At 38.6% G+C, this 144,179-nt stretch overlaps 3 protein-coding genes across 4 annotated transcripts; 2 read left to right on the top strand and 1 right to left on the bottom strand.

Moving 5' to 3' along the window:
* Positions 1-3,752: 3,752 nt before the first annotated feature.
* On the top strand, positions 3,753-12,473 carry GLRX2 (glutaredoxin 2; the record flags this gene model as incomplete). Its single annotated transcript, XM_084245553.1, has 4 exons — positions 3,753-3,958; positions 8,339-8,402; positions 11,265-11,441; positions 12,339-12,473. Exons 1-4 carry the CDS (start codon positions 3,864-3,866, stop codon positions 12,471-12,473), a joined length of 471 nt encoding a protein of 156 aa, XP_084101679.1. The 5' UTR covers positions 3,753-3,863.
* Positions 12,474-24,791: 12,318 nt separating this feature from the next.
* Positions 24,792-35,650, bottom strand: RO60 (Ro60, Y RNA binding protein; the record flags this gene model as incomplete). The annotated part of the gene is made up of 8 exons (XM_084245040.1): positions 24,792-25,097; positions 26,302-26,448; positions 26,656-26,769; positions 27,953-28,069; positions 29,325-29,462; positions 29,658-29,804; positions 30,694-30,914; positions 35,071-35,650. 8 exons carry the CDS (start codon positions 35,648-35,650, stop codon positions 24,945-24,947), a joined length of 1,617 nt encoding a protein of 538 aa, XP_084101166.1. The 3' UTR covers positions 24,792-24,944.
* A 4,944-nt stretch (positions 35,651-40,594) lies between these two features.
* UCHL5 (ubiquitin C-terminal hydrolase L5) lies at positions 40,595-72,201 on the top strand (the record flags this gene model as incomplete). Of its 2 annotated transcripts, none has more annotated exons than XM_084244740.1 (11): positions 40,595-40,855; positions 48,418-48,481; positions 50,252-50,357; positions 58,986-59,111; positions 59,193-59,254; positions 59,333-59,463; positions 60,995-61,058; positions 64,254-64,356; positions 65,228-65,341; positions 68,355-68,453; positions 72,157-72,201. In XM_084244740.1, 11 exons carry the CDS (start codon positions 40,780-40,782, stop codon positions 72,199-72,201), a joined length of 990 nt encoding a protein of 329 aa, XP_084100866.1. The 2 variants fall into 2 exon arrangements, with proteins under 2 accessions (XP_084100866.1, XP_084100865.1); XM_084244739.1 differs by having other exon boundaries at positions 40,780-40,855; positions 65,231-65,341.
* Between the last annotated feature and the right edge of the window lie 71,978 nt (positions 72,202-144,179).

The following is a 144,179-nucleotide window of genomic DNA, read 5'->3' on the forward strand; positions in this document are numbered from 1 at the left end:
CTCTACCTTTCACTCTCCCATTCCAAGCTTTTATTAAAGATATTATAATAGGGTGGTCCCCAGGAAAGGGGGAGGTTCCAGGTTCCCTGCCCCACCCAAAGGAGAGTGGAGCTAAAGAGAAGAGAATAAGCTGGAGAAGGAACGGAGGAAGGAAGCAAGAGGGACAGTCAGAAGGAGACCTGGAAGAGGCACATGGAGCTGAGAGACACGTGAAGAAATTGTGCTTGCCTTTTGGTCATGGACTGGTTGGAGCAGATGTGGGTGAGAAACCCACAGGGGGAATGACAATTGCAGCTTTCACCTTGATTTTGAATTTTCTCTTTTCCTCCCAGACTTGTCTGGTTGTTTTTGATCCTTTTCTGTGGTGCTTTAGACTTGGAGCAGGCTTTTGGGCCTTGCTCTGGGCCAATCCCGCTTGGGTGGACTTTTACCCACGAGGGAATGGGTAACTTTGGGTGCTTGATTTAGAACCTGTATTCTTTTCCTTTCCTGTATTGTTTACTAATTGTATTAAAGTTCCTTTTCATTGAAGTCTCATATGTTTTGTGTTGGTGTGACAGATGGCAGAACCTATTTAGAGCAGGCAGGTTTGCAGGGTCTGGGGTGCCCCCCTCCCTGTCCTGTAACAATATGAACAAAGGAACAAGAAAATAGCATGCAATTGTGTTTATGCTTCTACAGATTAATAAATTACTGCTAAAAATAAGCTTTTCTAGTTAGTAGGGAACATGAGCAAAAGCCAGAACATCCTCAGGGAACAGGAGTCAATTCTGGAAGTTCTCTTTGCAGAACTTCTAATGTGCTGGAACTCCGCATGCGGAGTAAACAGGTACTCTACAAAGACTCTAGCTCCCTTCAGGGCAATATACTCCCAGCACTGCGCCATGTGGGTCACCTCCCTGGCCAGGGATCAAACTCTGGCCAGTGGCTGCGGATAGCTTAATAGTGGTGCATCTTAACCCCTTTCGCCACCAGGGGGGCTCCAAATGCTGTTATTTTATTTTAGCTTTGTTGTGTTTTTCTTGGTGGACGCTTCAATGAAATCTGAGGATTTCTTTAGGCTGATTTAGGTTTATGAGTTGTGGTAAGCTGAAGAAATGGTTGTCTCACAAAGATATCCAGGTTATTTCCCTGGAACCCATGAATGTTACCTTATTTGAAAAATGGAATCTTTGGAGATGCAGTTTATTTAAGGACTTGGAGGTAAAACCATCCTGATTACCCAGGTGAACCGTAAATCTAATCACAAGGGTTCTAATCAGACACACACAGAGGGGTTGCTGATGGGAAGATGGAGGTAGAAATTAAAGTGACAGTCATGAGGCAAGGAAACAAAGGGATAACTAGAGCCACCAGAAGATGGCAGAGAAAGGACATGAACTCTTGTCTATGTTGGCCTCTAGAAAGAACATGGTGCTACAAGATTTTGGACTTCTGAACTTCAGATGCTTGAGAAAAGAAGTTTCAGTCATTTTAAGATAATGGTAATTTGTACAAGTCTTAGGAATAATACAATAGTTGACCCTTAATTGCTTCGAATCACTCTCCTCTTAAAACTTTTCTTTGGAGGAAGAATTCTGAAGCTTCCCAGATCAGATGGCTAAGGTCCAAGGGTTTTTAACACACTATACAAAACCTCCCTTTATGGGGCCTCGCTGGTGGTGCAAGGGGTGAAGTGTCAGCACTACGAAGCTATCCATGCAGCAAGAGTTCGATCCCCAGCCAGGGAGCTACCACCCACATGGCACAGCAGACCTCTCCTGTCTGGCCCGCTGTTCCCCTCAGCAGTGTATTTCAGTAGATCTGCTTGTTCTGCCCCCCACTCTGTCTCTGGTGAATCCTCTCACCCCCTCCCCACATTTTCCCCCCTCCCCACCTCTGGCCTGCACCCCAGCCCTTGTATGCATAAATAAATAAATCTTTTTTTTTTTTTAAAAAAACCTCCCTTTAGGGCATTTTCAAGTAAATCTCATTATTGGCTCATCTAATGGCCTTGAGGCAGGAGACAAACCTGCTGTTGTTCTCAAAACAAAATGTTTAAGTTTGAAGTGAAAACATAAGTAAGAAAAACACTTTTGAAAAAAAGTCTAAAGTTACATGAATTCTTTTCAAAGATACCACGTTGAGTCATGAAGAAAAAATTAGAATTCATAAGGCTGCATTTACTAATACATTACTGATTTTATACTAGCACCCCTCGTTATTCAAACCATAAATGTAAAATGAACAGACAGCAAGCTTCTCAATGTGTAAGTGTAGGCATCACTGTAATGACCAAAAATCACTTTTGTAGCTAACCACGGAAGCACGTAGAGTTGAAAATTACTACTATATTATGCTTAATTCAGGCATAACACTTTTGTCTGTCATACCTGCATTCTGAGATGCCTTCTATGCTCACTCTGGGCCATTATAAGGCATTAACATTAAATCGTGATGTGATTGTTTCACTTTATAATGGTCATTATTTTGTAGGTCAATTTGAGACAATAAGGTAAAGCTCAACTTCAAAAGAAAAGTGACCTAGTAAATCTCTTCAATAGTTCTCTTTCGATTAAATTGAAACCAAGCCCCCAAATATTTCTAAAGTTAATTTTGGATTTATGAAGAATAACTTCACACCTTCTGGGGTATTTGTTTTTGCAATTAACTTTCACCCTTTTATGAAACGCTTGAAAGTAAGAAAATAACTACCAGAAACAAAAGTTCTATTTTTGTAACTTGGTAACTTGAATCTTAAACTTAGTTGAACATAAAGGATCATTAAAGGCCTAGATTGTTGTAATAATTGTTTAGAACTTTAGACACACCATTTGACCTTTGCCCTTAACTAGATTCCAATGTTCTTCTTATAGAACAACAAAGGCCCACCACCTCACCTTAGCGCTTACAAAGTTATGACCGTGACAGTACTGTCATTAGGAGCTCTGGCCTATTTTCAGAGTCTTGATAAGGCATGTTTGGGCTATTTTAAGTTTTCTAATTTTATTTTATTTTATTTTTTTAAAACTATAGAATTTTTAAAAAAGATTTATTTATTTATTTATGCATACAAGAACTAGGGTACAGGCCAGGGTTGTGGGCGGTGAGAGTACTCACCAGAGACAGACAGAGTGAGCAACAGAACAGGCAGACTGACATAAATACACTGTTGAGGGGAGCAGCAGGCCAATCAGGAGAGGTCTGCTGCACCATGTGGGTATCTCCCTAGCAGGGGCTCAAACTCATGTTGCAGTGGCTGCGTCTTAACCCCTTGCGCCATCAAGGAGGCCCTAATTTCATTTTTATTTTGCGAACACCGTCCTTGTTTTCTTCGGAATAAAGGTTCTACATCAAAACCCTTTTCCCTTTAATTCTGACTCTAAAATCCAGGCGTGCCCCGGCGCATCTGGGTTGTCCTTCAATGACCTGCTTGGAAGGTGACGCTCTCAGGGTCTTACTCCACCCGCACAGGGACCTGTCGGGCAGGAAGTGGCGACGCGGCCGCCGCCCGCCCATAAACACCCGGCTCCTGGGGTTCTATTTTGGAAACACTATTTCTCTTGCGCGTTTTGCCCGAAAGTTGCCCACACACCCTGCCCTGTCTCCACGCGCTGCGCGCCTGGATGAGCGACGCTAGCCCTAAAAGCAGCAGGGGCGGGCTGGGCTGAACCCCCGCGACCGCAGGTGAGGCGGCCCGGGTCCCCACGAAGGGGGGACCCCGCGCGCCTGGCGCAGCGGAGACCGGCGGCGGCGCGGGCAGCCCCGGGGGCGGGCCGAGGCGGGGCGCGGGGGGCCGGGGGCGGGGCGAGGCGGGCTGGGCTCTCGCGCCTCTGGGTCTCGGGCCGCAGCCCCTCGGTTGGCCGCGGCGGGACGCTCGGATCATGAACTGGCCCCGCGCGGCGCTGGCGGGGACGCGGCTCGTCCGGAGCGGCGCGGCGGGCGGGCGCGGCGGGGCTGCGGGCGCGGCGGCCGCCAGGTACCGGGCGCGGCGGGCAGGACGGGCAGGACGGGCCATCGGCACACGGAGGCCTCGCGGGGGCCGCCTCGAGCGCTGGGCGGGGGGGTCCTCTTCACCCCTGGCCGGGTGGGCGAGCTGGGCGGGGCTCCCCGGAAGGCCGGGGGGCGACCCCAGGAAGGCCTGGGGGCGGCGAAGGTGCCCTGAGCTGTTGCGCCCATTAGGGATCCTGGGATCTCAGGTTGAACGTCTTTGAGTCGGGGTGCCCGGGAGCGACCCCTGCTTGCGCGAAGTTTGCCGGGCACGATACTAGCAAGCACTGGCGTTTCAGATAAACAGCGAATTCGTGCGTAGTGTGAGTCTGCCCCCGGCGTTGCATCCCCAGCAAGTCCCCTGCTATTTTGGGGCTAGGCAGACTACGCAGGAATTCGCTGTTTAGCTGAAAGTAATTTGATCGAGTCGAGCGCGCTGCATTTTTATTTGCTAAACCTGGCAACCCCACGGCGGGCAGTGAAGGTGAGGCTGCCCACTAAATGGACAAGTTTATGAAGGCAGGGACGGTGACTTAGTCTTGGTGGCTAGATCGAGGGCATTGTTTTCCCTGCGTGTCCACTCTGATACTCCGCGCCCCCAGATCTGTGGAGTTGAGACCCAAGGCCTTTGCGGATGCCCTGCCGGGTCTCCAGCCCTGCCACCCAGCACCTCTGTGCCCTCGCCCGTGCATCCATTCCTCCCTCTGGGAGTCTCTTCCAACCCATTTGATTGGGTAACTCCTACTGCTTTTGCTGGACTCTAGAACTCTTGATGAATTTCTCTGTGGAGCTGGTGAGCCTCTTATTAGATAACCCCTAACCTGATGTGGGGTAACCATTTGATGGATGGTCTTAGAGGCCAGTAGTGTTTCTCCAGGTATGTGCATCCTGGAGGCATCTACCACTTTGCTTACCTAGCACATAGTAGGGGCTCCATAAATGTGGTGTGACTGGCAGATACTTCATCAGGGTGGAAATGAAACGTTGGTTTGTGCCCTCCTCCATTTTTTTTGTGGGTCATAACTTTTACCAAGCCCACTAGTATTGAAGGAGAAGGGTACCTTCCAGAAACTTTCGGAAAGGAGTGATGATTCAGAATACCCTTTCCTCCTCCTATTGCTACCAGAAACATCCTCTTAGGAAAGTTCTACTGGAACTCCTGCTTCAATTGTAAATGCAAGTGCACAATAGATGCAAATAATGGATGGTTTGGGGTGATGAGTCAATCCTGGACTGGAGATTAAAGAGATTTTTAAAAAGATTTATTTTATTTATTTATGCATACAAGAACTGGGGTGTTCCCTATGTTTATAGCAGCACTGTTTACAATAGCTAAGCTTTGGAAACAACCCAAATGCCCAAAAATAGATGACTGGATCAAGAAGATGTGGTACATATATACCATGGAATATTACTCAGCATTCAAAAAAGATAAACACATGCAATTTGCAGCAACATGGATGGTGCTGGAAGGGATCATGCTCAGCGAAGTAAGCCAGAAAGAAAAAGAAAAATACCAGATGGTCTCACTCATAGCAGGAATCTAGAAAACTTAAATAAGGGACCAGGAAAATGAATAACTATAAGAAAGTGAAAATCAAAATCAACAAAAAACTATGAACCAGAGATACTTTTTGGGGGGTGGGGGGCGGGAGGGGTGGGATTGGAGTCAGAATGGAGGGGTTGCAACTGTATGGGGAATATAAAGATAAAATTTATTATTTAAAAAAATAAAAAAAATAAAATGGAGAAAATGGTAAAAAAAAAAAAAAGAAGAACTGGGGTGTAGGCCAGAGGTGTGGGGGGTGAGAGAATTCACCAGAGACAGAGTGGGGAACAGAACAGGCAGACTGACTGAAATACACTGCTAAGGGTAGGCAAGTTAAGGAGAGTTCTGCTGTGGTTAGCTCCCTATCTGGGGATGGAACTGGAGCTGCAGAGGCAGCCATAGCTTCATTGTGCTGAGACTTAACCCCTTGTGCCATCAGGGAGGCCCCTGGCTGTGAACTTTCTAACTTGCTTCTCTTAGCCCTTTTCTGACACAGGCACAGGGACCTTTCTTGTTAGGAAGGTTTTCTTATCTATTGGGAAGTATGGAATAATAGATTGTAAACATTAGGGAGTTATGTAATATTCAGGTGGAGGAGTCTCTCTAATGCTTTGTGATCACTAAAGATGATGTTTGTCAGTTTCATTATTGTAAGTGTGCAGACACTACTCTGTGGGACAGAGCACCTCACTCAAAAGGTAACATGTAAGAAACCATTTAATGTGGATTCTTAAAACAGTTTAAAGATTTCCTGCTATACACTAAAAAAAAATTTATTTTGGGGCCTCCCCTGGTGGCGCAGGCGATTGAGCGCCGCACTGTGAAGCTGTCCACAGCCTCCACAGCACCTGTTTGATCCCAGCCTGCCTGCTGGTGAGGATCCCACATGGCACGGCAGACCTCTCCTGTCGCACACACTGCTCCCCTCAGCAGTGTATTTTGTCAGTCTGCCTGTTCTGTTCCCCGCTCTGTCCCTGGTGGATCCTCTCACTCTCCTGTGCATCTGGCCTCCTGTGCATGTACCCTGGTTCTTGTAGAAAGAAAGAAAGAAAGAGAGAAAGAGAGAAAGCAAGAAAGAAAGAAAGAGAAAGAGAAAGCTTAAAAAAATTTATTTTGATTGCTAACTTGGAAAAAAAGAAAATAGATGTAGAAAGCAGCTTGGTTTTATATCTGATAACATTTACATTTTTCAGTACACTGACAGTGAATGAAGTGTTAATTTGGAGGGAGACTTTTTCCTATCAAAACTTAAGTTTTGCAGCATAGCCATAAGAGCATTCTCTGAAATATTTAAAGTTTCTATTCTTGATCTTATTCTCTTAATATTTATTTATTTTTATTTTATTTTATTATTTTATTATTTTAAAAATTTATTTCTTATAGTTCTTTTTTTGAAAAGATTTTATTTTTATTTATTTATACAAACACTGGGTATAATCAGAAGCGTGGGAGGGTGAGAGAATTCACCAGAATCAAAGCGGAGAGCAGAGCAGGCAGAAGGACAAAGTACACTGCTGAGGGGAGCAGCAGGCAGCAGGAGAGGTCTGCGCGCCATGTGGGACCCTCACCCGGTGGCCGAGGGTGGCCGAGGAACAGAGCCTGCGCTGCAGAGGCTGCGGTCAGCTTCGCAACCCAGCGCTCAACCGCTGTGCCACCGGGGAGGCCCTTATTCTCTTAATATTTAGATGTTCAAGTAATTTTCTCTTGAATCCTCCAATAGCTCATAATTCTGCAAGATCTGTAATTTTGTTCTGCAGCTAGTTTGCTTCATGATATTGGTATTCTAACAATCCATTAGCGTCTGACTGATCAAGAAAAGTGAAATGGATGGGGAAAGTTTTGAGGAATAGGCAGAGAAATTTGATGATATGAATTTGTTCAGTTTTTCAGAGAATATTTTCCTGTTACAATGAATGTTTCCTTTTACAGGTTTTCATTAACTCGGTTTTGGATAATAAGTACTGAGATAATGTGGGTCCCTGTAATCAAGAAATAATAGTAGTAATGTCAAACATTATCAAGCATTTACTGTATATAAGGCATTGTTCTGCTTTCTGTGTATCAATTCAAGCCTCACCAAACCCTTTGTGATGCATGACTATAATTCCACTTTACAGACTGGCAAACTTAGAGTAATGGATCCTTATGACTGAGATAGCTTAGTTTCCCTTAGACCTTTGAATATTTGTAGGTTCCCTGCTTCACAGAGAGTTGGTGGATGCCAGCTTTTAAACATGGTAACTGTGGTTTGATCAAATAATCAAATAACTGTGGTTTGATGAAATAATTAAGCTAGTTAGATAAACTCATATTCCTTTTGATTTTAGTAAACAGATACTTTGTGAACTGATATTTTGTGCAGATAATAATTAAGACTTTTCTGTTTCATTAGTTTGGATATATATTTGCCTGTCTGGATTTCTTCAAGTGGATCTCATCTGATATTTTTATTTTTTATTTATTTTTTTTATAGAGGCATGTTTTTTATTTATTTATTTGTTTGTTTGTTTTGTTTATACATGCACTGGGTACAGTCAGAAGCGCAGGAGGGTGAGAGAATTCACCAGAGCCAGAGCGGGGAGCAGAGCAGGCAGAAGGACCGAAGTACACTGCTAAGGGGAGCAGCAGGCGGCAGGAGAGGTCTGCGCGCCATGTGGGACCCTCCTCCGGTGGCCGGGGAGCAGCCGGGGATCGAACCGGCGCTGCAGAGGCCGCGGGCAGCTTCGCAACCCAGCGCTCAACCACTGCGCCACCGGGGAGGCCCTCATCTGATATTTTTAATGTTTAATAACCTATACTTACTTTTTCTGATTCTTTCAGAATGGGGAACAGAACATCTTCGTCTTTGGGGATGTCAGCAACTGCTCCTGTGAATCAGATCCAAGTGAGTGATGTGGGAAATGTAGGAAAGAACTTTCTGGTAAAAGAATTGTGTCTTACACATTCATTATACTTATTCAGTATCTGAATTTGATACAGTTCAGTGAGTGAATTACTGCATTAATGTATATTTTAAAATCTGCTGTCAAAATAACCCATGTGACCAAGAAGTCCTCAGTCATTTTGATAGTCAAAATTTATGATTTATTCTTTTTTTTAAGATTTATATGTTTATGCACACAAGACCTAGGGTGCAGGCCAGAGATTACGGTGGGTGAGAGGATCCACCAGAGACAGAGTGGGGAGCAGAACAGGCAGACATGCTGAAATACACTGCTGAGGGGAGCAGTGGGTGAGGCAGGAGAGGTCTTCTGCACCATGTGGGTCACCTCCCTGGTTGGGGATTGAACTCAAGCTGTAGTGGCTGCGGATAGCTCCATAGTGCTATGTCTTAACCCCTTGCACCACCAGGGAGGCCCCTATGATTTATTCTTCGTGGATTCTTTACTCCTCCTGAAGTGAAGGTCTCTGAACATGGCTGCTCCTCTCCATCATGCCCACTTCAGCTCTGCTGTTGACACCAGTCAAGGTGCCCTTAGCCAAGGATACCATTTGATTTTGGCCCAGAAAGCTTTCTTCCCTGACACAGTGGTTACTCTATAACAACCTCTCACCTGCATTGTGATCTGTAATTTTCCTCTTCTTTCACTACAAAGCCGAATAAAGTCTGCTACAGAACATTTTTCTGTATGTATGTTTTTCTTTCCCTGAAGCTGACATCCTCATGTTTTCCTCTGTTCCTCACCACGAAGCACTACTGTGTACATAAAATCTCTGCTTTTAATTTATTTCATTGAAAATGTAGTCCCTTATAGCTATGGGATATAAATGCAATGCCAGAAGCATATTATGAGGGAGTTACCTCTTTTACAATAAGAAAACAGAACCATGAAGAGCTTATCAAGGATGCACCTGAGAAAAGGTGGAAAGGAGGGGTCAAAAAACTGAACCTGTCATCTTGAGTTCTTGCTCACTTTGCCCATCTGTAATGAGTGCTGTTCCCACTGCGCCTGTAACCTGAGGCAGCAGGTGGAGGAAAGAGCCTTGGCTTTTGGCATTGGGATAGTGTTAGATCAAATCCCCGTATCGTGAACTTGTCAACCTCAGGATTCTCATTTATAAAATGGATTCATTAATACATCTCTGAGGCCTCCCCGGTGGAGCAGCAGTTGAGCACCGCACTGCGAAGCTGCCCGCAGCCTTCTGCAGCACCGGTTCGATTCCCTCCCAGCCAGGGAGAACCCCACATGGTGCAGCAGATCTCTCCTGCCTCGCCCGCTGCTCCCCTCATCAGTGTCCTCGGTCCATCTGCCTGTTCTGCTCCCCCACTCTGGCTATCACCCTCCCGTGCTTCTGACCTGTACCCCAGTTCTTATATAAAATAAATAAATAAATCTTTTAAAAAATACATCTCTGGTATGACTGACTCTCCCTCAGATTTCTATGCAAATATTGAGTAAGCAGAAGAAAGGAAAGGACAGGCTGTGACACAGGACTCTTCTGACACCCAAGGGGAGATAGAGTTTTGGAATTACTTTCCCTGGGTTCTCTGCTTTCTGCTTTTTGGCCTGTATCATGGAAGTGCTACTTATGACACACCTGAGAACATCCCAGAGAGATGCCTAATTGGTGGCCTAGCCACTCCACATTTCTTGAAGAACCTGAACGTTTATATATTTAGAAACAAAACACATTTTACAGTAATGCAGACACATAGGAAAGTCTCATGGACTTTGTGACAGAGACCTGTCGAGTTCTCTCCATTAATATCATTGGAATTATCTAGGAAGGTTTTAGAAAAAAATAGTTTCTAACAGCTCTTTCAAACCCATTGAATCAGCATTTCTAGAAGTAGTTTTTCTAGGACCATAGTATAAGAATACCTTAGCAAGGCAGTAATGACAGTTTTTTTTTTTTTCACAATAAACATATACAAGGGGCCTCCCTGCTGGCGCAAGGGGTTAAGACTGCACTATGAAGCAATCTGCAGCCTCTGCAGCACGAGTTTGATACCTGGCTGGCCAGGGAGCAGCCCACATGGTGCAGCAGACCTCTCCTGTCTCGCCCGCTGCTCCCCTCAGCAGTGTGTTTCAGTCAGTCTGCCAGTTCTGCTCCCCACTCTGTCTCTGGTGAATCCTCTCACCCCCTGCATCTCTGGCCTGTACCCCAGCTCTTTTGTATGCATAAATAAATCAATCTTAAAAAAAAATAGATATACAGGAAAGAGTGAAAGCTGTTTATAACTGGGTCTGTAAAAGACAAGTTTTAAAGAGAAATCATACATTGGTCCCCATCAGTGAAAGTCAAGGTTGGTAAGGAGTTAATTCTGAACACCTACCAATTATTGGAGAAGCAGTATTAAGAAGAGATAAAGTGTCTAGACTGGAACCAGAATTAGTTGGTTCAGCTCTCAGCTCTCCCACCTATTAGTTGAGCACTTTTAAGTTAGCTCTTTAACTTCCTTTGTTCCTCATCTGTAAAGTGGAGGTAATAACAGGACCTACCTCAGGATGGCAGTGAGGTTTTCATGAGGTAGTAAGGGTAAAGAAGTGAAAGCTGTGTCTGCTACAAAATGTTTGCTGTATACGAACTAGTTACACTTGTTAATGGCAAGCCAGTCTTTAGGTCCTTTTTTCCTAATAACATTCCTTTGAAGTGAATTTTCTCTTCAATTAACAGAAGAGAACACTGGATGATACTTATTTGAACCCTAAAATCCATATCCTTTTCACTATGATTTCTATCTACATGATTTCTTTCACAAACATAATATCTAGAGTTAGAATTTTGTTTTGTTTTGCTTCAGGAAACCATTTCTGAGAATTGCGTGGTGATTTTCTCCAAAACATCTTGTTCTTACTGTACAATGGCAAAAAAGCTTTTCCATGACATGAATGTAAACTATAAAGTGGTGGAACTGGATATGCTTGAATATGGAAGCCAGTTTCAAGATGCTCTCTACAAAATGACTGGAGAAAGAACCGTGAGTATTTTTCTGGTGGTGATTGGACCTTCTAGAGCCTTGTCTTGTGAAAAAGAGATGGCTGATTGAGAAACCAGATTCTTAGAGTAAGAAACAGCTGAGCTAAATCATTTTTTTCTTCGTGTGTGTGTGTGTGTGTATTTGAGAGAGAGAAAGAGAGAGAGAGAGAGAGAGAGAGAGAGGAGGGAGAGAGATTATGAGCTATAAGGACTGTGTGTCAATTGTTAAGGTCCTCCTGAAAGAGAGAGACAGAGAGAGATTATGAGCTATAAGGACTGTGTGTCAATTGTTAAGGTCCTCCTGAAGCCATTCTGAACCTGAAAGTATCCATACTTCCCTGGACAGTACAGGTCAGGGGTCAAGTCTTTCAGTTTCTGAACTAATAGGAGTTTTCTCTTTAATGCTTACTGCTCCATGTTTTCAGATTCTGGAATACGTATATTTTTGCATCGTATGCAATATCAGACAAATATACAATGTTTGCACTTTTCCTTCTGATTTACATGTGCATGGAAGACACGTAGAGTGTATTCATCCCATTTCATAAGATGTAAGAAAAAAAAGTGAAAATTTTTAATAATTAGAGACTGTTTTATTTCCCCTTTAAAATACCATGATGACTAGGAGGAAGGGCTTGAGAGTAAGATTGTTTGGGATTGAAATGCCAGCTTTGTCCCTTTTCTATCACGGATCTTGGATAAGTTCCTATGCCTCATTTTCCTCCAAAATATTGGCATATAAGTATTAGTACTTACCTCAAGGGATATAAAGACTTAAAGAGGTAATTTTTTGGAAGAGCAGAGTATGGTACCTGATCCAAAAAAATACCCAAAGAATGTGTTTGTTATTATGTAAAATGGTCTTATACTTCTGACACCTACTCTGTTTATCCAATAGGTGCCAAGAATATTTGTCAATGGAACTTTTATTGGAGGTGCAACTGATACTCACAGGCTTCACAAAGAAGGGAAATTGCTTCCTCTAGTTCATCAGTGTTATTTAAAGAAAAGTAAGAGGAAAGACTTTGAGTGATGTAGGTGCTCCTAGCTTTGCAAATGAAATGTCAGTATTTAAAATGATAATGCCTTTTAAATTTTGTGGGATGTTATATGAATTATCTTCATGAAAAAATTGTTAAAGTAAAACAATAAATTACTGTAGAAACCTCACCTTCCTACTTGCCAATTCCTGAGAAAAAGGAATGTTATTTAAGACTGAAGGAGTGGAGTTATATCAAAAGATAAGAAAGTAATGGGTTTTATCTATGAATTTAGCAACCAAGAACTAGAAGGTAAGCATTTGGTATTCTGTATTCCATATGGTATTCAGAAGGAGTTTATACCTTACCTTATTTTACAGCTTTCAATGGTGAACACTAATGTGATTTTTTCTTTAAAATGAAGTGTCTGGGAGCCTCCCCTCCCTGGTACAAGGGGTTAAGATGCAATCTATGAAGCTATCCGCAGCCATTGCAGCATGAGTTTGATCCCCGGCCAGGGAGCTACCCACATGGCACAGCAGACCTCTCCTGACTCACCCACTGCTTCCTTCAGCAGTGTTATTTCAGTGGACTGCCTGTTCAGCTCCCTGCTCTGTCTCTGGTGAATCCTCTTACCCCCACCCCCGCATCTCAGGCCTACACCCCAGCTCTTGTATGCATAAATAAATAAATCTTTAAAAAGTAAAATAAAATGAAATGTCTCACTCAGATGGTTGTGAACTCAGGAGGGATAGTCTTGTACTATTTTGAGATAAGCATTCACATTTTGTACTTCTAGAGTACTTAGTAACTCCAGTGAATAGAACTGTATTTATGAGCAAAAATGAAAAGAAGGAAGAGTTCAGCATTGTATGAGATGGATGTTTGAAATAGTGCAGAACTGTACTTGAGTTAGTTATATTGTGGGGGGGGGGGCAGTTCTGCTTTCCACAATATATTGAAAGGCTATTGGAAATGTCCCATTGGGGATCCAGATATTTGTACAGATTAATTAGACTATATGCCCCTAATTAATTGATATTATTCAATTCTGTGATTGGGAATACTTTTCAAACTGATGTTATTTTTATTTTTATTTATTTTTATTTTTTTATAGAGGCATGTTTTATTTATTTATTTGTTTGTTTGTTTGTTTATACATGCACTGGGTACAGTCAGAAGCGCGGGAGGGTGAGAGAATTCACCAGAGCCAGAGCGGGGAGCAGAGCAGGCAGAAGGACCGAAGTACACTGCTGAGGGGAGCAGCGGGCGGCAGGAGAGGTCTGCGCACCATGTGGGACCCTCCTCCGGTGGCAGGGGAGCAGCCGGGGATCGAACCGGCGCCGCAGAGGCTGCGGGCAGCTTCGCAACCCAGCGCTCAACTGCTGCGCCACCGGGGAGGCCCTGATCTTATTTTTAGACTTAGCAAACAAGATTTAGCAAATTTTAGATTTTAGCATACGAGATTTATCCTATATGGAAGTCTTTTGTGTAATTAAAAATACTTTGGATACCTAGCCAAGGACTTGCTGCCCAATGCATTTAAAAAACCAAAATTATGGGCCTCCCTCATGGCGCAGGGGGTTGAGACTCAACCTATGAGGCTGTCCGTAGCCACTGCAGCATGATCCCCAGCCTGCCAGGGAGCAACCCACATGGCACAGCAGACCTCTCCTGGCTTGCCCGCTGCTCCCCTCAGCAGTGTATTTCAGTACATCTGCCTGTTCTGCTCCCCACTCTGTCTCTGGTGAATCCTCTCACCCCCCTCCACACACCTCTGGCCTGTACCCCAGTTCTTGTATGCATAAATAAATAAATCTTTAAAAAAACCCAAAATTATGGTACTGGCATTTTGAAAGAAAGGGTTTATTTGCAAATTGACTGGCAAGAAGATAGGAATTAAAACTCAAATCTGTCTTCCTGCCCAGTAAATGCAAGGGGCTTATATTGATTTTGGGGGAGTGGAGTTAAGAACAGAGGAGTTACAGTTTATTGGCTAAGGAGTGTGTTAAGGGGAGAGGAATGTAGACCAAGTTGAGGTCCATCGGGTAGTTACTATTCAGCCATTACGGGGCGAGGTCCCTTTGAAATGACAAGTCGTCCAAGTGTGTGGACTCCTAACTTCTGAATGCAGTTCAGTTTCCTTATCATTTTGTTTTTTATCTTGTGGTTTCTTGGCTCTCTGTGTGGGATTTTAGTTTAAGGTCAGTCACTTCTGCACATGCATGCTGTGTGACTCATTGGCAGGTGGCATGCCCTGTTGCTTCTGTGAAAACTGAAAATAAACTCAAAAGATAATTAACCACACCTAGCTAATTCTGCTGATGGTGGATGAGCTACACCTTAACTTTATTATTTAAGCGAGTGTCTCTAGCTTCCTATAAATAGGAATTTTAAAGTGTCTAAAAATTATTTGCCTATCTGATCCCACATAACCACACAGGGCAGACTACCAGTTGATGGGAAGAGAAAACTTCCTCAAAAGTGGAAGAAAATAGATTTTAAGAGAAAAGGAATGCTGCTTTGTGGTCAAGATGGACTAGGGAGTTTGGGATAGTTTTGCAGAAGACAACTGGCTCTGAAGCTTCCCAGCCATTTGCTGTCAATAATGGTTTCCTACATGGATTTATTAAACAGGCCTTGAAAATTAAGAATTTCGGTTATAAATTTATATCTCTGGGATGGAACAGAATATGCCCTTTGGTCCTTTTTTTTGCATTATGTCATGAGAGATTTTACATTCTGGCTAAGTTTATTAAAATCTTTGTTAGAGCCAAGGACGTGTTTTTTATTTTTTTAAATTTTTTTTGTTTTTGTTTTTGTTTTTGTTTTTAAAGATTTATTTATTTATTTATACAAGCACTGGGTACAGTCAGAAGCACGGGAGGGTGAGAGAATTCACCAGAACCAGAGCGGGATGCGGAGCAGGCAGAAGGACCAAAGTACACTGCTGAGGGGAGCAATGGGTGGCAGGAGAGGTCTGCGCGCCATGTGGGACCCTCCTCCGGTGGCCGGGGAGCAGCCAGGGATCGAACCGGCGCTGCAGGGGCTGCAGGCAGCTTCGCAACCCAGCGCTCAACTGCTGCGCCACCGGGGAGGCCCTAGGACATGTATTTTGTCTTGTGTGATATTGTAACTTACTTTTTTTTCAAAAGATTTATTTATACAAGAACCGGGGTACAGGCCAGATGCATGGGAGGGTGAGAGGATTCACCAGAGACGGAGCAGGGAACAGAACAGGCAGACTGATGAAATACACTGCTGAGGGGAGCAGCAGGTGAGACAGGAGAGGTCTGCTGCGACATGTGGGACCCTCGCTGGCCAGCTGGGATCGAACCTTCGCTGCAGAGACTGCGGACAGCTTCACAGCGCTGCGCTCAACCACCTGCGCCACCAGGGAGGCCCTGATATTGTAACTTATAATCAAAAAATTGTATTTGTCTTTGTTGTTCCTGGAGCAGTTACAAAAACCCTTGAATTTCCCCTGAGGAGATCCAGAAAGGTGTTTTTGTTATGTTAATGAGGTATCTTTGTGGGAAGGGCCTTATAGGTGGGACCTGATTGCCAGGGGAACCAATCACTTTATTAGAGCATTAGAACTTTCAGCCCTACTCCAAGCTCTGAAGAAGGTGAGGAGCTGGAATTTCATTTCAGTCACCAGTGGCCAGTGAGTTAATCAAACACATGTATGTAATGAAAACCTAAAAGGACAGTGTTCAGGGAGCTTTTCTCTTGGTGAACACCTCCATACATTGCCCTATATAGTTCTTCCATCTGTCCATTCCTGAGTTTTATCCTTGTATAATAAACTGGAAATTTACTAGTTAAAATGTTTCTCACAGTTCTGAGCTCAGTGAGCTGCTAACAAATTAATCAGTGTCCAATAGCTGGTGGGTCAGAAAACACAGGACAACCTAAACTTGAGATTTATCTGAATTAAGGGGCAGGTCAGTGCTGTCGGACTGAGCAACTGCCCTGACATGGCAGTCCTGGTCAGGGACTGGTTACAGAGCTAGAGTCAGCACAACATATGCTTAATCCTCTCTGAAAAAATCATAACTGGTACTTTCAGTAAGCATACCTGTTAGAGAAGACAGACAAGTTTTCAAATCACTAATCACATGAGGTGTAAAACTAGTTGGCAACTTACTATGAGTTCCTAAAAAGGAGCTGTGAGTTTCTTTAAATGAGATAATACCATCTTCTGTTAGCGTTTGAGAAATGGAGATAATGTAAATGGTGCTTACTATTCACAGAATAGACAATATGTAATGGCTATCATAATCAGAATGACTCCTAAATATGTAAGGTTTTCTTGGGACCATTAGTTTTCCAGGCCCTAGTTAGGATTTTAATTTTTTTTCCCTTACCATAAACTGGGTGGTTTAAACAACATATATTTTTCCAGTTCTCGTGGCTGGTAATTAAAAATCAGGGTGCTGGCTAATCTGGCTTTTGGTGAGGGCCCAATTCCTGGTTTGCAGAGGAAACCTGTCTTACTGTCTTTACATGGCAGAGAGCAAAGAGAAAGCAAGCTCTTGCTTTTCAGCCTGACCTAATTCCCAAAGGCCCCACCTTCTAATACCATTGGGGATTAGGGTTTCAACATGTACATTTTGGGGAGACAAAAATATTCAGTCCATAATACCATAACTTACATCTGAGTAAAAGTATAATATATAGTTCTAAAAAAAACCTGTTATTTCAGCAGCTCTGCTTTTTTTCCCCCAGAGCCATAGGCTAGAAAGAGAACGGTGACCAATTTTAAGAAACAGATACATGTTTTTTGTCCTATTTTATTACTAATGTTAATATCTGAAATACAAACTTTATTGTAGTCCAATAATATTAAAAAGCAGACCATTTGTTTATCACAACTTGAATTGCCAAAATGTCTTAATTGGGAAGCTAAAAATCTGCTGCGAAAGAAGTTGTTGATAAGTATCTTATTTACTAATGATTTAAAAAAACACCATTTGAGCAGTTGTTTTTTAAAGCTAGCACTTACTATTACTCTAGTTTTACTCATACATGAAACCTTCCTTTCTTCATACAACTGTCAACTCTTATCTTTAAATATATAACTATAAAATCAGCAAAATGTCCAAAGTTGTAATGGGTATATTCTGATGTTACTTGATCTTCCCCTTCTGTGTAACTCACACCTGAATTCTTAGAATTTTTCAAAAGTTGTATGGGAACAAAGAGAAATCAAATTTCTGCAAATTGGCACCCAAGCAAATGTTTCTATTTGCATATTAAGCTTTGGGTGTTACTATTTGCCAAAGTTAACCTGAATGGATTTTTTTTTTTTTTTGCCTACACTGGGGTGTAGGCCAGAGGTGTGGGTGGTGGGTGTGGTGAGAGGATTCACCAGAGACAGAATGGGGAGCAGAACAGGCAGATTGACTGAAATACATTGCTAAGAGGAGCAGCAGGTGAGACAGGAGAGGTCTGCTGCACCATATGTGGATTAGCTCCCTGGCTAAGGATTGAACTCAGGCCATAGGGATGATAGTGCTGAGACTTAACTCCTAGGACACCAAGGAAGCACCCTGAGTGGATTTTTTTCACGAAAGAATCCTGTTCTAACTTTTTATTTCTTTTACACTTTAAAAAGACATATTTATTAGGACAAGGAGAAAGGAAGAAAAGAGGTGCCTACAGAGGCCTCACTGGTGGCGCAGGGATTAAAGTCTTAGCACTATCAAGCTGTTGCCAGCCTCTGTGGCATGGGTTCCATTCAGGCCAGGGAGCTACCCAACATGGTGCAGGAGACCTCTCCTGTCTTGCCCACCGCTCCCCTCAGCAGTATGTTTCAGTAGATCTGCCTGTTCTGCTCCCTACTCTGTCTCTGGTGAATCCTCTCACATCCCCCCACCTCCACCTCAGGCTACACCCCAGCTCTTGTATGCATAAATAAATAAATTTCTTAAAAAAATGCATTTTGATTAAATCCAGTTGTTTTGATCATATCGGAGTTCAAATATAACTGGTATTTAAAATATTTAAATATTAGTTATATATAATTAAAGACATTATAAAGCCCATGCTAATTATCAGACCTCAATTTCATCTCAAATTTAACAGATTACTGTTAGAATTCATAAGGCATGTTAATAACCTTAAACTTCACATTTCTTTTTCTTTTTTTTTTTAAAGATTTATTTATTGATGATTGATTGATTGATTTATACATACAAGCATTGGGTATAGTCAGAAGCGCGGGAGGGTGAGAGAATTCACAAGAGCCAGAGCGGGGAGCAGAGCAGGCAGAAGGACGGAAGCACACTGCTGAGGGGAGCAGCGGGCGGCAGGAGAGGTCTGCGCGCCATGTGGGACCCTCCTCCGGTGGCAGGGGAGCAGACAGGGATCGAACCAGGGCTGCAGAAGCTGCGGGCAGCTTCGCAACCCTGAGCTCAACCGCTGCGCCACCGGGGAGGCCCTTAAACTTCACATTTCTTTAAAGAAATAAAGACAAGTATTTGATGTGCATAGAGTTTATTTGGTACATCTAACAATTTCTACAATACAACTGACTATAAACAATTTACCTGCACTCCATAATTTTAAATTGGTTAATAAATTCAGTATGGTATTTTGCAAAGCTAGAAAGGACAAAGATTTCACAGTATTGGTGAAAACTTTTCATGAAATAAATTTAATACATTAGTACTTCTATATTCTACCAGAAAACAGCAAAATTGTATTATAGGTATATTATATACAGTGAAAACTTGGAAGACTCAAAAACCAGTGAGTTTATCAATAGACTTAGTAAGGCCCCCACCTGTCCTTTTCAGGGTCCTTTCTGATAAATGAAAATTGTTATAAACCAAACTTCATACACTTTTAAGCACCAGCTTGACAATTTATAAAGTTTTCTTTCAGTTTTCTAAAATATTCCTGCTTTGAAAGGCAAAGTGAAAAAATGTGAATGTAATTAAATCACTGGCCTAGATACTTTTTTTTATTGCAACAGTCACAATGTTTTAACTATTCACTTCTTTGCTTGTAGGCTTGAAACAAAGTATTTGCCTTTGCCTTGAAAAATTCCCTTAAAAAATTCATTTTTGGAACTATACAACTGTATTTTTCTTTCATAGTGTTGAAATATGCAACTTGGTCCTTGGAGATCATGTCACATAAAGTCCAGCTTCTTGGATATATACAAAACAATAAAAAACCTTAAACTACCACAAAATATTCCTGATGCTAACAGTCATATATGTATAAACACATCAGTATGCCCAGATTCTCTTGTTGGCCAGTGCTAAAACTACTCATGTACAATCGGGTTTTAAAACTTACTAGTTACATTTCCATTTGGTAACTAAAAGCGAAAGTTCTAAAAGACCCTTGAGTTCTGTACTTGAGAAACACTAACACTATTAAGGCATTACTTAGTGAACAGAACTTATGGAAAGTAACCAGTATGCCTGTATTTGAGAGCTAGTCATATTTTAAGGCAGTCAGAGGTTCTTTTTCACTTTAAGGCTCTTGCATAAATTTTATTCTATGCAGATATTATTCTAATTTAAATATTCATCAAGTGGCCAATTATGGAAATCAAAGCCTCTATATAAAGCAAATGGGCAGTTTAGAACTAGAGCATAACACATGCCCCTCACCCCCAACCATTTTTTTTGTTTAAAAGATGATTGCATCATCTCATCTCTTTGGAGAATTGCAATTATCAGAAGCTGGCCATAAAAAGAAAATATAACTCAAATCCATAAGTTATGTCTCCTCGCACCATACCAAACTTAGTCCATATTTAGCATAATAGGGCAATAAGAATGTTTTTCTTGGTTATTTTTCATTATTTGCATAAGAATTGAAAATCTAATTTGGCCATATATGGATTCTAAACCATTTACATTGCAAATAAAGCCTAACAAGTAATTTAACAGAAGTTTGACTGTGTATTGATAAAATATTCTATTAAATATATACAGCTCTGGTATATAAATAGCAAGGATTTCATTCATTTACTACCTTAACAATCCAAGTGTTCATTAAACCTGCAGCACGTAGCTAGCTTATTTCATTTGTTCAAGCAGATTCTGATAATTTCTAGATGTACAGAAATTTAAATGTTTTAAAATTAAATATCACTCACATTCATAAAATTAATATGTGTGGCACTGCTGAATTAAATACAGGGTAGAGGAAAAATCTCTTTAGGGTTAGAAATAACTTTATATATATTTTTATTTACAAAATTCATTCTCATTGAAAAGAATCACCTTAATTTCAGAGAGAGAGTTTTGCAGTATAATTCCTCTAATTTTTTGTTTCTACCAATATCCAGTACAATGTGATATTTTTCAGGATTTAGGAAAAGGTATTGTTTTTAATAATTTTTATTCAAACAACAGACCTAACTACATTATTACTTTTATACATGGAAAACATTACCATGGGTTAACTTTTAATTAACTTCATAATTTTTCAAAAGCAGTAAAAATTCACCAATTAAAAAAAAATCATTGAAAATATGTTATTTACAAATTCTTTTATGTGACAAGCCATTTATATATAAGCTCAGTAAAGACTTAGACCAAAGATTTTTGACAGTGGTTTTTGTAATTTTGAAAATACAGATACATTCTATTTTTGGAGAGTATTCATTTAGTTTTTTTTGAGTGCTTTTTATCTGGCACATCTCTAACTGCAAACAATGGCTGAATAACTGATAAAGGTCCCCAAATTTCTGCAAACATCTAATATAAAGGATATACTATATAACTTGATTTTGGGCGAGACTATATCTATGCAATTATTGTTGCAATTGACTGCCCATTGTGAATTTGAAAAAATATGATCTTAAATCTGCATAGGATATAGAGTAACCTGAAAAACATTGATTCCACAGCTAAATGAGTGACTGTTATTTATTATCTACGGAGAGGACTACAAAAAGAGAAGACAGTAATGTCAGGGGATAGGGATTGTAAGAGCAAAAATGAGATATAAATGTAATCTTCCAAAAATCTGATTTCCTCTGGAGGGAAAACAAATCACCCTAAAATTGTATATACAAGACTAGAATTTTTCAGTTTTGGTTAACTACTTCTAAATCATCACAGTTTTGCTTAGCTACTTTTAAGTCATCACTTACCAAGAAATTTGTATTTGTCGGTAAAATATCTTTACGTAAAAATACTAGTAAGTCCAACAAAAGATCACAAAGATTTACTTTTAATTATTTCCATGTAGGTCTACTGTGCTTTTAAAGTTTCTCACTTAACTGTCAGATCCTCAGATTTATCAGGAATTCTGCTTTAAATTTCCAAAATAACTTTGTTATTTTATCATTTGTAGATTTACCTATTATTTTAAAAGATTAGGCAAATGTTAATATCTCGTTTAGAGTATGTGTTTGGTTTTCCGAGGGGATCTAAGACTTGGGATATATTCTTTCTCTTGATGAGAGGACAGTGACTTCTTAGTTAATACTCACCTTCTCTGTGACAGTTTTTCTTCCAATTTTTCACTCAAAAAAGAGTGGTTTAAAAAATTAATCCTATTGAGTTATTTGTTCTAAAACATTTTATCTTTCAAAATATATATCCTTATTAGAATTTTTTATTAAAAAAAAGTTTATACACATAGTAAGTCATTGATTATCCTTTGATCAAATCATCAGATGTTTTTAACGACAGCAAAATTGAATCACATATATTTAATGGTTGTCTACAGCCACATTAAATTACATAAAACAAGAGGTTCCAGAGAATTAACACTAAATTCCATTCACTGGAGTCATCTTTGAAGCTAATATTCTCCCATAAAACAGTTAATAACATAAGCAATATATACCAATGTTAATGGAATTTCCAAGAAAGTTCACAAAGGTGAGGTTACTAGTTTTTGTTTCACTAATTACAACTATATTGTGAAAATATTTACATATTTTCTAGGAAATAGTTTATTTTTCTTAGAATTGTTTTAAAAAGCAACACTTCCTTAAATATTAATGTAGTAGTAACCCAAAAAGCAATTCAGAACATAAAACTTGTTTATTGAGTACATTTTATTAATAACGTGGTAAAATTTTTGTTTCACTTCTTCTGTAAGACTATGTTGTATAGGAATACAGGTAATTAAAACATTGTGCTTGAGGATTGTTATGAACTACAAAATCATAAATGTTCACAATTTCTGTTTTTCTACTTCTAAAGCAATCATGTATATACATTATTTCCTAATATTTAAAAAGATAAAAGTACTGAATAATTCTATTTTATTCCCTACTCTTCTTATGAGTCAATGTTTTTCCATTTTATGGGGAAATAAATGAACACTGAATGGGATGAAGAGATCAAGATTTCTAGGTCTAGTGGTTAAAGCCACATTCTATAGGACCTAAGGTTCTTTACCAAATTAAAAATTAGCTTTTAGATTTCTGAGTTTTCTCCCAGTTCTAAAATTCCATGATTTAAAAATAAAATTACCTTCTGTGGTAGATTTTATTTTCCTTTGCTAACTCTTACACTAATCCATTTAATTGCACTTACCTAAACAAAGGTCACATCTAATCTTACTTCTTTGACGAATTTAACATTAGCTAGTGGGTAAATCTGTCTAAAAGCTCTGTACAAACAGCTCACAACTGAAGGACAAACTTTTATATTATATTCCATTTACAGTTTCTAATAGGAATACAAAGATAATTTTTTAATTTAAGAAGATCTTGGGTTCACTTAAGGAATTTAATAGCAATTATGTAATTCTACTAGGTCCTTTAGCTTAAATTTAATCTGCATGTAATATTTTAATATATCCAAAGTAGTTAATATGTTAAAACCAGTGCTTGACATAGTATTAAAGAATGGCATCAGAACAATGTGTCTGTTTTTTATTTTTTTAGGGGGGTGTGCTAGTAGCTTTGCTGAACAAAAAAATCTTAGGCAAATCACATTTGCAAACTGCTAACGGGTTTGCCATCAAGGAATAGCTACATAGCAGAGCTAGCTTTATTATGTCAAAATAGCTTAAAGAAACATATCTTACCACTCCCAGAGCCCAAACTGCCCATGAAAGAGAAGAAAATACCTACCAAATTCTAACAATACTAAAGATTCCCTTTCTCCCCAAACTGGAAACCTCTAACCCCCAAATATGTAAAAGGCTATAATTTACTAATTTCACTTTCCTTTTAACAGTAAGAAGGGCTTTATAAATCCCCAGTAAATCCTTAATATTGAAAGAATACATAAAAATTGAAGTTTTGTGTTACCTTAGACAATCATGTTATTATGAGCAAAGACACTGTCATTTCAATAGGCCAAACCTCCCTGCAAATAGGGGTATCTGCTGAAGAAAATAATGCACTTTAGAATAACGAAAAGGAAGTTTAATATACACAAATACAAAAAATAATTTCTTACATAAGGTTAATGGTAATGTGCTACTCAAAAGTTGCCTTTCAAAACTGAAAGGCAGTTTGCTTTATTATATTTTACACGATCAAAAAAAGAATGTTCTGCCATAAAATGAATAATGGACAAAAAGATAAGAGGCCATCAACATGTTTACAATAGACAATATCTAAAATTCATTGATTGGCTAAAAAAAATGTTAAAGATAATTAGAACAATTATTTTAATGTAAGAAAAAAGGTCATTTGGCTATAGTTGAGATTTTGTCATGTTTTTAGCATATGAGTGGGGGAGTTAATTGAAAGATTGTTATTTTAAGAGTATGAAAAAAATATAGTGACTACATGTGGCTAAACTGCTATAATTCAGAGGAAACGGTCATGCCCCTCATATATCCACAATAAAATACAACAAAACAAACAAAAAAGCGAACCATATATACTTCCTCTGATGCCACAATCTTTAGCCTTTTCTCAGGGATAGCGATGTTTCTGGCCAGTAGTAATAATTCTACAAGTTTAAGTGAAATATCTTAAACAAAACTGTTTCTAAGAAACTCAGAAAGCTGCTATTTCTGTAATCTTACAAAACTTTTAAAAGAAATTTGTAAAACTCTTTATAAGTTAGTATCTTTTTTTTTGAACCCCCTTGGTATAAAAGTTTACAGATAAATTTCACATTCCATCACAGTTACATGGTCCAGTGCATTTCAGAATATTTGGACATTATCAAAGCTGTCCTTTCCCAATGAAAACGTTTAAGAAAACATTAAGCACTTCTTAAACAAGTGACATGATATGGAGCTACTTACACTTTTGGCTCTTCTTTTAAGTACAAATGTGATTATTCATCAAAGCAAAACTATTTTTACAGTATCTATCAATAAGAAGTTCTCTATTCAATAGAGGAAGCTACAGTGTATTCTGATGCTATTTCCCAAGAACTGGTTTAGTAAATAGAAAAAACTTTGGGCTCATCTTATTTTTCTTCCTTTTTTTGGTAAGGTAAACTTTCCATTATGAATATACCACCATCTTATCTTCTTTCATTGGATTAAGAGTAGCTGGGAAGTAGCTGCATATTTCTAGTGAGATCACTGATGGCAATGGACCTCTTAGATCGGGGTGGTACTTATAGTTAAATCACATCCAATGTGAAATTTCGAATTACATCCAGAGCTCCAGTATCAAAGCCACACATATCCAGCATGCCTCTATCATCTGGGTCTGCAATTGTAAAACCATTTGATGTCATTCCACAAACAATCAACTTAGATGGAATAGCCAGTTTCTGTAGGAAAAGAGAAAAATACATATTAAGAAATTATATTGTAGGTAAAAGCAAATAACCTCCAAAGTAAAAATATTACAAATTCTATCAAAGCTTTTCATTAGAGTATCAGATGTTTTTCTCTCCATAAAATCTGCTAATTTTTTAGGGCCAGATTACATGATCTTCAGAATAGAAAACAAATTTGTGTAAACAACCTGTCTGAAATATAAGCACTTACTTGTCTGGGATTATCAATTTTTGATCTCTGACTTTGCTGTGCATAAAGTCACATCTCAGATGAAGTGTGGTCTTGACTTTTCTTTACAAGTCGCATGTAAGAACTTGCTTTCTACAGCTGTGATTTAAGGTTAAATGACTTGAGTGGACATTAGGTCAGACACCACAATGAGTTCTTTAATTTATCTCATGTAATTATTGTAAAAACCCTAAAAGTTATTTAGTACTGTTAATTATTAAGACATATAGAAGCGGCTTACTACTATGACATAAAGCTAAATCAAAGATCACTGATAAGAACATGAAAATATCCATAAAACTCAAGACACAGACTGCAGTTTTAATTTATGTACTCTTTTATCACAACCCAGAAATGATACTTTACTATTTCAAGGACCACACAGAATCATTAGAACATTCATAGTTAAGGTAAAATAAACTATTATTTTTTTTTTAAAGATTTATTTTATTTATTTATGCATACAAGAACTGAGGTCTAGGCCAGAAGTGTGGGGGGTGAGAGGATTCACCAGAGACAAAATAGGGAACAAAACAGATGGATCTACTATTGAAATACACTGCTGAGGGGAGCAATGGGCAAGACAAGAGAGGTCTGCTGCACCTCAGGGGTCAGCTCCTTGACTAGGGATCGAACTCATGCCGCAATGGCTGGCGATGGCTTGATAGCACTGAGACTTTAACGCCTACGCCACCAAGGATAAATTATTTTGACTAATATCAAAAATATTGTTTGCAAAGGATATTCTCAGTAATACACAGAATTGCAACTGGTTGAAATAAATTACATAAGTTTAATAAAAAAGCCAATACTTTTTGATTTCAAGTGCTACTGAGCACAAAGTTAGCAGCGTGTTCCTCCTACTGATGGTACAGAACTACTTTCAGTAACATTTTTGAAAAATACAGTGAATGTTTGAGAACCAAATCTTAGTTGGGGTGAGAAAGATTATTAGAATTTGTTTACCCTTCGATAATCCCTCAGAGCCACGGCAGGATGTACACGACCAGCAAAGGTCTCATTATCAGTGAACACAATGAAGACATCAGCAGCTGTGTTCGTCTTCTCAGCCCAGATCATCGGAAGAGCACAATCAGTTCCACCTGCTGGGATCTACGCAGAACAAAAACATGAATTAAAAATAAATTGCCCATGCTGAGATGTCTGAAATAATTAAATACTTAAAAAAAAAATACTACCTTTTACATTATCGTTTTTGTTTAGTCAAAATGCTTTCTTCTCATATATTTACTAACACCATACACAACTCCAATATAAAATTATTATACGTTAAGTAAATGTAATAAAACAGTTTCTTACCTGATTCATAGCCATTAAAACCTGTTGTAAGGTCATATCTATAGTCAATGGACATGGTACCATTTCATCTGAAAAAGCAACTATGTATGAATCTTTTTCTGTTCGTGTGACAACCTGAAAAATTCAATGGCAGATTTGTGAGAATTCAGCTATAGTTCATAAAACACTATATAATGCATACCTTGTTTCTAAATTAGGTTAGAATTTGGTTTGGAAGCACACTGTAACTAACATAGCTTTTAAAGTAATTTCATGAACTCTTATAAAGAAACAGGTTTCGGGCTTCCCCGGTGGCGCAGCGGGTTGAGTGCAGCACTGTGAAGCTGTTGGCAGCCTCTGCAGCACTGGTTCGATCCCGGCCAGCTGGCGAGGGTCCCACATGGCTCAGCAGATCTCTCCTGCCTCAACCGCTGCTCCCCTCAGCAGTGTATTTCGTCAGTCTGCCTGTTCTGTTCCCTCTCTGTTTTTGGTGAATCCTCTCACCCTCCGGCACATCTGGCCTGTACCCCGGTTCTTGTATAAAATAAATAAATAAATCTTAAAAAAAATGAAACAGGTTTTCACATCAGTTCTTTGAAGCAAGCAAGTATAGCAGTGACCCCAAGATTCCCAGAAGATGCCTGAAATTATGGGTAGGACCAAAGCCTATAGATAACATTTTTTTCTATACACATACTCATGATATAGTTTATAAGTTAGGTGTAATAAGAGATTAACAACAATAACTAGTAAGAAAACAGAATTGTAATAATATTCCATGATAAAGATTAAGTGAAAGTGGACTCTCTCAACTATATTATTCCATGAAATATTTTTGGAACACAGTTGACCATGATAAACAAACTGAAGAAAAGGGAAGATTACTACATACATATTCTTCTTCTCACTGTATTAAGGACTAAAGAAGAGAAGCCACTTGCTATTCAGTGACAGCCTAGCCTGACTCTTTAATGTCTCTTGGCTTTTACTTTTGGTTCCCTGACATTTATCTTCTAAATTTATCAATTTCTCTACGCATTATTAACATCTTCAAAAATACTATTAATAATTTAATCTTCTGTTGTAAAAGTGAAAAATTTCTATTACGACTGTTTAGACATGCTTTCTCAATATACTTATTCTTTATCTTTAAGTATGTTTATTACAATTATGTACACGTAGCAAATGTGCCAAATAAAAAGAAATGACACAAAAAGTAAAAATGCAATTCCAGATCATAATTAATGTTACAGTTTTGTCCCATAGTAAATTTTTTTTTTTAATGGCAAAAATTCCAAATTGTCTTAGGTGTTCTCACCATGCACATTGCTGCAGCAACTGTACTGGCATTGAGTACGCTACCCAAAACTCTCTGGCTCATCGAAGCACTGACGTCGACGGCCAGCAAGAAACGTTTTCCAGTTGGCTCAAGAGTCTAAAGAGAAAACAAATAAAACAACTGTTAAAAACAATCACCGTAATTAGAACCAGATTAAATTTCTAACAAACCATATTTATTATCTTTCATCCAAAAGACAAAGAAAGAAGGTCTTCTATTTTTGGAATTACAATTAGTTAACAAGTGTTTAAAATTCTTATGAACAACCTAAAAGCCCAGTGACTTGGACAAAGTAGTATTGATTTGTATTTCACTGGAGGTTAATGTTGAGAATCTTTTCATGTGCTTGTTGGCCATTTGTATATCTTACTGAAAGAACTACCTCTTCAAATAGTTTGTCCATTTTTCAATTTGGTTGTTTGTATTATTGCTGCTCATTTGTAGATTTTAAAATCCTTACAGGCTTGCAATATTTTCTCTCATTCTGTAGATTGTATCTTTACCCTTTTGGTAATGTACTTTGATGCATAACAGTTTAAAAATCTATCAATTTATCTTTTCCTTTTGTTGCCTTAGCTTCTGGTGTTAAATCTACTGCCACATCTAAGTTTTATAATTTTAGCCCATAATACAGGTAGTTGATCAATTTTGAGCTAATTTTTATATATGTTGTAAAATAATGCTCTAACTTCATTCTTTTGCATGTGGACATACTTGTTCTTGTTCCTAACTTTAGGGGAAAGGATTTCATTCTTTCATCATTTGCATATGAGAGAGCCATAGGCTTTTAATAAATGACCTTATCACAATAAGGAAGTTCACTTCTATTCCTTCTGTATTAAGCGTACTTTTTTTAACCATGAAACAATATTGGAGTTTTACAAATGCTTTTTCTGCAATCAACTGAAATGATCATTTGGCTTTATCTCTTCACTCTATTAATATGGTTTATTACACTTATTGATTTTCATATATTGAACCATCTTTGAGAATAAAGCTCACCTGTATAATCATTTTAAAGTGCTGCTAAATTTGGCTGGTAATGTTTTGCTGAATAGCATGAAAATTTTAAAACCAAACATTTTAACTTATAGCTGTGAAGCAGGATGTTCATTACAAAATAAAAAAATCACTTCCTATCAAGACAGATGAAATCTACAACAGCACAGATTAAGAAGACAGAGGACAAAGTCAAAGGACTTCATGAGAATGCAAAGCTTTCAATTTGGTAATTTAAAACAGGCATCAAAGACATTTAAACCATTAGTATCACCTTTAAAATGTATTTTTACAAAAGATAATAAGTCTTCTCTTGGCCATTTTTTTTTAAACACAAAAATTAAACCATTACCTTGAAAGTTTTGTAAAAAGCTGCATCCAATGCTTTTACAATTTCTTCATCAGGATGCCACTTCAGTTTTCCTCTGAGCCCATGACCTGATTTATAAGTTTCTAATGCAATTAAAACATGAAATGGATGTATACGAGCCTAGAAACAAGATAGACAGAGTGTAATTGCAAAAGTCAAATAAAAATGTTAATTGTGTTTCTTGGATTATGGTTATAACAAAATAGGACACATTCATTTATAAAATACAATCAGAACACCTCAATATTTCAGATTGCTTTTCAAAAATTAAGTCAACTTTCTCCATTACAAGTAGCTAACAAAGGTAATGTTTACCTTTTTTAACAACTTTTCATTACATAATTTTTCACATACTAGTGATACTTCTGAATTTCCTGGTTCAAGCACTGAATTGGCAGTCATTTTTCCTAGATTTCTTAGTAATGCAGTAAGAGGCATTTCTTGTAACAAAGCCTTCCATACCTATGGCAATAACAGAAATACAAGGAAATAAAATGAATCAGTGTAACACTATTTTTATTTATATACAAGAACTAGGGTACAGGCCAGAGGTACAGGGGGGTGAGAGCATTCACCAGAGACAGAATGGCAAGCAGAACAGGCAGACTGACTGAAATACACGCTAAGGGGAGCAGGTGGCCAGATAAGAGACGTCTGCTGCACCACATGTGGATTGGCTCCCTGGCCGGGGATTGAACTCAGGCCATAAGAGTGGGTGATAGTGTTGAGACTTAACCCCTAGGCCACCAGGAAGGTGGCCTGTAACATAATTATATGAAAAATATTAATACTATATTCTCTAAGGCTCTCACTGGGGGTTCAGAGGACTTTCTGAATCAAAATTTGTGAACTGGTTAGAGATTTGTCCAAAAAATTAGTTCGCTCTTTATTAGAGTTAAGAAATGAAGTCTATTTAATGAATGAATTGCGAAGAAAAAATTCGATTAACAGTGAAAATTAACCAATATATTTTCTGGTGTGGAACCAACACTTATTATTGAGTGCCAACTACTGTGGTATCTATTAGGCATTAAAAATAAACATTTCAGGGCCTCCCTGGTGGCTCAAGGGGTTAAGCACAGTACTATGAAGCTATGGCAGCCTCTGCAGCTCCAGTTTGATTCCTGGCTGGCCAGGGAGCTATCCACATGGCGCAGCAGAACTCTCCTGTCTCACCTGCTGCTCCCCTCAGTAGTGTATTTCAGTCAATCTGCCTGTTCTGTTCCCCACTCTGTCTCTGGTGAATCCTCTCACTCCTCATACCTCTGGCCTGTACCCCAGTTCTTGTATGCATAAATCAAACTTAACAAAAATAAGTATTTCAAGATAACATATTCTAATTTTTACTTACCTCTTTAGACTTTAAGTGATTTGTTAGAAGATGTTCCCTAACTAATCTATGCTCTTCTATTAGATGAATGACTTCCAGGTCATCTTTTGTGCGCTTCACTTTTTCTACAGCTTCCAAATACTTTAATAATTTTTCAGTCTCCACAGAAAGTGCTTTTTCTTTATACAATTCATGGACCTCTTTCCAGCCCTTTGTAATATATTTGGTCACAATAGCAAGTCCTTTAACAAAATAAAAAATTGAAAAGGTATGTAGGATCACCAAGTGAAAACACAAGAGCATGTTTACTGAGAATGCATTATGTAACAAGCATAACTATCTATATACACAGGAGTTAACTTCTTTAAACCATCATGCTGTTTTCAATAACAACACATTTAAACAACTAATTTTACTTATTCCATCAGAACTGCCTCAGTATTTAATTTTGAAAATTCATGTTCTAAATCATTTATTACTGAACTTTGGTGTGTGTGTGTGAGAGACACCAGCATAGAAACTTTGGTAGATAGTGTCGCCCTCAGGTTCACATTCTTAGACAAGTCACAAGGGTCCAGAGGTATCTCAACCTCATGTTCACTTGTTCCTTTAAGCTGTTGAATAAAAATGTATTTATGAATAGCAGAGATAAAAGTGAACATGTATGTAGGTAATAAAATTTCTTTTAAAGCTAAAAATCATTACAGGCCAAATTTTAAAAAAAGGTAAGAAATGTGTTCATTTTCTCTACAACTTTGGACTGGGAGTGCTGAAGAAATTAGGGCTGCATCCCACAGTGTGTCAATAAAATGCAGTTGATTATTTTAGGCCTTATTTTTTATTTCTGTAAAAGGAAGTAGGATTGAATTCTTAAAGGTCTATAAAGGAAAGGTATTTAAAATAAATTTATCAGGCCATGGATATATAATGAGGGTCAAGAATGTGGTGAACGAAAGAGAACATGCCTTGACAAAGGTTTTAGTGAAATATTGATTTGGTGCTGCCAAAAAAGTCTATCTTCAAGAAAAGCCAGAATATGGATTTTTATGTGCTGTCTTCTGATTTTGCTGAATTTTTTGTTATGAATTTCCTCCTAAAATACTGTGCAAGCCAAATAAACTACCTCTAAGCCAGAGCTTATCTGTTATTTCTAAACTCTAAATCTTTTGAGCAAAATTTAATGCTAATACGCAAGAATTTTTAAGAACTGTGAGCCTTACTAATTTTTAGTACAAAATCTGACATTGCCTTAAATGCTTAAATATTTCACATGAGCATGTCCTGTTTTATCTTACCAATTAAAACAAAACTTCCTTAAAGGCAGTCTACTACGATTTTTATTCTGTCCAAGCTCTGGAACTGTGGAGGTCACACAGTAGAAGTACAAGTAAACATCTGATTAATTGAATCACATATTGACTTGTTCTGTTTTAAATATGCCTTTCATTAAGGTATTAAAATATTACTTATTCTAGTAGCTTATATAGTCTGTTTTCAGATTTATTTTACTCTGAAAAGTCTAGGAATCTTTTATGTGTGAACATGATACTGCTATTATCATAATGTCCTCAAAAATGTAAGAATCTGAGATATGGGAATTAAGTTAGGGAATAACTCATTTATTAGACTGAAGACCAGAATATTAGCAAAAATTTAGAAACTGATTTGTTGAATTAGAACTAGCACTTAGGTGTTTTTCCTTCTGGTCCAGTACTAGTTCCACACTACCAAGCAGTATTTTAAGAAATAAAGCTGGATTCCTACATTCTTCACGTAATAGATCAAAGATTTAAACGAAAAATATTAAAACATGAATACATTAGGCAAAAAAAGACCATATGTAAATATTTTGATGACTTTAGGTTAGAAAAGGCCATTCTAAATGTAACATAAACCTATGAAGAAAAACATAGCTAAATCTGATTACATTAAAACTCAAATTTTATTGCACCAGAAACAACCACCCCGCATAAAAAAAAAAAAGAAAAATGGAAAGAATGTACATAATGTATAATAAATTCTTATGTGCCCCAAGTTCTTTGATCAGTGTCCATCCATAGTAGGTAATCAATAAATTCTTGAGAGAATTAATGGTGACTATTATCTGTATTAAAAAGAATAGTAACTCAATGGCAAAAAGGCAAAGATACTAAAAAGCAGAGGTTACTGAATCTGAAATGTAAAAGGTGGAATGTACTGTCAAGAGATTTTTCAACTCTGGGATTCTGTGATTACGTAAATTTTAAAAAATCATGTGTGTACTCACCTAAGATAGTCAAACTTGAAGCTACAGAAAGCTGAATGGTGGTTACCAAGGGCTTGCGGGAGAAGACTAAGGGGATTTGTTATTTAAAGTATACAGAACTTCAAATTTGCAAGAATAAGTCCTGGAGATCTTTTCAAAACAATGTGAATATACCTGACACTACTAAATTATAAACTTAAAAATGGGTAAGATGGTATTATTTGTTAGGTGTTTTCCTTTTTTTGTTGTAAGATTTATTTATTTTTATACAATAGCTGGGGTATAGGCCAGAGGCACGGGAGGGTGAGAGGATTCACCAGAGACAGAGCAGGGAACAGAACAGGCAGGTGACAGAAACACACTGCTGAGGGGAGCAGCAGGCGCAACAGGAGAGATCTGCAGCACAATGTGGGATTCTTGCCGGCCGGCTGGGATAGAACCCACACTGTTGAGACTGCGGACAGCTTCACAGCACGGTGCTCAACCCACTGCGCCACCGGGGAGGCCCAGGTGTTTTTCTTACCACAATAAAAAGAAAACAAAAAGGGGCAAAGATATGATATAACCCACAAAAAAAATTACAAACAGTAAGCACACAAAAAGACGAGGTTTTGTCCAAAACTACAAAGGCAAATAACAACATAAAACTTATCACCTATTCTTTAGGCAAAGATTAAAAAATCAATAGTAACGTCAATGTTCAAAGATGGGAATCTGGCCACTTTCCTATACTATTTGTAAATTTAACCATTAAAAAAAATTTGTGCAAGTTTTATCACAGTAAGTTTTTATAATAGTATAAAAAGCTGTCACTGATAAGAGTGAAATGAATCATAGTATATTCATGTAACAGTGTGTTTATGTATAAAACTATTTCTACTGACTTGAAAAAGCAACAGTAATGTGCTTTTAACTGAAACAAAGGAATATATAAAAAATAAAAAAAATACTATATGTTTAGGAAAAGTTTAGAGTAATTTACACTTATCACCTATAGTGAAATCTTATGAAAGGCAGGATACCTACTTTCCGCATTATATTTTTCTGTATTTTTCAGCTAAAAACAAATAAAAAACCAAAATATAAAAGTTATGCATGACTTTTACACTAATTTATTGCTTAAATTTCATTTGAAAGAGTCCATTCATAGTAAAAATATGATAAATTAGGAATTACTGAGGAGATTCTGTTATGAAGATACTACATCTTCATATAACATGGGCAGGAAGGGTAGGGAAACAATATTACACTTCTATTTTACACCTATTATACTATGGGGTGGTAAGTATGTTGATATACATGGTATATTTGTCACAATAATTGAAAGGGTTATCCCTTTCCTCTTTTAAAAAGATGAGATACAGAAACTCAAAGGCTAAGCTGTTCGGCTTACGGACAAAAAGTAATTGGCAGCATGGAAATTTGAACTCATCTGAGCAGCTGCTTTTTTCAAGTTTCATTTCTGGTGTAAAAAAAAAAATGTAAATTTTAGGTATGTTGATTATTGTAGAAATTCATACTTGAAATTATTCCGGCCCCCAAATTTTTCTGATTTCCCTTCTAAGAAGATCTATATAATTACTATAAATCCAACTAACTTCTCAAAAGTCTCTCCCATAGACATAAGAAAAACTGTCCCAAGTTACCATGTCCCCTGGCTGACTGGTTGGAGACAATTAACATCCTGAATTGTTAAGTTCAGCACTATTTCAGGTAGCCTTTAGGTTCCATGGAACATATGTCCTAGGAAGACAGGGAGGGAAAAAAAATGGTAAGGGCCTAGAGCAGTACAGCCTGGCTATTTGTCATCTACTGACAAGGAGCTGTTTCATTTACAACCTGAATCACGTCCATGCTGATTACATAGTCCAAAATCACCTGGGTGCACATGCTGGATAGCATGGTGACATTTATTTAAGATTTGGAATATTAATCTGTAAATCTGTGATTTGATTATTGATTATAAATTAATGTCTGGATAGCCAGTGGTAGATGTTTAATTCTAGGTTGGCATTAAACATATTTGAATTAACCAGTGTGTTTCAAGAATGAAAGGCTATTTCTAGAAAATGCACAATTATGTCAAACAAAAATTTGCTGTTTATTAGGTATCTTCACCCTCAACCCGACCCTTAAGAAGATCTTATGCTTACCTTCATTGGAAGGTTTAAGATGTGACAACCTTAATAAATCTTTGTGAGACCAGCCATTTCTCTGTTTATACTTGGTAACTGCCAGAGCAAGGGCCATGCCACCTTTGTCATTGTACCAGTCTGCTATGGCCTTTCTGAGGGCTCGACCCCACATGCCACATTTCATGCTTTCCTTCAGATCTTTCTTAAACTGGATAAAAGTAAATAGATGTGTAGGAATGCGACAAACTTCAGACACAGCTTTAAATGCAGCTTGTTTTGTGCTTATGTCAGAACACTGGGAACAAATGGCCAGCGCAAAGAGCATAGGCTCCTGCTTTGCGGTTCTACCTTCTTGACTAAATGACTTTATTTCTTGTATCACTTCACATCCTCTGCCATCTTCAATCAATCTAATTAAAGCTTCAGCATTCTCAAGGCCCAGTTTCTGTTCTTTAATATAGTAGGTTCCACCTTCAGAACCAAAACATAAGAACCGATGTAATCGATTCATATCAGTGACTTGCCACACGTAGCCATCTTCAGAATTGGCGATCTGCTTCTCATTCAGTGGTTGCATTTGGTTTACTGATTCTTCCATTTTTCTCTCTTTTCCAGGTTTCTCTTTTAGGAAACCTATCCAAAAAAAAGCATAATGTTATTACAGCTAGACAGAAACAGTAAGTTATAAAAAGGCAAACGATATTTATTGATCTGTGTTTGTTGAAATCTGTTATTGTAGTCTGTAGTAAGTGATGTATGATAATCAGAAGTAAAAACTAAGAAGTATCCAACATCCATTTTTTCCCTCCCTCCTTTCTCCTATCCTTTTTTTTTTAAATGCCAGCTGTATAGATTTTTTTTTTATTTGTTTGTTTGTTTGTTTTGTTTATACATGCACTGGGTACAGTCAGAAGCGCGGGAGGGTGAGAGAATTCACCAGAGCCAGAGCGGGGAGCAGAGTAGGCAGAAGGACCGAAGTACACTGCTGAGAGGAGCAGCGGGCGGCAGGAGAGGTCTGCGCGCCATGTGGGACCCTCCTCCGGTGGCCGGGGAGCAGCCGGGGATCAAAACGGCGCCGCAGAGGCCGCGAGCAGATTCGCAACCCAGCGCTCAACTGCTGCGCCACCGGGGAGGCCCTCTCCTATCCTTTTTTAAGCAGTCAAGTTTTCCATGGAAGGCGAGGCTTTTGCCTAGCCTGAAAGATTGAATTTTGATTGCTCTAATCCAGTGGTTCTCAAAACGTGTGCATCAAAATGACGTGAAGTGATTGTTAAAACATACAATGGTGGGTTCTATGCACCACTTCCAAAGTTTCTTAATCATCAAGTCTGGGGTGAGGAACAAGCATTTGTATGTACCACAAGTTATCATCATTCTTCGTGCCATGTGACTGGTACAGGCATTGGGCATGTCAAAACTCCAGCCAGTGTGACATGTTAAATCTAATATTCTTTTATTCTTAAAAAGAATTGGGCTCTTAAGAAAGAATGTTCTGTTTTCTGTCTTGATACTATACACACCTAGAATGGTGGCAGCTACCTTCAGCTATCAGGGAGCCAGGTTTTTTTTTTTTTTTGTGGGACCCTCGCCGGTGGCTGGGGATCGAACTGGCGCTGCAGAGGCTGTGGGCAGCCTCGCAACCCAGCTCTCAACGGCTGCGCTACCTGGGAGGCCCTATCAGGGAGCCAGTTTAAGAGAACATACCTACTTAAAAGAGCAGTCGAAGGAAAAAAAAGGGAACCTGGATCCTTGATATCATGTATCTACCTGTGACCTACTTACAAATTTCCTAATATATAATAAATGTATCATTAAGTAAATTTGTAAGTTTTCTGTTACCTATAGTTGAGGGGATCCTGATTAACATTCCATTAACAGAGCTGATTTATAGTTTATGTCATCTGAACTCTCACACTTTCTTCCTTCATTATACCTAAAGCTATTGGAACTAGCTGCCTGGCAACAATATTCCTACCTAATGAAACAACCACAGTTGTCTACTCTCCACCAGTGTCCTGCTACTCTCACTACTGTACAGTTGTTTATTCAGGTGCCTGCAGTTATCATTATAGTACACTGGGCTTCTCCCTGTGGCAAACAAAAAACCAACAGAAAAACTTCAACAAACATTTACCACAAACTATGTGCATGACAATGAAGTTATTCCTGTTTCATGATAAAGGTAAAAAATTTGGGGGCCTCCCTGGAGGCGCAAGGGTTAAGTGCAGCACTATGAAGCTACCCACCCACAGCTGCTGCAGCATGACCCCAGGCCAGGGAACTGACCCACATGGCACAGCAGACCTCTCCGGCCTCACCTGCTGCTTCCCTCAGCAGTGTATTTCAGTCGATCTGCCTGTTCTGTTCCCCATTCTGTCTTTGGTGAATCCTCTAACACCTCCCCCCACCCTGCACCTCTGGCCTATACCCCAGTTATTATATACATAAATGAATAAATCTTTAAAAAGGAAAAGGTGAAATTTTTTTCTGCCCTCAGGGAAATCATAGTCTCTTTAGTGAGGCAGATAAAACACCGAATGCAGCAAACTGCAATTAAGCGTTCCTACAGTAGACTACTGTGAATGAGCAAAGGCTAAAATAATGCTGTTTCAATAATCCAGGAAGACTTGCACAAAGAAGGGAAACTGAAAAAGTGGAATATAAAGTTTGGGGAACGGTATCTCAGAAAGGGGATTTAGAAATCTTGCTCTGTGTCTTTCAATTTTACAAATGGAACGGTCTGAGTATAGCAGCATAGATGGAATAAGGAACACAGATAAAAAGAAAGTTTGTTTTGAAGATGATACAAGATTGAGCATGTTCATATTTTTTGGGGAAAACTAAGGATGGAATCCTAGTGAACATTCCCAAATAAGACCTATGGGGGAAAAAGGCCCCCTTAAAGGAGAAAAAGGAGGGGCACATAGAGTTAAAGAAAACCAGAATAAAGTAGTGTCATGGGCCACAGAGGTACCCACATGGCGCAGCATACCTCTACTGTCTTGCCCGCTGTTCCCCTCAGCAGTGTATTGTCAGTCTGCCTGTTCTGTTTCCCACTCTGTCTCTGGTGAATCCTCTCACCCCCCATATCTCTGGCCTGTACCCCAGCTCTTGTATGCATAAATAAATAAACCTTATTTATTTATTTATTCATTTATTTATTTACTTATTTATACAAGCACTGGGTACAGTCAGAAGCTCGGGAGGGTGAGAGAATTCACCAGAGCCAGAGTGGGGAACAGAACAGGCAGACTGGAAATACACTGCTGAGGGAAGCAGCGGGCGGGGCAGGAGAGGGTATGTCACGCCATGTGGGACCCTCACTGGTGGCCGGGGATCTAACTGGCACTGCAGAAGCTGTGGGCAGTTTCGCAGCTCAGTGCTCAACTGCTGCACCACCAGGGGAGGCCCAATAAATAAATAAACCTTTAAAACAAAACAAAACAAAACAAAACAAAACAAAACATAAAAACAAGCAGTGATTTTTTTGTACTACACAGTATGGATTAACAGAACTTCTTTCTGTTTTATATTCATTAGACCTGGAATATTCAGAGTATGTTTTACAGGACTAATACTATATTATTTTTAAGGATTCCACTTTTCTTCAATGTATGCACCTGAATAGTTCTTCAAAGTCTCTTGATGATTTGTTAGTGGAAGATACTACCTTTCATCCCAAGAGGTGAGACTTTTAAACAGGACAGTTTAAAAGACACAACAATACAAAAAACTGGTGCCAGGAATTCCAGTAACTATCATTCAGACTGGCAATGGACATGAGTAGATCAAGTCAAGTGTGAGGCGATACAAAATGGTGAGCAACTGGGCAAACATGTGACAGCATGTTGTCTGTGCAACATGTGACAGCATGAAGGCATGCATCTTAAGCAAACTGGCTGCCATGTTATATGTGTCTAATGTGCCAGACCTCATTTTTCCAAAGAACTGGAAATTTGGATTTTTATGTGAACTCTTAGGGCCAAAGGTTAACAATATAATTAAAATTTTTAACTCCCCTTTCTGATTATTTCTAGGATGCATCAAGGACTAAATTTTCCACAACACGCATTAAGTCGGGAATCAAATAAATGTTAGTTTTGATCTATTGATTGGGCACAAAAAACACTTACAAGTTCACAGCAATATGACAGATTTTTAAAATAACCACAAATTACTGCAAACAGCTTTGGATTACGGGGACACTCATTCCAGTATGGCTCTTAATAAAGACCCTCTGTGCCTCACAAACTTGACTTCAGAATACTTAATAGCGCAAGATACCCAACAGAAGGCCCCCGGTTTGGGGGCACAATCTCGCAGGGAAAAACTTAAAGGAAGTTTCAATTTTTGTCTTAATCACACACTGAATACAAAATTCAGCTCCTCTTCCAACACAGTCATGCTTGTTTTAAGATAAGAGCCTTCCTGTGGATTTCGCTCAGTAAAGTCGATGTTTATTTTGCGGTTTTACAGAGTTAGTAACACAATGCTTCCTAACTGCAGGGCAGCGGTCACGAGCTCGAAAAGCAAGGAATTGGAGTGTTATCCACCAAAGCATTTTTTCTCTGAAAGCCAAAGGCCCTTCTTGGAACTTGCAGCTTCATCAACACATCCTTACTCGACTTTCACCCTAGCACCAGCATTCCTGAAGAACCTGCTGAAGGAGGACCATTTCGTGATCCAGTGAAAAGAGCCATTTTCGGCTTCACTCATCACTTAACTTCAGCACCATCAGGAGTGTTTGCAGCTTACTAACACCGCGCATTTTCAATCCCGTTTGCCTTTGAGGCAAACACCCGTCCAGAATCTCGCACAGACCTTGCTCCCTCTGCCTCGCCCTTCCCTCCAGGACCAATTCGCCGGCCTTATTCCCACAAAGCTCCTTCTTCCCGACACCCAGATCCCGGGCGACGCCTCTCCTGGCCGAGGAGGAAGAGGAGGAGTAACGCGGGGCCTCCGGGCGCCGGCCTGGGCGCAGCCCTGCAGGCACCAGCCGCGGCGGTTCGCGTTGGGAAGGGCCCGCCCTCGGGGGTCCGCCCCGGCCGGCTCGGCCGGCTCCACAGCTCAGCTGGCCCCGTTAGCGCGGCCCGGCCGGGCCCTCGATGGTTTGCTTCGGCCGCCGCCGCCAGGACGCGGGGTAGGGGCAGGGAGGCCGCCTGAGACCGCACAAAGGACCCCCAGCCGGCCGCCCGCCGTTCCCTCACCTGTGCTCGGCGGCCGGGCCTCCGCCGCCGCGGCGCCCCAGGGAGAAGCCCTGCGCAGCGGGAAGGGCGCCGAGGAAGCGGCCCGACGGGCGGGGAAGCTGCAACTCCAGCACCGCCGCCGCCGCCCGGGCCTCCAGGTTCGGTTCCCGGGAGCGAGTCCCGCCCCTTGCCCCGCCCCTTGCCCCGCCCCTGTCCCGCCCCCTGGCGGCGGGCGAGGATTCCCGGATGTTACCTCCCCGGCGCGCCGAATGCCCGCCCCTTCGCCTCGGCTCCGCCTCCCTAATCCGCTACGGGTGCTGCACGGCCTAAGACGGGTTTCGACGTCTCTGGGGTGGCTAGAGCGTCCTCCCGCGCTCTGTCGCGCTGCAGGTGACGGCGCCCGGAGGCTGTCGGGAAGTAGGCGGGGTGACGTAGGGAAGACGAGCTCGGCGGCGGGTTTGCCGAGATCGCTGTCCGGTGGCTGCTGGTGCGGGGGGCGGCCGGAGCGAGAGGTGGAGCGGGGCGGTGTGTGGCCGGGGCCATGACGGGCAATGCCGGGGAGTGGTGCCTCATGGAAAGCGACCCCGGGGTCTTCACCGAGCTCATTAAAGGATTCGGTGAGAGCCAAGGGGACTGTCCTGGGCCGGGGGTCACGGGAAGAGGCCCAAGCTGGTGCCCTGCGGCCACCTCCCACCCGCGGCCTCTTAGAGGGGGCGCCTCGGGGAACCTGGAGTCGGGGAGGGGGAAGGCTGGGCTCCCGCCCGCTCCTCAGCCCGGGGCAGTCACGCTTCCTCCGGCATTTGGAGAGCCACACCACGAGGGCAAGGATCCCGCCTGTCTCGTGTGTCGCTGTGTCCCCCGGACTCGGCACTCCACGCCATGCCCCGGCGCCCCGAGTCCCCCCAGGCTTCTGCGCTGCTGCGCCCCTTCCCGCCGCCCTGGTCTGCGGGCGCTCCGGTCCCGGGCGCCGGTGCCCAGGTGTCCAGGCCACCGGTCCCGCAGGGCAAGCTAGGGTGTGGTGCGCTTTCTCTAGGGTCGGGTGTCCTGAGTCCCAAGCCTCCCCGAAACCCGAGGTTCTAGTTATTGGAAGCAGAACAGCGCGAGTGTGCCCCTCGCTCCGCGGGGCGTCCACGCGCGCCTGCCGCCTGGGAGTGCTAGGCCACCTCGCCGGTTCTTTCGCTCCCGGCTGGTTTCTGGCTTCCGGTGAAGTGTGTTTTCTTGAGCTATTGCCACATGCTCTCCTCGTAATATCTCTGTTGCGTATTCCTTGCCGTCCCTCCTGAATACTCAACATATTTGGCTTTTTACTCTTCCCTGCCCCTCCTCTGTAGGTACTGTATTTTTATCTGTTCATTTGCACAAGGATTGTGAATTGTAGCTACTGTGTGTAAAACTTAGGCTTAGGGGTAAAAATTAAACGTTGATAGATAGAGTCTCATCCATAGTTGAGTATTTGGAATCTCATTAAGCATATTTTGTTCCATAATATTTTGGCACACTGGTAGAGTTTGGGAATATTTAATGCGAATAAACCATGACGATTCTGAAGAACTGATAAACTCTAATATGGTGTATTGATTGTTGTGTTAGAGTATGAGCAAAATGTTGTAAGAGCAGGTGGAAGAGCACAGGCAGAAGGAAAAACATACGTATTAGTGATGTTAAAATATATGACTTAGGGACCAAATTTTAAAGTCAAAGTGACATTTTAAAGTCAAAGTGACTAAAGCACAATGTAACAAACTGGAGTATTTCAGTCGGAAGCAGAAAAGATAAACTGAGGCCAGATGGTATGCCATTTTGTATAGTTTGGATTGTCTGGTAGTCACTGGAGACTTAGCTGTCAAAGAATTTAAATGCTGAAATGACATTTTTTTTTTAATTCAAAAAGGTTTACTTTGTGTACTGTGTAGTCTGGACTAGAATGAATTGAGAGGTACTGGAAGTCTCTTAAAATGGACTGCGTCTGAGATGATTGGCTTTCATGAAGTAGTGGGTTAGAGAGGAGGGGGTACATTCAACAATTTTAATATATTTAAGTCAACAGGTACTGATAGACTGGATCTAGGGAAAAAGGTGAAAGAGACTTCCTGTTTTCTAGCTTGAGTGGTGAGAGGACTAAGTAAGAGAGGAGGCTTCATGGACAAGAAGGTGGGTCCAGTTTTGGACATACAGGTTTGAGATGTCTGCAGGTTTAGGTGTATATATTACCTTTCAAAACCTTAACTTATGACATTTTAAAGTCAAAGAAATTTTGTACTAGGCAAGTTTATTAATCCACTCCATTTACAGCTTTTGTTTCATTTGTGCAGAAAAATTGGAATTAAAAATGATTTAAATAAAGTATGTGTAAGAGAGTGGTATGTCAATATACCTTTTGTACCTGCACTTAAGAAACATGAATAATAGCTATTAAAGGCTTGACTCTTTTAGCAGGAGAACTTTGTAAGAAACTAAATGATGGTAGTTGTTTATTATCAGATAATTCAAAGAGAAAATAATAAGTTCATTACTATGATTTTTTTCTCATCTAATTCATGCATTTAAAAAAGCTTTCAGAAGATCTTTCAAAAGTAAAATATCCTGCATTATGAATTGTATTGTAAATTTATTTTAAAAGTTTCATCATTGAAGGGGACACTAGTTGTGGATGCAGTGACTCAAGACAAATTTTGGTGGAATACAGTATGTTGGCAAAAGAAAGTTCTTATTAAATTAAGGAACAGATAGGGTAGAACTATACTTTTATTTGGTGTGTTGCATACATAATACATAAATGCATCAGTCTTCTATAAAACTGACAGTCTTCTATAAAATTAGAAGCTGTAAACTTCTGCTTTCTGCCAATGTATAGTAATAGGAACTTTTCCTGCAACAAATCAATGACCCCCAGCTTTCACTTTGAGAAACTTCAAAAATGGACAAATTAAGTCTAAAGTAAAGCAGATCAAAGGAAATAATAAAGACCAGAATTAAATTAGTGAAACAAACAAAAAAATCAGTGAAACCAAAAGTTGATTTCCTAAAGATCAATAAAATGGAAAATCCTTTAGCTAGACTGATCAGAAAAATGAGATACAAATTAGAAGAGCTGACAGCACTAGATTGTTTAGATATTAAAAGAATAATGAGGGTGTATTCTGAACAAATTTATGGCAATAAGTTTGACAACTTGTATGAAATGTATGGATTCCTTTTAAAACACAAATTATGATGCTTATTCAAGAAATAGATAACCACTGCAGCCTTACATAAGAAATTGAAATTGTGGGCCTCCCCAGTGGTGCAGCGGTTGAGCTCTGGGTTGCGAAGCTGCCCGCGGCCTCTGCGGCGCCGGTTCGATCCCCGGCTGCTCCCCGGCTACCGGAGGAGGGTCCCACATGGCACGCAGACCTCTCCTGCCGCCCGCTGCTCCCCTCAGCAGTGTACTTCGGTCCTTCTGCCTGTTCTGCTCCCCGCTCTGGCTCTGGTGAATTCTCTCACCCTCCCGCGCTTCTGACTGTACCCAGTGCATGTATAAACAAAACAAACAAACAAATAAATAAAAAAAAAAAAACATGCCTCTATAAAAAAAAAAAAAGAAATTGAAATTGTAATTTGAGATCTTCCCACCACTAGGGCCTCCCTAGTGGTGCAGGGGTTAAAGTCAGGGCTGTCAAGCTGTCAGCAGCCACTGCAGCATGAATTCCATCCCTGGCCAGGGAGCTGACCCACATGGCGAAGCAGACCTTGCCTGTTTTGTCCGCTGCTCCCCTCAGCAGTGTATTTCAGTAGATTTGCCTGTTCTTCTCCGCACTGTCTCTGGTGAATCCTCTCACCCCCCACACCTCCGACCTCCACCCCAGCTCTTTTATGCATAAAAATAAATCTAATTAAATAAAATCTTCCCATAAAGAAAGATAACCAAAATGGCTTCACTTATGAATTCTATCAAATATTTATGGACTAAATAATGCCAGTTCTGCACAAACCTTTCAAAAAATGGAGAGGAAGGAATACTTGCCAACTCATTCTGTGATAATGGCATAAGAAAGACATAAAAGGAAACTACTGAACTATATTCATCAACAGATGCAAATATTCTAAACTAAATTTTAGCAGATCAAATCCAATGATATATTAAAAGGACAATACATCCTGACTGGGGTTTGTCCTAGGAATTCAGAATTGGTTTAGCATTCAAGAATCAATGTAATTCACCAATTAACAGACTAAACAAAAATCCATATAATTATCTCAGTAGATGTGAAAATCATTTGACAAAATATAACATCTGTTAAGAATTATGGAGTGGGCCTCCCCTGGTGGCGCAGTGGTTGAGCGCTGGGCTGTGAAGCTGCCCGCAGCCTCTGCAGCGCCAGTTCCATCCCCGGCCACCGTCGAGGGTCCCAGATGGTGAGACAGCCCTCTCCTGCTGCGCCTGCTGCTCCCCTCAGCAGTGTATTTCGTCAGTCTGTCTGTTCTGTTCCCCGCTCTGGCTCTGGTGAATTCTCTCACCCTCCCGTGCTTCTGACTGTACCCAGTGCTTGTATAAATAAATAAAATAAGTCTTTAAAAAAAAAAAAGAATTATGGAGTGTTGGATTTTACCCTGCTTGTCAGTTGCCACTTTTATAGATGCTGGCTGACAACTTCTCCTTTAGAGAGGAAGGATTGTATTACTCATGGCACAGCAGGCAGCAAGAGATTCATGGTTACATAGGTTTCCTGTCCTCCAGGTCCATGGAAATGCTGCACGTGTTAGTCTGTGTCACAGTTAAGGAATCTTGAGCTTAAGAAACTTCCAATTTTATGCAGGGACTGCTAGCAAAGCCATTCAACCTTTGGCTGCATGGAGACATGCAAATAAGTCTTCCCTGTGATACAGGGAGACAAGTTTGTTTACTGCATTATATCCTTGAAAAGATAGTCCATTGTTTATGGAATATCTGGAATCTGGCAGTTCTCAAAAGACAAACTGAAACAGGATAAACCCATTCAAAATTGTTTCCTTTCAAAGTCCATCCTTCATTTCTATACCACATATGCCATTAACTACTCTGACCTGATCCACAGGGCTGGTACCAAATCTGTTTAATTTATCTCTTGTAGTGTTTACATTAGAAAGGCAGGTGGCTTGTCAAGTTTTTATTTTGACCTTTCCATTTTGCTAAGACATTAACCCAGCTAGATGTGTTGGTGATTGCATAGGCTACTTTGGTCTGCAAGAAGAATGTCTAAGTGGAATTCCAACATCCACAACAACTGTGGCCAGTGAGTTAAAGCATATCTGAATGACTTTTGCAGCCATAATGTTCTTTTGAAGATCACTTATGACCACTTTTATGACCATTTTTATATGTCACCTGCATGTTTTGAGGAGTAAGGAGAAATAAGTTAATTTTTCTGGCTTTCACACAAGAAATGAGTATAGTAATGAGGCTATACATACATAGTACCTCTGAAAGCAAGTGATGTTTACAATTGTTGAGCACCCAAACTGGGATCTCCAATTTAGATTCAGTTCAAATAGTTGTGTCTAGTCCATGTTTTGTGAGAGATCGCCTGCTGTCCAATTTTTCCTTTTTGGTCAGATTCACCAGCTAAATGGCTTTTGTCTATACCACGGGATGACTGAGAATGAGTTTGGGCAACACATATGGGTGTTATTTTTTTGTGGGAGTACAGAAACTGGGGCCCTGCTTACTGCTTTTGATAGACGTGTTAAGGGAATGACAATTGTCAAAACTGTTAGGAGATAGCATACTTAGCAGGCAATTAAATTTAAGGCACTGCAGCAGTTTGGGAGAACCACACCAGGATATTTTTCTTGGGGAGAAAGACTCCGGGTGTATTTTTGAGAAAATTTTTTTTGAAATTAGTTTACAAATAGAAGTATTTTATGCCACTAGTATCATATTAATGTTAGTCAATACTTAAATTTTGAAACTTAATTTTATTGCTCTCTCGCTTTGGAAGTGTTTTGGTTTTGTATGACAAATTATAAGATTATTCTTTTAAAATCCAGTTCAACTATGCATGAAAAGTTTTTGTGTTGGGCACAGATATAGTAATGATCTCGTCTACTTCTGAAGTGCATCCTGTATATATTTCATATACAGTTTATTTGTGATTCTCTGTCTTTGAGTTGTGTGTGTTTGATTCCTACTAGACTGTGGAGTTGTTTGTATTGTGAAAGCAGTTTATTGTTTTCTATCTTTGCTGGGATAGAATGGGATGTTCATTGTTTGACAACAAATAACCTCACAAGAATTGTGTGGATTAGATGAAGCTGGTGGTATCCTTGTTTTATACATGAGGAAAGTGAGACACTAAGACATTTTCTTGTTCAAGGTGAAACACTTTAAGACACTGCTGGGATTAAAACCCAGGTATTTTGAATCATTGCTTATTTTTCTTTCCATTATACCATGTATTAAATGAAATTGTACATGAGGGGTTATAAGATTGAATGTATATAAGGAGATAGATGCTACCAGCTGAGTACCATCTCATACAAAGAGATGTGTATGTGTTTAAACACCATTTGAAATTTCCCCCATACAGAAGATGTGAGCATTCTTTTATTCACTGAATATTTTGTTCTGTTAGGATAGAGTGATTTAATATTTTACTATTTTGCAGTTGATTTCCAGTAGTGGTAACTAGTTCATCTTTTGTGCCCTTCTTGACACATAAATATAGCTTCACTCATAAGGTTTCCACCTCCCCTTCAATTAGAGAATACTTAGCAGTCTGTTGCTAGACATTCAGGTTGTTTTTCATTCTTCCCTACCACAAACAGTGTAGTCTCAGCCTTTCTCTCTCTCTTGCCCACACACACACACACACACACACACACACACACTCTCACACTCTAATATATAGTGAGCACTTAATAGATATTTGCTGAACAGAGCAAATTGAGACATGGCATGATTTGAATGCCCAAACTCATATTGTTGGTTGACCAACGTTTTTGTTTGTTAATCATAGGAGTTTGCAAGTGGTCTAAAGATTTTTCTAACTGTCACTTGAAAATAACTGGAATATTAGAAAGTGCCCGTACTTTGGAACCAGATGAGGGGTTTAATTTTCTGGCATATAGTACCTAGTAATTTGAACTAGCCTTTTATTATTCCTAAACTTCTTGCATGAAATATGTTCCTTTCAGGGATCAGAGAAAATGCATTTAAAGTACTTTATACATAGAACACACTGGTAAATGACTTTTTTGTATTGTGGTAATAATACTAACTAACATTTAGTCTAAAATCAGGGACTGTATTACATGCATCTCCTGCATTATCTCATTCCTCTCAACAGCTCTATTAACATTGGAACAGAGAGGTTACATCGTCATTTAGGTAGTAAATGGAGAAGCTGGGATTCATGCCCTGGTAGTCTGAAGGCCAGGCTCAAGCTGGGCACCTTACTTTGATATATATTATAGGATTTGTCCACCTAGTGCTATTGACATTTTGGGGTAGACAATTCTTTATTGTCACGGGCTGTCCTGTGCGATGTAAGATGTTTAGTGTCTCTGGCCTCTACCCATTGGATTCAAAACTCTCCCCTCCCCAAAACACACACACACACGTACACACATGTACACACACGTGATAATAGTGACAATAAAAATGTTTCCAGACATTGAGAAATATTCTCTGGGGGGAAAAATAACACTGGTTGAGGGCCTCTATCCCAGAGAACGAGCATGTTTAGGGAAAGGGAGAAGGACTCTTGAGTTTGTTGAAAATATGAAATGGAGTTTGGGAAAAGGGTTGGAACTAAATACGTATGAAACTCCCTGATAAGTGGTAATTACTACTACTTAAAAGTATAGTAAGGAAAAAAGAATTTTCTTTTAAGAGCGGAGCAGGGGAAATTACGTAGTTGAATGAAAAGAGTGGATGGCAAAGAGCCAGAGATTGAGAGTCTGAGAAGGAATAACCATGGGGAGGTGTTTCAGTGAAAATTAAACTCTTGAAACTTAAAAATTATAGAAGGAACATATGCCCATGGTAAATAGCTAGGAAATAGAAAAAGAAGTAGTAGAATTTGGCTCTGAGTTTTATCACATTTATCATTTTAATTTGCCATGTCTTATTGCCCCCAAATTTGTAATTCTTGTAGTTGATATTTTGATAGTGAAGGAAAAATGCATTATTTTGTTTCTGAAGAAATAATTTCTATTTCAGGTTGCCGAGGAGCCCAAGTAGAAGAAATATGGAGTTTAGAGCCTGAGAATTTTGAAAAGTTAAAGTAAGTATAATTTTAGTTGTGTTAACAAAATAATGTTTATACTTAAGCAAATTTTGTCTGCTTACTTTAGGCCAAATACATTGTTTTCTTTTTTCACTTCTGTGAGGTAGGTCTCATTAGATAGCCAAGAACTTGAGACTCATAGATAAGTAACATGTAAGAGAATGAGAACTTCCTGTAATTTTTTTATCTACAAGTATTATTTGGCCAATTAAAAAAAATAATATTCACTTATAGAACAATGTTGGAACATGGAAAACAAATACTAGATTATTGCACAAAAGCGTAATTAATAGTATGCTTCATATTGTGTATTCTCTGCATGGCTAGTGATAATTCAGAACATATCTACATATCACGTTGCTTCTTTGGGAGGTTGCAGATCAAATTTCAAAAGTAGGCAGATACCAGGAAGTATCTTCCTCCTCCCACCTTCTTCTGACTAGAGTCACCTCTCTGATCCTTACTCACCAATCTCCTTGCATTGACCCATTATCTGCAAATGGAGGACTAGAAGTTTTAATGGCTGGAAGAGTTCTTAGAGTCTTGGGATAAGGAATACTCTTTTTTTCTAAAAAAAAATTTAATTATACAAGCACTGGGGTACAGGCCAGATGTGCGGGAGAGTGAGAGGATTCACTAGAGACAGAGCAGGGAACAGCACAAGCAGAAGAACTGAAATACACTGCTGAGGGGAGCAGCGGGCAAGACAGGAGAGGTCTGCCGTGCCATGTGGGAATCTCCCTGGCTGGCCAGGGATTGAACTCGTGTTGCATGATAGCTTCATAGTACTGCAAAGGCTGCAGACAGCTTCACAGCACAGTGCTCAACCTGCTGTACCACTGGGGAGGCCCAAGGAATACGCTTTTAAAAATGAAAATGGAGATTGGCAGCTTATGGCTGCTGTTTTTGTTAGTTAAAAGGAGGTAATTTGCTCCCTCTCCCCCTTGTTCCCCAGAAAAAGAACCACCACTTTAGTTGGAATTCTGGCTAAGTGTTCAGGGAATGTTAATTAAAAATACATCATTTGCAGGATAGGACTTAAGGCAGGATAGGAAAGAATAGGCATCATTTTTATTGCTTGGAAGGCAATTTTGAATGATAGACTGTAGAGAATCTTAAAGTGGCAGTTTTTAATGTTTCATGGGCAGAACAGTTCCTATAGGAAGGTGGATGACTTCATTGTATATGACAAGATGTAGTTTGAGAATTGTTTGTGAATTTTGTAGTGACATGAAGAAGACTTCCTGCATTTCATGCTATGTATACTGTCATTTATCTATAAATATTCTACTTGAAATTTATTCATATATATTGAAATTCAGTTTAGGGTTAACACCTTCTGTTTTTGCAATATTTGTATTTTCTATTTGTAAATAAGGTAAAATAAGGTAGAAATGAATATTCCACAGATTTGAGAACAAACCATTATAATTCATTTTTAGCTGATGGAATTTTTACATTTTATTTTCCTTGTCTTAGGCAATATTCTAGTGACTTTGAATAGCATAGAAATAGCTCTATCTATCTATCTATCCATGTATCTATCTATCAATCTGATTGATTGACAGAAGTTGCCTGTTTCACAGGTAATGCATCTTAGTTTTTGCCAAAGAGAAAGTATCTTCTGAATAATACAAACATTTTTAAAATCTCTCAAATTTACTTCATTTGCATTGTGTTTGTTAAGCTGACTAAAATTTAATGTTATTGAAAAAATGTCATAGAAAAATCAGGGCTTGATGTCACTATTTGTATTTTATTTTGTAGGCCAGTTCATGGGCTAATTTTTCTTTTCAAGTGGCAGCCAGGAGAAGAACCAGCAGGTTCTGTGGTTCAGGACTCCAGACTTGACACAATATTTTTTGCCAAGCAGGTATGTTCTTAAATAATTTGAGTCTCAATGGCAATGCTTTTAACCGTCTGTTCTGCTCTGTGTCACGAGTGGAGCACACCTCAAAATTTCTGTTCTTATGACACCTTTATATTCTTAAAAGTTATTAGGTTTCCCAAAGGGATTTTGTTTATATATTATATCTATCAGTATTTATCCTATTATACATTAAAACTGAGATGCTTATAAAAATTAGTTGATTTAAAAATAACAAATTCATTACATGTGAACACAACATCTTTAGTAAAATATAACATCTTTATTTTTATTAAAATTAAAATAGTGAGAGGACTGCATTGCATTACATTTTGCAAGTCTCTAATGTCTGGCTTCATAGCACACAGCTGCATTCTTCTGTCTGCTTTTTTAATTCAGTCTTTTGCAGTGTTTTTGCTTTGATTGACATATATGAAAAACAGTTGTCTGTAGCTCTGCGCAATTGTCACTATTACATGTGTAATTGGAAAGGAAGGAGTATTTTAATGTTTTTTTCAGAGAATTATGAATATTCTCTGATGACATATCAAAACTTCACAAATGTTGCTGTGAAATCTGAAACCATCTCCATGAATTTTGTACTCTTATATTGAAATTCCTCAGTTTATCTTACTCTTTGAATGGATGTTTCATTCATATAGAATCTGATAACATCCTGTGTTGGTTATTTGGAAATGTCACCAAATTATGTAGATCTTTTAAGTGCTAACATATTTGATTATATGTATAATCAGCAAGTTACATTTGTTACTTGAATCACCATCTATATCATCAGAAAAGTTGTTAAATTTCATGTAACTTTTAAAGTTACAGTTATGCGTCTACATCTTCCAGAATTCTAATATTTACTTGAAAGTTTAAATTTTATCAAGAATAACAAATGTTATCAGGTGTTTCCCTAGAAGTGTTAGACTCATTTCACTAATTTTCAAGAAAATATTTGCCAAATTCTCTGTTTGAAGAACTGTATTTGTCACTTATTCTTTCAAGTAAAAATGTTTTAAGAAATGAATAGCCAATCTACCTCACAGCTCAATTGTACTTAGTGCTTTTCCTCGAAATGGCTGCACATTTGATTTGTAAAAGAAGTGTTTTATTGGCATGGCCTATTTCATTCAACAAAATATTGAAGGCTTATATTCTGAGGTTGAAATTTTATAAAAATAACTACTGATGCTGCAAAGGTATTCTTCATTAAATCTGCCTTTTCGTTTTGCTAGTTTTGTAGCTATGTATATGTCTCAGTGAAATGGTTTAATGACATGACCTAGATTCATATCCACAATTGCTATTGTACTGTCAGGGTGAATGTGAAATTCTGGGAAAACACCAAAACTGTCTTAGAGTTATTATGAAAACAATTTTTTCAAAAGATTTTTTTATTGGGTTGATATTAGTTTACATCCTTGTTTCCATAGTAGGAGTGTAGGATCTCCCCTTCCATTGTATGGAAATAATTTTGAGCTCACAAACTCCTTGAAAAAAGTCTTAGGGATTCCAAGGGAATTCATGGACCATACTTTGAGAATTACTGTTCTAGTGTATACAGGGAGATGTTTAACATTATTACATGCCTCCAGATGTATGGTCCATTGTTTGGAAAAGTTGAAAAGGAGAATGATAAAAGAGGTTTGATCAATGTTTAAGCCAATTGTGATTACATTTGTTTGAAAATTGGACCTACTTCTGAGACTCAAAAAAATTGCTTAGGATATCTGTTTAACCTTTGGGAAGGTGGAAAAATAAAAACACTAATTCTCATACTGCCCTTTAGATCAAGCCTTTACTATTCCACTTAGTAAGTTATTTTCACTTATTTTCATATTACTTTATTCCATTTCCTCAACTGTTAAAAGTGGAATGTTTTTAGAAAAATTTAAAACTTTCTTGCTTTTACTGTAGGAGTTAAGAAAACATAATTTAATCACTCTGTGGTTTTGTTTTGTTTTTTCTTATAGCAAAACTTAAACTACGGAAATATACAGTAATAAAAGGGAATATCTTTGTAATCCTACACCCACTACTCACCTCTTTTAACAATTAGACTTATTCACTTAATATGTAGTTATTGAGACCTACTATGTGCCAGCCTTGTTTTAGATACTGTGGATAAAAAAGCATCTCTTCTTCGTAATAACAGCTATAATGATAACACCAACAGTATCCAACATTTACCATTCTATTGTGAGCCAAATTTTGTGCTTTAGATATGTTTTATTTAATCCTTGAAACTACTTTATGAATAGTTTCCTCATTTCACAGATGAAGAAATTGAAGCCTAGCAAAATCAACTTATTTGCCTGAGGTCAACAGAGTGGTAGATCCAGAATTTAATCCGTGATCGAGAAACAGATTTGTGATGTGATATGCTATATACTATCTTCCATTTTCTGTTCATATGCACACATATTCACATACTTGGCTTTTTACTAAAGTTTTATTGTTATGTTAAGTGTCATATTTTTTCATTTAATAATAAAGGTTTAGCTTTGTTCCATTTCAGTACACATAACAGTGTACAAATGACAGATACTTTTGTATGTATTATTTTTTATTAGTAATTTATTTGTAGTAATTGATCCTCACAACAACCTGATGTGGCTTTACAGGTTCATCATCATTTCACAGATGTGGAAACAGCTGGGGTACAAACCCAGAACCTGTGGTCCTGATGTCCAAACTCTTAATCCCATGGCAAAACTGGCTCTTTTAAAAGCATTCTTGATATAAATGTCCTATAATTTTTAAAAATAATCTCTTAACGATCAACACTTTAAATCTCTATTTCTCTAACACAAATATATCTATATTTTAGTGTTTGTGTGCTGTTTGGGTATCACTGTATTACAGTAATTATTTTAGAGCTATACTTACTTGTGATTTTCAAGATGTAGATAGTTTAGTGAAAGTAGAGGATGGGTAGTTTTAAAAGTCATTCAGGTGATTTTTCTTGTCTTAAAGAAAGTTATTTACTTTTTAAATATATATAAGAACATATATTCATTGTATATGATTTAAACATTATATATGTTGTAGAAAAAATTCCTTATAATCTTAGCCTCAGACATAACCCTGAAAGCAATGTATAGTCTTCCAGATTTTTTTCTGTGTGTTTGTATGTAATAAATATATTTTTTCTGCACTAAGTTATGAACTCAGAAGTCATTATGTAAAATTGAGTCTGAGTTTATAATTTCTGGAGTTCCTTGATATTTTTTTAGTTCTATGTTACATTTTTATCTTAGTGTTATTTGATATTTTATTTGTATTATATTATTCTAGCCATGTTTATTTATATTTTGGATTAGCGATTTCCTGATTTTTTTTATTATGTTATGCCATAAGTTTTTATTAAACTCAAAGATCAGTAATTACCCAATAACACCTATTAGTCTTTTTCATAATATGCTTCTTATGAACCTATGCTAAAACATAGTATCTATTACATAAATATTTAATTGTTGTGTTCTAGACTTCACGAGCTTATAGTAATGATTTCCAATCCAGGGTACCTGGGCTCTTAGGAGTATTTTCAGAAATTTAAAAAATTTAGTTGAAATAATTTATTTGTGAAAAGGTCATTTGTATTAACTATATTAACTGAATACATAGTTTGGGTATTGGTGATTGGAATTGTACCAGTTTAGAGAGGTAATAATGACTTAATGCTAATTATAGGCTTTAATTGGAGGGCTATGTGTGTATGTGTATATCATTGTTAATTCAATATGGAGAAAATAAATTGTTTCCTGGTGGTTAGAATTTGTGTATAAGGATCCAGGAATGATATTTTGTTTTTCCTTGTTGAGGTAGCATTGGTTTACAGCCCTGTGTATGATCTAGGGGAGTAGGTGCTCTCCTCCTTAGGTACGTATTACACCCTCGCCTTCCACACACCCATAGCCCTTCATCTCAGACTGCTGTGTTCCCTCCCTTCCTTTTCCCCCTCTAGTAGACTGCAGGATCTTTCTTTCTTTGTGTGTGGCTTCTAGTCCAAAGATTACTGCATATCCAGGGAGAGGATTGAAATTTCAGCTATTCGATCTCAGTTTCACAATCTAGACAGTAGGAAGGGGACAGCACACTCTGCTAAAATGTCCCTTAGTGGACATTTTCTACAATTTGCCCTTGTTACATGTATTCTGCTTTTTGTCCAGACCTCAGTCACATGACTGTACTTAGCAGCAAAGGAGGCTGGGAAAGTTATCTTCATTTCATATGGCTGTGGACCCAGATAAAATGTAGGTACTCTAACCCTGTTGGAGAAGAAAAAGATGGATATGGAGAACCACTGTTAACTCCTGCCACCAGTGCAGAGATCATGTCATGCAGGGTATTTTAAGCCATGATTGAGACTTTGTATCAGTTGGTGGGTTAGTAGAATGTTTTTGAAATGTTTTAAGAAGTAAAGTGATCAGATTTTTATTTAGAAGAGACTGCTTTGGTTACAGTGTGAGGAATGCATTTGAAGAGTAGAGAGTGGTATAGGATGTAAGACTGGATATCATTTAGGAGGCATTTACGAAGTAATTTGAAGATTAGACAAAAAAGACTGGTAGTAGGGATGTGAACAGATTTGAATAATATTTAAAGTAACTAGCGCCTTCAATGTGTAATGGGCTGGTTGTGGGAATGAAGGAGGAAGCTATATCAATCAATTAAGATAATTCTTGATTGATGACACACACTTGTTGCCTCCTTTTATTTATTTGATTATTTTAGTTGTAGGAAGCACCTATCCATCACCACCTAAATAAACTTTATCTGTTATTTCCTTCTCTCTTACCCAATGTATAATAGTGTAACTCATCCTTACTCTTTTCACCCAATATAACCTTCTTGTTAAAATCTATATATCATTACTTTGCTTTACTTTTTATAATCCTAAAGAGGTGTATATATATAAAATTTTTAGCTTGACAAGAAGTGTCATATTCTATGTAGTTTGGGGGGACTTTTTAGACAATGTTATATTATGAAAATTCATCAATAAGTTTATTAGGTAGTTCATATATTTTGCATGTCGTATATCAATTACATGAATATACAGTGGTTTATTTATACCCTTTGTAGATTTGATCTGGGTTTTCTATTTGAGTTACTATTAATTGTGCAGCTATAAACGTTTTCACAGATATCTCCTGTAGTACAGGCAAATTTCTCCTGGCATGTACCTGAAAGTAGGACTATCTCATCTGATAGGAAAATGTGTGACTTTAGGAGGAAATACCAAATGTTTTCTGAAGTCACTGTGTAACCACATACTCCAACCTGTAACAGTGTCCTGCTTTATTTTTTGCCAGCCAACTGGCTGTAAAGTGGCACTCCATTGAGGTCTTACATCTCCTTGATCTCTGTCCATTTTGAAAGGGTTTTCATGTGCTTAGTGACCATATGTATTTTCTCTGTGAATTTCCTGTTTATTTTTCATCTGGGCTTAATTGTGCTTTACTTTTTAATTTGTACAAGTTGTCTGTATATTCTTGCAATAATAAGTTGACACCCAATTGTTTTACCTTTCTTGGGTATCTTTTAATGAATAGAGAATCAGTGTTTTTTGTATCTGGTTTAAGAAGTCATTATCTATCTAAAGTTGTAAAAGATATTTACATTTTTATTTATTTTTTAAAAATTTATTCTTTTTTAAGATTATTATTTTTATTTTTTTATAAATTTTTAAAAATTTATTTATTTATATAAGCACTGGGTGTAGTCAGAAGCATGGGAGGGTGAGAGAATTCACCAGAGCCAGAGCAGGGAACAGAACAGGCAGACTGATGAAGCACACTACTGAGGGGAGCAGTGTGCACGGCAGGAGAGGTCTGCGTGCCATGTGGGACCCACGCCCGCGGCCGGGGATCGAACCGGCACTGCAGAGGCCACAGGCAGCTTCGCAGCCTAGTGCACAACCGCTGCACCACGGGGAGACCCTTTGAAAAGATTTTATTCATGCGTACAAGAACCGGGGTACAGGCCAGATGTGTGGGAGGGTGAGAGGATTTACCAGAGACAGGGCAGGGAACAGAACAGGCAGACTGACAGAAATACACTGCTGAGGGGAGCAGCGGTGAGACAGGAGAGGTCTGCTGCGCCATGTAGGTATCCTTCTGGCCGGCCGGGATCGAACCAGCACTGCAGAGGCTGCGGACAGCTTCACAGCCCTGCGCTCAACCGCCTGTGCCACCAGGGAGGCCCACATTTTTATTTTTAACACCTGTGTCCACAATTCATTAGGAGTTGGGTTTTGGTATATCATGTGATTTTATTTTTAAGATTTATTTTATTTATTTATGCATACAAGAGTGGGGGTGTAGGCCAGAGGTGCAGGGCGGGCAGGGTGGGGTGGTGAGAGGATTCACCAGAGACACAGTGTGGAGCAGAACACTGAAATACACTACTGGGGGAGCAGCTGGCAAGACAGGAGAGCACTGCTGCACCTTGTGAGTTAACTCCCTGGCCAGGGATGGAATTCATGCTGCAGTGGCTGCAGATAGCGTCATAGACACTTTGTGCCACCAGAGAGGCCCTTAACTATATTCTTTCTCTTTCTCTATTGCACACTAATTGTATTAAAGCCCCTTTCCATTGAAGGTCTTATGCACCAGAGTGTGCCTATGCAGCAGATGACAGAACTCGTTTAGAGCAGGCAGGTTTCGGGGGTCCCAAGGTTGCCCCTGATTCTGCCCACTAACATTCTCTCTTATGGGCAGGAACCTTGTTGATTTTCTGTGCTTAGAACATTGGTTGACATGAAGTAGTACCGTAAAACAAAACAGAGATGAGTATAATGCAAAATTCACAGATTTTCGACAAAAATTCATAAAACTTCTATGAAAAGGGACGTTCTGGCAGACTGAACTGACTCTATCTTGTGCCTCGGACTCCATCTTCCTGACTTTTTTTTTAACGATTGATTGATTTATGCATACAAGAGCCAGGGTGTAGGCCAGAGGTGCGGGGTTGAGAGGATTCACCAGAGAAAGTGAATCCTGATCTACTGAAATACACAGCAGATCTGCTGACATACACTACATCTATCATATTCTTTTGTATAAGGTATGAAAAGAAGTTATTCTGTATTAGAGGGCTTGCAAAGTCACATGACTGCAGGATCGGGTTAGCAACATGAATATGTGAGTTGAATGTGAACTGGATGAACTAAAGAATATATGTGCTCAAACTAACTCTTCAGGATCTGGGCTAGCCTTACTTTTGACCACCTGCTTCAGCCTCATGTGTTCATTAAACTCTTGCTTTATTTAAACATGTGTTAACAGCCAGTGGAACACAAGGGATAAAGTAAAAATTAAAAAAATTGGGACTGCATAAATAATTTGTATTGGAATTATTTTTGCTCATGTGAGCTACAGTTAAAGCTCTCCTAAATAGACATATAGGAGGTGATTTTGTGAGTTTCATGTGTATAAGGACTACATCTCTGTTTCTTGTACACAGTAGGTGCTTAGTAAATATTTGAGAGACCTTTTGAAGGTCTTTTTTTGGGGGAGGGGATAAATCCTTACTTTATAGCACATAACCACTTGGTGGTGCTAAATTCACTCTAAAACTTGAAGAGATCATTTTATACCCATGCATACAGTAATAGTATTCTTCACACAAAATGAGCTGTAAATCATTAATATTGAAAGAAATATCAGCCACCGGATTTCCTTCCCCCTTTTCAATAAAACAGCTTTATTGAAATATAATTAACGTACAAAAACTTTATATTCAATGTATACAATTTTGATAAGTTTGGAATTTTTTTTTAATTTTTTAAAAATCCCTAAACTTATGGATATAGATTTTAAGTCATTAGAATGTTTGGTAGTATTCTCTGCTGTTACCTGAGCATCTAGCCTAGCATTGGGTACATACTGTGTCGTCAATGTCATGTCATGATTTTTGAAAGAATATGTGAATGAGTGTAAATTTTAACTTCTTCTGACTTCTTCCAACCCATCCCAGATGATTTCACCCCAGATAACTTTGGCCCAAGATACAGAAGTACCAGGTCTTGAAACGTTGTAACTACCTTTTTATGAAGTCTCCTTTAGTCATTACCACTTTTCATCGAAATTTACTGAAAGAACTGTGATTCAGGTCAAAGTACATATTAAAAGAGATCAACAGCAATGTCAAGTGAATTACAGATCTGCTACTTTTCAGTGATTTATCAATTATAAGACAGTGTTGAGTACAAAGTACTGTAAATAAAGAAATTGCGGAAACGTGGTGATATTCTTGTATTTGTTTGGTAGTTGGGAGTAATAGAATATTTCCTCATGTAGAAAGCAGTCTTACCAAAAAATTTTTCTACATATTGCAGTTTAAAGTGTAAGAATTGGTGGATAGTCACAAGACCTCAAAGAAAAGTAGAGGAGTGTAAGAATTAAAAAGGAAACAAAATTGAAAATTTTTCTCCAGAATAGTAGCAAATTTCTCAAAATAGAATGGAAATTTAAATGTTTATTATTTTTATGCTTAGACTATGTGAAATACAGTGAGAACTATTGACTGTATTCATATATTTTGTCAGTCATTGTTACTGGTTGAAAGTGCTTTTTAAAAAACCAAATTGATAATGTACAACTTTGCTTTTATATTTTATAGGTAATTAATAATGCTTGTGCTACTCAAGCCATAGTAAGTGTGTTGTTGAACTGTACCCATCAAGATGTCCATTTAGGAGAGACGTTATCAGAATTTAAAGAATTTTCACAAAGTTTCGATGCAGCTGTGAGTACAGTCTCATTATTCCTAAAATGCCTTATATGTAGTAGTTCTTATTTTAATAGGTTACTTTTAAAATTATTTTAGATGAAAGGTTTGGCACTGAGCAATTCAGATGTGATTCGACAAGTGCACAACAGTTTCGCCAGGTAAAGAAAACTCTGTTAAACAAATACTGTCTCTTTCTTTGCTTGTTTGTTTCTTATTTTGTTTTTCCATCTCTGTAGACAACAAATGTTTGAATTTGATGCAAAGACAGCAGCAAAAGAAGAAGATGCTTTTCACTTTGTCAGTTATGTTCCTGTTAATGGAAGACTGTATGAATTAGATGGATTAAGAGAAGGACCGATTGATTTAGGTAATCCAGTTCCTGTTTCTTGTATTTCACTTTTGTCATGGAAGAAAAGGTCTGGTATTCTCCTTTGTTGTAGCTATGTGCTGCTTATATTGTGAAGTGGAAAGTGCCAAAGGTAATATACTGTTATGAAAGCCTTAAGCTTCAGTACTTGGTAAATAATTAATATATAGGATAATAATAATAATATAATTAAATAATATACAGGAAGAACATGTTGACTGCTTTTTTTGGTTGAGGTCTTTAATTTTTTTCTCAGTGAAATTTTTTAATCTATAGATTGCATAATTTGTTTTCTGTTTTCCAGTTAACCTTTAAAAACTATTTATTTTAATGAAGTTAGTACCTTGTCATCTTTAATCTATTGATAATCTATTTTTTATCATCTTATATTAAGATATTTTCATTTAGAATTGAATCATTTAGAATCACTTTAATTTGGTGTTTATGAGAATCTACAGAAATGTTTTTATTTAAACAAGCTGTCCTTTGTGCCAAAGGATAGATTCGTTCTGAGCCTATCTGTCTCCAGTAACATTGAGCAAAAAGGATAAATGGTTATCAGGCTGAGGCTATAACTGGTGGTTCTGCTATAGTACTGAAATCATAGACTAACAAAAGAAATTTAATTCCTTGTTTTTAATCTCATTATGTTTTTGTTTTTAGCCCAACTAAAGCTGTTTTAATTGAATCTAATGTTACCTGCTGTTCTTAAAAACTTTATACTTTTAGGTTTAAAAAGTTTAATATAGTTGTATATTTCTTGTGCTCTTTTGACCATGCCCCATATTTACAATCAGTAGTTTATCTTCATGGAGATTTACATACTGTCTCTATACTTAAAAAATATTTTTCTGTGTTGTTACAGAAAATTTATAGACTATATTCTTAACTCCTTAGAATTTGATTTTCTTTATTTGGGTGGTTGATCTGATTTCTGCACTTTCTCTCTTGCTTTCTCTCTGGCAGCCATCCTTATTTATTAGAACCTTCAGCTATAAAGGAAGTAAAGGATAAAATGAGTAGCCAGTTGTATTGTGTTAACGGGAGGCTATGCTAAAACTTATACTGAAAAGAGAGGATTAAAGCAGTTGGATTAAGGTGTTTTGTATTATGTGTAGCTTTTAGTTTTTTATTTTACAGTTTTGATTTTGGGGAGTCAGATAACGGTTGAATCCTTATTTTGGCACTAACATGTCAGTTAGTTTTTCTTAGCCCTCAGTTTCATCATCTGTAAAATTAAGATAGTGCTCCTTATCTTACAGATCTGTGAATTTTAATGAGATACCTTGCTAATTCATTACTAAAATAGTTGTGCAGCATCTGTTACTAAGCACCGCAATAATGTGGCAGTGAAAATTATGATAATGCTTTTCCCTTACCATTTACTAAGAAATTGAGGAATTAGGGCTTAACATAGTTATGCTAAAAGAATTTTTATTGTCCTGCATTTGCCAAATTCAGGTATTTTGGACCAAACTTTTGAAGTAATGTATATTTTACTTTTTTTAAATATTTGAAAATTTCTTTCTAGGTGCATGCAATCAAGATGACTGGATCAGCGCGGTGAGGCCAGTCATAGAAAAAAGGATACAAAAGTAAATACTCAGCTGATGTCATTGACATAACATCCTGGTTTTTATTAAAACATCTTTAAAAACTTTTTACATTGTTTTAGCAATGCTTAGTGAACATATAGCAGTGATTAGATTAATGCGTTGGGGGTGAGGGAGTCTATTTTAGAAAATCTCTATAAATTTTACATCTTAATATGACTACTTGTCTTTAACGAAATTGAACATACAGATCTCCATGAAGTTAGATATTTTGTCCTACTGCTTTGCAGAGTTATGTTTTGGTTTTGAGCATGCAGTTTTTTAATTAAATTATAATATTTATATTCAGTTAATTACATATTCACATTTCGTTGTAAGAAATAATACAGAGATCTGTGGATTGTTCACCTTGTCATCGTGAATCCCTAACTATAATTTTTGTCATTTAAAGACTGTTATATATATAAATAGAATAGAAATAGAATCATACTACATGTAACCTTTTTGGATTGGCTTTTTTCACGCAGCATACTTCTCTGGCTATTCATCCAGATTTTTAAGTATATATGTAGTTCATTCTTTTATATTATTGATGTGTAGTATCCCATGTTATGGACAGACTATTTTTTGCCCATTCACCTCTTGAAAGACATCTGGATTGTTTTTGGCTGTTTTGAATAAAGCTATACAGTAACCATTTGTGTGAAAATAAGTTTGTATTTCTTTGGGATAAATGCCCGGAAGTGCATTGCAGGGTTGCATGGTAAATGCATGTTTACTTTTTTAAGAACCTGCCAGGCTGTATTCCAGAATAGCTGTATCATTTTATATCCCAACTAGCAATGAGTGATTTATTTTCTCCATGTCCCTGTTAGCTTTTGTTTTGGTCATAGTTTTTATTTTAGTTATTCTGATAGGTGTATAGTGATTTCATTGTAGTTTTGATCTGCATTTCTTTAACATCTAACAATACTGAAAATATTTCCATGCTTTTTACCTATTTTGTAACTGGATTGTTTGTTTTTTACTGTTGAGCCCTGAGGTTCTTTACATACTCTAAATTCTTCTAGTATTTTATAAGGTATGTAACCTGCAAATATTTTTCTATCTGTAGCACCTTTCCAACTTGGTCTTCCAAGGATCAAAAGTTCTTAATCCCAGTGAAGTCCAATATATCTCTGTTACTGTAAATGGCGTTTTTGTTGTTAAATCTAAGGATTATTTTTGCCTGGTCTTAGATCACAAAGATTTTCTCCTGCCTTTTTCTTAGAAGATTTATAATTTAATATTTTATATTTAAGTCTGTGATTTATTTTGAATTAGTTCTTGTGAATTTAAGGGTTGTTTTTTTGACTATCTATGTCTGCTTTAGCACCATTTGTTGAAAAGACTGTCCTTTCTCCATTAAATTACTTTTGTACTTTTGTAAAAAGCTAGTTGTGAAGGTTTATTCTGACCTCATAATTTTATTTCTCTGATCTCTTTGTCTCCCCTTTGTCAATGCTACAATGTTGATTATTGTAGCTATCAGGCTTGATATCAGGTAGACTGATCATTCCCATTTTCATTTTCTTCAAAATTGTTTCAGCTACTATAGTTCCTCTGCCTTCCCATATAAATTTTAGTAATAATCCTACCTATATCTCCACAAATATTTGTGAGATTTTGGTAGGAATTATGTCACATCTATCAACTTGAGAAGAATTGGTATCTTAACTATAGAGTCTTCCAATCCATGAACACAGTGTGTCTCTGTGAAGATTTACACACAAGCATGTCATACCCCTTTTGGTAATTACAAATGATACTGTATTTTTGATTTCCCATTTGAGCATTGCTGTTAGAAAGATAGTTGATTTTTTCACTTCTTTATCATACATCCTTTCTTCTTGCTGAACTCACCTACCAGCTTTAGAAGATTTTCGTTAATTCCTTGGTATTTTCAACGTAGATAATCATGTCATTTTCACAGTTTTGAATTTGTCTATTTCTAATTCCAGTGCATCAGTTTTTGCTTTACATGTTTTGCAGCTCTTTTCTTTGGTGCATAAACATTTATGATTTCTATTTCTGCTTTTTTTTTAATCACTGTGTAATGTTCCTCTGGTGATTTTCTTTGCTATGTTTATATTATAGTTAAAATAGTCACAGCTGCTTTCTTTGTTCTATACTTTTCCTTCCTTTTACTTTCAACCTGCCTATGTCATTTTATTTGAAGTGAGCTTTTTTTTTAAAGATTCATTTTATTTATACAATAGCTGGGCTACAGGCCAGAGGTGCGGGAGGGTAAGAGAATTCACCAGAGACAGAGTGGGGAGCAGAACAGGTAAACAGACCTAAGTACACTGCTGAGGGAAGCGGCGGGCAAGAAAGGAGAGGTCTGCCATGCCATGTGGGTAGCCCCCTGGCTGGCTGGGGATTGAACCAGTGCTGCAGAGGCTATGGACAGCTTCACAGCGCTGTGTTCAACCTGCTGCACCACCAGGGAGGCCCTGAAGTGAGCTTCTTGTAGGCACCATATATGGTCATGTCTTTTAGTTTACTCCTGTCTCTCTTTTATTTGGCATGTTTAGACCATTTACATCAAGTGTAATAAATGTACATCTAACATGATTATTGATATGTTATAGTTTGTCTGCCATTTAATTTGTTTCTCTTTGTTCTATTTTTTGTTTCTTTTTTCCTGTAAGTTATTCACTCACTTATCATAATTACTACGAATAATCACATATTAATAAAATATTATGTAAGTATTTTATATATTTATAATAACTATAAGTAAAATTTAGAAATGTATATTAAAATTAGGAACTAGATCTTGACAAAAAGTGTAAGGTAAGAAATATACTTAATTACCATCAAAATGCCGGTATAATTAATCCAACAAATATGATGTCTTATTTTTCAGAGATATTAAGTAAATGGCATTTGCTGTCTTTCTTGTGAAAATGAGAGAATTGATGAAAATATTTTTTATTTCAGATGCTTAGGAGGTATAGCGCTCTTTTAGAATAAAAAATACATTTTTTGGTTAATGAACTGTAATCAGTTTTTTGTAGCTGTAGTTATACTCTATCTTTCACCTATAAAGGTTTTTTAAAATGTCAGTTTTTATGTTAGCCAACACCAGAGAATCATGAGATAAACACACTTTGTTATTTTATTAGTTGTAATAGTATTACAATTCTTTTTTACATTTTTTGTTTAAATAAACTTTAAAATAACTTTTGTTTTTAGGTACAGTGAAGGTGAAATTCGATTTAATTTAATGGCTATTGTGTCCGACAGAAAAATGATATATGAGCAGAAGATAGCAGAGTTACAAAGACAACTTGCAGAGGTTTGTCTCTGTGTTTTTATGTACAAAGTTGTAACTTAGTTATTCTCTTAGGGAGCATATTTCTCTCCCCCCACCCTTCCCTCCCTTTCTTACTCCCTCCCTCTTTTCTTCCCTCTCTCCCTCCCTTCTATTTTTAAAAAAATGCACATTTAATCAGGTGTCCTGAGTGATGTTTAAGAGACTATACTCTGGATTCCGGTTGCCTAGATTAAGCTTCTAGGTTTGCTGTTTAGTGAATATATAAATTTGGCCTTATTTCTTTGTTGCTTAGTTTTTTCATGCAAAAATGAAGATAATAGTATTTGCCTTATAAAGTGGTTGTGAGGATTAAGTGAAATTATATGTGCAAACCACTTAAAACAGTGACAGTTTGTGCTAAAAATGTGCTAGCAGTTAACTATTAAAAATTATTATATAGTTAACAAGTTAGAATATATTTCTCACAGAATGAATTGGGCATATTTAGGGTCATATGTAATTTTTATAGGCTTTATGGTTGATTATCTTTCTGTAGTAAATATAATTGGAGAAGATTAAATAGAAATACCTTTTTAATATTCCTTGATCACATTTACTAAAGAGTATATATAAGCTGAATGAGTATATTTTATAGCTGAATAAGAGCTCATAGTAAAGCAGTATAATACAGTATAGATTGTTTTTAGGTGAAAATTCATATATATTTTTATAGAACACAGATATATGAAAGGTCCTACTTAAGGCTCTTTTAATAATGCAGTTATCAGGCCAGTATTCTGTCACCAATAGTAAGAGTAAAATTTGAAAATAATTGTAATATGCTTATCATTTTAAAATATTCTGGACTTAAGCCTCAATCATTAGGGTGCACTTTCTTTTTCTTTCCCCCAAGGAGGAACCCATGGATACAGATCAGGGTAATAATATGTTAAGTGCCATTCAGTCAGAGGTTGCCAAAAATCAGATGCTTATTGAAGAAGAAGTACAAAAATTAAAAAGATATAAGGTATGTTTTTAAAACTTATGATTTCAATGTTTTAATATAGAGTGGTATATTTTTGATGTGAATATATATTGAATACTTGATTGTTTTTTCCCCATCATTTACTAATTTTTAGAATAATGAGTTGATTCACCCTTGTTTTTTTTTTTTTAAGTATTTAATGTGAGCAGATTTTTTTTTTTAATTCAAGAGGGCAGGCTTATTACAAAAAATAAAGGGAAGTAAAGGATTCTTGTGTAGACACAAGTCAGAAGAAAGAGCTGCCCCTGAAAGGGACAGGTTTGCTTAAAGAGCGGTCCGCATAGTTTGCTAAAAAGTGGGCAGCATTACAGGGACAGCTGCCTCTGCTGCTTTGCAAAGGGAGAAGGTTGGCGAAGAGAAACACCTGAAAATATATATATATATATATATATATATATATATATATATATTTCTTTTTCCTTCTGTCACAGGTGGCAGCAGAGTTGCTGCCAAGTTTTTAACCTATTTGGTGCTTCAGTTTATTATAGGTTTTGTTAATGCTCAGCTTACCTTACCTTTGACCATTAGGAGGCGCTTCAGGCTGTGTCCTAAGCCCTTTTGATATGATCCTCTTCATCTTTGATAAGATTTCTTGCTTTCCAGTATGACAAGATGTTCCAGACTCACCTTGTATATTTCCCATTTCTGAACTTGGAAGTCAGTTAGTTTTTCCAGAAGACTCTGGGGATTGTTATTTAGAAACTACTATATGGGTGCTCAGGGTACCAGTGTTACTGATTGATACCTATTTCTAGGCCTTTTCAGAGCTAAGAAATATATTTTTGTTTTATTTTTAAGGGAAAATACAATGTGAACTCATATTAATGCTCAAGTTTGGGATTAAAGGGTTTTATACTTGAAGATATGAATTTGTCTTTTCAGGTGAAAATCTTGGTTGCTGACAACATTAATATAATTACTTGCTTCATGTTACATAAGTATAGTGCAAACACACAATACATGTATAGGTATACATATATATATGTGTGTGTATACACATACATGGAGTGATTGTGAATGTATATATACACACATATATCTATACACTAGTAGTTTTAATAAAAACTGAAAAATTTTTTCTTAAGTTTGTTTTTTTCTTAAGCTATTTCCCACTTTGGATGTACAACCAAATTACTAAGCCTTTAAATATACTTGAAAAAAATCTTCATGTGGTTGTGTCACCAATTTGATATACAGTTGGGTCCATTTATTTTATTTTCTCTTCCATTTTTTAAATCATTTATTTCTTAAATTTTTTTGTTTCATTTAATTATTCAAGTATTTTTATAATTCAGAGTGAAATCCAAAGCAGTTTTTTAAGTAATGTCTTTCTCTTGCGATCTTTTTTTCTTTATTGATTGCCTTTATTTATATTTTTTGTTCTTAATCCTTTTTTATAATTTAATTTAATTTTATATACATTTTACATCATTCTCCCTTTTTGTACAATGCATGCTTTCTCCTCTCAGGTATAGTTCCCACAAAATTCCCACCACCAATTCACCCGTGCACCATCTCCATAGTCCCTTGTGTAAGAACACATCCCCTCCCCTGCTTTGATCCCTCTCCCTCCCCTTTCCATGCAGAGTGTCTCTGATTAATAATTGCCTGTTAATTTTGTTTTTCAATTTATTACAATTATTTTTTTCTTGGTCCCTTATTTGGTTTCCCTACATTCCTCCTATAAGTGAAACCATGTGATATTTTTCTTTCTCCTTCTGGCTTATATCTCTTGTAATCTTTTTTGATAAACATTTCTCAAAGAGAGCAGAAAGTTGGAAGAAAATTTGAATTTTGTATGACTTTTTCTGTAGTACTGATGTCATTTTCCATGTATGTCACAGTAGAAAAACATTTGTATTCATTGAATCTCAGTTGAAGACAAAGATTGCTTTTTTGTTGCTGTTCATTACAGTGTTAGCTGTTAGTTAACAGGTAATAAATGACTGTTAAATAAAATAAATGGACTTTTGTTTAGTAGGATTTCTTCAGGTGCTGGTCGTAGGTACTCCTGCCAGAGAATTCAGGAAAATGTAGAGATGAATTTATAGAAACAGGATATGTCCATAAAAGCTTGAATGTTTATCTTACAGTTCATGGGATGTAAAGCAATAACTGTCAATCTTTTATTTATCCATTTTTACTTGGGGTTATTCCATAATTAATTTTAAATATTTGCCTGAATAAAGTACTCACTGAGTTTTTAGGATCCTTACCTGTTACATTATTTGAGAATGCCTTTGTTCAGAAAAAGTTAAATGATTTTCATAAGTGGTATGAAATGAACATGTGTTGAAGATTTTGTTGAATTCATTAATTGACTGAAGGAACATATAGGTTGTCACAACTAGTTCAGTGAAGTCAAAGAAGTTCAAATTTATATGAACTAAAAGAATGTTGAAATGAATTTACAAAAGGTAGAAACCTTTTTTTTAATAGGAAAGGGGTAGTGAATTGAAATTTTACGGGACAGAATATTTAATAGCGAAGAAGCAATGAAAGTCTAGAATCATGCAACTTGGGAGAGTTTGCTGTCTACAGTTTTTCGCTGACGTGCAGATTTTTCCCTGTAATCTTGATCAGAAATAATTCAAAGAAAGATTATTCATGGTTACAAAATATAGCTGATCTCATTAGGCTTGTCATGATTATTTGTATTAGATGTAGTAGTAAAATTATTAATTGATCATGCAGACCTTCTCTTAAGTTTGCTGTCATAAGTGAACTTTCATAAGTAATCTCCAATGAGATTTTTTAAAAGTGTCTGTTATTTGCTAAGCCAAGAGTTAGGTGCCGTGCCCAGGGTTTTCTTGGCACATGATTTATTGTATTAGTCTTTCTTCTTAGTGGAAATAGAATCTATTTCTAATATTTTTTCTTAATGAAAATGGAGGATTTTCTACTATTTAGATTTGTGTTGGATGCAAAAATTGAACTATCATAAACTTAGTAGAGATATAAAGTTAATGTGGCTTGGTACTTGTTTTATTTTCAGATTGAAAATATAAGAAGGAAGCATAATTATCTCCCTTTCATTATGGAATTGCTAAAGACTTTAGCAGAACACCAGCAGTTAATACCGCTAGTAGAAAAGGTAAGTATTTTATTGGTGAACACTTAAATTAGGCTTAGAATACACCAAAACAATTTTTTTTTTTGGTTTGAGTAAAGGTAAAAGTTGTTGAGACTTTTATTTTTATATTTTTGCTTTTATCTGTATTGTTTAGTGTTTGACATGAGTATTAGTTTCAGTTGATTTTATGAAGTAAAAGTAAGGGTTTCCCTACTACATTAGCCTTCCAGAAGATTGTGCTCTATTTGTATAAAATTTAAAATACTTCCCTTAAGCTGAAAATAAATTTTTAATGTTAATAATTGAAAACACAGATTTTTCCCCCTTATTTGATTTAGCAAAAATTTTTAAATCTTAGAATTTAGAACTAGAAAAGTTTTTCTTATTCAGCTGACCTGCCGCCCTTCCTTCTGAGAGCAAATTAGAATAGGCTAGTGAAAAATTCTGATTTCTAAGGTTTTTTCTAAAGCACATATATGACACTTAATAAAATAAATAAATGCAATGCTTAAGTCTGTTTATGCTGTAAGTGTGTGTTTCTGGAAGTTATCATACTCTTTAAAATAAATGTTACTTGGCTCCTCTGCTGATATTCTGATATAAGGGAAGGAATTTTTAATTAAAATTCCCCCAAGTGGTAAAGCATCTGGTCTCTACCACATTTTGAGAAACACTTGGGGAATACACTAGTAGGCAGATCAAATTTTGGACCAATAACTTAAAAATCAGAATACATTGTAGGTGTATTGCTCTTATTAATTTTAAAGTTTATGAAGCAGACATACATTTTAACTTAGCTGTTTTATACCATAATAAGTTCTAAATAATATGAGATGTAGTTAAGGATTTTGTGTACACCTTATAACCCACATCCAGAAATGTGTGTTTTGATTTTTAGCATCAAATGCAAAAATTATTACAGAAGACTGCTGACTGTTCTTTTTCCATAAAGATTTTTCTATTCATGTATCTCAGCATATCTTGTTTGATTTAATGAAAGTATATCCCCAGATTTTTCTGAAAGCAGAGCAGCAACTTTTCCTAATTCCTCAGTTACATTACTTTGGACACAGGGTGGCAGTATATGAATGCTTAGTGGTTAGCAGAACACAGACCTGGCCTTGTGTTTGCATTTATTTTATTGAAGCATAGTTACCAACTTTCTAACTTTGCGTATTTCTCCAAACTGTTCTTTGATTAATAATATTTCATAAATGTTACTGAGATACATTCACCTCCCATGTATATGCAATATCTATAATCCCCCTACATACTGAAGTGAGCTCAGGTTCATTATTTCTATAGAAGTTTTGAAATGTTTTAATTATTCATCATTTATCTAACTGCAACTAATTTCCAGGCACTCTTAAAGTCTATGGATGTACACATAATTAAGACACATTATTCTTTAAGGAACTCATGATACACTTGGAGAAGGGAATAAATACACAATTATAATATCGTACTGAATAAATGCCACAAGAAAGTCATGCTTAAGACCCTACAGGATCACAAGGAACCTCCCAAATGACTGTATAGCCGCTTAAAAATTCATATTCACAAAACTTCTAAACTTTGCGATTAGAACTAAATGCTTAATTTTTCTATCAGTAAATCAACTTCCTTAGTACAAATACTCTTCATCTTATTAAAAAAAGTAATTATAATATCTTATTTGAAATGACTCTTTCTGCTGATAAATGCAAATGTTGAAACACAAAATTCAGTAGATTAAGATTAGATTTTAAAATTATAAACACCATAAAGGCTTTAATAGTGATACTCTTTAATAGTAATACTTATGAGAAAATTATATAGAATTCAACCTTTATATGTAATTCTGAGTTGTCTATCCCAAGTTTTTAACAATATCCAATAAAGTATCATAATGTAAAATCATATATTCAGTTGTTGTGGGGAATTCAAAGCAATTTGACAATGATGAATTCTGTCCACATTTTACTAGGACATTATATATAATTCACTTGCTCTAAATAATCTTCTGAACTCACTTTTTCTAAATCTTAATGGAATTATAAGGTAGAAGAATGGTTAAGCGAACTTTAAAATTACCTGATTTGAATCAACAATTTTTAATATCCCCTGGCAGACTATATAGACAGTATTTGTTTCCTTAACCATGTACATTTTTCCCCATACTATATAGATATATATTGTATTTTTTATTTTTTAACAAAAGCAGAACAGAATATAGACTTTGGATTTAAATTTCAGATGTTACTAGCTCAGGCTTTTAGGCAAGTTATTTACTTTATTATAATACATTTTCCTTATTTGTAAATTGGGCATTATACCTACTTCATATTTTTGAAGGCTGTAGAATACATCTGTAAAGTATGTAACTGCTCAGTAAATGGAGTAATTATTTTTAACTTACTAACTTATAATTTTTTCTGAAGTATGAAATGTATGTCTTTGTTCGTATTAATTACTTTGTAAAGTTCACATCATAAGGCATAAATTCATTCTTGTTAATGCTACTGAACATTTTGTTAGTATATTTACTGATGAGTAGGAAAGTACATACTTTTATTTCAGTTCCTTAAGATAGAACTGTATTTTTATTGTTGGAAACAAAACATTTATTAGTATGAGAAATCCTATACATATCAAATTATAAATTAAGTTTGTTCATTACAAATGTTCATGTATGCAATTTTTATATGTTACATATAACATTTATTCTTAACATAGTGTAAGGCATCCATTCAATTTTACATATGGCTGTATAATAATATTTTATAATGTAATATAAAAATAATAGTTGTTCTAATTACCCTATTTGTAAATGAGGATTTAAAAAAATCACCTATAGCAAAGGCATAATTTAACAATTCCTTTCAAATTCAAGTGGCTTAGGGGAAAGAACGTTATATTCCAGTACTTTGAAATCTTGCTTCTCAAAATGTTGTCAAAGGACGAGCAGAATTGACATCACAATCTGCTTTTTAAAAGGTCTCCATGTTATTGGTATGTACATTGAGAAGCACTGCTATAGATCATGTGTAGTTTGACCTTCATTGAGGTTGTATTATATGATGTGTGACTTTGACCACGTTTGGTCATATCTGTAAGTTCTGGCTACTTCATCTGCTAAAAGATAAATAAATAGGATAACCATGTCCAACTATCAATATAGAGTTGTTATGAGGATCAGATGAAATAACATGTGAAAACAGTTTTCAGGTCGTATAAGTAAGGCTTATCACCAGCCTGTATGTGCAATTCTTTAGTGATATATGTTAAACTCATTAAAACTATTATGTAAACTCGTTTATTTAAATATGCAGAAACTAATAAAGTATTTTTACACATAATTTGAGAAATGTAACACATATGTAAATTGTTTTGACATACTTATTAATGAATATGACTATGGAATGAGTAACTGTATTTTTAAATTATTACAATTATAATATACTTCAACTTCATATAAAAAAACTACAAACCTTTTTTATTGAAGGCAAAGCATATAGTTGCACGGGCATTTGCTGCATATTTCAAGTTACAAAAGATAAAACTCTAAAAATCTCAAAAGTGCATTTTAAGCCTTTTAACCTAAGGATGCCCTCTTAGACATGTTTTGTTTTATTATTTTTCCTTAACACATTTTATTCATAATTACTTTTTTGGGATTCATTTATTTTAGTGTGATCTAGAACAGACTTCTAAGATTTTATAGCATACTATCTTTAATTTCTAGGCAAAAGAAAAACAGAATGCAAAGAAAGCACAGGAAACCAAATGAAGAAAATACTCTGCAAATTTCTACTTCTGCACTTATTTTCATGGAAACCATTAAGTATAAAGAACTTTGAGCAACATCCTAATTGACTCTGCACGTTTGGCAATAGTACCATTCTGTTTTGTCTCTAATGCATGGATACGTAAACGTTTTCCCAACCTGCATCATGTGCATGTAGTGCATATTAAATAAAAGTGATGTTAAGAGTGAGTGTTTGCCCAAATTCTATTGTTTAACTTTGGATCTGAGAACTCCTGTTGCTTCTCTAGATAGATCACTGCTGTAATAAACCAAGAAAGTGCACAGATGATGTTCTCTACCTGTAATTGTTATAATTAATCTTTCAATCTCTGCTCAGTTAAATGCTCAAAACTTATAAATTTCAGATCTTGAGTAAACTTGATCTCTTGTTTCTTCTCATCATTAATGAAAAATAATCAGTATTTTTGTCTTTGATATCTATATATTTTGAGGGTTTTAATGTTGGGTTTTGTTGCCTATACCTATTACTTGAAAAAATACGATTTTAATGCAGATCATTTGAAAAAGTACAAAAGTCAGTTTCTAGTAGTTTGCATTGCTACCAATAGGAAAAGTAATAAACACCTCAATTTTACTTTAGCCAGAATTAAGTGTTCAGGGTTTTTAATTTATGTATTATAGAATTATTTCAGAAAGGTGTATTATTCCTGAAAGCAAAATTTCAGGTTAAGAACAAATTGTAAATCTTAAAGATTTTTGGTGTTACTTTCAATTTGCCAACAATTTTTCAAGCTGTGTAAATTATATCTTCATAAAAAATTGGACGTTTGACAATTAAGGTTATCTGCTTTTTTAAAAAAAGTGGGGGATGGTAGTGGAGGATCCTTCTGTGCCATGTGAAGAAAATTAAGAGAGCCCAATAGTTTTTACAAGCCATGTACTACAATGGAGTTGTTCTTTTTTTTTTTTTTAAATGACCTTGGAGAGTTGCTGTGTTTTTTGATTTATAAAATAATATTGTATTCTTGTTCCTATTCCTTTTTTCCAAGTTAAATTTTAAAGGACATTTTATAAAAACAACATTTTATAAAGGAAAGAAGTAGTCTACCTTTTTCTTTAGTGGGCACATTTCTGAGATTGACACTTGACTTTTTATCATTTTATTATGGGAAAGTTTAAACGTGTGAGGAGACTTGCATGTTCATATTCTAACTTCAAAAACATGGATATTTTGTTCATAAGTTTACTATTTTGTAGTATTATTGAATAACTAATGTGAGAAAGCCTGGTGGGAATTGAGTAAAATAACGAATTATTTTTCACCCATAATTCAATTTAAAGTAATAAAGAATTTGTAGTTTTTCATTTGTTGTGGGTAAAATATTTTACTCAGGATATAATAGTAATTGTGAAGTATTTTCAAGTACAAATTTAAAAAATCACTTCTCAAGGATTATTTTAGGCTCATCTTGGTCTTATTAATTTATTTCAGCTTAATTTACACTCTCATAGAGTCTTAAATTTTGTAAAGCATAAAGCAGTACAGGGAATATCATAAATAGTAGCCAAGTAAATAAGACAGTGTGATGCTGACAATAATTGAAGATCAGTAAATCAATGGAATAGAATCTGAAAAGCAAATCCACATGTTTATACTCACTTGATTTTTGACAAAGGTATAATAATAATCCAACAGAAAAGGAAAGTTTTCAACAAATGGAGCCAGAATACCTATATATCTACTAGAAAAATACAACAATCCTATCTCATAAAGTGACCTTTATCTCATAAATGAATCATAGATTGAAATATTAAGTATAAAACTTTTTAGAGGAAAGCAGGTGAACATCTTTGTTACTTGAGGGTAGCCAAAGGTTTCTTAGATCATAGAAAACAATGACTTTAAATCCAAAATTAGAATTCATCAAAATTAAAAATGTGTCATTAAAAATGTGTCATTAGGGGGCCTCCCTGGTGGCGCAGGGGTTAAAGACAGTACTATCAAGCTACTGCCAGCCACTACAGCATCTCCGGCCAGGGAGCAACCCACATGGTGTAGCAGACCTCTTCTGTCTTGCCCGCTGCTCCCCTCAGCAGTGTATATCAGTCAATCTGTTCTGCTCCCCACTCTAACTGGTGAATCCTCTCATCTGGACCTCTGACTTATACCCCAGTTCTTGTATGCATAAATAAATAAATCTTTTTTTAAAAAGTGTCATTAAAAAGCAGTTTTAACAAGAGCAGTATAAAATGACATATGAAAATAGCCTTATAAAGCTACCATGTTAATTGGTATATAGGTAAAAGAATTTTTTCTTGTTAATATAATCCTAATAAAATACCTTCATCGAAATTTCCATAGTTTAAGAATGGTTTACTTTATCTGCCTCTTCTTTTATTAAATACATTGTGACCCTTCGTGATAATTTCTGCCAGTGAACAAGGAAGTATGGCTTGTCCTTATGTGGGTCCTAAGATAGGAAGCTAGTGGATAGAGAAAATGCAGGAATCAAGAGCAGCCCAGAAACCTGTACATGTTAATTATGTGGACAGTATTTAAAAGAGAGTTTTCTTTACCTGTACCACTTTTGTCCTAAAATCTTATTTATTTTAAAATCTCATTTAATGATTGGTTAGTAGGAGGCACTTTCTGTTTTATGCCTTTTAAAATAGCTAACCAATTCTAAGGGATAAATTTTGCTATTATAAACAAAAAAAGCCTGCCAACAGCTGTGGCACCGGCCAGTTTTGCCTCATACGTTTAGTTCCCAAGATAGCTGCCTTTTTTCTAGCAGAAAGCAGTCAGCTCGGCTGTGCTACTAGAATAGACAAATATTTGTTCAGAGAACATGAACCATGGGGACTTGCTCCCCTGTTTAGACCATGATACATACTTTTGTGTGTATTTCGGTGTTACGTGTAGATTAATACCTCTAGTTAATCCTACTTGCTTAAAACATTTAAAAATACATTCAAAAATTACTTTTTCTATAAGAGGACTTTGTTTCTTTTGTTTGAGGGAAAAAATGTCTTTTAAGGTTTCCCCTTAAAAAAACTTGAAGAAGTTAAGCCAAAAATGTTCAAAGTTCTACCACCAGAAATGATTACACTAGTATTTTAGTGATCTTTTCTCCTATAAGTGTATATACACATGCATGCCTTTGAAATGGATTTATAAAGTATCCATCATTTTTAAAGTTGGTGATGTACAATTTATCATTTTGATGTCACTGATGACTCAATGCAGGAAACAAACCACTCTGCCTATTTTAAGCAAAATGGGAATTAATACTGAGGAGTTGAAACTACTTCATTCCTTACAAAGTCATTGGAGGGTTTAGAGGAGTGGGCTTGAGCTTGGGTCTGATATTACAATGCTTTAGCAAGTTATGTCCTAGGAGTAAGGAACCTGCTATGACTATCTGGTGACTATACACGGGCATGCAGAAAAATTCAGCTTTTCATAGTTAAGCATGTCACTCAAAAAAGCTAAAACAGGGCCTCCCTTGTGGCGCAAGGGGTTAAGACGCAACCTATGAAGCAGTCCACGGCCTCTTGATCCCCGGCGGCCAGAGAGCAACCCACATGGTGCAGTAGACCTCTCCTGACTCACCTGCTGCTCCCCTCAGCAGTGTACTTCGGTCAATCTGTCTGTTCTGTTCCCTACTCTGTCTCTGGTGAATCCACTCACCTCCCACACCTGTACCCCAGCTCTTGTATGCATAAATAAATCTTTAAAGAAAAAAAGGCTAAAACAACAGATAGATCTTCCATTAGCTTTTCTGCAAGGGGAATTACTTTTTAGCATTCTAGTTTCTGCTGTATAGAAAGGCATTCCAGCAGGAAGTTGGAATGGATGTTGAATGCAAATACATCAATCACAAATTATATTCTAGAACACTAAAACAATTTTATGTAAGTGAAAAGAGAAATTAGAGAAAAAAATACATACAAATTTAATCCCATTACCCAGAGATAATAACTGTTAGGGTGCTGCTGTACATCTCTCCAAAGAATATTTACTTATTCTCATACGTAATGCGTATTTTCTTTTTATGAAAATGGGATCATACAGTTAAGTATTTTGCTACATTTTTTCCCCATAAACTTCATATCAATAAATATGCTTGGATCACATTTTTTTAGTTGCTATATCGATATATGTGTATGGTATGAGTCTTCAATATATTTAACAAGCCCCCAGTATTAAAGCACAGAAATACCATGGGCAAATTGGATAGATTTTTAGAAAGGAATTTTATTTTTTTAAAGTAATGTGAATTCCTAGATCAGCCCAACACCCATATTCTCTAATTTGTTCTTTCCCTTAACATGGGTAACTGGGAGCCTCCCAGGTGACACAAGTTTCAGCGCTATCAAGCCACTTGCCCAGCCACTGCAGTATGAGTTCAATCCCCAGCCAGGGAGCTGACCCACGTGGTGCATCAGACCTCTCTTGTATTGCCCACTGCTCCCCTCAGCAGTGTATTTCCGTAGATCCAACTGTTCTGCTCCCCACAGTCTCTGGTGAATCCTCTCAACCCCCATACCTCTGGCCTACTCCCCAGTTCTTGTATGCATAAATAAAAATGAATCTTAAAAACAAACTAAAAAAACCATGGTAAACTGGCTTAAATCTAAGGACTGACAGGGTAGATATTTATCATTTACAATATTTCTAGTACTGTCGGTTTTGATTTGACTATATTACTGTCTGGAGGACTTTGGTAATGATTCAACCTATATCTGAGTCTGTGATACAACAATGAACAATCCCTGCTGTCACTGTGAGACAGAGAGTAGACATAATATACTTTTTCTTATTTTTTTCAAATATAATTATAACTATTAAAAAAATTTTTTTAAACAATATTTGCTTCCCCCCACACCCTCAGGTTGAGTCCCCATCGAATTTCCTTCCCCAAGGCACCATCACCACAGTCCCCTGTGCTCCTCCCTCCCTCCCTCTGATCCCTCTCCCTCTGCCTCCTCTGCAGTGACATATAACATACTTTTACAAACAATAGTAACTGAAAAAAAAAAAAAAACGCAAAAGGATTGAGGGAGCTGAGGTTTTATAGCGTGACTAAGGACAGTCTCTTTAAGGAGATGTCTAGGCAGAGATATCTACATGATGAGAATTCTCTCTAGCACTGATTCAGCTATATGAAAGTGGATTGCATATTGACAGAGCCAACAATAATTAATTCAGAAGATTAATTTGGAATAAAGTTTATAAAAGTTAATTTGGTATGTCAATATGAAAATAGAAGAGCTTGGGTGTAGGTCAGAGGTTGGGGAATGGAGAGGGGGTGGGTGGGGGTGAGAGGATTTACCTGAGACAAAGTGGGGAACAGAACAGGAGGATCTACTGAAATACACTGCAGAGGGGAGTAGATGGTGGTGAGACAGGAAAGGTCTGCTGTTCCCTCTGGGTTAGCTCTCTGGCTGGGCATAGAACTGAGGCAGTGGATTCAGATGGCTTCAAAGTGCTGAGACTTAACCCCTTGCACCACCAGGGGTTTTTGCATTTTCTATTATTTCACTTTATTTTCTTCCTCCTAGTTATTTTTTTTCCTTTGAGCCAAACCATGTGTAGCCAATTACTCAAATGGGTATGCAAATAGTAGCAGAGGCATCACCTATGCATTAAGAATGCACAAGTCCTGCCCTAGAGTGAGATCAACATTTTAACAAATGCTGTGTTGACCCTATGCACATTTTAATTTAGCAAGCACAACCTCAATTGTTATTTTTATATCTATCATATAATTATTGTCTTTATAAACCAATGGGCTTTGTGCCATAGTTTCTGCTCTTAAGGAGTGGGTTTTAGGATTTTAACAGTTTCCATAACAAAGTGCAAAATAATAAAATCAATTAAAAATTTTTTAGGATTAAAATGCAAAATTATAATGTACTAAAACTGTCTTAACTATGTTTGCATATTAACTCTAATCCTCACAAGAGATGAGGTAGACCTGCTATCTCTATCTTTCGCATGAGGACACTGATGCATTTAGAGTAAATAGTTTGCTCAAGTTCACAGAATTAAAGTAGCAGATCTAGTATTTAAACCCAAGCTAACTGGCTCCTGAACTCATACTACTTTTTTTCTTTCTTTTCAATTGGGGTTTATGGTAATTTAGTTCTTTTTTTAAGAATTATCAATTAGGGCCCTCCCTGGTGGCACAGGGCTTAAAGACACAGCACTATCAAGCTATCACCAGCCACTGCAGCGCGAGATCTATCCCTGGCTGGCCAAGGAGCAACCAGCAAGGGCGCTATCCACATGCAGGATGAGAAAACTATCTCTGGATTTATTAGAAGCTCTGTAGGAGACATTAATTACCTTTGCTTAGTTATTAAGGAATGCACAGAGTGAGTGGTAACCATGGCTCTGAGATCCAGTGGCTCTCTGTGGGTAGTAATTATAATGACCTTGATTAGAGGCTAACAAGCTACTTGGGTTGGGCCTCCCAGGCTGGGTCTCCTAGTGAGGTTGCCAAGGTCCAAACCTGCCCTTTCAGCTTTTGATTTCAGCGATTGAGAGTAAACTTACTGAACGTGATAAGGACTATTGGGTAGTTGAGGCAACTTAATAAAACTTACTGGAGACTAATGTATGCCTGAAAGACAATTTATTGATTTACTTTACAATTATAACTGCCAAGTGGACCAGATATTCTTATTGGCCTGTCAATACATTCTCTCCTGGTAGATAAACTTACCAAGGAAACCAAAGTAATACCAAAGGCTGGTTGACTATAGAACTGGTACAAAGGAAATTATTTGCTTTCAGAGATACTGGTTATGATAGACCATGACATGTTTTATCATACTAGATACCAACCAAGTCTGCCTGGTATACTACCTCCATGGTGAAAATGTTACTGCATCTTCCTCCAGACATTGCTAGTAACACCTAGATAGGAGGACAGTATTCCTATTCTAATATTGCTAAGATGTTCTGTCTTAATGCTGTATCTCTGAAATAGTCTGTATCTCATTTACCCTTTTGGAACGCCCTGCCTATTGACAACCAGGAATGGTTTTGTCTCAGAGCACACAGAATTAGAGTAGTTGTGTTGCTAATACAGTGAACACTTCGGTGATGCATTTACTCTTTCAGATTTTAGTTTGATAATAGGATAGCATTTGCAATCAAAGACAATAGCTGGCTGACTTAAACAGCCTCATTGTATCTTCCATGAGTAACTGGGTCACTCTAGCCTTTATGCCATTCTAAAAACTGTACATTCTCGTCAATTTTCTTGAAGTGTTAAGCAGTTCACAGCTACAACACTGAGCTTTGAGAATATGGTTACTTCATTCTCAAGTTGTAACCTCACTGTGCAGTAAGTTGGAGAGCAGACTATTGGACTTAGATTGAGGGGACCCGGGACTCTAGTCCTGCTATGCTGGTAACCATTGTGTGATCTTGGCCTATATTCTATGAATCTGCTGAAATGTACTTTGTCCTTTGTTGTAAATTTCAAGTAGCACTTATAGAGAAAACAGATGGCTTTCTCATCTGTTTATAAGACTAACCCTTAAAACAAACACTGTTCTATTAAAGCTTCATTGTGTTAGAAACACTCACTTCTGGCCATCTCTGGCTCTCTCTCATGGTTGAGTTTAAACATAAGAAATATCCTCCTATCATTCCTTCTTTCTTTTTCTTTTATTCCTTCTTATTTTTTTTAAACACCTGAGATACATAGAAAAAGTTTGGTCATATTTTCCAAGTTTTAATCCCTATATTTTGGGTTCTATTCTCCCCACTGCCTTTGACAACTTTGTAAATATATAAATCTCATTTAAATTATTGTTAGAAGCTGTCCTGTTGCTTATTTTAATATCTAAAATTGGTAAAGAGTGGAAACCAAGAGGTAGCCTAGTAGTATAAACTGCTTTGTGACAGAGCATCTTCAATTTGACATCTAGTCATTTGTATACACAGTCTTTATAGCTTCTTTCCAAATGTTTGCACAAAAAGAAAAGTCACGCCCTTTGTGGCTAATTCTTTAAATAAATGTGGACAGTTCTGGATATTTGTGATAGAATTACCTTTTAAAAACTTTTTGATTTATATGTTTTATTATCAGCAAATGTTAGCTTAGAGCCCTATTATAAGTATCATATAATAGTATTATAATAGAAGAGGCAAGGTAGATGATCAGTTTGAGGATCTGCTAGTGCATTAATTGATTAGTCTAAAGGTATTTATTGAGCATCTGTATTATCAAGCTCCAATGTCAGGCTCCAAGTTGCTTTGGGGATACATGGATGAAAGGCTTTACCGTCTTGCTCTGTAGACTTTGGCTGGTTTTAACTTTGTGCGATTATAATATTCACTGGTGGCAACTTCCTTAAAGAGCAGGAACAGCATTATGATAAAAAGGTGTTACCAGCACATTAGATAAAACAGTCTAAAGTAAAACTACTTTGCCCCCTGCCCCAGAAATCTGTTATGCAGATTGAACTAATGTTTGAAAATCAATTTTCACTTACTATTATATTTTGTAGTCACAGTGTAAACATTCTCTGTTTCAGATTCAGTAACAGCTTATTTTGGGAGGAGAAAAGAGAAAAAAATAGAAATGTCAGCTGGCTTTCAATTTAGGTTCAAAATAGATAATCAATTCCAACTTTTAATTTGCTATGTTGGGGTGCTTCCCAGGAATTTGAGGATTAGGGAGATGAGACTGCATTCCTAAAGTTCAAGTCTAATATCAACAAATAAAAGAGATTATCAATGTAGAAATCCCTAGAATGAGACAGACTGCTCACAAATCATTTGAAGCTGAGACTACAACCCAAAGGTCAAGAACTTAGTACTAAGGCCAGGCAGTAACATGCAGGACAAGAGCTGACAGTCTGCTGTGTTAGCATACTAAACATGAAGTTATAGTCTTAACTTCCATAGATATGTGTGCTGTCCCCCACATTTCTTGACATGTGAGCCCCTCTTTGTCCAAATTTCCACTTTCCAGTATCAGAGAGCTAAAACTACACATATTTCCTTGGGCGGGCATTGGGGGGAGATGCCACATGGAGATTAATGGCAAATGATACTTGGCTGCATTAGCAGCCTAGCAAACAGCAGGACACACGCCCTGTCTAATGGGAGCAGTCATTTGTCAAGCGTAGCCTGTTACTGCCAGATAAAAATATGGGCCTAGTATTGCCAGATGTTTCTGTTTTTTTGAAAGAAGCCAAAAATTCAACTTTCTTGAGGTTTCCCAATTTGTAAATAATGCCTTCAGTTTTTTAAAACACCATAAAGCAAACAAACCAATCTGTGGACTGAATTTGATGCAGTCTCCACTTTGAAGCTCTGCTATATGATTACTATTTTGTGAACATACCTAAAGCAAGAAAGAGTTAAAAAAAATGAACGGTCAAGTATAGAAGTACAGGCATAATAGAGTCACAGAATCTGTTGAAATATGTCTAGAGGAAGAATCTTATGCACTAAATGCCTGGGCATTTCTGATCTCAACACCCAGACATTTCCAATGCTAAACTCACCTTGCATCTCTTGAATCAACACAGCTTAGTGCTAATATAAATATGTAATTTTAAGTGTTCTAAATTTCGTTTGCTCATATTTTTGTTTGGGATTTTTTGCTCTGTGTTTGTAATATTGGCCCTCATATTACCTTTGCTTGGATTTGATAATAAGGTTATGCTGCCATATAATGAGTCTCATCATTCTGTCTGAAGGCTTGATGGGTCTGTTTTTGATTTTTGTAGTTTCCATTCTTGCTCTTTCTGTGCATGCATGTGTGTGTTTGTATGTGTGCACATGTACATGCATATTCCTTGTTATCTGATTGCTCTTGACATTATTTGTAGGAATTTTTTGAGGCACAGGATCAAAGTTTCTTCCAGAGCAGGTTTACATTACTTAAGTCAGGTAACTGAAGGCTCAGCAAGTTTGGGATAATCTGGATTACCCAAGTTATGGAAGCCTCGACTGCCAGACCATGCAAGGGCTGATTTAAGTATGGTTCTTCTTTGTCCTGAGTGTGCAGTCCTGTGGACTCCCCATGGTTTTTGTGGGGAGGGTCTCCAGCTGAACACTTATTTTGTGAGAGCTTTGGTAGATATTTGTAGGGCAATTGTCTCTCTTATGTTCCCTTTTTGTTCTACTTGTTCTTTTTTTCTTTTTCTTTCTATTTTGACACTGGAATTCCTCCTCTGTTCATTTCTACATGTAAAAATTTTCAAGGTTTACAAGTAGTTCTTAATTATTTAAAACATTTAGAGTAATTTCAAACAAAATATACAAAGGTTATCTTCTTATCTGTGTATTAGGGGCACTTTGCCCACTAATACATCTGATCTCCTTCAAGTCTTTGTCAATAATACTTGGCTTTACCACCTTACTTCGTACTGCAAACTCCTTACCTCTCAGTACTTTTAATTTCCTTCATCTACTCTCATCTTTTTTTTTTTTCTGTAATATTGAACACATTGTAACCTATCAGGTAAATTACTTTTTTATTGTGGTTATTGTTATTTGTCTTGCCTTGCCAAAATGTAAGCTTGCATGAGGACAAGGATCTTTTTTGCTCATTGATGTATCCAAGCACCTGGAACAGAGCATGGCACATAGTAGGGCCCTATAATGTTTGTTGAATGAAAGAAAATTAGAAAACAAAATGAATTCTGAACCCATTTGATGTAGAATGAAGTGAATGATAAAGGAAGCATCTTACTCAATAGAGAATTAGATTAGTTAACAAATAGTAGTTGGTTATCTATTTAAGGGGGGCAGGAAGAAGAGATAGCTTTCCGCTTATACAACATGGATTTCTTTACATATAAGTTAGCCTCAGAAAGAAACATTCCAGTGGAGTTTGGGAGTGGAGGAGAGAAATAAATGTCATGGAAACAATCTCAGAAGAACCATGGCGATATTGGAAGTAGCTAGAGGAGAACAATAGTGTCTTAGCAGGTCTCTCTCTCTCTAATTAGTTGGGTATCTGGCAGTTACAAATTTCTATTAAGGGGCTGGCCTGGTAGCGCCTTAAGTCTCTGCACTATGAAGCTGTCCGCAGCCTCTGCAGCACGAGTTCGATCCCTGGCCAGGGAAGTGACCCATATGGCACAGCGGACCTCTCCTGTCTCACCCGCTGCTCCCCTCAGCAGTGTATTTTAGTTAATTTGCCTCTTCTGCTCCCCACTCTGTCTCTGGTGAATCCTCTCACCCCCTACACCTCTGGCCTGTACCCCAGTTCTTGTATGCATAAATAAATAAAATCTTTTAAAAAAATAATAAATTCTATTACTTTACTAACTTAAATCATCAATAGGGAATATGATCCGTGTGCAATTTTATTTTAAAAAGATATTTTAAAATCAATCTTTTTTAAATCTGCCCCAGATGGTCTACACCTTTGTTCTATGAGAAAAATAGAATACTTAATTTAAGACATTTTTCAGTTGCTTTTATTACAAGTTACTGAATGCCATGTGTAATTCGTATGTTCCATAAACTACTCCAGTATATTGCTGAACAGTTAACTCCTTTAAGATTAAAATACTTTGAGTAGAAATAAGTAATTTGTAACCAAGAAATTCCTGACTGAGTTGCCCATTCTGTGTTTCTTCCTCTTCCTCTTCAAAAGGGGAGTGGAATTGCCCGTATTTCTGTTTTCTGTCCAGTGGTGTGATTGTTGGGTCCTCTCCATCCCAGACATAGGCTGAAGAGTCATACCAGGAAAAGACCCAGGCTTTTTCAACCTTTGTTTTACTATTTTTATTCACACATTGCTGTCTCTCTGGTGTCCTGAGATACAGTGTGAGGGAAAGAGTATAATTTCCAAGATAAGCATCTTCTTTCATCCACAATGACACCTTTACCTTTCAGAAATTACTCTGCCACTAGTAATTTCTCGCTAGATATTGCTGGGTTAATTTATCAATTAATTTTCTGGATCTCCGACTTGTAGAAAGATGGAGAGATGAAGAGGCACAATTGACTGGCAAGTGGGGGTAGGAAGTAGAGAGAGATTAAGGGGGACACTAGTGGTTGGCCTCAAATGATCCAGAGTTGATCCTGACTAGTTAGAGAAGGGTTTCAGCCTTTTTCTGTTGGTGCTAACCCAAGTGTCAGAATCATGGACAGAAGTAGAGATGAATATCCCTCCTTTTTTCAAACCAACTCTCCTTCAGGAAGTAACCAGGGTACACCAAGAGCTAAGGCTGGAATAGTTCTTACTCAGCCCGGCTGCACCAGACTGATGATTTGTTAGCAAATGCTCCAAGATTTTTACATTAGCTTGTGTCTTATTCTTTTTTTTAAAAAAGATTTATATTTATTTATGCATACATGGCTGGGGTGTAGGCCAGAGGTGTGGGGAGTGAGAGGGTTCACCAGAGACAGAGTGGGGAGCAGAACAGGCAGATCTACTGAAATACACTGCTGAGGGGAGCAGCAGGTGAGACAGGAGAGGTCTGCTGGGCCATTTGGGTCCCTCCCTGGCCAGGAATCGAACTCATGTTGCAATGGCTGCGGATAGCTTCGTAGAGCTGAGACTTAACCTGTTGCATCACCAGGGAGGCCCCAGTTTGCTCTTACTCTTGTAGAACATGCTTCACTTTTTCAGCATCTTTTATATATTAAAGAGTAATAAGGAGAGACTGTATTTGTCATTAGGTTGACAGCCTGTAAGGCAGCCTCTCCAAACTTCTTTTAAAAGTTTTATGAAGTCATACAGCAAAATTGTGAAACAGCTATAATGGTTATCATTTATTTCATACCATGTCCCCCATTCTCTGCCTGCCCCCCCAGGATATTCTCTAACTGGAGCAGATGCTGGTCCATTTAGGTCTCCATCTGTGCCTTGGGAAGGTGAACTCCCAAGTTGGCTGTCTTGGGGATGTCCTTGACTGTAGTGATGACTTAGTTATATAATAACTTAGATGTCTTATGACTCATGGCTTTCAGCCTACCTATTCTTTCCACAGCATCCTCAGGACCTCTGTGTGCTATGCTCTCACATTCTGCCCCCACACAAGGGTGATCCATCTTCAGAAACAGGTTAACCTATTTCCCAGGAAGTCTAGAAGCAAGCTTCCCATCAGCAAAATGCTGCCCATAACTGTACCCAGGAAGATTTCAGGCTCCTGCACAACCGTTGGGGAAATGATGAATGGACTGATCTGCTATGCTTGCTCTCTGCCTTCCCAAGCTTCCATTCACACATCCTTTCTGAGTTATCACCTTCATTCAGTTCTCACCCCGCCCCCACACACAATAAGCAGGTAGTTATCACCTACATTCAGTTCTCTCCCCCTACACACAATAAGCATGTAGCAAGGTTTTGGTTCTGTTGGGATGAGGTGGGAAAGAAAGATTCTATGACTTTACAAAAATAACATTGCTTCTTCTCCCCTGAAGTTCTTTTCTTGGTTAGATGCCTCCTTTCTTGGAGGTCAATGCATTTGTATAGATGGCCTCCGAGTCTGGGTTTCTCCCTAGATCCTGTCCATCCACTTACTGAATTTCTCCATCTCCACATTCCCCTGTAATCTCAAAGCCATCATGACCCAAAATAGATTCACATCTTCCCTCCTGACTTACCTGTCTCCTTACTGGTAACTAGACACCAACATGTAAATGAGGTAGTCATCTTTGGGTTGTCTTTCTCCTAGTCCTCCTACTCGTTGGCTGTCTTGGGGGTGAGTTCACCTTCCCAGTGACTCATTTATCACCTCTTTTGCATTTCAGGCCACCACCCTGATAGTGGCTGGGCCATCTTTACAAATTTCAGGTTCCCTTCTCTCCTGTCCATAAGTCTAATGCAAGGCTACACTAAACCCTAACCCATGAAGTTTAACTTGCATGGTGAAATCTTTGAAATAATTTGTATAAATACAAATATATATATATATATATATATATATATATATATAGAGAGAGAGAGAGAGAGAGAGAGAGAGAGAGAGAGAAGAGAGAGAGAGCACCTATATGGCCCCCCTGGTGGCTCAGGGGTTAAATTCTTAGTGCTCTCAAGCTATCACCAGCATGAGTTCAATCCCTGGCCAGGGAGCTGAGCCACGTGGCCCAGGAGACCTCTCCTGTCTGGCCGGCTGCTCCTCTCAGCAGTAGATCAGGTGTTCTGATCCCCACTCTGTGTCTGATGAATCCTCCCCTCCCCCCATCTCAGGTCTACACCCCAGTTCTTTTTTTTTTTTAAAGATTTATTTATTTATGCATACAAGAACTGGGGTAAAGGCCAGAGGCATGGGGGGAGGGGTGAGAGGATTCACCAGAGACAGAGTGGGGAACAGAACAGGCAGACTGACCAAAGTACACTGCTGAGGGGGGCAGTGGGTGAGTCAGGAGAGGTCTGTTAAACCATGTGGGTTGCTCCCTGGCTGGATCGAACTCATGCCGCAGTGGCTGCAGATCGCTTCAAAGGTTGTGTCTTAACACCTTGTGCCACCAGGGAGGCCCAACACCCCAGTTCTTGTATGTATAAATAAATAAAAAATAAATCTTTCCAAAAAACCAAATATATATATATATTTTTTTTTTCTCCACTGAAAGTGAACTTTTTGTTTTCCTAATATTTCAAGCGTACTGTTGCTCTAAATACACTGTTAGTGAAGAGTTTAGCTACTTTAGCCTTATCCAGATTCATAAAAATATTTTGCTTTTTAATACTACGATCTCATATCTTTTCTCTGATTTGCTTTAATCGCCTCTTTAAATTAATCTCCCCCAGCGGTAACACATTCCTTCAAGAAAACTGAACTGCTGTCTCTAACCTACCAAATAAACTCACGCCCTGTTCACATGGCATCTCAGCCGTTTGGCCAGAGCCCATCATTAAAATTATTTCTTCAAGTAGATGTGGTACATGTACACAATGGAATATTACTCAGCAAGCAGAAGATAAACTCATGCAATTGTAGCAACATGGATGGAGCTGGAAGGGATCATGCACAGCAAAATAAGGCAGAAAGAAAAAGAAAAATACCAGATGGTCTCACTCATAGCAGAAATTTAGAAAACCTAAATAAGGGACCAGGAAAAAGACTAATTATAATAAAGTAAAAATCAAAATCAACAAGCAACTATAAACCAGAGAAACACTGCGGGGGAGGGGAGAAGGAATTAGGGTCAAAATAAGGGGGGTGGGAATTGTATGGGGACTATAACCAAGATGAAAATGCATATATTGTGCAAAAATGAAAAATGATGTAAAAATATATAAAATAAAATAAAACAAAAATGAAATTATTTCTTCCTCTACTTCTGGGGCCTCACATTCAGGTTAGTATGATGAGTCCCCCCAACACCTCTTAGCTTTCTTCTTCTAAACTTCGTGTAAGCTGAGTTCCTTCTAGGTGGGATTTTATAGACATGCTTTTGTTTCTGAGTTCATTGCGATTTTGTTCTTTGCTGTTTCCTCCCTTCACTGCAGAATCAAGGTAACAGAATTGGAGGAGTAAGACTCCCAAAGACTCCCCTTGCCTCCATAGACAGGGCTCCCCGGGAGAGCACAGTCTTGGCTTTTTCTTTTTTTAAAGATTTATTTATTTTATATATACAAGAATTGGGGTACAGGCCAGATGTGTGGAAGGTGAAAGGATTCACCAGAGACAGAGTGGGGTGCGGAACAGGCAGACTGACTGAAATACACTGCTGAGGGGAGCAGTGGGAGAGACAAGAGAGGTCTGCTGCGCCATGTGGGTAGCTCCTTGGCCAGGGATGGAACTCCTGCTGTAGTGGTTGCAAATAGCGTCACAGGTTGCACCACCAGGGAGCCCCACAGTCTTGCTTTTAGGAAAGAACTACAGTAGGACTTGTTTCCGCTGACGGAAAGCAAGTGAGGGGCTTCGCTTTTACGACAAAAGGTGACAGAAGGCGGAAAGCGCCCTGGAGCAGCGTGGCTTTGGCGGTGGTGGTCCCAGAGGCAGCGGCCTCCAGCAGCCGCCCAGCAGCTGCCCAGCGGCCAGAGGCCAGGCCCCTGCCCCTGAAGTGCATTCAGGTGGACGTTGACCATGGCGGTCCTGCTTCTGCTGTGTGTGAGTGTTAATGTATGTTTTTTGGTGAGATTTGGTAGGTATGTTTTGGGCGTGGGAAGCCTTAATATCTTTCCATATAAATTGCTTTTTTGCTTTCCGCCATTTCTATTTTTGGAAGGCTTTCTGGAAATGCCCTTTTTTCAGAGCAGGGGAATGTTAATATCTTAGGTCTTTCTTCTGGGACTGGGGATACATTTGACCTGGTAGCAGACATTATATTTGTTTTTTTTTTTTTTTTCAAAAGTGTAGGCCAAATTCTCGATTCGTTTTACTTTCTGTCCTAATAGTTCCGCTTGATATTGTCTGAGAGGAAATGCTCTTCCTATGAAAACAATCCCTGGTCTTGCTCTGAGTAGTCACTTGTTAATGTCTGTTTCGGTGCTGCTAGGGCTCCGGACAAATAGAAACTTAGTTCCAGTGGCAAAGGATTCTTCACAGAAGCACATCAGAGCCTGAGACTGGCTGGCTCCCTGCCTACATTTTCTTTTTGATTCCTGATGACAAGGTCTGCTCCATTTCGCACTGGCCCATGTTTTTTCAGCTTTCATGTTCTTGGCGAATCTATTTGGAAGGTGCATAGTTTTCAGAATGATGATGAAGATGGAATGTGTGTTCTGTGTGTCGCAGGGGCTGTGCTTATATTTATTTCATTATTCTAAAAAAATATTTATTTATTTATGCATACAAGAACTGGGGTGTAAGCCAGAGGTGCAGGGAGTGAGAGGATTCTCCAGAGACACAGTGGGCAACAGAACTGGCATATCTACTGAAATACACTGCTGAGAGGAGCAGTAGGCGAGAGGGTGAGATAGGAGAGGTCTGCTGCGCCATGTGGGTAGCTCTCTGGCTGGGGATTAAATTCTTGCTGCAGTGGCTGGGGATAGCTTAATAGCATTGTGTCTTCAACCCCTGCTCCACCAGGGTGGCCTGCTCTGTGCTTTTGAAGCTATGTGCCCACACCCACCCAGCGTGCCTGTCTGTGCGAAGACACGTCATCTCATCATCTTGTAATGTTGGGTTGAGTAGTTTTAAATCTACTGAGTGGACAGAAGGCCCCGGGCCCTGGAACCACAGACCCATGTGAAGGCCCGCATGCCCGTTGGTGGGAGGTGCTGGGCTCTGGAGTAAGGGTACCCTCCCCTGTTCTATTGGTGACTACCAGCTGCTGAGACTTTGCTGAGCTTCTCCCCTCCCTGCCACCTTCCTGGAGCACAGCTGGGCATTTCTTTTGAAAAGATAAGTTCATCAGTGGCACCTCAAACCTTGTTTCCAGGAAGCACAGAGTTCTGCTTCCTGTTCCTGCTGTTTCCTGTCTCTACATTGTAAGGACTAAAGATGGTTCCTTTTTTTTCTTTATTTCTTGGTCTTGGTCTGGGTTCAAATCTGTGAATTGCAGTCAACCCCTCCCCAAGTCTGAAGACCTGTTCTTTTGTAGTTGATTTGGGAGTTTTCTGGGTATTCCCCAAGAGTTTTGTGAATCTTTAAGAGCTCAGCGCACCTCACTTCCCAAGCACTTACGGGATTTATTCACATATGTCATCTGATGATGCAGATTGTGTTCTCTCTCTACTTTCTGTTCCTTACGCACAATTTAAAATGCTGTTCTCATTTCACTACGACTGATTCTGCTGCTTTCCCCTCCATCACCAGTATCTTGATTCACTTTCCTTCCTAAGTTCATTATTTGCTTAGCAACTTTTGTAAATGTTTTGTAAACATATTACCTCATTCTTGGTAATACAATACTGAGAGTCTTATTTATTTTTTTAAAAGATTTATTTATTTTATGCATACAAGAGCTGGGGTACAGGCCTTGAGATGCGGGGGGTGAGAGGATTCACCAGAGACAGAGTGGGGAACAGAACAGGCAGATTGACCGAAGTACACTGCTGAGGGGAGCAGCGGGAGAGTCAGGAGAGGTCTACTGTGCCATCTGGGTTGCTCCCTGGCCGGCCGGGGATCTAACTCATGCTGCAGAGGCTGTAGATTGCTTCATAGTGCGGTGCTTAAGCCACCAGGGAGGCCCCATACTGACAGTCGTTAAAAGATTTTTTATAATTATTAATAATAAATATGAACTGTTAAAAGAATAAAGAAGTAAACCAAGACAGTCAGTAGCACTGGGGCAACTGGCACAGAAAGTGTAGCCTAGATCTTTCATTTATCTTTGCTCTCCCACTGATATTTAGTATTTTTGTGAATATACAGTATCCTATTTCCTCAGGCCTAGCAACCCTCCCTGACTGTAGGCAAATCACTAAATCTTCCCCTTACAGAGTGAGTTAACTTTTGCCTGAAAAGACATCATAAAATCACAAAAAACATTGCAAAATAATGTTATAAAGAAAATCAGATGCCATGGGACTTCTTTCCACATGTTATATGATGGCTGGGGAGGTGCCGACTTTGCATTAGTTCAGGATCTAAAAAGATATGGCCCTGGTCACTGTGAAGGTAGTGATCCTTTGTAAGCTCTTGTCTGCACTGGCACATCTGAGTCTACACTTGACCTCTCATTTTCATTCCAGCCAAAGAGGTTTGTGTTCTCAAAGCTGACCTTTTTCCTTTGTCTGTTTGTAATCATACTTGATTAGATGTCTGCCTCTCTCTCTGTCTTTTAAAATGATAGTCAGTATGTATCTTTCTTCTGCCCTTTAATTTTTATTGCTATTATTAAGAGAATGAGAACCTGATTTACAACTCTAATGTCAAAGTGTTGGGCTGGCCTCTCTCTGCAGATGAGTGTTAATAGCACTAATCACAAATGTGGATTACGGCATTTCCTATCCAATTTCTGCTCTCCTATCTAAAGTTCTGTGGGATCAGGACACCTCAAAGTACTTAAAGACAGAAATAAGTGAGACCAGTAGCCCTTGGATCAAACAAGCAAAAGGAACTTTTAAAAAGTCCTATACCCTGCTGGCAACAACTGGTATATTTGATGGTGGTAAAGAAGACAAGGAAAGTGTATAAGTTCATCAAGATTGAAAATAAAATATATTTATTGGATTGTAAATGAAGGTGGGTTGTAACTTTCTCTGCACTTGAACAATGCAGCTCTGACTTGGACTTTCAATTCCTTTCCATCTATTTTAAAACCTGAGTCTTCTTTTCCCACCTGTTGTCTAATTTCAGATGAATGGCCCCTGCTTCATTCATATGTATAAAAATATTGACTCGCTCCTTTAGGAGAGTCTTGCCAGCACCCAGAGATGAAGGAGTGTGAATGAGTTTACGAAGCAGCTCAGAACTCAAACCCATCCTTGAGTTCTTCTTTTTTCATCCCTCTAAAATTTATACAAGAAACAATAAGTGGAGTGTATTTTTTCATCTGCTTTATTACACATTTTTCTCACCCCTCATCACACTTTCTCTTTAATACTTTTCTCACAATTACAGAGCCTGCTCTGATTCCCAAACCAAACACACTCCTCAGAGCTGGGTAAGAATTTATGAGGTTGTTTTCTCCAAGACATTGCTATGTAATTTGTGACTGGAGACCTGAGAATGGTCAGGGGGCAAACAAAAGGTGGGATAGTAAAACCACAGGCTTTGGGGAGAGAGAAATTTGGGTTAGAATCATACTTTTAAATTTTTTTAAGATTTATTTATTTATGGGGCCTCCCTGGTGGCGCAGGCGGTTGAGTGCTGCGCTGTGAAGCTGTCCACAGCCTCTGTAGTGCAGGTTCAATCCTGTCTCACCCTTTGCTCCCCTCAGCAGTGTATTTCATCAGTCTATCTGTTCTTTTCCCCACTCTGTCTTTGGTGAATCCTTTTACCCTCCCGCGCATCTGGCCTGTACCCCGGTTCTTGTATAAATAAATAAATTAAAAATAAGAATTATTTATTTATGCAAGCAAGAGTTGGGGTGTAGGTCAGAGATGTGTGTGGGGAGGAGGTGCGAAGACTCATCAGAGACAGAATGGGGAGCAGAACAGGTGGATCTACTGAAATACAAGGATGAGGTGAGCAGCAGGCGAGACAGGAGAGGTCTGCTGCACCATGTGGGTCAGCTCCCTGGCCAGGGATGGAACTCACACTGCAGTGGCTACTGATAGCTTCATAGTGCTGAGACTTAACCCCTTGGGTCACCAGTGAGGCCCTCTATTGAAATTTTAAAAACATTTTAAATTTAATTAATTAATTATTTTTTGACTTCGGTGATGTTGGGTTATCCCTATCAGGTATTACCACCATAGTGCACCCATCACCAGATTCCTCATTTTCCATCACTACAGACCATCACGCCTCCCTCCCTCCCTGTTTTTCTTCTTCCCCAACTCCCCCCTTCTTGGTTTCTCAGTTCTGTAGTCAGCTATCAAGTGTTAGTTTTTTAGTTTGTCTTTATCTGACTATTAATTTAGTTACTTTATATTCCACATATTAGTAACACCATCTGGTATTTACTTTTCTCCTGACTTATTTCACTTAGCATTATCCTTTCAAACTCTATCCATGTTGCTGCAAATGGCAAGTTTTTCTTTTTTGGCTGCTACTGTCCTAAGAAAGAAGCTTTCAGATCTGACAAGAATCTTGATGATCAAATAAACTTCAGTGATATAAACTGAAAAGTAAAGTACCCAGACCAGCACCAAGTACTTGATTTTCTTTTTTTTTTTTTTTAAAGATTTATTTATTTATGCATACAAAAACTGGGGTATAGGCCAGAGGTGTGGGGTGGGGGAGGTGAGAGGATTCACTAGAGACAGAGTGGGGAGCAGAACAGGTGGATTGACTGAAATACACTGCTGAGGAGAGCAGTGGGTGAGACACGAGAGGTCTGCTACGCCATGTGAGTATCTCCCTGGCTGGCTGGGTTCTAACCCATGCTGCAGAGGCTGTGGAGAGCTTCTCAGTGCTGTGCTTAACCCTTTGTGCCACCAGGAACGCCCATAATATATTTGATTTTCTTACAGTTTTAAAAGAGTATAAATAATGTTGGAGTTTTTGACACTTGGGGTAAATAAGCAATGCTGTCAAGATTTATCCTTTGGGGCCTCCCTGGTGGCACAGGGGTAAGATGCAGCCTATGAAGCTATCCCCAGCCACTGCAGCAAGAATTTGATCCCCCGGCCAGCCAGGGAGCAACCCACATGGCTCAGCAGACCTCTCCTGTCTTGCCCTCTGCTCCCCTCAGCAGTGTACTTCGGTCAATCTGCCTGTTCTGTTCCCTGCTCTGTCTCTGGTGAATCCTCTCACCGCCCCCCCCCCCCCCCCCGGCGCCATCCCCCCTCCTTACCTCTGGTCTGCACCCTAGCTCTTGTATGCATAAATAAATAAATCTTAAAAAAAAAAATTATCCTTGGAATTAGGGGAAATATTTCCTGCTACGGAATCACTATGGATTTAAATAAAGGTAGATTTCTCCCTTTTGTGAAAGTAATATTCACCCATTAGCAAAAGTTTAAACATGTAGAAAATATAAGAAGTAATTTCCCAGTGTTCCACTTCTTAAAGACTATTGCTATGATTTTGGTTATTCCATAAATTTAAAAGCCAAATAGTTTCTACAGATTCATTGGACTAATTTCCCAGATTAGAAAACTGAGGGCTGAAATGGTTACATGTCTTACCTGGGATACTAGTGACTGAAATGCAGATATTCATTTTGATCAATATGAGGTAATGTTGTCTCACTTACTACCATCTAACCAGCTGAAGTCATTGGTTTCATCTGCAATCTACATATATACACATTGTTAACTAACCCCATGACTAACACCTAGAATCACTAGCGTTACACTAATGAATTAATATTTTTTAAATTCTTAGGTAAGCCTTTTTTTTTTAAAAAGATTTATTTTTATACACGAGCTGGGGTACAGGCCAGAGGTATGGGAGGGTGAGAGGATTAACCAGAGACAGAGCAGGGAGCAGAACAGGCAGGTCTACTGAAATACACTGCTGAGGGGAGCAGTGGGTGAGACAGGAGAGGTCTGCCATGCCATGTGGGAATATCCCTGGCTGGCTGGGAATTGAACCTGCACTGCAGATCCTGCGGACAGCTTCACAGCACTGTGCTCAACCTGCTGTGCCACCAGGGAGGCCCTCTTAGGTAAGTCTTTTTTTTTTTTAAGAGATTTATTTATTTATCTATACAAGAACCAGGATACAGGCCACATGTGTGGGAGGGTGAGAGGATTCACCAGACAGAGCGGGAAACAGAACAGGCAAACTGACGAAATACACTGCTGAGGGGAGCAGCGGGCGCGACAGGAGAGGTCTGCCACGCCACACGGGACACTTGCCGGCCGGCCAGGATCAAACCACAGTTGCAGAGGCTGCGAACAGCTTCATAGCACGGCGCTTAACCGCCTGCGCCACCAGGGGAGGCCCTTAAGTAAGTCTTAATTAGTAGCCTGACTCATAGAAGTGGAACCACATTGAGCAAAGCCTAATGCAGTTCTTCTCTCCTTATTGCAGTAAGATGCACTCCCTTTGTTTGGTGAGCGGAATAAACAGGTTTGGCTAAACAAGATTGGGTTTTGGGGCTACAATTAAGCTTATTAAGAAATGGAAAGTGGATGCGTTGGCACTGTGGGTAACATACTTTACTCAGTCCTAGTGCCTAAGGCACTTCCACTGATGCCCAAGAATCTTCTGGATTTTCTATTCAGAAAATCTGTGTAAATGATGCTGAGAGACTGTTTCCAGGATCTGCTCTTTCTCTTCCTTTTCTTGTTTTCTTTTCTTGGAATCCCCATCAGTTAGGACATAGAGTTCCAGGAGCTACTGCAGTGAGGATAGAAATAGCTGCTGCAGTGTTGACAAATTGAAGTATATTCCCTGCTGACTAGTGGCTTCCCTGTGGACACAGTTGGATGGTCTTGGTGCCCATGGACTCAATGTCAACATCATCTCTCAAATCTCACTCTTTCTTTGCCTTACAGTTCTTTTGTCAGAGTCATCTCGATTTCAAGTTTATTTTGAAAACAAAGTTTGGAAGGAGATATTCCTCTTCGTATTCATAGTTGCTTTTCTCTACTCATTATTGTTGGAGCTCTCATGGATTAGGAAACAGTTTCTCCAGTCACACTGCCAGACTTGTATCAATGCAAAGATATTACTACTAACTGTTACATAAAAACAGAGATGGATGAATAAAAATAAGAATTTATTATAAACTATCCAAGGGCAAGCTACTTAACCTTGATTCAAGAGGAGTTACTTCCTTCCTTTAAAGCATAGAAGCAATAATAGCACTGGAATCACTAGGTGGTTGTTGTGGGGTGAAATGAAGTTTATCATGTAAAACAATTAGCACAGTGCCTAGAAATTCTAAGTGCTCAATATAAATTGCTACTATTGTAATCGCCTTGTATTAGATTATGATTCAGGAGGTCAGGGGTGGAAGCTGAGGTCTAGCAGCTCAGGTGATTATGAATCAGCTCATTTCTGCTCTACACAGTGGTTCTGTTATAGAGCAGCCCCGATATTGAACGGGTTCCTGGCTGTGGTTCCTCACCCGCGGGCTTAAAAGGGACTTATTAATACTCCACTACAGGCACACACAAAAGGTTAATAAAAGGTTTATTTACAAGGGTAAAGGAAATAAGGAAAATGTACAATTCAGGGAGAAAATAGGGAAATAAAGTCTTTAATGCGTCCTACCCGATCCGATGACCTGGAAACCCAAAGTCACTCTCAGAGCTGGCCAGACGCTGCGAGCTGGCAGAGAGCCAAAATGGGGGACCCCCAAAGCCCACGTGTCTGCCTTTATATCAACCTGGCTGCTTAACCCCACCCTCAGGTCCCAGCCACCTTCCCTTTGGTGGTGATGGGATTTGGAGTTCCCAGTGTCTTTGGCTTTGGCCTGGGGTGGGGGTGGAGTCCACAAAGCCTGTATGGAATTAGCTTTAGGACATCCTTTTCCCCCTAACAGTTCAAGTTATTGTACAGATCTTTCACTTCCTTGGTTAAATTTATTCCTAGGCATTTTATTATTTTTGATGCTGTTGTGAATAGTTGACTTTTTTCCCATATGTTTCATTATTAGTATCTAGCAACCAATTTCTGCATATTGATTTTATATCCTGCAACTTTACAGAATTCATTGATTACATCAATGAATTAAGTTGTTGGGAATCTATCTATCTATATCTATATATATGATTATATATATAAGCATATATGTGACATATTTATATGATCATATCATCAACAAATAGTGACATTGTTACTTCTTCCTTTCTTATCTGGATATCTTCAATTTCTTTGTCTTGCTTGATTGCTCTTAGACAGTCAGTACTGTGATGAATAAGAGTGGTGAGAATGGGCACCCTTGTCTTTTGTTAAATGCATCTCCATCTATTAAGACTCACATAGTTTTTCTATCATTATATTAATGTGCTAAATCACATTTTTTAAATTTGTGTATGTGAAACATCTTTGCTTCCCAGGACTAAATTCCTCTTGGGTTTTAATGTTTAATGCATTTAATGAGTTCTTGAATTTGATTTGGTAATATTCTGTTGAGAATTACTGCATCTATGTTCATCAGGGATATTGAGCTATATTTTTCTTGTAGGATTGCAACATTGCTTCAGTATTAAGGTAATGCTGGCCATGTGTGAGTTTGGGAATTTTCCTTCTTCTTCAATATTTTGCATGAGTTTGGGGAAGTTTGGTGTCAGTTCTTCTTTAAATGTTTAGTACCATTCATCTACGAAGTCTATTGTTCCCAGGGTTTTTTCTGTGTTCTGAGTTTTTTAATTACTGATTTAATTTCCTTATTCTTAATGGTCTGCTCAGACTTGGTATTTCTTTCTAGCTTAGTCTTAGGTTGTATGATTCTTGAAAATTACTTATTTCTTCTAGATAATCTAACTTGTCAGTGTAGTAATTATTTATAGTAGTGTCATGTGTTCCTATATATTTCTATGATGTCAGATATTATTTGAGTTTTCTCTTTTTTTTCCACCTTAGTTTCAAAACCAGCTCTTGGTCTTTGGTTACACTCTGGGAAAGGTTTCACCAGAGCTCCCTTTTCAGCAGCATTGGTGAATTTCCCAGGTGAATTCTTCCACGAGATAGAGACATTAGTTATATCCAAAGGGGCAGGTTTATTATGAAAAGGGAGAGAAGGAAAAGACACTTCCAGAGACCCAAAGGGCATAAAGGGCTGCCCCAAAGGGACAGGTTTGCTGAGAGAGAGGCCTTCATGGCGACCTTGAGGAGACCTTGAGCGACCTTGAGGAGAGCTGCCTCTGCAGAGGGAGGTCAGTGCCGAGAAGCCCAGGCCTGGTACAGGACAAGGTGGGGGTTGGGGGATGGGTGGGCAGGAAGCTGCTGCACTGTGGAGGGAGAGAGCAGAAGGGCTGCTGCCCCAAGCCAGTGCAGAGACTGCACTGTAGCAGTAATGTCTTCTCTTTGGGAGGGCCTCATTCCTTTGTGGAGTGGTTGGTTTGTTGTTGACTTTGGATAACTGTGTAGAATTTGAAAGAGACCAGAGAATCTACAATGGGCCTCAATCTCCAAATCTTTGCCTCAGATCTGCGCCCCAGGACACTCTAACAGCATCTGACATTGCCTGGGTCTGTGCCTTGGCCCCTAAGGACTTTTTAGCTGGGTTAATGGTTCTGTTAATCCCTCCTCCACCCTCCAGCTCCTGGCGTTGTGTGAGCCATGTTTCTGGTCTTGTGGAACTTCCTTTCCAATTTTTCTATTCTTAATCTCCATCAGTTTCATTGATTTTTTTTTCCTATTATTTTTCTATTTCATTTATTTCTGCTCTGCTCTTTGTTATTTGCTTCCTTCTGCTAACTTGGGGGTTAATTTGCTTTTTTTTAGCCCCTTGAGGCTAAAGTTAGATTCTTTATTTGTGACCTTTCTAATTTCTTAATAAATGATTTTATCACTCTAAACTTCCTGCTCAAGACTGCTTTTGCAATATTCTGCAAGCTTTGGTTATTGTGTTTCTATTTTCACTTGTTTTAAGATATTATTTGATTCTCCTTTTTTTTCCCTTTCAGGTTTCATATCTTTTTATTTGTGTAATAAAAAACTCAAGTATTCCAATTATTAAAATCATTTAAACAACAACCAAAAAAGGGCACTGATTAAAGTGAATTTTACAGCCTGTAGGATCTCTTGGACCAGCAAAATTTTTAATTTCAGTGTCATCATACCCAGCCTTTTTTCAACATGCAAATTCTCTCCTTTCCTTGCTGGTCTGACATGCAGGTGGGAGAGACAGATGTATCTTTGTTGTCAGTAGTTTTTGACTATTTGATGTGAAAAGGGACAGTATGATTATTTAAATTTGATCCAACTTCTTTGCACTTTGCAAATTAAACAGCTAACAGCAGTAAAATAAGAAGACAATACAGGTAGAATGTGTGGTACATATTACAGCCTATAGCTTAGAATGATTCACCTGCTTATCATTTCTGTGGAAGGCAATTGATTTTTCTCTTGCATTTCTGTCTTCTTCGGTTTTTACTTATTGAATTTCCTGTCTTAGCCACATTGGGCTTGACAGACAAGGGGCAGAGGAAGCAGAGTGAGGCGCACCAGCGAGTTGTCTGATCTGTGCTGTAGCCGCCAAATCTGATTTTCTTTTTCATTTCTTCTTTGACTCATTAGTTGTTCAAGAATGTACTGTTTAGTTTGCACATATTTGTATGTTTTCAAACCTTCTCATTTTGTTGATTTCTAATTTCATAACTTCGTGGTCAGAAAAAAGATACTTGGCATGATTTTAATCTTAAACTCACTTAAGAGTTTCTTTATGTCCTATCATATAATCTCTCTTGAGGATGTTATGTGTGCTATTGAGAAGAATGTTTATTTTGCTGCTGTTGAATGGAAGTTCCTCTGTGTATATCTGTTCGGTAAATTTGGTCTAATTTATGGTTCAAGTCCATTGTTTCCATGATAATTTTTCTCTCTGGATGATCTGTATCCATTATTGAAAGTGAGGTATTAATATCCATTACTATTATTCTGTTGTTTTCTATTTCTCCCTTCATATCTGTTATGATTTGTCTAATATAGTTAGGTGCTCCAATGTTGGGTACATATTTACATTTGTTATATCTGCTTTTATTTTATTTATTATGTATTCCTGATGGAGTGATTCCTTGATCATTATTTAATGATGTTCCTTACCTCTTGTTACTTTTTTCTGGGCTAAAGTCCATTTTGTCTGATACAGGAATAGCTCTCTCTGCTTGCTTTCTTTTGGAGTAATTAGTATCATTTGTCTGTCTGTTCATCCATCCATCCACCCATCCATCCCTTTTGCAACTTTATTTTATTGCAAAAGTAAATAATCATGTGCCAGAGATTAGGATTAGGATGTACTTTATTACCATTAATACTTTTTTCACTGACTTATACCCAGGAGATGTGTGGAGTATACAGAGAACACTCTCAAGTCTTTTCCTTTATTATTATTATTATTTTTTTTTTAAAAAAAGATTTATTTATGCATACAAGAGCTGGGGTACAGGGGATGGGGTAGGGGTAAAGAGGATTCACCAGAGACAGAGTGGGAAACAGAACTGGCAGATTGACTGAAATACACTGCTGAGGGGAGCAGCGGGCGAGTCAGGAGAGGTCTGCAGCACCATGTGTCTTGTTTCCTGGCCAGTGGGGGAATCGAACTCGTGCTGCAGAGGCTCGTGCTGCAGAGGCTGCAGACAGCTTCATAAGCTGTGTGTGAACCCCTTGCACCACCAGGGAGGCCCCAGTCTTTTCCTTTTCCTTTTTTTTTTTTTTAAAGATTTATTTATTTATACAAGCACTGGGTACAGTCAGAAGCGCGGGAGGGTGAGAGAATTCACCAGAATCAGAGTAGGGAGCAGAACAGGCAGAAGGACTGAAGTACACTGCTGAGGGGAGCAGCGGGCGGCAGGAGAGGTCTGCGTGCCATGTGGGAACCTCGCCTGGCAGCCGGGGATCAAACTGGTGCTGCAGAGGCTGCGGGCAGCTTTGCAACCCAGCGCTCAACTGCTGCGCCACTGGGGAGGCCCAGTCTTTTCCTTTTTTTTTTTTTTTTTTTTTTTTTATAAATTTTATTGTTATATTCCCCATACAATTGCAGCCCCCCATTCTGACCCCAATCCCTCCCCTCCCGCCCCCGCCCCCCTAAAAGTGTCTCTGGTTCATAGTTTTTTGTTGATTTTGATTTTCACTTTCTTATAGTTATTCATTTTCCTGGTCCATTATTTAAGTTTTCTAGATTCCTGCTATGAGTGAGACCATCCGGTATTTTTCTTTTTCTTTTTGGCTTATTTCGCTGAGCATGATCCCTTCCAGCGCCATCCATGTTGCAGCAAATTGCATGTGTTTATCTTTTTTGAATGCTGAGTAATATTCCATGGTATATATGTACCACATCTTCTTGATCCAGTCATCTGTTTTTGGGCATTTGGGTTGTTTCCAAAGCTTAGCTATTGTAAACAGTGCTGCTATAAACATAGGGGTGCAGGTGTTCTTTGGAATTGATGTTTCTGTGTCCTTTGGGTAAATACCTAGGAGTGGAATTGCTGGGTCATATGGAAGCTCTATGTTTAGTAGGTCCAGAAATCTCCACACAGCTTTCCACAGTGGTTGGACCAGTTTGCACTCCCACCAACAGTGCAGAAGAGTTCCTTTTTCCAGTCTTTTCCTTTTTTAAAGTAACAAACACAAGTAACATTTAGGACCCTCCAAGGATACTAGAAAATGAGGAATGCCAAGTGAAATCTGAAATAACAGGAAAAAAAAGACATATCTTAATCGCCTATGTGGTTATTCCCCCCACTCCCACCCTTAACATTTGAAAAGACTCTTTTGTTCCAGGATGAAAAAAAAAGAAGCAGTATGTTATATGTAATACAATCTTTTTGCACCATAATTCAGGGAAACAAACTGCTCTAAGAAACTCTTCTGGGAACTGCATAATTCTGTCTTATCTTATAAATTTACAAAATAATTTATTTCTTAAAACTACCATTACCTGAAGTTAATTAAAAAAAGGTTCCTATGAACTAGTGTAAGTCAAATAATCTTTTATTTTGACTAAATCAGTTATTTGTATTTATGTAAAAGCATTTTTTTCTAATTAATTTGTGTTCTGCTTCTTTTATTTCCTTTGTGGAAATAAAATATGGTATAGGATGAATCAGGGACTTTGTTATGAGAATTGTGTTCAAATCCAAATTCTGTCAGTTTCATAATGTTTAAGTGATGCCAGGCTTCCAACTCTCCATCTCTACAGCCTCAGCTTCTTTACACAAGAGAGGATGTTGCCTACCTTATAGGGTTATTAATGAAGATTTAATTGAAGTAATAAAATATTGTAAACTCTTAGTGAATGTTTGTTCCTATGTCTCACTACCTTTCCATTTGGTTTGAATAACATTTGTTTTGTTGTATTATGTGCCTTGGCCATAGGAAGTAATGTTAACATTGCCATTTTGCCCATCTTTCCATTTATTTCCATACTGAGGGCAAAGCTGTCATTATGGATTATATATCTCAGTATCTGTCTCTATATGGATACAATGACTAGGTTAGGTGAGAAGTAACAAAATGTGGCAAGTGGCAGCCTAAAAAGGGAAAAGAACTGCAGTGGTTTCCAGGCCAGCTCTTGTATGGCAGTTCACGTAATCTTTCTCACTTATAGTTCTGCAAAACATGTCTTCAATTCCCAGCATCACCTCCTTGGAAATTCTACCTGGGCTGTTGGAGCTCCATTTATACACACCACATTCTAAAAGGGAGGAAAGAGTATGAAGATTTTAAGAAGGTGTCCCTTCTCTTTTAAGGCATTTCCCAGGAAACACCATACAAGATGTTTGCTTAGATTAATCTGTTTCATAAAGGGAGCTCAAAATATAAAGGCAGGTATGTTGGATTCTTCACCCAGACTAGCAAGGTGGTACTGCCAACCTCAGCATGTGGCCTACAAGCTGTTTTAGCTGTTGCTACTTGTATTTTCAACTAACAAGAAGGAAGGGGAGAAGTGAGAGGAGACCAGTCATCTTTAGCAGGCTGACCTGTCAGTTCAGTTCAGTTGCATTGTCACAGAGAGCAGCGTGAATGTGACTAGGTGTCCTAGTCACATGACTACAGCCTTGACTTGGTGGGGCATTTACATTACCCAGAGAAAATGGAGAATGGATATAGGCACAGTTAGCAAAATCTACTCCAGCGAATGGAACTTAGTCATTCAGCTTCTCCTTGCACTTGAGGCTGGGAAAAGCAGTCTTCTGGTTGGGAGGTAATGTACTACAATAGCTGGAGCACATTTAAGAAAGAAGGAGAGGGGCCTCCGTAGTGGCTCAAAGGGTTTAGCACAACACTGTGAAGCTATCCACAGCCTCTGTAGCACGAGTTTGATCCCTGGCTAGCCAGGGAACTACCCACATGGTGCAGCAGACCTCTCCTGTCTCGCCCACTGCTCCCCTCAGCAGTGTACTTTGGTCAATCTGCCTGTTCTGTTTCCCACTCTGTCTCTGGTGAATCCTCTCATCCCCTGCACCTCTGGTCTGTGCTTCAGTTCTTGTATGCATAAATAAATCTTAAAAAAAGAAAGAAAGAAGGTGAGACTAAATCTTCAGAGGAAACTATTGATCTCTTTCCCTTATGTGATGAAGCTTCTCAAGTACCAACCTTTTTTTTTTTCTTTTAAACTGGTAGCTTTAATAATTACAGGCTGTTCTTTTTCAAACTGTGAGTCAGTATTATCAGATATTTATTTTCAAGGTGAAATGGCTCATGTGCTAAAGTAAAACATGGAAAGTTTATCAATGATAGTTGAAAATAAATTGATTTTTGTTATGATTTTGATAGAAACTAAAACTATCCTTATTAAATTAACTGGCCTTTCAATTGCCATATCTATAAATACTTGTCATTTCTTTTTTTTAAGATTTATTTATTTATGCATGCATGCATGCAAGAACTGGATTGTAGGCCAGAGGTGTGGGGGGTGTGAGAGGATTCACCAGAGACAGAGCGGGGAACACAACAGATGGATTGACTGAAATACACTGCTGAGGGGAGTGGCAGGCAAGTCAGGAGAAGTCTGCTGTGCCATGTGGGCAGCTCTCTGGCTGGGGATCAACTCAGACCACAGTGGCTGGCCACAGCTTGATAGTACTGACACTTAACCCCTTTCGCCACCAGGAAGGCCCCTACTTGCCATTTCTTATTTCACTTTGCCTTGCTGGTGAGTTTGCCAGTGTTGAATATTTCCTTCTCTGGAAACATCCTACTCCCTTTGTTTCTTAAACAGTAACTTTCTCTTTTCTCTTCTACCACCCTTGAGATTGTTCCGTATTAGCAACTACTCTTCCTCTGCCACGTATTCTTTAAATATTTGTGTTCTCTAAGTTTGTCTGGAGAGCTCACTTCCACTCAGTGTGTTCTCTGTGCAATTTCATGCTCCACTGCACTCTACAGAGGGTAACCCCAGGATCTGCTTCTCCACCTCAGGCTTCCCTGGGAAGCTCATATCCATATGTGTGAATGCCTATGAAATAATATCCTGTCTTAAATTTTTTTTAATTAAAAAATTGTGAAATGTAATCATAAATGTGCAGTGTAATAAACCCTAGAAAACAAACACCTATTGGGAAGAAACATAGTCAGTCCGAAGAAAGAGTATTTCCAGCCTTGCTGAAGACCCCTGTATACTCCTTACTAACTCAGTTACCTCCTCTCTCTCCTGGAAGTTGTTATTAAAGTGAATGTTGCTGGTAAAGGCTTTTTTACTTTTCTAAATGTAGTTTTCACCTATGTATGCATCTGAAAAGAATACAATATAATTTTACCTGTTTTAAAACTGTGTAAATTGAATAATATTGTTTTTTTTCTTTGGCAGCATGTTATTAAGCACATATAAATTTTGAATGTTTATTTTCAGAGTGTTGAATCTTTTTTCAAAATCACAATGAAGATGGGCTCTCTTTATTTTCAGTCAGGCATTTATCTTGCTTTGAATGTAGGTGTTACAGTATTCTTTTTTTTTTTTTTTAAAGATTTATTTATTTGTTTGTTTGTTTATACAAGCACTGGGTACAGTCAGAGGTGCAGGAGGGTGAGAGAATTCACCAGAGCCAGAGCGGGGAGCAGAGCAGGCAGAAGGACCAAAGTACACTGCTGAGGGGAGCAGCGGGCGGCAGGAGAGGTCTGCGCACCATGTGGGACCCTCCTCCAGTGGCCGGGGAGCAGCCGGGGATAGAATCGGCACCGCAGAGGCCGCGGGCAGCTTCGCAACCCAGCGCTCAACCGCTGCGCCACCGGGGAGGCCCTGTTACAGTATTCTTTTAATTCGTATTTGAAGGAGATTTTTTTTTAAGATTTTATGTATGTATGTATGTATGTATGTATTTATTTATACAAGAGCCAGGGTACAGGCCAGATACACGGGAGGGTGAGAGGATTCACCAGAGACAGAGCGGGGAACAGAACAGGCAGAAAGACCGAAATACACTGCTAAGTGGAGCAGCAGGTGAGACAGAAGAGGTTTGCTCGCTAGGTGGGTTGCTCCGAGGCTGGAGGGGATCGAACTGGTACTGCAGAGGCTGCAGACAGCTTCACAGTGCTGTGCTCAACTGCCTGTGTCACCAGGGAGGCCCCTGAAGGAGATTTTTACCCCACTTTTGAATTTTTAATCCTTATGTTTTAGATGCCTCTTATTAATAATACTTAGCAAAAGCTCAGCTCTCCTACTTGAAATATTTAGTATATTTACTTGTAATATAATTGCTGATATGTTTTAGTTCTATTATTTTACTTTGCATTTTCTATTTGTCCTACCTCTGTGTTATGTCTTCATCTTTTTTTCTTGCCTGCTTTTGATTTAAGTCATTTTTTTTTCCTGATCATTTTATTTTTTCCCCCCTTCATTGGTTTTGACATTGTGGGATTCCCCTTTATTTGTTTGGTGAAAGCCTTCTCATCATTCAAGGTGCACTTCCAGTCTGGCCTATCAAGGAAAAATTCCTTGAGTCCTATTCCTTTCCTGCCATGAACTAAGTAGAGCTGATGGCTAGTTCCATTGTCCCACACTGTATCTTGCATATGCCATATATAAACCACTTGCCACCAGCAAGGCAACCATTGCATTTGTCTTTCTCTCTTCATTGGTTATGACATATTTAATAACAGAGAAAATATTTAATTTATCCTTGTCACTATTACTATTATTTTTTAAATTTTATATATTTTTTACATCATTTTTCATTTTTGCACAATGTATGCATTTTCATCTTGGTTATAGTCCCCATACAATTCCCACCCCCCCCTTGTTTTGATCCTACTCCCTCCTTCCCCCTCCCCTCATAGTGTGTCTCTGGTTTATAGTTGCTTGTTGATTTTGATTTTTACTTTATTATGATTAGTCTTTTTTCCTGATTCCGTATTTAGATTTTCTAAATTCTTGCTATGAGTGAGATCATGCAGTATTTTTCTTTTTCTTTCTGGCTTATTTTGCTGAGCATGATCCCTTCCAGCTCCATCCATGTTGCTGCAAATTGCATGAATTTATCTTTTTTGATTGCTGAGTAATATTTCATTGTGTATACGTACCACATCTTCTTGATCCAGTCATCTATTTTGGGACATTTGGGTTGTTTCCACATCTTAGCTATGTAAATAATGTTGCTATAAACATACGGGTGCAGGTGCTCTTTGGAATTAATGTTTCTGTGTCCTTTGGGTAAATACCTAGGAGTGGAATTGCTGGATCATATGGAAGCTCCATCTTTAGTAGGTTGAGGAATTGCTACACAGCTTTCCATAGTGGTTGGACCAGTTTTCACTCCCACCAGTGGTGCAGGAGAGTTCCTTTTTCTCTACATCCTCGCCAACATTTGTTGTTGCTAGTTTTTTTAATATGTGCCATTCTCACTGGTGTAAGGTGGTATCTCATTGTAGTTTTCATTTGCATTTCCCTGATTACAAATGATGTTGAACATTTTTTCATCTACCTGTTGGCCATTCGCATTTCTTCTTTGGAGAAGTTTCTTTTTAGCTCTTCTGCCCATTTTTTGTATCCTGTCACTCTCTTAACATAGCCTGTTTGGGATCAGGCATTTAATAATTATTTATCAGTGAAGCAACTGAAATCTAAGAATACCTTGGTCTTACATAAAAGCACATCATTTGTGTACAGAAGGCAAACTTTTTTAATTTTTAGTATTTGGCCTTAGGACAAAAATGAGTTCTTCCCCTTTTAATGATTTTTTTTCTGCATAAAAATATAGGTAGCAATTTATTGCAGTGATATACTTGCCAAATTATCTAAATGAATGATCCACAAGATTTTAATGTACACTAGTATTACTGGGGTCTACCTCCGATTCCCTTTTTGTCTCTGTGCTTTGTGCATACAGTGCACCAAGGACTTTGTAAAGTGCATCAGATGGAGTGAATACAGTAGACTATAAGTTATTATAGTTTGGAATCCTGTGTATACATCTAAGGAGAGAGTTTAAGCCACAGATTTAATTTAACACTGTTTCTCCTTTATTATTTATTTATTTTTAATTTAAATTTTATTTTTATATTCCCCATACACTGTTTCTCCTTTAACAGCAGATAACATGAAGCATTTCGAAAAGAAGGTTTCCAAAAGTATGTGTTATCTCAAGTTGACATTTTCTTTATACTATTTAGAAAAAAGAACTTTATTTTTCTGTAAACTTGCTAGATTGCCTTTTTTTTTGGAGTACGGCCAAATAATTGCTCTTGATTCCCCTCATTTATTTGATTAATGCAATATAAATAAGCCTGAAGATATTTAAATCAGTGGGGTTGAGCAGGGGATTGATTGGGCTAAACATCAATCCCAAATCAGGTTCAGATTTCTCCTGACTCAAGACAACGTCTTCCACCTTTGGTTTAACTTTGCTGTCCCTGAAGAAAGGCAGATTCATGGGAAATGGTATAATATAATTTAGATATGAATTGGGGGTAATTTGTAGTGTAATCTGTAAAAATAGACTCACCCTTATTTTAATCAATTATTCAGTTAGATTCTTGAAGATGCAGTAACTGCTATCATCAGAATTTAATTATCCGAGTAACTACACAAGTGCCAATTAACCAGTCTGAAGGTGATCTATGCCTTTGATTTAATTATATATCTCCTTAGAATTGTTCTCTAATTATTTAAGAACTGTGTACTTACCTCATCTTTTTTTTTTTTTTTTTAACTAACTCAGGAGTAAAGTAACAGACATCCAGCCTGGTTTGGAACACAAGGAAGTGATTTGGGGATAGCATACACTTGTGTTTAGACACCCCTTACCCTCCAATCCCCATGGATTGTCTAGTTTCACCTCTTTTTAGTGAACTGGAAAACAGGTTCAAAGGCATTGAGAAACTTCCTCAGAACAGCATGATGAGGCAGAGTTGATGGCAACCTCCTCACTAAGATAGTTCCGGTTTTTGTGTATTTTGTCTTTTCCCTGTTTTTAAAACCTTTAATGGATCCCCAAGAAAAACTGACAAACCCCAAGATTTTTAAAAATATGATGTTCAGGGGTTTCTCATGATTTGCCTCTCCCTTGATGACTCCAGGGACCCATCAGTCCTGGCTTGTTATTTCTGTGCCAGCAACACTGAACACTTCTAGCTCCTATAATTCTCCACACAGCATTACACTTTCCTGTTTTCTTACCTTTCTACTTCTCTTCCTCAGTGTCTTCCATGGCATTCATTTCTTCTCGTCTCTGTGAGTGAAAGGTTCACCATCGATTTCTCCTGGGCTTCACTGTACTCACTTCTATGTGTCTCATTCACTCAGAATGATCCATCGCCATCTATGTATTCAATTTTCAAACTCTTTTCTCCAAATGGGGGGTTGTACAGATGCCCCAATCATAATGTGGCAGACTCTGTAGTTTGGCCTATTCAGCACTTAGTCCTCATTCTTTTATAATGTCTGCAAGAGTTTTATTTTTATTTTTTTATTTAAAAATGTATCCCTTTTTCCCGAGATTATATTTATTTATGCATATAAGAACTGGGGTACAGGCCAGAGGTGCGGGGGGTGAGAGGATTCACCAGAGACAGAGCGGGGAGCTGAACAGGCAGACTGACTGAAATACACTGCTGAGGGGAGCAGTGGGCAAGACAGGAGAGGTCTGCCACGCCATGTGGGTATCTCCCTGGCTGGCCGGGAAGCAAGCCTGCGCTGCAGAGGCTATGAACAGCTTCCCAGCCCTGCGCTCAACCCGCTGTGCCACCGGGGAGGCCCTTCCTCAAATTTTGTTGCTACAACACACTCACTCAAGCCCCCAGAGTCCTCCACCATAGTCCTCTTGGCCTTCTCCTCTACAAGGTGTGTTAGTTTCCCCAGGACTACTGTAAAAACAATAGACGTATTCTCTCACAGTTCTGGAACAATAAATCAAAGTGTTGACAGGGATAAATGTACTTAATGTTCATTGTAGCACTATTTATAGCAACCAAGTTATGGAAACATCCTAAATGCCCACAAACAGGATTAAGATGCTCTGAGGGAAAATTGTCCCTTGCTTCTTACCTAGCTTCTGGTGGCTGCTGGTAATTCTTGGTGTTCTTGGCTTGGCATTGTGTCACTCCAGTGTCTGCCTCTTGCTTCATAGGCTTCTTCCTTGTGTGTCTCTGTGTGTCTTCTTCTTACAGGACACCAGTAATTGTATTTAGGACCTCAATACCCTACTACATTATGACCTCATCTTAAGTAATTACACCTATAAAGAATTTATCTCCCAATAGGGTAAAGTTCCTAGATTCTGGATGGACAGGGATTTTTGAGTGGATGCTATTCAACCACCTACATAAGAGTGGGAGTGTCATAGGAATTTCTATCAAGGCCTTCTAAAGTGTTTTTTTTTTGGCAGATATCCATTTTGGAAATGTCTCTCACAAATTTACCATGGCAGGGTGGGGTGGTTCTAGATTCAGAATTTTTTTTTCTTGAAATCCCCATCAAAATGAACACACCTACCTTTAATTGTCATGCCTTAAAATTTTAAGGCACAAACTGAATAGAATATATCTAGGTCTCTGCTTAAGTGTTTTCATCTGACCAAAGTAAATGGTAACATAGCCATTTTGTTAGAATTCCACCCTAACAAGAGGTTAGAGCAGGTTCACTGAGATTCCATAAAGTGTCAGTGATGATAGTATTGAGGCAAAAGAATCAGTGTTTATTCTTGAGACTCAAAATTCACATTTTTCTTCTTTGCCACTTAAATATCAACCTAGCCCAAAATCTTACTCTCTAGATCATAACCAAAAATTATCAAGGAGTTATTGTCATAAATTAGTGATTAAAGAAAAACTATTCAGAAAACCAAAACTACTGATTTTGTGATAGTATTTCTTAAAGCAAGTTGGAGTTGGAGGATGTTGCCACCAGAGTTGGAGCAGGAAGCGTTACTGCACGCTGTATCAAGGGTGTCATCTGCAGTGATTTGAAACCATAGAAACAAATCAAAGCTCCTGCTGGGTGTTTGCACTGAGCTGAGACTGCACGCACGTGACAGTCCACACTGCCCAAAAATGGAAGGAGTTTTCACTAACCAAAAATAGATTCAGGTACTTTTGTCCTATTTCAATGCATTTGTGGCTGCTGAATTTTTTTGACATCTATGCAGTTATCTCTCTGATCTCAGAGGAAAGAGAAGGTGACTCCCTTGTCTTTTATAGTAATTTGAGTTGGGGGATGAGAAGAAATAAGATTTTAAAGCTACACTAGGCATAACCATTAATTCTAGGACTGTGAAACAAAACTCTCTATAAAATGGCATAGGAAATCAATCTTGCCTCTTTTAATGCCGATGGGGCTTGCAATTTAGAGTGCTTTAAAGGCAGATGGAAAACATCCACCTTTGATAAATTTAATTCCTGCTTGATCCAATACAACTTGAATATAAGTAAATAATGTGATTGAATTTTCCAGACATTTAAGAAACTGACCACTCAGGAACATTTATTGTTTTATTTCTCTTGAGAATCATTCCTGAAAACACAAAACTTTTGGGGATAATAATTTAGAGAAAATTTTTATACTTGAGATTTATATATGTCTGTGAAATAATCCATACAAATGAACTAGGACCAAATAGAACTGGTTTGGAAAATATGGATTTTTTTAAATGGACAGAAATATTTTGGAAAATGTGGTTAGGTTTTGGATTTCTGCAAATGTCTCCACATTTGAATAATAGAAACTAGAGGTCCTCAAGTGAGTCTCCTCCACTCTTCTGATAGTCACAGGCTGGCACCCAAGGGCCAAATCAGACTCATTGTGCTTGCTTTGGCCTTTACAGTTCCTTTACACTTGTTTTGAATGGGAATGTCTTTCATTCTCTCATTGGGCAGCTTACCAGTCCTGTTTATTGACTTCCTGCTCTTTGCTTGACTTTCCTCAATGATTAGTCACATTTCCCGTGTCATTCTTGGGTCCATCTGATGGCATTTTCTCTATCTCAAGTGATTGATTTCCTCAGTGTTCCAAACTGTAGCTTCTCTTCTCTTTAGATTCTTAAAAATCTGTTTTCTCTACAAAACTGATTATTTCTAACTTACTCTTGTGTTTTCCAGCATGACTCTTCAGCATCCCAACGGCAAATAATAAATGATAAAGAAACAGGCTAAACTCAAAATGGTTTAACTTCTAGGTACTCCCCACTGCTTCTGAATTGACAGGCTTGAGACTGAGCTGACATCAGTGAGCTATCCATTTTGCCTCTGCCTCTACCAGGACTGTCACCTTTGTTGATGGTTGCTGCTTGGGGGGAGGCAACACTAGTGACAGAGACAGAACAATGAGAAAGGTATGGCTTCAAAATTTGCTGAGTCTCTCCCTCCTAATTTTCCTCCATCTTATAACCTAACTTAAGGAAGAGCTGGCTCTGTTCTTAACTGAGGCAAATGTATTCTGATTGTTACAAGCCATTTGTAGTATTTCTATGGTATCCAGTTTAGATAAAAAAGATATGCGGTCTGCTGGGGCTTCTGGAAGAGGTTGCTCAATTTTAAGTAGGTGACACTAAAGATGTAGACCTTTTCAACACTATCCTGTTGGGATGTGGTGTCTGGAAATGCAGCAGCCATCTTGGTATCAGCTGAGGAAGAAGTCAACATATGGAGAATGGCAGAGCTCAGAGGATAGTAGGGAAGCTGAGCTGGGAACCAGACAAATCATAGTCAGAGTTGCCCTGCCTTCATTGTTTCAGGGCTCCCTGGTCCTCACTGCACTTGGTGTCCTAAAGGACATAGTCTCCCTGGTTTACCATATCTGTATTTAATAGACAAAATACTTTGATTTGTGTGACCTCCAGAAATCCATTTGTTCATTTTCTGCCTTTGAATGTAGATAGGGATTCTCTCTTTGGGAAAAATTCTGTAGACAAATTAGCTCAGTGCTATGCTGAGAAAGGTACTGAAGAATTACTGATGATTGCGATCATTTATTTTCTCCCTTTAACAACTGTTACAATTTACTTATAATTATACTCTGTAGCTGCAAAATGATTTATAGTTTATAAAGTGCTTTAGGTGTCACTTCATTTAATTCTAATAACTCCATGAGATAGAGTAAAAGATGAAGATGTGTCAAGGTCAGGACTTAAATCTAGGTCCCTTAACCTAAATCTAGTTCTCTTGCCACCAAACCACATTAGATGCTGGAAAAAACCTGTGGGTTATGGTGCAGCAATAGTGTATGGATGAGAAGCAGTGAGCAGGTTCCTGAACACTGCCAGGAAGCTAGGATATTCCTCTGATGGTCTCAGTCACTAGCAATGAAATCTTAGCTCACTCATTTTATCTCCCTGAACTTCAATTTCAAGAAATTACACTGGCTGGCTGGTCTGTTTTGTGCTGCCTGATTCTAATAGCCTATGATCCTGTAGAGGAGAATTGCTTAAGCAAATAAGGTACCAATCATGTTTTATGTAAGAGAGGAAGCTTCCCTGGTGACTACTAAAGAGACTCCAACTGTGTGTGTTCTCTCCTGGTTCTATTTTAAACTCCACAGTCACACCTCTTCAGCACTTGTGAAAATGTCAGCAGTTGACAGATGGGTTGAACATGGACTTAAAGTGCCATTATACCCCAAGTCATGGGCCTTCCATCAGCAGAATAATTTTACTCCAGAGCTGCAAAAAATCATTTCTTGATGCACTAATTTTGTCACTGTGATTCTTGGAACATATTTGAAATGGCATAAAAGCCAGCTCGACAGAGGAACGCTTACTTGCAGGGCACTCATATGGCAGGGTTCCATAACTGTGTTCTGACAGTTTTAATGAAGTATGTGATATTTGTCACATTAATAGATTTAGGTTTGCAAATTTAGCACTTCAGAGGCTATTTTCTCTTAAGTAATATGCCAGCAATTTGAGAATATTTGCATCAGGGAAACCACACAACTCTAGTTACAGTCTTAGAGTCCAAAATATCACCTTCATACTTACAAACGGTCAAATCACAGAAAATGTAGCAAATCAGGACTTAACTCTTGAATAAAAACTGGTCTGTGTCAGAAAATGGGAAATGTTTGCTGCAAAACTGGAAAGTAGTGTTTTAAAAAACACATTTAAGCATTGGCTGACTAGAAATCTCAGTTACATGCTATACAGGGAAATGACTAGAGGACAATGGGAGAAAGGTATGAGAAAGCCTAGCTGAGTGTGGAATATAGTGGTTTTTCATTTTTTCTTAGAAAAAATGGCATGAAAATTGAGTCCTCAGGGGTATCATTACAAGTGTAACATAGTGATATAAATCTTTGGTTATGTGTCTTTTTAAGTGACAGAAACTTAATTCACACTAGTCAAGGAAACAGAGTTTATTGGCTTATATACCTGGCAAATCCAAAGTGAAGACAGCCCCCATGCCCACCCTGAGTGTAACCAGGGGCTCAGATGTTACCATCATACAGCTCTGCTTCTTTCTGATTGACATTCTGGCTTCATTCTGTTGACAAGATGTTGATGGCTACAGACAACTCCAAGGTCATAACCTTTTCTACTCCAGGCAGACATATAAAAATCCCAGGGAAGAATCTGGTTAGCTCTATTTAGGTCATAAACTCACCACTGGCCTGAGTACTCTTTGCCCAACCTGATCACGTAGTTCAAGGAAAAGCATGTAGGAAACGGAATCTGTCAGCAATGGTTACCTTAGAGTTGTCATTCACCATTTTATCCCTCAGCTTTGGCCTCCTTGCAAGCACATTGCCTTTAAAATCTGCCCATGGTATGCCAAGTATTATTTGGGTGTGTGTGGTTAATGTGATTTGGGCAATGTGTATGCTATTTGGATTTCTTTCTATTATCTTTTTTTTTTAAAGTTGTGCATATTTAATGTCTACTACTTGATGAGTGTGGGATTAAGTATGCCTGTGAAACCATAACCACTCTCTATGTACTTTTAAGTAATTCTATCTGTGCTTATGAGGTTTGACGTTCCCTTCTTTTCTCAGCTGCATCTTTAGCCAACTAAATGAATACATTTACAGTGACATTTAGTAGGACTAAAGCAGAATAGTCTTTGGTGCGTGCTGATGCTCCATCATCTCAGATGACTTTGGGAGTAAAAGTGACTACTCTTGGTTTCCCAAGACCCAGAAGAACAGATCAGACACATGAACTTAGCCCTATTTATGTATTCCATCTATGTGAATGGTTGCCTTCTCTTTATCCTCTCACCTGTCTGACAAATAGCTGCTGAGTCAGATGCTCCTCCTACTCTTCTCCCGCCCCCTAAACTAAAAATATAAACCACATGTGCTCCTTTTCAGAATAGACCAAATCTTTAAAAAAGAAGAGTTTTCTTATTGTCCCATAAATTACAAAGTCAGTGCTTTTCCAAAGTTATATTTGATATCATACAGAATATTTAATTTAATTCAGCCTCCCCTACTGCCTCCCCAATCCCTCCCCCCCTGCATTTTGAATTGTGCAGACTTGGGTATGTTAGAAATAAAAAGCTATTTACTGAGTATTTCCTTTAAATCACCATCAATTTTGAGACTCCATTTTTGTAAGAACTTGATTAAATTATTTGTTAAGAGCCTCTCTTGGGTAATTAGAAGTCAGGAGTGAGAAAGTGGGGACATAGAGATCAAATTTTATATGTCTCATATTAGAGTTGGTTTAATTGTTTTCACTAATTTTTTTCATACCCTCACATAATCCTCCTCATACTGATGTATAAAATGCCCAAAACAAATGGACCTTACTGTCCTTAAATTTATGAAGTCTTTCATTTTCAGAAGTATTTGCTTTATCTGTAGTAAGCTTGAGAGAGAACAGGGGTATAAAGCAGTTATCACAGAGAACAAAGCTGGAGAGATAAGAAGTCAGGTCATAGAGAACCTTCTTTCTGTGTGAAAAAGTTGAGACGGAATGTATTTGGCACAGTGGAATGACATAACTTTGTGTTCAGAAAGATTAGATTGGTGGTGGTGTAGAAAATGAATAAGGACTTACCATTCTCTCAGCAAACAAATAATGAGTATTCTTCTCTTTCAGGGAGGCGACATTTTCTGAAGAATACAAAAGAGAAACAACACATGAAATTATTCCTTTATTACTGTGATAAGTATTACAGATATAATACAAAGTTGAGCAAGAATGAGAAAGGGGGGCTAGTTTGTGAGAGCAAATTTAGGAAAGACTTTCTAAAGAATAAAATTCAAGAGAAATTATGTATGTTTTTGAGCATAGAATTGAATCAGTTGGGAAGATATAACATAGAATAGAACAGAAAGAAAAAAAAAAAGAGTTGAGGATTGTGCAGAAGAGGAAAGCCAGGACTCTAAAGCAGATACACAAGTAGCAGGGTTAGGTAACTGGGTGGGTGATGGTGGCCTCCATCTAAGATAAGAAATATAGTAAAAGCAGAGTTATGAGATGGAAGATAAGAAAAAAATGTTAATTTTAGAGTATTAGTTAAGTTGTCCAGCACATAAGTGAATATAGGAATTTGAAATGAAAGAGAAAACTTTGCACTGTGTTATAGTTTTTTCTTTAATCATTAATATGTAACTAGTAACTATAGTTTATAAAAGATAATTTATAAATAATTTTAAGGGTGCAATAGAAGAAACTCAGTGAAGAATCTTGAAAAATCACATTTAATGGTAAACCTTACGAAGAACTCATAAAAACTCTAAGAAGAAACTAAAACAGAGTCAGGAAGGAAACCTAGATATTGTGACATGCAGAAGACAGGGAAAGCTTTGGTGTCAAATGCTACAAGGAGGTCAAGTATGATAATTAAAAATATCAACTAGATTTAAAAACAAACATGATGAGGATAGTTCCATGGAGTGGTAGTGAAGTTCAGATTACATTAGTTGAGGAACCATTGGAAGATGTGGAAAAACAAATGTAGAAAGTCTTCAAGATTCTTAGCTACTAATAAAGGAAAAAGGTTCTCATGACAAGGTGTACTAGGGTCTAAGCAAAATGTTTACGTTTTGAATTTTTTTTTAACTGATAGAGATCTGAATGTGCTACTCTTGGGAAAAAGCCAATTAGAGAGGGAATGGTCAGAACAGATGCAGTAAAGTTGAGGTGTCAGGGCGAGAGTGGAGTCCCACAGAAACAGATGAGATGAAAATCCCAAGAACCGTAGGAATGAAGATGAGCCTTCTGGTTGTGTTACTGGGCAGTAAGCTCACTACCTAATGTGCATAGAGGCTGAAACTATGACACTGGGTTTTGAGAAAAGAAAGAAGCTTTACTGTGAACAACTGACAAGGAGACAGGAGATAAACTCAAATGCCTTCCAGATTAAGAAAGAAAATTAGCTTATATAAGTTTTTGGGGCCAGGGTGGATAACAAAAATTTTATAGACTGGAAGTGTCAGGGCAAAGAAATGTAGACTTTGCTGAAATTCATTGGTTAGTTACAGTACAGTTCAGATATGAAGCATGAAGAGATTTTTCTCAGATAACTAGAATTTTGAATGTCTGTTGGTGGATCTCTTGCCTCTGGGTAGACCCCCTTCTCTGCATTTGCAATCTCCTGACTCTAGCTGGCCTTGGAAATTGGTTCAAGGTCAAATGCTTCTGCTTTGCTCAGGCTGGGTCATTTGCTGATAAGGTCAGATTCTACTATCTGTGAAAGCAAATCTCAAGGAGAAAGTTAGGTAACTTGGTTTTTCTTTTGTGCTTTAGGATCTGAAAACAATTTAACCATTTAACTTCAGCACAGTTGAAGGCAGAATATATCACTTCTCTACGCTAGCCTTGTAACAGAATGATTACAAAAGAATAAACTCATACAGATTATAGAATGGAATGTAAAGGTGCCAAGGGAAGATGAGAGTTCAGCAGAATTCTAGAAGATTGAAAGTGAATGGAATTTTCACCAATGGAGCAGGGAAGTGGGAAGAGACTCGGGAAAGATAGGGGTGAGAAGAAGACTATTGTGCTTGGCCAAATTCAGAGAGGATCAGGGCACAGAGGTGAGGTTCAGCAGGCAAGGATTCAAAGCACAGGGCTAGATGCCTCCATTCCCTTCTTCTTTTTTTTTTTTCAGAAGGGTTTTGGCTATTTGGGGTTTTTGGTAGCTCCATATGAATTTCATCAATATTTTTTCTATTTCTTTGAAGAATGACATTGAAATTTTAATTGGAATAGCATTGAATCTGTAGATTGCTTTTGGTAGGATGGCCATTTTGATAATGTTAATTCTTCTGATCCGTGAGCAGGGGATGTCTTTCCATTTCTTTGTGTCTTCTTCTATTTCTTTTAACAGTGTTTTATAGTTTTCTTTGTATAGGTCCTTTGCTTCTTTTGTTAGGTTTCTTCCCAAATATTTGATCTTTTTGTTTCACTAATAAAAGGAATGGTTTTCTTGACTTCTTCAGATTTATTGTTTGTGTATAGGAAGGCTGCTGATTTTTGTGCGTTGATTTTGTATCCTGCCACTTTACTAAACTGATTCATTAGTTTAGTTTTTCTGTGGAGTTTTTGGGGTTCTCTGTGTATATTATCATATTGTCCGCAAACAGTGATAGCTTGACTTCTTCTTTTCCTGTTTGGATTCATTGTATGTCTTTCTCTTGTCTTAATGCTCTGGCTAGGACTTCCAGTATTATGTTGAAAAGCAGTGGTGAGAGTGGACATCCTTGTCTTGTTCCAGATCTTAATGGGACGGGATCATGCTCAGCGAAATAAGCCAGAAAGAAAAAGAAAAATACCTGATGGTCTCACTCATAGCAGGAATCTAGAAAACCTAAATAAGGGACCAGGAAAAAGAATAACTATAAGAAAGAAAAAATCAAATATCAACAAACAACTATGAACCAGAGACACACTATGGGGGGGGGGGGAGGCGGGGAAAGGAGGGAACGGGATCAAAATAAGGGGGTTGCAATTGAATGGGGAATATAAAAATAAAATAAAATAAAAAACAACAAAAACCAAAGCATGGTGCTAGAGGTCTTTGCGGAAAACCAACCACATCACTGTGCATAAAGTTGGCACATTTTCCTTTAATGCCCCACTGGACGTCAAAAGTCTCTTTTCTAAGTGAATTGCATGGTATCCCTCCCTCCTCAAATGATCTCCAAATGGTGTTATTTTAAGACCTCAGTATAATGGCATATTCATTGAGCTATGCTCTTAAAGTAAATCAATTCAGTTGAAAACCTTCATGTTAAAAGAATCAGAAATTGACCTTTTGATGCCTTACTATGAAATACAAATAAAAGGGATTGACCGTGCATTTAAAGTAATGTTCCAATATAGCTGGAAATAAACTAACAAAATATCTCTGAGAAATACAGAGAAAGAAACACAAATCCCTTCTAAGGGCGGTACTAAGGATGCCACGGCGGTACTAAGGATGCCACGAGAAAGGAAATTCAGAGAACAAAAGGAGCTCCTGTTAATTAAAAATGTGTATTAAAAATTCTATGAAAGATAAAGTTGAGGAATCTTCCAGAAAATAGAACAAAATACTTGTGTAGGGTAGAGATTTCATTTAGAGTCACAACGATTTAAAATTTCTGCTATAAAAAAGAGGAGAAATTGCTGACTGTAGATATTTAAGACTGGGGGTCAGTCTTAAGGTTCTGGAATAGGCGGAGGTATAGGCAAGAGAGGTGAAAGCATGTGCTTACAGAGCTGTGTGAATTAGCACCAACATTCTAACCTCTTCACAATTTTTTTTAAATTTTATTTTTATAGTCCCCATACAGTTGCAACCCCCTTATTTTGACCCCAATAAGATTATTAAGAAGACTGAATTAGTTCAAACAGGAAGAAGCAGCACTTGCCTTATAGAAAGTCTCTCTCTATAAATGTTAGCAATTAGTATGACCTGAGTCCTTTTCTCTTTAGAAAATTAAGATTTTGGAATAAAAAAAAAAACCATGCAAATTCTATGTCAAAAGTTCACACTTGTAGACAAGTCCACATTTAGCTTCAGACAGTTGCTTATGCTATGATTTAAAAAAAAAATCTATTTAGAAGCTCTTTTAACTTCTTTGTTCTCTCAGTAGTGTCTTGCCTCTCTTTTCCCAAGGCACTGAGGAACACTGTGGAACAACAGAGATAAAAACCTTGGTGTGTAACTCCCAAGTTAATTCCATCCCACAAATAGATGTGACATTTCAAACTCTCGTTATAAGGAGCTGCTAAAGTGTCAGATGACGGTAGGATTATTTGTTCTCGAAGTTTTAACATAGCGACAACTCAGACGTAGGTTGAAGCACCCGTTATGCCACTTCGTGCCCAGTGTCACACTTCTTTCCAGGAAGCCACGTCTGATCTGATGGGAATTCTCACTTGGGCATGTGGAACACACCTCGCCTGTAACAGCAGTCCTCAGTGGAAGAGGGGAACAGAAATTTTTTTTTTTTGCTTCTTCCTCAGGAATATGCCACTTCCTCTTCCTCTGCCTATGCCTGCTATGATTTTATGATTATGACAGTATTTTCTGTTTCATACACTGTCTGCTTTCATAAACCTGACCCAAATCTGTAACTCTAACATTATCTGTAAATTCAAAACAGGTCTCTTTAAGTCCTGTGCTTTCAATTATTAGAAATGTTAGTTGGTTGGATGGGAAGATGTGTAAGTGAGGGCATATGGCTGCAAGTAACAGGAAGGTCTTCTCAAATCAAATTTATCAAAAGAAAGTTATTTTTCCGGGACATAACTGACTTCAGGTGTGTTGGGTACAAGGGCTTAAATGATATTAGTGGCGTCTCAACTCTGTTTATTTTTTTTTAGCACACAATATAATATAGAGAGATATAGAGAGCCCCCCCCATAATGACTTGGGAAGATGGCCAGTAAGCTGTCTTAAATGAAATCTGCTTACGTGATTCCAAAGGCAAAGAGGAAGTGCTCCTTATTGGAACTCACAGAACAATCACATGGAGGACACTGTCCTGTGGGGCCTGGTGCTTGTGTCTGAGTGAGTCACTGTTGTTAAGGGTAGGGAGCCCCTGATTGGCCTGACAGGGTCTCCTCCTGATGCCTTTGGCAAAGCCATGCAATAGGGGGAGAGGGTTCTCTAAGAAGAAAGGGTATGCCAGTTAGAACAGTTTAGCAGATAAAATTAGAGTTACCATATTTCATGTGGTGAGAAAGAAAAGAGGCAAACTGCCTTTGTTTTTATACATCCTTGACTTGATAACCACTTTTAGTCTTAGCTTCTCAAAGACATGCCATTCTTTCAAGGTTTATTGGTTTGTAAGTTAGTGCTTGGCAGATAGGTGACTGTAGAATTGAGGCTGCAAAAGGGGGAGGTGGGGAAGGGGCACAGTAGACTATGGTAGAGGACTATGGGTGTCTTGGTGGTGGGTGTGGTGTGGTAACATACACCTGAAAAGGTGGGATCCTATATTTCTGAATCATATATAATGTCATAAACCAATGTTACCTTAATAAAAATAAATAAATAAAACAATTAACATACATAAAGGTCTTAAAATGGTGCCTGGCACAGGGTATGTGCTCAATAAACATTTTCTGTTATTATTATCATAATAAGCATGTAATTTTTAAACTTTTATTATCTATAAGGAAACACATTGCGTGGATTTTACAAAGTGCAAATGTTTGTCTTATAAAGGTGAAGTCTGGTTTGAATATCTGGGTTTGTCCTTTGCAAACTTGCCTATCTTTTTTATTCCTAGTCTTCTTTTGTCTTACTAATCATAACATGCATATGCTAGCGGCAGATGGATTTAATTTTTATTATTCTCTAATACAAATGGAAAGTGGAATATGACAAAGGTTTTTCTTTTTTATATAGCAATAAGTTAACATGAAATCTAGCTTTATGATATTTAACTTTGAGATATCAGGCCAAAACACAGTTGATTGATAGGATTAAAATTAAAACCACTAATGGGATACTTTAGTCTATAAATTAGGGTTGAGGATTATGGAGCTAAGGTCATTTTCTTTATTGCTCTTTGTGGGAAGGAAGAGTATTAAAGGAAGCTATGGACCCAGGTGCCCTGGAGGGGTGCAAACAGAAGATGAGATAATGACCTCAAGGAGTTTCTAAGCCTGAGCAGATGGAATAGAGCTAGCAGGAGTCAAGCTGGGAATGTTTGCAAATGAACCATTGAATGAAGACAAGGACCTTGACAAAAGATCATGCAAAGGAAAATTGTAAGGTGAAATTCCCAGCAAGTATCCTGTAATTTCTCCATATTTCAAAAGCCAGAACATGTCCTAGTCCTAGTTCTTCCTTGCTAGAATTGTCAACGCATCTACCCAGAGAAGTTTTTCAGCATTAGAAATGGGAGAATGAAAGATTCATCTGGTAAAATTTTCCTTATACACAGTTATGCAGAAAGCACATATCTCATAGAGAAGAAGAAATTTATATACCTTCATTCAGGTCCCAAATGGTTCTCTCAAAAATACAAGTGTAGACTAAATATTGGCATGCAAAACTGAGAAGGATGTACTGTTTCTCTCAAAATAAAAGATGTATTCCAATATGTCAGGGAACAAATGCTTTATTTGTTATTAAATTTTGTTCCTTTTTTAAACCTCCATGCTCTCTCCTAGACCACTGGAATTTCCTCTAACTCTGATTTTTCTCTTGTTTTTTCTGTATTTTCCTCTGCTTTTTTCTTTTTCTGGTTCTTTTCTATGTCTAGTGACATTAGACAATTCTATTGTAGTGGTTCCCTGTAATTAAGCTTTCTTCCATGAATGAGAAAATAAAAACCATATAGGGGCCACCGATGTAGGACCATCAATATATTGTTTTGATAACAGACATGTTGAGGAAGTTAAGTTTTATACAAAATTCTCTATATTGTGCTTATTTCTCAAATCTCCTCTGTGACTGGTGAAAAATTTATTACTGACTGACTCTAATACGGGATCCTATTTTGGATTTACTCTATTCTGAAAGAATTAGTCTAATGGATCTAATGCTTTAGGCTATGAACAGAGTTTGTTCTCTATCGCCTTTGTTCTACGATTACAAAATAATCATGTTAAAAAACATTCCAAGTTGTGTTTGCTTTTTTCTTAGGAAAAATATAGTCTTCAAAAATATACTCTTCATCATGTTTAGAATCAAATTAACACTTTTTTTTTATTAAAGATTTATTTATACAAGCACTAGGTATAGTCAGAAGCGCGGGAGGGTGAGAGAATTCACCAGAGCCATAGTGGGGAACAGAACAGGCAGACAGATGAAATACATCGCTGAGGGGAGCAGTGGGCATGGCAGGAGAGGTCTGCACGCCATGTGGGATCCTCGCTGACGGCGGGGGATAGAACCGGCGTGGCCGGGGATCAAACCGGCGCTGTAGAGGCTGCGGGCAGCTTCGCAGCCCAGCACTCAACCACTGCACCACCAGTGGAAGCCCCAAATTTACACTTTTTAAGATTGCTTGTCTGTACTTTATCTGGTCACCATCTACTGGGAAAGCTTTTCCTACAGGTCTGCTTTCCTCCCTGTGTGTGTCTCCATATACACACATCTGAGTTTGTGACCTATTGAATTGTCATGTGTCTTTGTGCTTTAACATATGATCTTGTCTCTGAGGGACTTTGTGTTTAAAATTCCATTCAAAGACAAAATCCTAGTAGAAGCATTTTTAGGTGCTTCTAGGAAGTGACTTCTGTGCTCTTATGAATGTACACTATAAATCTCCATTCTAATGCCCCTTACAAAATTGAATAGCAATGTTGTATTCATGTTGTCTTCTGGAAGAGTTCATTGAATATAAAAATTATATCCTTTTATTTGTGTTTTGCAAACCATGTACATTGCTGGAAGGTTATAGTCTGCAAGGCAAAAGTAATCTACTTTAGGGTTTGACATTATAATCTTTCTTTTAACAAGATTAAAATCTTACACACAACTGGTCTGCACTGGTTTGTGTAGGCAAAAGGAAGTAGTATAAAGATTTTTTCCTCCCACTGGCATAAATTCTATTCTGATGGCTGTCTGTACCACTCCTTACCACTTCCACCAGCTCTTAAAAGACAGAATGACTACAGTGTTTCTGTTCGTTAAAAATAACACTCTCCATTCCCCATCCTTCTCCATATATCTGTGTATACATGAGAGAATGAATTTTAAAAACCTGGATGGATACATATTCACATGCCCAGGTAAACAGTGCTCATAGATACACATTTTCATTGATTGTCAATATCTTTTCTGGCCAATAAATGTACTTTTAAAAAATCATTTTAAATGGTTGCCTAGTTAGACTAGATAACTCTGTCTTATTTGGATTTTTGTATTTCTTGACCCAACGTCTGGAATAAATATTTGTTGAATGAACCTGATTTGAGAATTTTATGTGTCCAGCAGTGACCTTCTGTGTAACCTTCTGTATGGCCTCCAATGGGAAGATAGGAAGGAAAGAGAAAGGGAAATAGTGGCTCTGGAATGACTCACTCTGTTTTTGTGTTTCATTCCCTCTTATCACAAAGTCAAAAACAGTGGCTAAAAAAAAGATGTGGTTTCACAAGACATCATCATCATTTCCTTACTAAAATGATAATGTAGCAACAACATATGATTATGAAAATGGATTTGGGTGCCCAGATTATAGGCCTTTGACGCAAGATGCAGCAGTTACTGTGACCAAAACATTACCTTTCCTAAGGTATTAAGAATTTTTGACATCATGTTACGAAATCAAGTAATTGAGAAAATATTAAATTGATTGGTGAAATTCTTTAAATATATGTATTGAGCATAATGTGACTGACAAGAGGCAGGTGATTGGGGAGGCCCTACCCTGCGTGTACCTGAGGTTGGTGAATGAGGTGACTGTGTAGTCCTGCCCACACCAGGAAGGCAGAGAAGATCCTACTTCATCTGAAAACATCTTTTCTAAAGACAGTTAACCTTCCCTTTGTACCTCAAACTACCTCCACCATCTGTTCCTCTCCTCAGACACCTGACTACCTAGTGATTTGAGTAGGGTATGAAGAGACCATAACTCCAGCCCTAAACCACATTCCACTAAACTAGACCTGCTGTTGCCTTGGAGGAGCCCTTAGTCTTTTTCTGAATAAGGAGGGAGGGTCTTTATCATCTCTTAGAGCAGGGTTTAGACATAGCTCTGGTCACGTAATAGTAAGTGGTCCCTGCTCAAAAGTTGATCTCTTTTTTTCCTTGCTAGCAAAGTCTTGACTTTGAATGTTCACTTCTTTCCCTGTGGCTCAAGGGGGAAAATCCTGGTTAGTTTTGGCAATCCTGTTCCCTTGTTGGAGATTGATTGAGGAGTGAGTATTAAGTTAGCTAGTTAGCTGGAGCCAGAGAAATCAGCTGAAAGTCAGCTGGAGAGCTTCTGGGAAGGATTTCCTCATTTTTAAAGGGGACCCAGAGAATACACAGTCCCTGTTCTTATATTGGACACTGTGATACCTGGAGAGAAGTGAGCATAGGGAGGCTACCTTGTGACATGGAGACATTCTACCCTGCCTGGTGAGGATGGCCAATAGGGAAAATGGAAAGGACAGCTCGTTGATAAATCTGATAAGCCACTGAATAACCATCTTCTGGAAGTACCTACATCTGGGCTTTCCATATGTGACAATGAGTTGACTTGGTTGTTGAAATTGAGGTTGCCGACATCTTGAAGCCAGAACTGTCCTTCCTGCTAACCTCTCAACATTAGGAGACCCTAAATCTTATTTAGGATCTTAGGTAACTCAGCCATAATCTACTTTTTGGCTTAAATACTTTCTTTCTTTTTTAAAAAAATTTTTATTTTTATATTCCCCATACAACTGCAACCCCCGATTTTGACCCCAATCCCTCCTTCCCCCCCACAAAGTGTGTCTCTGGTTCATAGTTGTTTGTTGATTTTGATTTTTTTCTTTCTTATAGCTATTTTTTTTCTTGGTCCCTTATTTAGGTTTTCTAGATTCCTGTTATGAGTGACACCATTCAGTATTTTTCTTTTTCTTTCTGGCTTATTTCACCGAGCATGATCCCATCCAACTCCATCCATGTTGCTGCAAATTGCATGTGTTTATCTTTTTTTGAATGCTGAGTAATATTCCATGGTGTATATGTACCACATCTTCTTGATCCAGTCATCTATTTTTGGGCATTTGGGTTGTTTCCAAAGCTTAGCTATTGTAAATAGTGCTGCTATAAACATACGGGTGCAGGTGCTCTTTGGAATTAATGTTTCTGTGTCCTTTGGGTAAATACCTAGGAGTGGAATTGCTGGATCATATGGAAGCTCTATCTTTAGTAGGCTGAGGAATCTCCACAACCTTCCATAGTGGTTGGACCAGTTTGCGCTCCCACCAACAGTGCAAGAGAGTTCCTTTCTCTCCATATCCTCGCCAACATTTGTTGTTGCTAGTTTTTTTAATATGTGCCATTCTCACTGGAGTGAAATGGTATCTCGTAGTTTTGATTTGCATTTCCCTGATTGCAAGTGACGTTGAACATTTTTTCATATTTGGCTTAAATACTTTCATATGTAAAATCTCTTCTTTAATGAAAATTCCACTTACTATAACACTGTAAAAATAATGAAAAAAATAATTAGACTTACTCCATTGTCTGAGTCTATGCTTTTCTAGCCTCAGATGCATCTTCTGTTACTTCTGCCAAATCAAGTTCTGGAGCTCCTAGAAAACACATATTTTTACAGTTTATGAACCTATACCAACACTGCTCCATCTGTGGAAAATAATTTTTTATTGCACTTACAGCTAGTGAAAATATATCCATTCTTCAAACCTAGTCCAAGTCCTGCTCACTTGCAACATTCCACCTGTCAGAGTTCTTCCTCCAGTCTACATAGGGCCAGTGTTTCAAATCTATTTGCTGGTCTCACTCATAGCAGGAATCTAGAAAACTTAAATAAGGGACCAGGAAAATGAATAACTATAAGAAAGTGAAAATCAAAATCAACAAAAAACTATGAGCCAGAGACACTTTTTGGGGGGTGAGGGGCGGGAGGGGAGGGATTGGGGTCAGAATGGGGGGGTTGCAATTGTATGGGGAATATAAAAATAAAAGTTATTATTTAAAATAAATAAATAAATAAAAATAAAAAACATATATATATATATATATGATTCAAGAGCTAAAAAAAAAATCTATTTGCAATTATCTTTCTCTTCTTCGTTCTTTATGTTTACATCATCAATTGCCTCGAATAAAAAGTAAGATGTTTTGAAGGAAGAAATGATATTACTTTTGTTAAATGATTCAAGGTATCATGTGTTTTTCATATTCTATCTCACCTCTCACCCTGGTTCCTCGCCTCTCCGATACCAGTTTCTCCTACTTGCCAGACCAGTCATGCACAAAACAAAGGGCTTGGATTAGATGATATTTAAGATCCTTTTGGACTCCAAGGAATAATGCTGATGTCTAAATTGAAGTTAAATCATGGTTCTTAAAATATAAAGATGCTTGAGAGTTGAGAAGGGAAGAAAGGAGGGCTGTGGGGGGTAGTAAAACATAAATATTGTGCGTTTATTTTAGATTAATGTTTTTAAGACTAAGCTTCTATTTTTGGATAACTTTACTCATGATATTTACTTTTTGATGACTATCCAGGGTTGCATTTAGCAAATACAGAAAGTCCTGTTGTTTGGAGGAATGTACTAAAAATAGAATCTCATAATATGTGACCAATCATAAGTCTTACAGGCCTGCCAATATTTCAGTCTTTATTGTAATGTTCTTTGCCCTACTATAAACTTTGCACATCCTGACATGTTGGTCTTGGAGGGGGATTTGCTTTGCTTGAGGGAAACACTCCAGTGGGTTATTTTTGAACTTGATTTGACATTTAGACTTCAAAATCCTGTATTTTCAAGATCCTTATCCCTAGATAAGCTTGCAAAGCAGATATAAAAGAATGTCAAATCAAACATTTAATCATCTGCTCACAAGATCTTTAACAGAGGATTTCCCTATTGCAGAGTTATATCTGTGTAGATGAAGTGAGGGGTGCAAATAAATTTAAGGTGGGAAAAGGTGTAAGGTTCAAGAAATCAGACTTACCTCTTAGTCCTTAGCTCACATTCTCATTGCTAAAGCTCAACATAGGAAGACATGCATGAAACTCCCAGAGGCTCTGTGTTCTCTTTTAGCTTAACAATGGATCAGATCTCTGCTTGCTTTTCCACCAGCACTCAGTTAATTCTGTTTTTCCACATGAGGAATGGCAGCTAGGCACACAAGAACTGTTTGGGAGGTCCTGCTGAAGAGAGAAACGGAGGAGGGTGTGGAGGAAGAAAGTGAGGACTGATGCAGGAGGGTAAAAAAGGTGACAGTGGGAAGCATCATCTGTCCACAGGGCATAGAATGGAGTCTTCACCCATTTCTGGGACTGATCCTGCTGAAGCAGAAATCCTGCTTGCATTTGTGTGGAAAGAGGCATAGCCTAGGGAATTTGGCAAGGGACCCACCGCTAAGGCAAACCATGCACACTGCAGAGACGTCACCAACCAATGCTCGTATGTTACATTGACTTACTCCTTTTGCCTGATGGCCATTTCTTCACAATGAAAATTAGCTTCTAAACCAAGCTGTTTTTAGTTTTTATAAAACACAGTGGCTTATTTCTCTGCCTCTATGTTCATGTTATTCTTTTATCTTGGTGTATCTCTCTTTCTCTTCCCAGTTCCTACTCTTTCTCCCAAATTTGAGTGGTCTTTCAAAGCTCCTTTTCTCTGAAGCCCTTCCTTACCCTGCTTCTGCCTGTCTCCAGTTAGAATTCACTGTTCTGTTTTTGAGCTTCTTACTGTACATGGCAACTGTAGTACGTCAGTGCATTTGTTTTATCCATCTTTCTCCCATGACTATTTTTGTCCTCTTTAGGTTATGTACTGATTCCTACTCCTCTCTGTATCTCTAGAATTCTGCTCAGAGCCTGTCTCTTTGCAGGGATTCAATGGATGTTAGTTCAGCGTGTAAATAAATGAATGAAGAGAGGTAGGGGAGAGGGTCATGGAATAACTTGTTAAGGGTTAAAGAATTTCAGAGCTTTCCCTTGTGGACTGTGCTTTCTTATTCCCATCAGGGTGTGGAGCACTGTAATGACAAGCATCCCTCCCCTGCACCGCTGAGGAATCCTGCTATTAGTATACTGCCAGGGTTAGGTCTCAGCCCCAAACTAAATCCCATGTGATCTCATAGAAGAAATGAACAATAACTTATTCTCTGAAAAAGGTCTTAAATTTGCATCTAAATGTATCCAGTAACCTTTCTAGGTACTGACTCGGTATTTGTAAGGTGTGGGCACTGTGCTAACCCACAAGAAGACTAAAGGATTCATAATTTGCAAAATCTGCACAAACGTTTGCCTTGCCTTTGATGTTCCCAAGAAGTTCTAGAAAACAGTTCACTGGTGCCCCAGATTTCAATGTTTTCCCCTATGGTTATTAGTTGTGAGTGAAGAGTTGAGCAGGAAATGCCTCCTTTATAGGAAAGCAAGTGAAGTTTGGAGGCAGGCAGCTCAAACTTCAAATCCCTTCTCTTTCCTTAGAACTGTACGGTATTTCACTCAATAGGTAAACATCAGTTATCTAGCAACAAAAATGATAATTCCTACCATTTCACATAATACCAGGTGGTTGTAAGAATTCAGCGAGATAATGAACATGTCAATGTATGAAGAAAAATGCTCAGAAAATGGTTGGTCCTATCAAAATTATTATCCATGTAGTTGATTCCTGTCCCCCTTCATAAACCTCATGGCACATTTATCAGTGTGGATCACTTGTACATTTATTTATTATTATTATTATTTTTAAAGATTTATTTATTTATGCATTCAAGAACTGGGTATAGGCCAGAGGTGCAGGGAAGAGGGGTGAGAGGATTTACCAGAGAAAGAGTGGTGAGCAGAACAGGCAGATCTACTGAAATACACTGCTGAGGGGAGCAGTGGGCAAGACAGGAGAGGTCTGCTGTGCCATGTGGGTTAGCTCCCTGGTGGGGGATCAAACTCATCCAGCAGTGGCTGGTGATAGCTTGATAGCGCTGAGACTTTAACCCCTGTGCCACCAGAGAGGCCTCTATTTTATTATTCTTTTAATTGTGGAATCATCAGGATTCTCTTCATTTGGTATCACCACCACAGAGCACCCACCACCAAATCACCCATAGGCTATCACCATAGTCCATTGTGTCTCCTTCCCTCTTTGTTCCTACACTTACACATTTAGCATAGATTCTATACATTGAACTCTTTCTTGGAGTGATAGGAGACACTTCTCCTGCAAAAATACTTTGACAGAGAAGAAAACCTGTTAAGACAACATTGTGCTTCTGCCTCCACCATGCCACAGTTACTGGATTTCTTTCTTGGAGTCTTGGAACCACTCCAGGTTCAGATTTGTTCTACTTGGCTTTGCTCAGACTGGATGGGTAGTGTTATGTCTTGGCTTAAAGGACAGAAGAAACCATAGAATTTTTACTACGGAGTTGAAAAATTCAAGGTTGAAACCTATCATTGCCACTCACTAGCTAACTGATCTTGAGAAAGTTAATTGAACATCTCATGAGAGACAAAATAATGCTCTCTCCTCCTCAAAGATGTCCATGTCCTAACCCCTGGACCCTTGTGTTGCCTTACACAGCGAAAGAGATTTTTTATGACAGATGTGATTAAGTGAAGGACCTGGAGACAGACAGAGTAGCCGGAATGATCCAGGTGGACTGAATGTTATCATCAGGGTCCTTAGGAGAGGGATGTAGTAGGAATCAGTCAGGAAAAGAAGATTAACCAGACTATAGAATGATGCTCCTTGAAAGTGGAGAAAAGGACCATGAGTCAAGGAAGACAGGCAGTTCCAGAAGGTAGAGGAGGCGGAAACCCCCCACCAGAAGGAACATTGCCAACAGACATTATTGCTTTAAGACACCAAGTTTGTGAGAATTTGTTACAGAAGCAGGAGCAGATGAATATACATCTCAAGCTTTTGTATTTTTAAAGTAATAATTATGGCAGGTATTAGTTTAGCCCTGACAGATGCAGCACTGAGTAATGCATCGTCTGTTCTGCTCTCAGGGAGTGTACATACTGCAGAGGTAGGTAGCAAGCAAACAAGTATTTTTGATTGTGCAAAGTTCTAGGGTGGAATAAAATAGACCCAAGGGATAGAGAGTATGAATGAATGAGATGGGAGTAACTAGTCTAGATGGCTGTTCAGGGACTCTGCAAAAGTTTTATTTGAGCAGAGACAACAAAGATCAGAAGGAGCCAGCTCAGCAGGGGTTGCAGGAAGAGCTTCCAGGGAGAGGGACTGGAGCTCACTGTGATGCTTCCATCCATGGGGCAGGAATTGCCCAGGAAGCTCAACACAGCTCAGGAGGAGCAGGTGAGGGAGCCAGAGGCGTGAATGACATCAAAGCACATTAAAAGTCACTAAAACGGAGTCTGGATTTATTCTAAGTGCAACGGAAGGAAGTCTTTGAAAGATGGAAGACAGAAGCATGACAACTGATTTAAATTTAAAATATTCTGACAGTTTGGTTTGGAGCTCAGAGGAGAGTCAATTTTCAGCAGAAATTTAGTAATTTAGTTCTGGGACTAGAGATGCTCATTTCTGCAAAGGATATAAGTTGAAGTTTTGGCCCCTTGAACAGAGGGGATCAGGGAAAGAAGGAGGAGCTGGCAAAGGAGATTGAGGGGCTGGAGGCAACCTCAGAGGAAGGGCGCCCTGCAAGCCAAGTGGATAACACACTTCAAGAATGAGGCTGCCCACTGACGGATGAATGAAGATGTGTTGTCTCTAAGTCACACAGATAGACAAGAAGGAGGGAAACCAGGCCTTAGGTGGTCTTCATACTGTAGTATATGCCGAGTTGATTTATAACTCTGTATACCTGAAATCTGTTCAGTGTTATAAACCGATGTTACTTTGATAAAATTGAAACAAGAATGAGGCTGAAACAAGAATGAGGCTGAGATTACCTTTGTCAACAAGTTTGCAAGTCTTGTTTCAATGCTTACAGGTTACAGACACAAACATTAGAGCTCACAGAAAATTCTCCAGAATGATGGTCAGACTTCATATTACTGTTGATAAATTAGCACACTCTTGATTGCTCAGACAAGCTGCCTTACAGCAGCCTCATCTTGTCATTATCCCATTACATTTCTTCTTTCCTGTTTTGTTCTTGGGGGTTCCCTTGTAATAATCATGGGTTCTCTAGATAGGGAAGACTGGCCAAAGATGGAAAATAAGCACTAAATGGGCTGTTTTCTAAACTTATGTAAGGAGTAGCTCTTCAAAGACCTCAGGCAGAGTTCAACAAAAGAGGCTCCGTGGGCACAGCTTAGGAAAATGCTATTTACTAAAGGACCCTGCCTGCTTTGCATCATTTCTATTAGAATGACATAACAATCAAATCCCACATTACAGTCCCCAAACAATTGCACAGTGGTAAGATCGGAAACTTCATTAAGCATTCATTAACAAAAGATTTGAGCAAGTAATTTCTAACCTTTCCGATGTTGTGACAGCCTCTGTTTGATTTTCCTTTGTCATCTGTCACTGCTATTTCTTATAAGGGTTGTAATGTGGGGATAGTTTTACTGTTTGAATTAAATATAATTTCGTTTTGAAAATTCTGAAGCCCCAGAAGATTATTGGAGATCGTTGCAGAGTTTTAAAACTGCACGTGGGAATAGCTGGACTAAAAGGGAGGTAGTAATTCATCTCAACTTGAGAACATTTTTTACACTTGGTGTAATTTAATAACACTTTGAAGCCTCATTTCTTTGTTAAGTGTTTCCGAACACTCTTCCTGCCCTTTCCTGGCCTGTGATGTAGAGAAGTCTCTCCAAATATGTAGATTCTCTTTGTACTTCTGTCTGATGCCTGGGTGTCTGCATCTCAGCAGCTTTTGGGGGAAGTTTCCTCCACACTTACCCCAGAACCCCTGTAAGGGAACCTGTGCTCTCTGACTATGGAGTGAGTCCTCTCCCAAACCCACATAGCCACTGTTTGCAGCTGCAGAGCTCATCGTGGTTTGCAGGAGAGTATCTCTGAGCCAGGGAGGACCTAACCGTCTTGAAGGTTTACCTAATTAGCAGTTCCCCCAAGATAATCCTTTTTTTGATGATCTCTGAGTCAACTGATTAGAGACCTACAAAATCTTCACCTTTGCCACATAACATAATGTCATCGTGGGAGCGACAGCCCATCACATCTGCAGGCCCTGCTTTCACACAATGGGAAGGCGTGTAGACCTTGGGATGGGGAACCTGGGGGGGCATCTCACTTTGTTTACTACATTGTCTGTTATACACATCCTCTGAAAGATCAGCCCCCATTATAGTTAATACTTCATCTGAATATACGTCCATGAGAATGGATGTGCATATGTACACATCCATTCACATGAATGTATATTCAGATGAAGTATTAACTACATATATGTACATGTACATATAACTATATATATATGTACATATTGACTATATATATGTACATGCATGGAATATATAACCAAGTAAATATATAACTATGTGAATGTATATATGTTGTTGAGAAAACCACACAATGTGCTACCTATTGACAGATCTCACTTTAACTTCTGAATCACTGACTTCAGGCTTTCCAGTTATCCAGTCCATTTTCTCTTCCTCTTCTAGACAAACACTCCCCTCCAACACCCTTCTCCCCCTCCTCACTGCTTTTGAAAGTGAGGGTTCAGAAGCAAGTGTTGGATGACTTTCACACACTCCCACTTGCAGTTCTGCATGGCCCCTGCGCCTGCGCCCACACACGCCCTCTCCCTCCTGTCCCATGGGGGTGGGTTCTGAAGTTGTCTCTTTTTAATCATCCATCACTTATTTTTCCTGCTGTAAAAGATCACTCCTAACTTCATGCAAACACACTATAATTTTTCCCATCTTTGAAATATCCCCCTAGAAACACCAGTGGCAACCCCATAATTCTATTCCCCCTTATAGTAATGTTTGTGAGAATCTGCCTCTGGTGAGTCTGTGACAAGCCCTTCTATATTTCCTTTCTTCCATTCTCTTTTGAACTTACTAGGGTATGGTCCCACCATTCCCTAGTAACAGTGCTTGTCAAAGTCATAAATAACCTTCTGTTTTGCCAAGTTCCACGGCCAATTCTCAATCCTTGTAAGCAATTTGCACAGCTGAGCACAGTCTGCTCTTGGAAACATGTTCTTCACTAGGGTCCCAGGATATCACTATACTGCTTTTCCAGTTCCATGGCATAGATGACACTCAGTAGCCCCATGCAGAAAGATGAAAATGTGTATCCAGTGCCACCACCACTTATTTTAGAGATAGGTATTTGCTTGTATGTGCATAAACTACATCTATGAGGCAACCAAGTTGTTGCTTCCAGGACAGGGAATCTGAGAGTCTGGGGACAGGATTTATGTCATTTTGTGTTTTTTGAATGTTTTGCCATGAAATTATATTAATGACTCAAATTAAATGAAAAGCACACACGTTTACATCACAAATTGGTCGGTTGCTTTCTGTAGGAAGTGGGGACAAGCTTGCTGCTGCCCTGTGTGGCCTCTCATGGGCACGGTGGCAGGCTTGTGCTGTCTGGTCCCTCTACAGTGGCACTGAGATTTCTGGTATAGGACATATTTTTGGCATCAGGGTCAGTTAAACAATTAAATTCAGTAGTAAAATGATATAAAAGGGAAACAGTGCTCACCAGTCCCTTCTTGCCCAGAGGGAAGCACGCAGATTAAGGCAGAATGACATGGAGCAAGAGGTAGTCATCGACTTGACAGTCCTCAAAGTGTTGTAATATCAGAGAAATGGAAAGAAGAGCAAAAAGAAAGGAAACCCACCTACGAAGAGGAAATAAGACAGAATCCTTTGATTAAAGACATGACTGAGCAGAGCTGGAGAGGCCAGGTAAAGGGGAGGAGTAGGTCCCTGAACTGCCTTCCCAGAGATGCAGCAGGAAATGAAAGATAAAAATACTTGTCCAGGGGCCTCCCCTGGTGGCTCAGCCTCTGCAGCACTGGTTTGATCCCTGGTCGCTGGCGAGGGCCCCACATGGCACACAGACCTCTCCTGCCATGCCCTCTGTTCCCCTCAGCAGTGTAGTTCATCGGTCTGCCTGTTCTGTTCCCCGCTCTGGCTCTGGTGAATTCTCTCACCCTCCCGTGCTTCTGACTGTACCCAGTGCCTTGTATAAATAAATAAATAAATAAATAAATAAATAAATAAATAAATAAATAAATAAATATTTAAAAAAAAAACTTGTCCAGGGCCTCCCCTGGTGGCACAGGTGGTTGAACGCCACGTTGTAAAGCTATCCACAGCCTCTGCAGAACCAATTCGATCCCGGCCGGCGAGGGTCCCACATGGTGTGGTAGACCTCTCCTGTTGTGCCCGCTGCTCCCCTCAGCAGTGTATTTCATCAGTCTGCCTGTTCTGTTCCACGTTCTGTCTCTGGTGAATCCGCTCACCCTCCCGCATCTGGCCTGTACCCAGTTCTTGTATAAATAAATAAATAAATCTTTTTTAAAAATACAAAAAATAATACTCATCCAGAAAGCCCTGAAAAACAAAACTCAAAGCCAGGTAACCTCTAGAACAAAAACCCGGGGATTTCAATTTCTGAAGGAAATGATGACAGAAAGGGCAAAAAATATCTTGATTCTGAGGATTGCAACATGGCTAAAGTGAAAATGAAGACAAGTAACTTCGTGCTAAGGCCTCACATATGACTGGGTCACTGGGACCACATTCCCACTCCACAGGGCCTGCCTCAGGGGAAACTGCCTGGTTGCTAGCAAGCTGGCTTGCTGATGAACAGAGCTGAACTGCTTGAATCTTCTGATTCCTATTATTTCTCCTTGATATGGTACTTCACAACTTATTTCCTTTCACTCACTAAATCATTTGAGAATGAAAGCTTTGCAGGCAGCGATGGTGTGCCATTATTGTAAGGGAACACACGTCTGTAGGCTTTCGATGAGTCTAACAGTGCACTGATGTTAGAGCAAACTAATCTAGTTGCAAATAATTGTGTATATTACCAGCCCTGGCTGGTTCCCACAAGTACCAAGCAAGTTTTACAATTTTAATGTCTTGGTTTTCATGAATCCATCTTAATTATAGGTTTGTATATTCCTCTTATTTAATATCATCTCAATTGTGTTGATGTCTTCTGTATTTTCTTTCGGATTTTGAAAAACAAAGTTTAATGCCACAGGTTGGAAGAAAGGTCACATTTTAAACATAGAGGGGCTCCAAAGGACTTGTATCTCTGTGCTTGAGCTTGAATGGCTTTAAACCCGATTCTGCTTTAGCAATAAAATTGTTTTGCGTAATATTTGCTCATTATGGTATGACCTATGTGACTCTAGTGCTTAGTAGCTGCCCTTGGAGTTATGTGGTGTTAGAATACCTTTTGTTGTTGAAAGTGTGAATGAAGATTGAAGTATCTTTGTGCTTGGGCCAATGAATTTACTTTTATGGCATTTTTGTAAACACAAGAGCTTTGCAAATTCTCTCAAAAAGAATGAAAAGGATTGAAATAATAAAAATATTTTTAATTAACATTTTTTTTCCTTGGGTGACGGATAACAATATAATTGCTGCCAAAAGTTTACCTATTTCAGAGTTTTATAAAGGCACACTATGGCTCTAATGTACTGGCCATTAACTGTGTCAATCTTTTGTTCCTTGTTCCACTGCTAAATAATTCTTAACTTACAAAATGGAGACATTTAAATTATTCTGTATTGTGTTCCACTATGGAAATGATGGTGGTGATGGTGTTAATGTGTGTGTGGAGTGTGTTTGTGTTGGTGCAGGTGGAGATTCCTGGTGATGGTGCATGGGTGCATTGGTGAAGGAAATTGTATAGGGATTGCACCTGAGGGGGCTAGGACAGAGGTGCGGGAGGGTGAGATGATTCACCAGAGACATTACCCTGGCCATGGAGCTGACCCACATGGTGCAGTGGATCTCTCCTGTCTTGCCCCCCGCCCCCCGCTGCTGTTTCCCTCAGCAGTGTATTTCACTTATAGCAGGAATATAGGGGAACCAAATAAGACATCAGTTCTGCTTCCCATTCTGTCTGTATATACAGTCATATGGTAGAGAGGTACACATTTTATTTCTTTGCAAGTGATAGATATGATGTAAAACAAATATAAAAGGATATGTGAAGACTGTAATATACATACAGGTGAAAACATTCACAATTCTAGGAGGTATAGATAAAATTTCTATATCAATCCATGATATATCAAATAATAGCCTGTATCGATTGACACCCTTTGGGGTAATGAACTTGTACTGTCTCCAGAGTTAGCTGTCTCAGTTAGAGTTGTTCCTATCATCATGTAGTTTGGGGCAGCTTACTGATCGTCCTGACCCAGCCTACGGAGCCACATCCATAGAATAACAGCCCTGAGCTACTTTACAAGTTTGCTTCAAACTCTTAAAAAAGCATTGATTTATAGTCTTTTATTTCTGTGTTTGTAGCTATCGGTGATTCCAAAGACACATGTTACAATGTTCTGTCTTTGCTCTAATACTCCAATACTTATTGAATGTGATGGTGTAAATGCTTGACTGTGTTAAGATTGTCCTTTAAAGTCAAAAGAGAAAACCTAACTTAATAAGAGCAACTCTGTACTTAACTCAGATTTTTTTTTTATATCATGAAGTGCATCGTACATATATCTATAGAATATATTGTCTTTGCTTTATGTGCTCTTGGACATAAAGCGTTTCTTTGGTTACAATTCTGATGTTATCTAGCTCCTGGGTTCTCCATTCTTGCCCTTTTAAGGTCCTTCTCTCACCAGTTATAGCACTTCTGGCCCGAGCCCAAGTCTCTCTAATGGGTAAACATTATATTCCCATATAAGAGCGATGAAGCTGGATCTTAGCAGGCAGCACTGCTGGAGAAACTATCTATTAGGTTCAGACAATCTGCACTTTGGGAAAATTATTGAATCACATTAAATTATAGAATGACCCATATATCTTGGAGAGATTTGTAATGAAAAAGGTCAAGTCCAGTTTATACATGTTACCTTATTTAATCCTCAAACAAGCTTATATGATGAGTAAGATGAAGCACAAAAGAGCTACATAACTTGCCAGAAGTAAAGAAAATCTTGTAAGGGCCTGAGGCAGGAGTCAAGGTTAACTGTGAGAGCATAGATTTGGCCAGCAATGGAATGTAGGCTAGTTGGGGGGTGGCTGGGGTAGCCCTCCAAGGGTAGTTGGATCTAACCTGGCGTCGTGGGGTGGAAGGCAGTAAGAACTCCAGACATAGTTTACATGAGAAAACTACCTGGGGTTGCAGCAAAGTGGAAAAGGAGGTGAAGAAAGGGAAGAATCCAATGGCTGCATATTAAAATCTGCTGTGGGGAAATGTATTATTAATTTGACCGAGGAGTCTCACCTATTTAAAATATGACTAGAAAATGTAATTCTTTTATTTGCTGTGTATCTTAAACCAGGATTTCCTGCTGGGTGACAGTTTCCTTTAACAGCATCTTACACCCAGTCAGAAACTTTCATGTCCGTTTTGGTATCCATGTCTTATTTCAGTTATTATTCAAGCCAGCTCCCAAGGGTTCCGAGCAGGGACCAGTGCTGCGGGGCAGGGCTCCACTCTTAGAAAAGCTCTGTGCTTGGCTTGCAGCGCTCTGCTTTTGCCTCCCTGACACTTTTCTTAGAGTTGTTTCAGATTTGTGTGTTGTGCATGAAGTCTGATGGGGCAGTGGGGCAGGCCCCAGGGCTTGGGGCTTCAGTCCCACGTGGAGCACCTCTGCCACCGCCCCCCCCACAGGTGCTCGGCTGACCACTCCCACAGCCCCTGGAGTCTGGGGTCCCACACAAGACTCCCCTCCCTACCTCTGCCCAGTGGCTGCTGCTGTTGTCAGTCCACAGCTGGGCTGGCAAAGTCAGGTATGCTCAGTGGTCTCTGTGTGGCCACAGCTGTGGTGTCCCTGCCTGGGCTAGCAGCATCACGCTGTGTTCCAGGGGGGACGGGACCTGGGGGGGAGTTGGGAGGTAGGGGAACGGCGGGGGGCGGGGGAGGACAGGGCAGCGACACTGCTGGGGTGAGCCTGTCACCTCAGTGCTTCCTGGCATTGAGGGTGCAATACCCTTGGGGGCAGACAGGGGGGAGAACCCAGTAGCTCCTGGGAAGGGGAACCTGGGAACTGTCAGGTCTACAAATTACAGTCCAGACTCCTGGAGCTTTAGAGAGTTTTGCACTTGGTCCAAGAGTATCCCTGTTCCTGAGGGAGTGTGATATGAAATAGGAATAAAAATCCCCATAATACGTTGAAAGACCATAGTTTACAGAAAAAAAAATATATATTTTAGTATTTTAAGGTTGATTTTTCCTGAATTTTGAACCAAAAGTCTCACGTTTTGATTTTGCACTGGACCCTGAAAATTATGTAGCCAATTCTGGCTATTGTTTTTCAATCATCTTACTCCATTAATAATTCCCATGTTGAACTCAGAGGCTCCCTCCACCTGCCCCTGCCCTGGGGCCTGTGCTCCTTCAGCGTTGGTGTGGAGAAGGACTAGACGGCTCTGGTGGGCCTGGCAGCTCTAGGCCAGCATGGGTGACATGTGGTTTGCTGTCTCTTATGCGTCTTGCTTACTCTGCAACTTGTCTGGAGACTTGGGGAGGCCGGAGAAGGGCCTTCTCAACTCATTGATGGTGGACTTAATCCCAAGGACCTGTTCTGGGTAATCATAGTCTCTCCCAGGACCTGGTTACCATCATTGCCGACCACTTGTTGGTGGTTTTATTCATCTGAAGCAGGCAGGACCCTGCTGGTCAGCCCAGGCCCAGTCTGTCCTCTGCGGTCCAAATGCTAAGCCCAAGGCACAGGCAAGAACCATCTTCTGTGCCTCTAGGGGAATGTTTGGCTCCTTTTTGCCACAACCCATTTTCTCTACACTCTGGGGAACATATTGGTCATTCTGGTGGCATGGGGACATCCAGTGGGAGGACAGGGTATGCTTACCACTATCTCAATTACCCCAAAACTTCAACAGCAAATTTCTCCCCTTGAATTTAGAACATGGATTTTGAGACTGAAACTAATCCCAAAGGCTGTCCACGGAGCAGGATAGAATTTCCTTACAAATATTATACCCCTTCTCTGCAATCAGCCCTGGCTTTTAGGGTACAGAGCTCCCCTTACATCTCTTGTGGGGAAAGCCTGTCAAGCCAGACCAACCTTTCTTGCTACCTGGGGGCAGAACTGAGGGTTAACCACAAGAACCGAGCCCTCTTTCAACTTTAATATCTCTGCTTCCAACAAAACACTAGCTCCCTTCAATCCCTGCAATCATTTGCTAATCCTTTGGAGCAGGAAAAGATATTAATTACCAGACCTCATAAAATCCTGTTATCCACATTAAGACATGTCATTTTGCAAGCCCAGCACTAAATATGCGTGTCAACATCATTAATAAATATTTACATAGTGTCTGTAATGCATGTAATGTTTAGGGAGATTCTGCATAAGGCATAATCCTTATCCTCAAGGACTTTTCAAGTAAGTTAGAGAGAAGGGACATAAACAGATATCAGGAATAGTGCATGATCATGTAGATATGTGAGGTGCTAGAAGAATGGTATAGGTCAAAGTGTTGCCTAAGGAGAGGGCGTGAAGGGATAGCTTTGTGGGGCAAGGAGTGTTCGGGGTGACCGAGCATGGAGGGCATAGATGGGGTGCCTTGAAGGAAGGGCATATATAGTTTTGAGATGCTGTAAAAGGCAAGAATCGCTTTTTTCAGAGAAGGGAGCTAATTAAATGGGCCAAGGTGGAGTTCAGATTGTCCATGCAGTTCGAGAAATAGCCCACAATACCCAGAATTCTCTTTTCCCTTTCAGAACACTCAGCCCTCACCCAGAGGTGTTGTCTCACCCTGGCAGCTGTACCTTCTGTGACCAGGGGGGAACAGAGGTTGAAGTGACTCATCTAGACTGCTGCCATGGAGGGGAGTTCTGCCGGAACCCCCAGGCTCACCTACGTAATCCCCACACCAGTGTTCTTCACATACAAGACAGAAGGACGACTTGTCTTCACATTAGCAGTTAACCAGTGAGTCACCTGCAGCCCCAGCTGTGCACAGACACACATGAACAGAGAGTCATCCTCAGATACACTTCAGCCAGATAGTGTGCAGGAAATAAAACCATTTCCTCAGGCCAAATGTATCGTAGGGTAGTCTCCCTAAAGGCAGAGCTCAGAGCAGGGATGGGGGTCCAGGTGTCTGTTGAGGGTTAGTTGTTTGGGAGAAACCCTCAGAAACTGAGGGAAGCAAGGACGAGAAGGGATGGAGCCAGGCAGGCATGTGATCTAAGGTGAAGTCTGGCCCTGGTCCCATCCATGGGGTGCAGTGGGTGATGCGGTTGGCCCTGGAGGATGAACTCAAGTCCCCTCCATGTGGCAGGGGAGCCCTATTTGTATAGCCTGTGCCAGATGGGCTGTTGGTGCTGATGGGAGGAGAGGAGAGATTGAGCTTTCGACTCAGGAGCTTGAAGAAGTGGAGTAGGTGTGAGTTACTAGGAACTCTGGGCAATACATGTATAAACCCAGTAAAGTTGCCCTGGGCAGAATCTGTGCAGAATCTGTGCAGCCTCAAAAGTAGCATCAGTCGAACTCACATTATCACACAGTTCAACCTCGCTCTTCGTCCTATCCCACCTCACTGGGCCAGAGTAGACCCCGAGGTCCCCCTTTGCAAGAAACTGGCGTATCACAGAGCCTCCTCTTGGTGATCACACAAAGAAGAGGTCGAAGCTTGGAAGTATCTCTTCCTTGCCACCAGCCCTGCTGGCCCGGGCGGGGCAGAGTGTCCCGAAACCCTTCTCTAAAGACAGGAAAGTACGGTTGGTCTTTCGGTGCAAAACAGCCCAGGGGGCAAGGACTGGGACAGAGTGTGTGTAGGTTTCCTCTTTTCCACTTAGACAAGGGAGTAACATTGGCTTTGAAGTTGTAATATCTCTGATTTATAGTATTTTGAAAATTGATTCACACTGTACCATTTTAGTATCAGACTAGCACACTTCCTCATTAAACAGAAAAACAAAGTAGAGACAAACTTATTTTAGACTTCCAGATTTTCTTACTGTAATTGAATCATGATGCTTTTAACATTAAGTAGAAAAAAGAAATGGAATGATACAGTTTTAAATTCATAGTACTTCTGACAAAGGAAATTGTGGCTTTTTCAGAGTAGGTGGAAGTGAAATGGGGCGGAGAATGATAGGAATGAATTTTTCCAGATAAAGAAAAAACATGTATCACAGTATCACGTCAAAAAATTGTCAGCAAAACAGCTGTTCAAAATTGCCTCGAAATTTCTGATGTAATCCGTTTTTAGAATTTTACACACATAGGTTTATAAAACATATAGCACAGATAGTTTGTAACTTGTTTTTTTTTAATTAACAATAATTTCATCTATACAGATGCATTTTTTTCTGTAAGACAAGTTTAAGTGGATAATCTTGCATTTTATGAATGTGCCATAATGTCCTAAATTAATTCTCTATTGAACATTTATTTCCTTGGCAAAGACATTTTGATTTTAATTATGCACAGTGCCAAACAAAATATCATGAATAAATAGGCTAGATTTATACTGTTTGGTTACAGGATTTCCTTTGTTACTGTATGAAATTGTTAAAATTACGTTTGCATTGTAGAACAACAAATTTACTAAGTGCTCTGTTCTTGATGAAATGCCTCACATGATGGTGCTATTTAGTACACTTTTATTCTTAAATTATCCAACAAATATGTACTTCCACAAGCAGAATTTTCCATTCCAGGACTTCTGAGGTAAAGGAAATTGGTATAATCCTTATTTCCACAGTAAAATGAAAATACTGCCACAATAAAGTCATTATACTAAGGCACTTAGTGACTTCTAAAAAATGATTTTTAATTAGAGAAAGCCCAACAAATGACATTTAATCATGAGCTTTATTTCATAAGTCCCTTGGTCCTAAGGATATTTGAGAAATACCATTTAGTTTGAACGTCCATACAACTTACACCATTGTGTAGACCCTCATGTGTGCTGGGGTCTGATATGTTCCACCAACTCTGACGTTGCCATTGGGGCATCTTATAAGTTTTTGCCTATAAATTGTGTCTCTGTTGGGCCCTAAGAACAGAAATTCAAAAATCGTAAAGATACAGAAATTGGCACAGTTAGGTTTATGACCTGGGATATAGCATTTTAATAATTTTTGAGTTCTTCTGAATGCACACACACACACATACACACATTGCTCTTCCCCCAGTTAATTTATTTTTTTATTTTTTTTTTAATAATAAATTTTATTTTTATATTCCCCCATACAACTGCACATGCCCCATTCTGACCCCAATCCCTTCCCTCCCGGCCCCCACCCCCCAAAAAGTGTCTCTGGTTCATAGTTTTTTGTTGATTTTGATTTTCACTTTCTTATAGTTATTCATTTTCCTGGTCACTTATTTAAGTTTTCTAGATTCCTGCTATGAGTGAGACCATCCGGTATTTTTCTTTTTCTTTTTGGCTTATTTCGCTGAGCATGATCCCTTCCAGCGCCATCCATGTTGCTGCAAATTGCATGTGTTTATCTTTTTTGAATGCTGAGTAATATTCCATGGTGTATATGTACCACATCTTCTTGATCCAGTCATCTATTTTTGGGCATTTGGGCTGTTTCCAAAGCTTAGCTATTGTAAACAGTGCTGCTATAAACATAGGGGTGCAGGTGTTCTTTGGAATTGATGTTTCTGTGTCCCCCCCAGTTAATTTAAAGCAAAATATTAAAAGACTCTGATTCCTAACTCAGCCATACCACTACTCTAAGAGTTCTTTGTGTGTGTCATTTTCTGCATTTATAAAGAAAGGTGAGAAACTGGAACAGGTGGAGACTCATACTGTCAGCCCTGGAAAGTCTGAATAGAATCAATCCAAATCCTTACTCTTCTAAATAGGTAGACAGGTTAAGTGAGTTATTCCAGGTGGAACAAAGAGGAAGGGCCTTAGCCTTGCAGATCATTTAATACCCAAATCCAGCACACTTTCATCAAACTCCTGGTCCCTACAGGATTTTTCACTTTTGCTTTACCGTTTATGATGATCCAAATGAGTTTATACTATGAGCTATATGACAATTTAGGCTGTCCAAAATTAGCAATCAGCTAATCAGCTCTGAGTGCACTTTGAAGAGGAGAAGGTTTTTTTTGGTCTCATCTTGTGACAATAAATGTAAACCATCATCAATCTTTCCTGAGTTCATATCTGCCTGCTCTCAGTCTCGATGGTGAGGCTAAAAGCATGGACAAAAATAGTAACACAGAAAAATAGGTACAAACAAGTTGTACAATGGTAAACAAATGATGGTGCTGTTTATTAGATTCAAATCCTAAAATAGGGACAAGCGTAATCTTAGGGACACAGTCTTATGTAAAAAAAAAAACACACACAACTTTTAAAAAAAATTTATTTATTTATGCATACAAAAGAGCTGGGGTCAGGCCAGAGATGTGGGGAGTGAGAGGATTCACCAGAGACAGAGTGGGGAACAGAGCAGGCAGACTGACTGAAATACACTGCTGAGGGGAGCAGCAGGCGAGACAGGAGAGGTCTGCTTCGCCATGTGGGTTTCTCTCTGGCTGGCCAGGAATTGAACTCGTGCTGCAGAGGCTGCGGATTGCTTCACAGTGCGGTGCTTAACCCCTTGTGCCACTAGGGAGGCCCTAAAAAAAAAAAAAAGTTATATTTCAAATACAGATGGGTTTGGGGGCTTATGTTGATTCAGCTTTGCAAGTTCCTGTGTAGATGACATAGTGTATCACCAGATTTACCTACAACTGTGAGCCACCAGAGGATAATATTTGTTCCTTCTCTGCACACTAAAGGCTTCCAGCCAGTCCTGACTTGCACACAGCGGTAGTGGCTTCTTCAGAGGCTGCAAGGCGGGGCTGGGAGGGGGTCAACGGGGAGGGGTCCCTGATCCCAATCATTTTCTCTGATGTACTTGTTGTTGGTTGGATGAGGTATTATTAGCAGCTAGAATCAACAGTGCAACTTAGAAAGAAGGGGTGGGGATGTGAACACTCTGTAGCCAGCTGAGAAGTTGAAGTTGCTTGGTCACGCAGAAATTCACTTGGAGTTCGGCCCAAGGCCAGGGGGTGGAGCTTTCTCTTGGGCTTGTTTCTTCATCGCTGACAGAGGCATTTCTGACAGTTCCTGCTCATGCTTATTCAAGGGGTGAGAAGATAGAATGACCCTGCTCCCCATGTACTGATGAAGCTTGAGTGTGACTGTTATTCCCACCCAAGGCAGGGCAGGAAGGGTTTGTTAAGCAGAGCATCATGGCAGCTTCCAGAAAATTGCTAGAGGGAAAGCACTGGCCTTCAGGTCCTGTGGGGCAGGATTCTATGGCAACACTGCAGAGTAGGGCTCAGTAAACTTTCTCTGTAAACATCTGCGTACAAAGTATTTTCAGCTCTGTAGGACACATAGTCTCTCTCAAGCCTACTCCACT

Source organism: Talpa europaea (genome assembly GCF_964194135.1).
Source record: "Talpa europaea genome assembly, chromosome: 10".
NCBI lineage: Eukaryota > Metazoa > Chordata > Mammalia > Eulipotyphla > Talpidae > Talpa > Talpa europaea.